The sequence below is a fragment of the Larus michahellis genome, chromosome W, assembly GCF_964199755.1.
Source record: "Larus michahellis chromosome W, bLarMic1.1, whole genome shotgun sequence".
NCBI lineage: Eukaryota > Metazoa > Chordata > Aves > Charadriiformes > Laridae > Larus > Larus michahellis.
Genome location: NC_133929.1, coordinates 9,411,294 through 9,554,558, shown reverse-complemented (window position 1 = coordinate 9,554,558; position 143,265 = coordinate 9,411,294). Strand labels below are relative to the sequence as shown.

The 143,265-nt window shown below is 46.5% G+C and overlaps 1 protein-coding gene and 1 long non-coding RNA gene across 11 annotated transcripts; one reads left to right on the top strand and one right to left on the bottom strand.

Moving 5' to 3' along the window:
* Positions 1-44,648: 44,648 nt before the first annotated feature.
* Positions 44,649-49,552, bottom strand: LOC141735444 (uncharacterized). The gene is made up of 3 exons (XR_012584726.1): positions 49,358-49,552; positions 45,418-45,631; positions 44,649-44,917 (listed from the first exon to the last, which is right to left on the bottom strand). It is a non-coding gene; the product is annotated as an uncharacterized LOC141735444 (long non-coding RNA).
* A 154-nt stretch (positions 49,553-49,706) lies between these two features.
* LOC141735443 (protein FAM219A-like) lies at positions 49,707-136,386 on the top strand. Of its 10 annotated transcripts, none has more exons than XM_074568214.1 (7): positions 49,707-49,836; positions 67,204-67,303; positions 116,778-116,880; positions 121,029-121,109; positions 121,477-121,531; positions 122,642-134,933; positions 135,810-136,371. In XM_074568214.1, exons 1-6 carry the CDS (start codon positions 49,813-49,815, stop codon positions 122,798-122,800), a joined length of 522 nt encoding a protein of 173 aa, XP_074424315.1. In that variant the 5' UTR covers positions 49,707-49,812; the 3' UTR covers positions 122,801-134,933; positions 135,810-136,371. The 10 variants fall into 10 exon arrangements, with proteins under 10 accessions (XP_074424315.1, XP_074424313.1, XP_074424312.1 ...); XM_074568212.1 differs by having other exon boundaries at positions 49,739-49,869; positions 122,645-134,933; XM_074568211.1 differs by having other exon boundaries at positions 49,739-49,869.
* Positions 136,387-143,265: the final 6,879 nt, after the last annotated feature.

The following is a 143,265-nucleotide window of genomic DNA, read 5'->3' as shown; positions in this document are numbered from 1 at the left end:
CCCTGAGACATGGGATGGAGATACCTGGTATGATGATGATGACTCTGATGAACCGGAGGAGGGTTCCAATTATGATTATACCCCAGAGCCTGTATCCGTACGGCCGCTCATTAAAACTGAGGTCACAAATGAGGGGGGGAGCGATCGTACCACTATGCGGACTGTCCCATGGTCTCCTACAGATTTAGCTAAGCTGCGGGAAAAATACTCGCGGCATCCAGGGGAGTCTGAGACTGAGTACGTGTGGCGTGTATCCCTCACAGGAGGGGATAACGTTTTGGTAAGTGAAGAAGCAGCAGGAGGTTATTGGGGTCCTGGAGTATTTTTAACCACCATGCTGGGTGATCATAATTATTCATTGACCACACGGGCTGCTTACTGGGCCGGTGGTATTGATCCACAAGACAGGGGAGACCCTCGTGTGATAAAGACTTCAGGGTTCGCTGACTGGACTGCATCTGTGCAAAAGGCAGCCTGTATACAGGCAATGTATGAGCGGAACTTGTTAAGGAAATCCCCAATGTTAGCTCCTATTGATCCAGCTAGATTAATCCCCCTTATCCGTGGACTCCCAGATAGTCTAAAGACGTATGTGGCAAATGTGCAAGATTGCATACAAGCCACCCGCAATGTAGTGCAACAGGGTGGTACGCGACGGAGAGATCAGGCAGAACAGGCTCGTGTAACTACTTGGGGTGATTTTGTACAGGAACTGGTAGATTATGGATGCAGGATGGGTTGGGTTGGCTCGACCGCTGAGAGGCCCCACGACCCTCCCCCTCGCCGAGTCCGTCAAGTCTATACTTCTAAGCCAAAACCAGAGATCAAACCCAAATTTGATAAGGAGCGCAATGACCTCTGGCGACAGGCTGTGGCGATGGGAGTGTCTCGACGGTTGTTACACGGCTCATCCACTGCTGATCTCTGAGCTCTGGTAAAATTGCTGAGCAGGAGAACTGATTCGCAAAGGAGAGATCAGTCACCAGGAAGGCATATAGCCCCTGACAAACCCGCACCCTCAGCGCCACAGAGGGATTTCATTGACAGGAAAGATACACTGCAAAAAAACATATGCCCCCGGGGAGGACAGTGAGCCACCCTGCCTGGAGGGTGTTAGCTATGCAGTGGCTCTCTAATAAACATCATGAACCAATTATCGCTATACCAGTGGGACCCCGGAGAGTTTTTGTAAGTTTTCTTATTGATAACGGTGCCCAAATATCAGTGATTACTAAAAGGACCACAGAACGCCTAAATGTTAAACCCAGTCGCCGTAAGCTAAAATTCACAGGAATTGATGGGATCATAAAGGAATGTCCCACTGCAAAGATCACTTTATGGCTCCCAGGGGAAGATAAATTGACTCGAACTGAAGTGTTGGTGGGTGCAGCCAATACTAACATATTGGGATTTGATTTATTATTTGGCAGAACACGGAAACTCCCTGATGGCTCAGTTTGGAGCTTCGCTGGGCAAGTTAACGCAGGAGGGGATGAGACAAAAAGTATAAATTTATTAGAGATGTCTATACCCTTGCCCCCATCAAAACTTACCAATATGTGAGACAATACCCGCTGCCAGCGACCGTGCAGTCGGGCACTGACGGGGTGGTAGCAGACTTGGAAAAAAGAGGTATTATCACTCGCACTCACTCCCCATATAATTCTCCTGTCTGGCCGGTAAGAAAACCAAACGGACAGTGGCGGCTTACGATTGATTACAGGCAATTGAATGCCAACACTGCACCTTTAACTGCCGCTGTACCAAATATTGCAGAGTTAGTGACCCTAATCCAGGGAGCGTCTCACACATGGATGGCAACTCTAGATATAAAAGATGTTTTTTATGATTCCGCTGCAGGAATGTGATAAGGCTAAATTTGCCTTTACTTGGAAAGGGGTACAATATACCTTTAACAGGCTGCCCCAGGGGTATAAGCACTCCCCTACCATTGCCCATAATGCCCTGGCGAAGGTTTTAGCAGAAATTTCTAGCCCACCAGGTGTTACCATCTATCAATATATCGATGACATACTGATAGGGGGAGACAATTTAGAGGATGTCAAGTGCACTCTGGAAGGTGTGCGAGAAAAATTAATAACTCTAGGACTAGACATTCCTCTGTCTAAATGTCAGGGGCCTGCACAGGAGGTTAAGTTTTTAGGGGTCTGGTGGATAAAAGGAGCTGCTTCCATTCCACCGGACACACTAGAGAAGATAGAGCAAGGACAGGAACTGTCTAACAGAAAGGAGCTACAGCAGCTGTTGGGGACTCTGGGTTATTGGCGCAAACATGTTCCTGGTTTTTCTATTATTGCACGCCCATTGTATAACATATTGAGAAAAGGAAAAAGGTGGGAATGGACTGAGCAGCAGGCAAAGGCCCTGAAGACCTTGGTCAGAGAATTAAGATTGTTCCAGCAATTAGGCCCGATACATCCATCTGATCCCATTTTCGTGGAATGGGGATTCAGTGAGCATGGTTCTCATTGTAATTTGTGGCAGAAAGGACCAGATGGTCCCGAGAGGCCATTAGAATTCAGCTCTCACTCTTTTAATGATACTGAGATGCGATATTCGGATCTTGAAAAGGGTCTACTATCCTTAGTACGAGCCGTAGAACGGGCGGAACACATTAGGAGAGATCAGAATGTGATCATCAGGGGTCCTTTCCGCCTTTTAGACCTAGTTCATAAGGGTACAGCGCCACCCGCAGGCATTGCCCAGAAACCTACAGTCCGTAAGTGGTATGCCTACCTGGAAGGTATCGATGGGATAATGCCTATCACAGAAGGCAGTGTTAAATTATCTAAGTTACAGAAAGACATAGATAGCACTTTACTATTCCAAACCCCACCGAGTCGTCTCCAATACATGAGGCGCCACCCCTGGAAGAAGGTAGTGACCTAAAAGGAGTGTGGTTCACAGATGCAACATCCTATAGACAGAACAGTGAGGGGAATTACAAGGCTGTGGCATTGGAGGTGGCCACAGGGGAAAGGCTGAGTGAGGAAGGTAAAGGAAGTGCACAAGTGGGGGAACTTAGAGCAGTCCTGCTAGCTGCACAACATGGTGCTAGCCAGATCTATACCGACTCATATGCCGTTTTCAAAGGGGCCACAGAGTGGATAGGTCATTGGGCAGCCAATGATTGGCAAGTAAATAGAGTTCCAGTCTGGCAAACTGACAGTTGGAAGCAATTGCTAGAGATAGGGGAGCAAAAAATGCTGTGTGTTGGATGGGTAAAAGGACATGATCGATCAGATTCTATTGCTGCCCAGTTTAACCAGCAAGTTGATAGTCTCACATGACTGCGAGAAATTGATATCATAAGTGATAACCACGAATGGGAACGCTTGCTCGAATGGTTGCATGTTAAACGAGGCCACACTGGACGAGCTGATCTTTACCGGGAAGGCATAGCCCATGGATGGCTTGTATCAGTAAAGCTGTGTGAACAAGTGGTGACAGCCTGTTCACAATGTCGTTTACGACTTAACAAAGACCATCCAAGTAAAGCACCTCCCCTGCATATCCGAGATAAGAAGACACTGTGGCACACTTGGCAGATTGATTACATAGGCCCGCTCTGGCCTTCATGAAAGAGGAAATACATACTAGTGGGGGTGGAAGTTGTTTCAGGAGTAACCATGGCTACAGCAGTTGCAGCTGCCTCTGGGGAGAACACTGTCCGATGTTTGAAAGAGTGGTTTAGCACACTTCCTCTTCCTGAGGAGATTCAAAGTGATAACGGGTCACACTTTTCAGCTACAGTAGTCCAAGACTGGGCAAAGGAAGAAGGGATTCAATGGGTATTCCATACTCCATACTATCCCCAAGCTAATGGTATTGTTGAGCGAACGAATGGGTTGGTCAAACGGTTCGCTAAAACATATGAACATGGGTGGCACCTGCGATTGTCTGATGCTACCTATCAGTTAAATAATCGGTGGAGTGGAGATGGATGCCCGAGGATGAAAGCTTTTTGTGTATCAGCCTCCACCATTGTCCCTAAAGTACACACTAAACCAGGGGAATATCCTACAGGATTTTATGCGGGCCAACCAGTAATGGTCAAAATGCCCCAGATTGGAACAGTGGCAATGGTGTTAACAACTCCAAAGAATCTCTATGCTTGGGAAGCAAAGGACAGTTCTGGGAAAATACACCGAATTAGTACCAGATGGGTGGTACCTACCTTTTAACTTAACTCTGCCGGTCAGAGTACGACCGAGCATTTTCTTTTGTTTTACTTTGCAGAAACACTGACGACAACAGATTGCACCTGGGACCACGGCCTATCCTACACAGAGTTGGAGTGTCCTTAAGGCTTGTTAATGGCTGTAACAATCTGATTTGCTTTTGTAGTGTTGATAATAGTTTCGCAACTGAAATTTTAACCATGATGCTGGTAAAATATAGTTTGGATATTCTCTTGTTGTCTACCTGTGGATGGAGTTTTTCCTCAAACCTTGTATTGCAATTGATCCGTGCTTTTGGGCACATACATAATGTCAGTCAAATAACAGCATGTTTGCCTCTACCCAAGTCCGCTGCTTCACCTTTGGACTGGGGAATTTTAACCCTTGATCTAAATCGAACCTTTACGGCCATGACAAAAACTAGCGTAGGCAAGATGAAGTTTGGAAACACTACAATATATTCTCTCGGCTGGTTGTACAATGGCCAGAAAGAGGCCTGCTGGGAAGGTAAATATTCCCATGTGACAATCAAAACCACATGTGACAAATTTCCCTGGGGAACGCACTTACCCAAAATATGGGAAGAACCCCAAACAGGTGACTGGCATTACATGCAGACTACTGACTGGTGCATTGATTGGGATGGGACCATTGGACCATCGAAGACCCTTGTTGATGTATATACTGATTTTAAGGTTTCTCGTTCCATTAAACCAAAACGCTATAATTGGAATTGTACCAAAGTTTACAATTGCACTAGCAATGAGAGTGAAATTCAGAAATTGGGCCCGATAGCTCGAGCTCTTCGCCTGGGTTGTATTTGCCGTAAATATACCACTCGTATCAATGACACCTGGTCACATTTTACAGTTAAGGATACCCATATAAATTGCAAAAAAGCTAACATTGCCTTCTATGGGACGCACTGTTTGGGTTAGTAGTGATGGAACATGGACTACCGATTTGCCAGTGGAAGGCCCGTGACGCCAACACGCACTGGGATTGCTGACACTCTGCCCTCTCTGGCGAAAACAACCCCTTGTGCCACCTCTATGGGGTCGGATCAAACAGGAAGCAGGAGACCCTTGGCAGCATCCGACCACAGGAACTGTAGTTGGATGGACTTTGGAATCCATCTTTACACCCCAGATAATGGCTTTCCAGAATCGCATGATGCTGTATAACCTTACGGGACAAATTGAAGCATTGGCTAATGCGACTCGGGTTGGACTGGAAAAATTAAATGAACAGCTGCAGGCAACATCAAAAATGACATTGCAAAATAGACTGGCATTAGATCTTCTATTGCTGCACGAAAATGGAGTGTGTGGATATTTAGACTTAGTAAATGATACCTGTTGTGTTCACATACCAAATGTGACTAAAGATCTTGACGAACAACTAGATCACATAAAGCTTGTGGCAAAGGCCAGCCGCGAATTGAGGAAAGGGATGGAAACAACATGGTTGAATAAGCTATTACAAGGATTAGGATTTTCACTATCAGGATGGCTTGCTTCTTTATTGCAATCTGTGATTATTGTAGTCATTGTACTCATTGTTTTTTGTATGATATTGGCTTGTGTTAAATCTATGTTGACCCGGATGTTAATTCATCAGGTGCGGATGATCTCTGATGGGACAGAATTGAAGGTGAATCCTGAAGCGGAGGAAGAGAAGAAGTCTAATGTAAGGGATACCCCCAAAATTGATTTTATGAGAGTGTGATTTGGATTTCGATTCGAGTGACTATAGTCACGGGGTGGATAATGTGGAATTTGGATAATGAGGTGAAGTCTCTGTGCTCAAAGAGCAATTAAGACTGGCTTTGCTATCTCTTGTGCAACCCAGGGGAGTGAAGACTTGTCTGGCTATCACAGAATACATAAATGACAGGGTAGTCTTGGGGAGCCAGGACAGCCCTGCTTTTCGTCAGCAGAGACAGTAAAATCAAGATAACAGAGACCTTGTGTAGCTCTTTGTTTCCTTGAGAGGCTGCCATGCCCGGTAATTGACCTTTGCCTCATTACCTGTGAAATGCATATTAACGTTGACACCCCTGTATATGCTAATGAAGATTTTAGAGATCATGCTAAACATATTTGACTATAGCACTCGTCTCTCCACCCGAATCATACTACACGTCACCTAGGGGAGGGAAACCTCGTAATTTGGGGGATAAAAGGATGGAGAAAATGACTGTTAAATTGGGAGAGAAGGAACTTGATACCTGACAGACCAGTCCATGGGCTGTGTTCTCTTCCTCCACCCCAGGCAGGGACGCCTTTCTGGGTAAGTGCTGCGCCTTTCACCCTCTGGTGAATGTTACCCCGGGTTGTTGTACTATCATTATTTTTGCTAGCAATATTAACCTTAAGTAATTAGCGCTATTGTAGTCAGTGAATTTATCAACGGCAATCTCGAATCTGCGACTGTCGCTCTCAATAAAGTAACTAATTTCGATTATTTGTGAATCTGACTCAGTGAAAGTGCTTTGGTGGGACTCTGATAGTAAATCAGTGAAAGTCCTGGGACTCTGGCAGACAAATATCGAAACTACAGTCCTTTTTAACGCGACACCACCATCGCTGATTGGCCAGCAGCAGGTCTCTCTTGGAGCCAGCTGGCATTGGCTCCATGGGACATAAGGGAAGCTTCTAGCAGCTTCTCACAGAAGCCACCCCTGTAGCTACTTTTCCTTGAAACTAACAACCAAACAACAACACTTTTTAAAGTTGCTAATGTTATACTGTTACAAAACAGAAACAATGACCAACAATGCAAGCGCTATCATGAGCTGATGGTGTTTTTTTTCCCAAGCCAGTTCCTTTCAGCATTCCCCAAGCAAAGAGCTTTTCCCCAGGGTTTGCCCATTCCAAATACCCTCTCCCTGATGGATACCTATTCAAGTTTTCTACTATCAGTACTCAGGTGTCACAACTACTTCTCTTTATCCATTACACAGACAGGTGGAGTCGACAGCCTCAAAAAGCAAGCAGGCTGATTTGCTTACGCTACTCTTGCTCCTACATTCAAAGCAGTCTCAACAGTACGTGAGTTAGGTACATATTGTAGGCTTGAACACAGTCCCTCAAGGGCATCAGGATCTGCCCTCAGATGATTGTCAGCAGCTCTCAGTGATGTTAGCCTGAATTTCAGAAAACAGAAATTGGCACTTAATACTTTCAATTTGCCTTCAACACCTCTGACACCTTAATAGTGTTTGTGATCTTTTTTTCTCCCGATCTCTGAATCCCATGAATGCTTATTAGAGTAATTAGCCTTCATAATACTGCAATCAAATCAGGTACCTGCTCAGAACTGGCCTTTTCTCTGCTCCCAGAGGCCCGCAAACATGGCACAACCTCCTGTCATTAACAGTATCCGTGCTGTGTGGGGTGGGACATTTGATGAGAGAAACAGGCAATTGTGTGCATAGTGGGAAGAAGTTAATTATTTTCTGAAGCATGTGATAATCAACCCAGGATTTTGGCCGAGTGAGATGATTTACAGAAAAAGTTCAATTATGATACAGTAAAAGTAAAGAACCACATGAGAAAGGAAAGTGTGTGTAAACATCAGAAAGGAGACAAGTAAGCACAGTGCAGTAAGTCATTTGCTGTGACTGATCATGATGGGACCTGTAATCAAATCAAGGCTACACTGCTATTTTTTCAGTGCAAAATTAGTCTGTGAAACTCATTGCTGTGAGAAGAGCCTACCACTTTTTATTTCTTAAAGCCTGCTTATTTATAAATAAATTGAGGCTATTCAAAACCCTATATGTTCATAGAGAAATAAAGATAAAAACCTGCATGTTCACTGCTATATACAGCAAGTTAGCAGAGCAATAATCCATTAATTCTTAGCAAGAGAATACTATCATCTTTGTCTACAGCAGCTGATAGTGGCTCCTGTCCAACAGGAGATTAGACCATTTATCCAATCTGATTTGAAAATTCCCATGTTTCTGATGTCATTCCTACAAAAGAGATAATGCTTGATCAGTTTTCATGGCATGGAAGCTGTTAGTCACTTGTGCTGACAAAATACAATTGGTCAGAATCATCCTGGCCATGAGGCTGACTTGAGCGCTTTGCAGGCAGCCACAGGCAGGATCTGCCTGTCTTTCTTGTAAGGCGACACCTGCTGTTGCAAACACAAATCCCTCCACCTGGCTCTTGGCTTGCCAAAGCTCAACTGTGGGGTGCCACATACAACACAATTCGTTCCCTTCCTATTAACTATACTTCATGGAGCCCTTTACCAGCACTGGAGTACCACGGCCCTGCTGACTCCTGCCCTAAGTGAAATAAAAGTGTTTTGATCACTCATTCAATGCTTAAAAAAAGAATAAGGTCTGCCACAGGTAGAGGAAAAACAAAGGGATTATCAAATCCCTGGGTCACCCTTACAGGAACTGGCTAAGACATGCTCAGACAACTCCAGCAAGTGAACAACTCCCTGGGCTGCTGAGGAAAGTCCCTGCCCATGTGGCCTGGGGACAAATTCCTTCCAGTGCCAATCTGGCAATCAGTACAGTCCTAAGCAAAACTGTCATGACAATGCAGGGTTTGGAGGGACCCAAAAAGGATATCTATTGTGCTCTGAGATAGGATCAGACATACCCCTACCATTGGTGACAATTCACATAGGCCATTGTTTCCAGGTCCTGCTCTCCAAGCCTTCACCATTCCTGTTCCTCCCCTTCAGCCCTTCTCTGCAGCTGCAAACACATGGTACAGGGCCATCCCTAGGTACTAGCAGTCAGGAGTTACAACCACCTCTTTCTTATTGTGGGAAAGCAACAGAAGATCGGCAAGGAAGATTGTAAACACGCTCAAGGGACTAGCACCTGGGGTACTGGAAAACATATATCTCACACTAATTGTTATTCAGTCTCGGGTGCTTGCAAGAAAAACATTTGCACTTAGATAACATAAGTCTGTGATGGGCTCAGGGACACCTTATCTAGCTGCTTGAGAATCCTGGCCTGTTGTTGAAGAAGATCAAGGCACAGTGGGAAAACTATGCCTGTTTGAACTCTTTTAAATACCAGCAAGAACAGGGAGTCCACGCCCGCTCTTGCTAACAAGGACTCTCTCTCGCACCGCAGTGCCTGTGGTCCCTGCTTGCATGCCTCTGCCCGGGTGTTGCTTCGGAGATTCCCCGGTCTGTGAGGTATCGAGATTAAATTTGTTCTTTGCTTTCCATCTGTGGTGGGTGGTTGTTCCTGTGTCCTGCCTGCATCGGCTCACACACTTATATTCCTGCTAATAAATCAGAATGACACATGCCTTTGTGCAACAGTATCGCATTTCTGACCACTGGCGGTGAGCTGCTATATTCTCCCCTTCTGGCACTCTGATGCCTAACCAATCATCCCCTGTTTCGTGTCTGTGCATTTAATTTTCCCTTTCTAAATGTAATATTTGCTCTTGTCTTTATTGAATTTCATCACTGATTTTGGACCTTTCTTCCAATTTATCAAGATCATTTTGAACATAATCATGTCCTGCAAAGTGCCTTGTCCTCTCAAGAGGGCTTCCCTATTCCATAATCAGAGTTGTTAATGAAAGTATGGATCAAAAGAAGATCGGGAGTGACAGCTGGAGGGTCTCACTTGAAGCATCTTCAGAGTCTGACAGCAAGCCCTGGATAACTGCTCTTTGAGCACACTGTCTGAGCCACCTGAGTAGCCTCTTTATGGTGATTTTACCCAATTCATATTTCTCTACTTTCACGGAATCACGGAATCACGGAATCTTCAGAGTTGGAAGGGACCTCTAGAGATCATCTAGTCCAACTCCCCTGCTAGAGCAGGATTGCCTAAAGCACATCCCTCAGGGCTGCATCCAGGCGGGTCTTGAAAATCTCCAGAGAAGGGGACTCCACAACCTCCCTGGGCAGCCTGTTCCAGTGCTCTGTCACCCTCACCGTAAAGAAGTTTTTCCGTGTATTTGAATGGAACTTCCTATGTTCTAGCTTGTGCCCATTGCCCCTTGTCCTGTCACTGGGAACCATTGAACTTTGGTTATAAGAATGTCACTGTATGAGCCTGGATCAAAAGCTTTAGTCAAGTCAAGATGGATAGAGATGATAACCTTGACTGCTTCCCCTTTCTTCATGAGGCCCATTTCTCTGAAACAAAAGAAAGAAAATAAAGAAATTATACTGGCTTGACAATTTATTCTGGACAAATCTATGTTGACTTCTCTGAATCACCTTATTATCTAGACATTTACAAATGGTTTTGCCATTTGTTCCAGTGTTTTTCCAGTCATTGAAACTGATCTGGCTGGTCAGTAATTCCCTGGGTCCAGTCCTACCATTTTTCCCCAGATATTTTTTCACTTCTTCTGGTCCTTTGAGACCTTTCCTCCTTTTCATGGCTATGCTTGTCCTACAGGCCAGAGTGCAGCCCGATGCACTGCTGTGCTATCATCCACACTTTGCAAGACCCCATGGCTGGCTTAGGATGCCTCTAGCCCAGGCGTATCATCCAGACACTGGTTTCTGGGCTCTGGTACCCTGTCCACTGTCCCTCCTGCATGCAAGGACAGCCCCTTTGAGGGAAGCACCTGCAGAAACATCTTTTGCCAGACATTGGCTCCATGGCATTGCTGAAAAGTGTTTTGGGATTGATGACAGCAGACTTCACATGTATCACTGTTCCAGTCTGCCCACATCACAGGTACGTGAATATGTGTGTGTCTATAGGCAACAGCAGTGATACTTCCCTTCATCCATGCCCCAGAGCACACCCCAGCCCTGCCTCTGAGTAAAGGTACTCCATCAGCTCCAATGCTGGATGTGTGCTTGCACATAAACACCAGCCTCTGCTTAAAATACAGGATGGATGTAGCCCCAAAACTCCCTAAAATGCTTGCTAATGGTCTGAAATTGCTCTGGCTAGTTCTTTAAGTACTCCAGGGTATGTTTAAGCCAATCTTGCTGATAAGCAAGAACCTGTCTCATCTAAATATTCTTTAACATGCTCTTTCCCTATTCTGACCTGTGCTTTCATCCCCTTGTTATATTAATCACATTAAGCAGCCAGTCTCAGACATTTATTGTAATAGAGCATCAAATATTTCATCCTTCTCCATACCACTCAGCATTAGCTGAAAGCTTGCTTTAGTAATGAGCCTATATTCTTCATTCCTTTAACTTCTAATATGCTTCCCAAATATTTTCCCCTTCTCTTTTATGACCTGGGATAATCACAGCTCATTTTGCACTTTCACCGTCTCTATATTCCTTTGTCTGTGCTTTTCTCTAATACTCAGCTTTAGACATGTGTCCTTGTTTCTGCACTTCAAGAGTACCTTTGTAATTCACCACCGAGCTCTAGATACAGCTGTATGGACCCCTCTCGGAGAGCTTGCCATTCTGCCCAGCCCAGCAGCTCAGGGCATTCACCCATCTGCCTCCGTAGATGAATGGAGCCACAGTTTCTCACAGGAGCCCAGCTGTGCATCAGGGGAGCACAAGTGCAATGATCTTGCATGATCTGCAAGGGAGGGTTTCAGTGCTTTGCAAGAGAATTTCTAACCTGCAAGAATCCATACCCAAGGCACAATTTAAAAATAACCAGCTACAGAAACTGAATCTCCAGAAGGTACAGTCCGATATCATCTCAAAAAATAAAACATTGAAGTTAAAAGATCAGGGATTATTGCCAAAGATACTTAGGAAGAAGCACTTGGACACTTACCTTGCCTAACCTTAAAGTGGCTCAAAAAGCGTCCAAAAGGTTTTGAACAAGGTACAAATATGCTGCAAAAGATTTTATCCACCATTTATGCCACAGCCATGTCTTGCACTTTCCGCAACCTCCACCATGCCTAAATGAACCCAAAGTTTACAGATGGACTTCTGTGGCTCAGCAGATCCTTTCCCAAAAATGGTGAAACTTGACTGTGCGGGAGACAGGATTTCCTTCAGCAGGGCTGTGACTTCTGCAGTGAACTCTCCCAGTGACTAAGGACAACCAGAAAGCTGCTGTTCTTGACCCTGTTTTCTACAGCAAGCATATGGCAACCCTTCCCAAGTACAGCCCTTCTTGCCCACGCTTCCCTCCAGGATAGGACAAGGGAGAAAATATGGCAGATGTTTGTCAGCCACTAAATGCCTCACGGTGCTGCAGTGAGGAGTGCAGTGTCAGGTCCTCAACAGACTGGCACAGCTGCTGCTGCAACAGCCTGTTACTTGTCTCGGAGTTCAGTGTAGGGAGCAGGATTGCAGCTCAGTCCTGCTCCAAGAAGGAAGCCTCTGACAGATTGAGGCCTCTGGACCCCAAATACACCCTGGCTGGCCCATGGATGTTCTTCCCACTCCTCTGTACTGCTCTGTATGTGCTGAATGACTGAAGTGATCTCTCAGGTGAGGATACAGTGTCCTCCTTTACTCCTGGGACATCAGAGGTTAATTAGACTTTTTGCCCTGCTTGCACTGGGCCAGGTATACAAGGCAGGGCTGGTAGCAAGAAAAAAGTAGGAGAAAGCTGGGGCTGGAGAGGAAGGTCCTCTGTGCAGACATTGCACTGACCCAGTATGAGAGACACAATTTGCTTGTGTTACCCTAGAGATTTTGTGCTAAATGATCCTCACCATCAGGTTTCTGCTCTATTATCCCTTCAGGCTACGTTCTCCCACTTGCCAGCTCTCATCCTGATGCTCCTCATCCCTATCTCCTGTCCAGCCTCCTTAGCTGTCAGTTGCTTTCCTTTCTTCTCCAAATTTCTGTTTCTCCTCTAGAGTTATCCCCTAACAGTATCCTCATGGAGCTGAATGAGATTTTATCACTGAACTACCCCCAGCAAACACCCATTTTGAGCTCCTTAGCAGTGAAGGCAACAGGAAGGGCATTGAGCCTGTTTGAGACAGCTGATCTTTATTCTGACCTTGATAGCAACCTTCTGTCTTTTCTTTTTCATTTGCATCAAACTGTTTGCCTGAAGCCAAAGGAACAAAATATTATGTGAAGCAGTAATATGTCAGAGGACAAGCAAGCTGCAAAAGCTGTTAGTCTGATTGCAGATGACAGATTTAGGACACTACCCATCATCAGAAATAAAACAATGTGCTGGTATGACAGTTGATTATGAGCAAAATGCTTTTTCTTCTCCTAAGTGCAGTGAATACGATCAGCTTCCTGGAAAGGCCTTTTTTTGTGGAGCTGTGCCTAGCAGCATGGAGTGGGGTGGAGAACAGCAGGTCATGCTGACTTTAAAGGGATTTTGCAACTGAACTCATTTACTTCCATCAGCAAAACAAGACCTCGGTGAGTCTGGGGTGGCTTCATGAATTGCTAAGATTCACTGTAGATGTACCTAAGGACTTAGAACACAGAAAGCAGAGATGGAGAAGGGATCACACAATTATGGGGCAAACTCCAGCGAGAGACTCAGGTGTGTTTTATCTGGTTTACATTTGAGATGGGACTTTTTCAAATTCTACTGGGGAACTATTCTGCAAGCTGATGCTCTCTCTAGTTTTCTTTAGCAGTTTGCAGGCTATTACCATGCTGCCTTGTCCTTTTTGTCCTAACCATGAGCATCATGTTTAACCTGAATGGCATTTGGTGAAGAGATAGCAAGCAGTGGCCAACCCTTTCTCCTTCCATGCATGAATATAAGGCAGAAAATAATTCTTCAGGATGCCATCTGAAGCTCCATGGTGTCAGCAACTCAGGGAGGTCAGATCAGCTTCAGTAAATTAACAATGAACCAAGCTGCTTTTCTAACTAGTGATATCTCCATAGCAATTCGAAACCACACTGTGCACATGGGCAAGCCTGTCACAGCTGAGATTTGCTCTAAGCACAGTCAAAAGAAATGTTCCCTTTGCAGATCTTAGGGTCAATACTCCACAGTGGGAATTAAGTCAGTAATTCTGATGGTGAGCAAGTAAAAAAAAAATTAAAAAATTCCAACCCTCTGCAGCAGTATTGGCTCTGTACTAGTCCCAGCAGCAAGCAGAAATAAAGTCCTTTTGGTTTGATGTGAAAGTGAACAAGAAGCACACAGTGGAAACAAATTTGTTGACTAAGATGTGTTTTCGGAGGGAGACTGAACAGCAGAAACAAAAGTTGACACGGCACATAGTTTCAGTTATCAATCCCAGTTATCAAGGATTACAGGTCAGCAGAACACCTGGAGTGCAGCACAAAGGAATTCCAGCCACTCCAGCCAGTAAGTCAGATTAATTGGGGGCCCAACTTAAATGCCTCTATGCAAACGCACATGGCATGGGGAACAAACAAGAGGAGTTGGAGATGCCCAAACCACAAGACACGTATGCATGCCTGCAGGGCCATGATCTTATTGGCATCGCAGAGAAGTGGTGGGATAGCTCCTATGACTGGAGTGTTGGAATGGAAGGATCCAGGCTCTTTAGGAAGGACAAGCAGGGGAGATGAGGAGGGGGTGTTGCCCTCTATGTCCCTGAACAGCTGGAGTGCATGGAGCTCCACCTGGGGATGGATGAGGAGCCAATGGAGAGCTTATGGGTCAAGATTAAAGGGAATGCAGGAACAGGTGATGTTACAGTGGGGGTCTGCTACAGGCCACCCAACCAGGAAGACCAAGCAGATGAGGCCTTCTATAGACAGATAGGAGCAGCCTCATGTTCACAAGCTGTCATGGTTTAGCCTCAGATGGCAACAAAGAACCACACGGCCACTCTCTCAAGCTCCCTCCCCCAAAGCCGTGGGGGGAGAATCAGAAGAAAAAGGCAAAACTCGTGGGTTGAGACAAAGGCAGTTTAACAGAACAGCAAAGGGAACAAGAAAACAACAATAATAACACGGATAGAGGAATGTACAAACACGATTACTGTACCACTGCTCACCAAACAAACCTGGGATGCCCCAGCCCACTCGCATGGCTCTTATGGGATGAGAATACCTGTGTCCCTGCCAGAGCCTGTGGAGAATTAACCCTATCCCTGCCGGAATCAGGACACAAGCCCTGGTCCTTGTGGGGGACTTCAACCACCCTGACGTCTGTTGGAGGAACAACACAGCAGGACATAAGCAGTCCAGGAGGCTCCTGGAATGTGATGATGATAACTTCCTTCTCCAAGTGATAGAGGAGTGTCCTGGTTTGAGGTAAAACAGAACCAGTTTTCTGTTCAGTAATTTTACTTTGCAGCTAAGCCTCTTCTAACTAACTGAACTCTCAGAATTTAACAGAATATTGTGCAGACACTGTTCACACCCAGAGAGATAAGATCTGATTGTGTCTAATTTATGCCAAGGAATTGTATGCAGAGAGGCTCCTGCTTATACTTGCTGCTGTAACTACCAAGGTCATATAACACTGTTATATGCCCCATTGGAGGGTCAGAAGTGGAAAAGCGTAGAGGGGTTGCACCTGTGGGGAGGAGCGGACAGGACAGGTGACCCAAAACTGACCAATAGGGTATTCCATCCCATCTGCCCCATGCTCAGTATAAAAGCTGAGGGATCAAAGGGTCAGCCCTCTTTCTTCAGTGGCTGGTGTCTGAGGAGGACTCTGTCTGTTCATCAGCCTTTGATCCTGATCTGTGCATTCCAGAACCCAGTTCCCGTCTATTGGTGAGTCCAGTCGGGGACTTCCCCAGTGCCTGCCAGTGACGTGGTCATCTTACTGGGAGCTCAATATGGTTATGTATACATTGTATCTATTTCATTATTTTTTAATAATTTTATTAATTTATTAATAATTTAATTAGATTAGGTTTTTTCTAAACTCATAAGTCTCTTTCTCCTACCTCTCCTTGGAGAGAGAGGTTGGGGGAGAGCATCTATCATTCGTTTCAGTGGCCAGTCCAGCCCAAACCATGACAAAGAGCCAACGAGGAGAGGTGCCATGCTGGAACTTGTTCTCACAAACAAGGAGGGGCTGGTGGGGAATGTGAAGGTCAAGGGCAGCCTTGGCTGCAGTGACCATGAGATGATAGAGTTCAAGATCCTTAGCGCAGCAAGCTCACTACCCTGGACTTCAGGAGAGCAGACTTTGGCCTCTTCAGGGATCTGCTTGGCAGGGTACCATGGAATAAAGCCCTGGAGGGGAGAGGGGCCCAAGAAAGCTGGTTAGTATTCAAGGATCGCCTCCTCCAAGTTCGGGAGCAATGCATCTCAATAAAGAGGAAGTCAGGCAAAAAAGCCAGGAGGCCTGCATGGATGAAAAAGGAGCTCCTAGACAAACTCAAACACAAAAAGGAAGCCTACAGAGGGTGGAAGCAAGGACAAGTAGCCCTGGGAGGAATACAGAGAAATTGTCCAAGCACACAGGGACCAGGTTAGGCAAGCTAAAGCCCCTGCTAGAATTAAATCTGACCAGGGGTGTCAAGGGCAACAAGAAAAGCTTCTATAAATATGTTGGTGACAAAAAGAAGACTAGGGAAAATGTGGGCCCTCTACAGAAGGAAACAGGAGACCTGGTCACCCAGGATATGGAGAAGGCTGAGGTACTCAATGACTTTTTTGCCTCAGTTTTCACTGGCAAGTGCTCTAACCACACCGTACAAGTTGCAGAAGAAAGGGACTGGGAGAATGAAGAACCGCCCACTGTAGAACAAGGTCAGGTTTGAGACTATCTAAGGAAACTGAAGGTGCATAAATCCATGGAACCTGATGAGATGCATCCATGGGTCCTGAGAGAACTGACAGATGAAGTTCCTTAAGCCACTATCCATCATATTTGAAAAGTTGTGGCAGTCTGGCGAAGTTCACACTGACTGGAAAAGGGGAAACATAACCCCCATTTTCAAAAAGGGGAAAAAAGACGACCTGGGGAACTACAGACCAGTCAGTCTCACCTCTCTGCCCAGCAAGATCACGGAGCAGGTCCTCCTGGAATCTCTACTAAGGAAAATAAGGAGGTGATTGGTGACAGCCAATACAGCTTCACCAAGGGCAAGTCATGCCTGACAAATCTGGTGGCCTTCTACTGTAGGAATGTATCTGAGAGAAAATGGCCATGTGAGCCAGCCTCCCTACTATGAGAGATTAGATTAAGGGCAAAACAGGTGGTAGAAGATGGAATTAGTACATGGGAAAAATGAGAACTGAGAAGGTAGAAAACATGTTGTGCTAATGACTAAGCAATTTACGACACGAATTCTTGTAACCAATCTGATGTGTGAATGAACTGCATGGACAGCGTGTGGACAGTGTAACTAGCTAATCAGAAATAAGCGAGTGGCATGTACGGCTACAACACAGGGTATAAAAGATGATGATCTGTGCTTAATAAACGGCTTCTGTTGATTCACATTGGATCGTCTGGAGTCCAGTTATTTCTCCTCATTCTACGACGGCGCTTCCACCACCTCACTGCTTTTTAAGTCCAGATCAAATTCAAACTCAATCTCAGAGTCTGAGGATTCACCCCAAATATTTTCATCCCATTCCTTGGGTTCCCATGACCGTTTTGTAGTGAGAGCATGAACTTGGGAAATCGAAAGCTTACTTTTCCCATATTTGTCCCTTTGTTTATTAACAATACACATTAACAACTGGTCTACATTATCTTGCAGCTCATAGCACCGTTCTGCTTGAACAGTAATTACTTCTTGCGCAATCGCCTTTGCATCCTGTAAACTCCTGTTTTCCTTTTCCAATTCTCTCACTTTACTACGTAATGCAACAACTTCACGGTCAAGAGCTCTAAGTCTGGTAGCTAACAGCCATCCCAATCTCCCTGCTAATTTGCAAGAAGAATCCAATGCCACTTTCCATGGCAACCCACGCATGCATAGCCATTTCAGTTACCTGGGGGGTAATCACCGCCCCATCATCTATTTCAGGTCATGCCTCCGGCAGAGCCAATTTAGCTAGGAAAGTGGCCATGGGGGTCCAGTGCTCAGTACTGGGCCACCTTGGAATAGGGGGAGTCACCATGGTGGCCACCCCAGTTCCCAACTTTTTATCAGCCATGACATGGGTGTTCCTGGGTCTGCCGATTATGCCAAATGTGTGAGCCAATGCAGGCAGGATGCAGGAACAACCACAAAACCATGGATGAAAGGCAAAGAACAAATTTAATCTCGATACCTCATGGATTGGGGAATCTCTGAAGCAGCACCCAGGCAGAGGCATGCAAGCAGGGGACACAGCCACTGTGGAGCGAGGGAGAGTCCTTATTAGCAAGAGAGTCCTTGTTAGAAAGAGGGTGAGAGAGCGAGAGCGCTCAGACTCCCTGTTCTTGCCCGTATTTCAAGGGTTCAAGCAGGCATAGTTTTCCCACTGTGCTTTTATCTTCTTCAACAACAGGCCAGGATTCTCAAGCAGCTAGATAAGGTGTCCCTGAGCCCATCGCAGACATACATTATCTAAGTGCAGATGTTTTACTTGCAAGCACATAAGACTGAACAACAATTAGCGTGATATATGTATTTCCCAGCACTCCAGGTGTGAATCACTTGAGCGTGTTTACAATCCTCCTCGCCAATCTTCTGTTACTTTCCCACGCTTGGACACTGTAATGCAATGCCTTGTACTCAGCTACAAAGGGATCTAAACTGCTCTTTGATCTGATTGTTCCATTTCTTACCACCTCTCAGATATTTGTCTCATCAAAACATTTTATCAGTAATGATTTTTCTGTTTACTACTTCTTCATGGATGAAAACATAGATTAGCATTAGATCTAGTTATTAATAGCTTTTGATATGCTTGCCTCAGAGGCATCTGATCACTACATTTTGTTTCCTACCCAGCAACCTCTTTTTAATTAATACAATGTAGTCATGGAAACCTCCTTCTAGCTATTAAAAAGTCACATAGCACTCATAAATTAATACAGAGCAGGCCCATGTCCTCCAGGGTCTTCCTTTTTGATTGTGGTGGCACTGAGTGTCCATAAAAATGTTCTTCAACAATTCACAAATACGACTCACATATTCCCTTTTAATTTTTTCTCTTTGCTTATTTGGTTGATGGTTGTTTTCTGTATTGTAATATTCCCTTACAGTAGCAACTTCACATATCACTTAGTGAGGCTTTGGTCTGCCTGATATAATAAATATAATCAATTAAAATCACTGGCAACTATGCAACCATTATGTTTTATTCTGAGATTGTCTCTTTTTTTCCCCCCTCAAGATAAATTCACTACTAATAGTTAGATATCACTAACTATTAAATCAACTACCACTAATAACTGGCATTATCAGCATTCACAAATGGTGACAGTCTTTCAACTTTTACAGTATAAATATCCAAAACATCAACAAACAATACATTCACAGCTAAAAGAAAACATTCAGCCGCCATGTTGGCACAACACAGTTCTCAAACCTGTTACCAAAAAGTCAGAGTGATCCTCCTGGGTCTTTTAACTTTGAAGACTTATTTCATTTTAGCAACTTCAGACCGGTGCTGGGCACATGCCTCTGAACAGACATGGAGACATTTTCCCAAAGCTGGGATCTGTTATGGCATTTTAGTGCTTTATACAAATAAAGGCCAAAGAGCAAACTGAATCCAGACTGAAATATGAATTTCTCTGAGGTGTGTGCATGCTACTGTGGGCCACATGAATCTCTGTCAGCCTTTTGTGGTATTGCACTCAGAAAAATGGAGTAGCTTTTTTGCAGGGGGGACCCAAAAGGCTGAAGCTCTCTGCTGGACCCAGTCCAGCACACAGGCCATTATGTGACAGGGGAGCTGCCAGCCTCACATGAATCTCATGTGCACACAGCCTTATACAAGACAAGGAATTTCATATAAGCAATCTAAAATGCTTCTCTCTCTGACGGTCTTCAGTCTCCATATTCTCTATATAAAAATAAACTAATGTAGCTTAGAGAAAGATTTGCAGGGAATGCCGCTCCTTTCTGTGAGCTGGTTCAGAGATCTGAATTTGTTAGGCAGTATTCAATCATTTTAGTGCTTTTACTTAAAGCTCTTCTGTCATTCATTGGAAAATAGCAAATTTAATAGCAGCTTGTTATGTAAATCCAGTCCAGGCTATCTTCCACATGCTGCATCACAATCTTTAAATCTATCGTTGCAGAGAAAAGTACCTACAAACAAACATCTGGTACAATTTCTAACACTGACTCTCCATACACTTTTGTCTTTGTCATGGGGATTTCCTATGGGGCTTTGCGCTCAACTGTGCCAGGAATTACACTGCATGCAATCTTCATTAAGTGGGACTGTTTAGCCTTCAAACCCATGGTTAAATAAAGTACTATCTTGCACAGAGATGGACTAATAACTTCTTGAAATCCTTTTCAGTTCTATTTTCTATGATTTTCTGATGTATCTGTGAGTTTCAGAGAGTTTGGCTTCATAAGTTATTTCCATAATTTGACTGAGAGCTCATGGAAAACTTGAAGGATTTATCTACATTTCAAGATCAGATAAAGCATTATAGCTTCTAACAAGTAGTTAACATGAATTAATGATCACAGACTTTATCTGTGTGCAGTGAGATTCTTTCAGTGTGAGGATCCCAGTCCTGCTGAATTATCTCCCCTGTTACTTAGGTCACCAGACCTATAGAGAGGGTAAATGTCTTGTCAAAGCTGCCATCCCTCTTGTCAGGATGACTGATGAAGTAACTGTGCTAACAAGAATATATCTGTGTATTCCTTCAGCATTCAGTTAAGTACATCATAATATTTGATTTAAAGACTTATATGACATGGAATTAGCAGAGCACATACTAGACGGATTAAAAACTGGTTCACTGCCAGAGCCTAAACTGAAAGCGAAATTAACAGAGGTGGTTTCTAATGCAGATGCCCAGGCATCAGTTCTTAGTCCAGCACTGGTTAATATTTTTATTTTGATCTACATAATGATATAAAATGTTTGCTGAGAAAGCCTGAAGATTAGACAACAGTGAGTGGCATGCATAAGAGAGAAACTAGATCAGTATACCTGGTTATGGCGTTTGCACTCAAGAAGAATGCGGATACGTTGGAGAAAGGTTAGAGAAAGTCCACTGAAATAACATGGCAGATAGAAAACAAATCTTGAGTATGGCTTAATGAGTTCAGCCGAAAGAAGTGAAAAAATGAGAGATGTCTTCATCAATGCATATGGGCACTTACACCACTTACGGAGAAAGGACTTGCTGGAAAGGCTTTTTAAACTTGCTGCCAAGAGAATAATGAGTTTCAATGGCTGAAAATTTAAGTTAGATAAATTCAACCTTGAAATGAGATACCATTTACCAGGGAGAAGACCAATTCAAAGTTGGAACAGTATAGCAGGGGAGGTGAAGGACTCACCATCAGATGAAGTTTTGACAAGGAAACTGAGCATCATTCTAAAAGCTTTGATCCAGCTTTTAAGAAAAATCCTCCAACCAGCAAGCAAAGGTAGGATGGGATCCAGCCCTGTTGTCCATTACTTACTTTCTTGACTCCAAGAAGATTGCCCTCCCCATGCTCAGAACACCTATAGGCTTGCCTTAGAAGAGTTATGATCAGAGCTTATGCTTCAATGCTTTGATTGCTCTTCTATCGGGATCAGGAAAGAATGTTTTCCTGATATATAACCCAGCTCCCAGATTTGCATTTTTTGCAAGTTTGTCTTAATCAACAAACTGTCCATAGCTAAAGAGAAGGAACTTGTCAGGGCAGGGCACAATTCTGCAGCAAGACCATAAGTTCCTTCTGATGCCTGGCGCAAGCATCTTGCTTACATGCTCAGGATGTTACACTATGTCAGAGAGTATCTGTCCTAACTCAGACTGACAAGGTTTCAATGTCTCTCTACAACATCATGAGGTAAGAACTACCCTCTGAAACCATCAGAGTACAGGGTGCCTAATACATTTCTTTCCCTTGGAAGAACCTGGATATGGGGTACCTTGGCCTCTCCTATTCCTTACTTGTGCCTCTCAGATTCATATTTGGCAGAGAAATATTTTGCTAGAAAACAAAGTATTTGGTCTAGCAGAAGTCTTTGGGGCCTGGAACAGGCTGTGTATGAACCTAAGTAGTGTGTAATATGGAGCTGATCTTAATTTTCATGAAATCTTTGGAGTGAATAGTGGATTGGGAATTCTCTATTAATTATTTTTTCTACTTGCTTTCTAGACAGAGGAGGCCCAGGCTTCTTACACAAAAAGAGAGAGAGAAAAATGGCACATCTCCAAACATATTCTCTCAGTCCCTGCAGGATGACTTTTACCCTCTAGAAATGAGATAATTTTGTTACGAGTCATTTTCTTTAATCTCCAATTTAAATGCCTGATTCCGCAAATATTCATCACCAATTATGGCGTGTAGTAATGAATCCTCCATTCAGTTGTCTGTGCAGGATCAGATCCTTGCTGAGAAGCTGTCTGCAAGGTAAGAGAAGCACGTTCCTTGACCATGCCAATCTTATTTGACATTCATCTTGCTATCTTGTCTTCACTACCCTTCCTGGAGAGAATGTTTCTCAATGTTACTGAGGAGCTAACTCCTTGAGGAGCTGTACTTCATCCTTTAGTGCTAAGTGCTCATGGAGTACTGAGGATTAATAGATTCAATTGACTTGAAGAACGGCAGAACTGCTGAGGGATGAGACCTCCAGCAGAGCAAGCAATGCCTGTGAAGCACATAAGGTGAACAGGAAGCTGCAGTACCTTGCTGTTAAAGCCACCTGGCTCTTTTTCTCCTCTCCCTGTTCCCTCCAAAGCACCCTGAGCGTGCCCCATTCAGGAATATCCTTATTGCAATGATCATCCATCAGCCTCAATCAGTGGAGGGCAGTAAATAAAAGATTGTCCATGTTCATTGCACAGTGCATTTGAGAAATGGGAAAATACAAGACTGTCCAGTTAGTACACCCAGTCTCCCTGTTTTTACCTGACACTACATTGTAGAAGAGTGCAACAAGAGCTGGCCTGTGGTCTCAGTGTTCAACCATGACTCCTCAGCACCAGGGAACCTCAGGACATCTATTAAATACCAGCTCATCCCTGTGAAAGCTCTGGCACAGATTTTACACCAATTTAGTTCAGTCACAGAGTCATAACAACTCTTACTTCAGATGCAGTCACACCAGTATAAGGATCCTGTACTAGCATTGCTCATTCTGATTTTACACAAGAAAGCTAGAGCAGTAGAGGCATCTTTATGTGGTCTAGTTCTGTCTATACGAGGCCCCGTTAACCAGAGCCATTTCAGACCCAGCACTGTGAAGAACTGAGGAGTAGATAGATACCTTTGCCAGATACCTCAGATTGCCAGTGCTTTGGGCGTGAGTCCATACTCCTCACCCATCCTTGTGACTGGCAAGTTACATCCGCTGAGTGCAAAGAAAAAGTAGGATAAAATACTTTGTCCATACAGATACTGTTTTTCCCTACTCACTTCATGTGCTGACAGATGGAGCTGCACATAAAAAGCCATCTCTGAGGCACGTTTACTTCTGGAACATAAACTGAGGTGATTGCCAACACCTGGGCTTGTGTTCATGGTGCTCCCATCAGCAAGGCAGAACACAAGCCCAACACCCATCACAGCCTCTCTGAACCCTGCACTGCAGGCTGTCAGTCTAGCCAGAAACCTAGCAATCTCATTTATGCAAAAACAAAACCAGAAAGACAGCTCCTTCTGGTGGGAATAAAAATTAATTCCAGCCAAGCAGCAAAGATCTTGAATTGCAAATTATGACGACGATATTTCCTTATTCAGAAGAGACTGTCTTGTGCCAAAGAAACACCATTAGCATCAAAAACCCCATCCAAATAAATCACTGGTGAAAACTCCAGAAATAGGATACAAAAGCAAGGGAGAGGCTAGGGCCCTCTTTGTAAAGAACTCACCACACTGGAGTGAAATGGACCTGCAGTAAACAAGGAACCTTTTGTTTCGTAAAGTATACTTTGGGCAGTAGGACAAATGTGTTACTCATATCCTGGCAGTGCTCCCAAATGCATGCTGCACAAAAGACTAGTGATGTAATTATGGCCACCACAGATCTAAAGATCTGGGTTCTGTTTCTGGCTCTACCCCAACCCCTGCGTGACTCCAGGACTATTTCCTCTGGCCAGGATTCATCTCTCCTCACTTTAGTCATCTAAGAGACAGGCATCTAGTCTAGATGCTCTGCCTAGGCTCACTTTACAGTCCATGGGGAGAGACCACCCCTTCCAGAGGGCTACTTAGCTCCTCTCTTGGACACCACCCTTAGAGAAGGATGGGTGGCCTCTGGATGTGCTGATCTCTCACTGCTGACTAAAGGGGAAGCTGGCCACAGCTGGCTGAGATGAACTCTGCCCTCTGTGTCTGCTATAAAAATGGGATAAGAAGTCTTCTGGATCTCTTGCCCACTTAGTTGCCAGCTGGGGTTAAACCACGACAGCAAGCCACTGACTTAGGGTCTGCCTTCCTCTAATGAACCCTGACAGAACTAACGCAAACAACAAATACTTCTGCACAACCCAGAAAGCGCATGTCAGGGTCTTACTTAGTGTAATGAGTTAGAACAATTTTCTGAACAGGCTAAGCAGGGAGGTTATCATCCTTGAGCTTGTATCACTTCCTTTTGCTCCTGGGTGGCAAGGCAGTGGGAAGGCTCTGCCTGATTCCTACACTCTCTGAGAACAGGGGCTGTGAGCACAATAAGATTTTGCTGTGCTGTACAAGGCAAGGAATATCCTGAGCACTCCTCACCATGCTTTCTTTTGCAAAGGCTGATCCTAATCTGCTCTTTAGAACAGCTGCTGCCTGCTGAATTAGAGATCGCCGGGCCAATTTAGGCTTCTTGGCAAACTAACAGGAACATTTACTAGGGCTCAGATGGAGTGAACTTCAAGAGAAAAATGTCATTTTAAGAGGAAAATGAAATGTTGCAATATTTCAAGCAGAATGCAATACTAACTAGTGTAAATGAAGAAAACCCATCTGGTTTTATTGTCATATCACAGAGAAATACATAAGAATTACTATTTGGGACCACACCAAAGGTCCCTGTAGCCAAGTATCTTCTCTCCAAGGGTATTGAGTAGCAACTGCTTAAAGACCATAAGAACCTCAGCAATTATAGGTCTATCCCCTTGTACATACTCAGAGCTTCTAGCAACTTGCAGTTATAAACTTACTGAATCAGATGGTTTGTCCTTCTTAATAGCCAACAGCAAACTGGCCCTCTGTGAATTTATCTAACACATTTTGAATCCATGTATATCTTTGTCTTCCAGATCACAAAGGACAAGAAGAAAAGTTCCACAATTATTATTCTGTTTTAAATTTGTCTTAGTCCTGCTACTCAATAATTTCATAATGTCTCCCTCATTCTTGTGTTATGAACAATAATGAACATTTGACCCCCTTTCACTTTCTCCATGCCACTCAGTGTTCTACAGATCCTGTCGCAGATGGAGTGATGCACTTCACTTGTAGAGAGAAGCAGTAATACATTTGTTGATATAAAACAGGTATTTAACAAAGTTTATATTAAATGCAACAGTGGTTTAACAAGATTCAAGATGGCAAGGCATACTTGCTTATTTACTGCATAGAGGACAGGGTCAGACAGAACTGTCAGGGAGACCCTCCCGTTGAGTTGAGGTTTCAGAAAGGACTCCCTTGCTTTCTAAACTCCTTCTCAGAGAGGAGTCTAGGTGCAGCTGGATCCAATCCTAGTCCCAGACTTGGTCAACGGTTTATGTCTAAAGGATTATATATGCACAATCAATCCTTTATATCACTTAGCTAAGATTTCAAAGTTTAGCATGCTCTCAGTCACTTACCAAGGATCTGTTGCAGCAAGGAATCTCTGAATCTTGAGAAGTAACCTTGAGCAGCGTCCCTACTCAAGGGGAGATCCTGGTGTGCAGCCTGTTGCTGTTCAAGAGAGCTCAAAGGGCTCTTGGGCTGTTCACTATTTATGGAGGTAAGATGACTAACCTATAGTCATATGTGCATATCGACCAGTATTGCTCAAGTTAGCCCTTGGCTATTGTGTTGTTATCTGTCTCCCTGGAAATCATGTTGAGCCCTGGATGCAGCCATCATGACTAGATGCACCCATTATGACCACCATGGGTGGTTATCGCTTGGGCAGGGTTATGGGAGATGAAGATCAAGTTGGAGCCTGGGGAGGGGGAGCACACCATCACAGACCCATACCAATTCACTCTCCCTTGTCTGTTATAAGAGTCCTAGTCTGTTTATACTCCAGCTACAGGAGGCACTGTGCTCGCAGGCTCTCATCCTGCTGGGGGACTTCAACCACCCCAACATCTGCTAGAAAAGTAGCACAGTGAGATGTAGGAAATCCAGGAGACTCCTGGAGTGCATTGAAGATAACTTCTTAAACCAGGTAATAGACAGCCCTACCCGAGGGGATGCCATACTGGACCTGATGGTCACCGACACAAATGAGCTAATCGGTGATGTCAAAATCGGAGACAACCCTGGCTGCAGTGATCATGCACTGGTGGAGTTAGCAGTCCTGAGGGATATGGGTCAGGCGAAGAGTAAAGTCAGGACCTTGAATTTTAGGAAAGCAAACTTCCAGCTCTTCAAGGAGTCAGTCAATAGGACCCCTTGGGAAATCGCCCTCAGGGACAAGGGAGCAGAACAGAGCTGGCAGACCTTTAAGGATGATTTCCATAGAGCACAAGAGCTCTCAGTCCCTAAAAGTAAGAAATCAGGAAGGCAAGAGACCAGCATGAATGAGTCAAGACCTGCTGGTCAAATTAAAGGGCAAGAAGGAAATTCACAGGCAGTGGAAGCAGGGACAGGTATCCTGGGAACAGTATAGGGACACTGCCCAGTCGTGTAGGGACAGGGTCAGGAAGAGCAAGGCACAGCTGGAGCTGGGATACAAAGAATAATAAGAAGAGCTTCTACAGCTGTCAGCCAGAAAAGGAAGGCCAAAGAAAGCGTACCTCCCATGATGAGCAAGACTGGCAAACTTGTAACGGACAAGGAGAAGGCTGAAGTACTCAACAACGTTTTTGCCTCAGTCTTCACTGGCAACCTTTCTCCCAACACCTCTCAAGTGGATGGACCGCAAGGCAGGGACTGGGGGAGCAAAGTCACTCCCACTGTAAGAGAAGATCAGGTTCGTGACCACCTGAAGAACCTGGACGTACAGAAGTCCATGGGACCTGATGAGATGCACCCCAGAGTCCTGAGGGAATTGGCTGATGTAGTTGCCAAGCCACTCTCCATGATATTTGAAAAGTCATGGCAGTCAGGTGAAGTCCCTGGTGACCGGAAAAAGGGAACCATCGCACCCATTTTTAAAAAGGGTAGAAAGGGAGGACCCTGGGAACTACCGCCCTGTCAGCCTCACCTCTGTGCCTGGGAAGATCATGGAACAGATCCTCCTAGAAGCTATGCTAAGGCACATGGAAGACAGGGAGGTGATTCAAGACAGCCAGCATGGCTTCACCGGGGGCAAGTCCTGCCTGACCAACCTAGTGGCCTTCTACCATGGAGTGACTGCATCAGTAGACAAGGGAAGAGCTACGGATGTCATCTCTCTGGAGGCCTTTGACACAGCCCCCCCCCAACATCCTTCTCTCTAAGTTGGAGAGATACGGATTTGATGGGAGGACTGTTCGGTGGATAAGGAACTGCCTGGATGGTTGCATCCAGAGGATAGTGGTCAATGGCTCAATGTCCAGATGGAGAGGGGTGACAAGTGGTGTCCCTCGGGAATCCATATTGGGACCAGTACTGTTCAATATTGCCCTGGTTTGAGGTGGAGCAGAGCCAACTTTCTGTTCATTGAGAGAGGATCTTGCTCTTACTCATTGCTGTGACAACCAGGGTCAGCTGACTTGGTTGTTTACCCCATGGAGGGGTCGAACCTGTGGGGAGGAGTGGACAGTTCAGATGATCCAAAACTGACCAATAGGGTATTCCATCCCACGTGCCATGCTCAGTATAAAAGCTGAGGGATCAAAGGGATCAGGTTGGCTCTTCTCCAGTGGCTTGGCTTCTTTAATAGCTCTTTTTCTTCAATGACTGACACATGAGGAGGCCCCTGTCAGTTTGTCTACCTTTGATCCCCATCAGTGTGTTCTGGAATCCAGTTCCTATTTGTCACTGAGTCCAGTCTGGAACTTTCACAGTATGTGCTGATGACATCTCCCTGGGAGCTTGTTGTGGTTTTGTATATATTTATATATTGCATCTATTTCATTATTTCCTTTTTTTATTTTATTATTATTTCATTAAAATAGTTTAGTTTTTTCTAAACTCATAACTCTATCTTTCTTCTTCCTCTCCTTGGAGCTAGAGGTGGGGGGGAGAGTATCTGTCTGTGGCAGATCTACAAGCAGAGGCCTGCTTACAGCCAAAGACACAGTGAGCAGAGCACACAGAAACAGGAACGCAGATATCGATATGGATGGAATGAAGAGGAACTGGTTCAATATAAACATGGAACAAGAAAACAGCTTTGTGTGCTTATCTTGGTGGGAACTGAATAAGGCGACTGGGTTAGTGATCTGAAATATGTGTTTACTTGTCCAGCAGGTGCATGGAAAGTTTTAGAGCTCGGGTATAAAAGCCGAGGCCTGAGAAGCAATAAAGGATTTAGTGCTCATCACAGCCGGAGTCTGTGCCTTCATATATCACATCTGTTGTCTTGTCATTGGCCAACCCAGTCCAAACTGCGACAGATCCAGTCTGGCACATTCAGCCTCACACAAGGTGCTTTCCACCCAGAAGCACCTGGCATGTCTAGGTGCTGACAAAGTAGCTGACTGTAATTATTCAAAACAGTGTTCCCAGAGAAACCAGCACTGCCTTGTAAAGTGCCATGACATTCAATTCCACTTCTCTGCGAAACAGGCACGAGTAAGTTTGCAATAAAGAGACTTACCAGGAGATGGCAGTAACTGCAAGTCTCTTGGTTTTTTCATACTGGAACTTCCAGAGTGGGAGGAGGGTTCCTTGCTGGTCTTTGTATTCATCTGAGGGATCCTCAAAATATTTAAAATCTAAACCCAACAATTAAGGAAAAGGTCCTGGTGAATAAATCTGAAGTAAATCAGCCGTGTTGCAGTGACAGAGAGGCTTCAAAAAAATGCTGTTATCCTCACAGCCTTTGCACAACACAATTGTTAGTATAAAAACTGTCTCAGTCCTTAAGTTTCAACTCCCAACCAACATCTAAGTCCTGTAAATGCATTTTACCAAGCACCAAGTCCTCACACCAAAAAGCTGATGGTCCAAAAGCAGACAAAGGATGAACAAGAAAGCAGGAGCCCAGAGTGAGGAGTGACCTCACGTCGTGGTTTTGGCCAAATTGGCCAATGGCCGGTGACAGATGCTCCCCCCCAGCCTCTCATGCACGGAGAGGAGGAGGAGAGATAAAGAGAGAATTACTAGTTTAGAAGAAACTAAACTACTTTAATGAAATATTAATAATAAGATAAAAAGGAAATAATGAAATAGATATAGTATATACAAAACCATATTAAGCTCCCAGGATGATGTCACTGTCAGGCACTGGGGAAGTCCCAGACTGGACTCAGCAATGGGTGGGAACCAGGTTCCACAGATGGAGTCAGGAACACATGGATCGGGATCAAAGGCAGACAAACAGACAGGGTCCTCTTCGGACGTTAGCCATTGAAGGAAGAGAGCTGACCCTTTGATCCCTCGACTTTTATACTGAGCATGGGGCAGATGGGATGGAATACCCCATGTTGGTCAATTTTGGGTCACCTGTCCTGTCCTCTCCTCCCCACAGGTAGGACCCCCTCTACGCTTTTCCATTTCCAACCCTCCAATGGGGCAAATAATGAAATTAGCTGACCTTGGTTGTTACAGCAACAAGTATAAGCAAGAGCCTCTCTGCGTACCATTCCTTGGCACCAACTATCTTATCACTCTGAACAAACTGTTTTCGACACAACATGCTGTTAATTTCAGAGCATTAGAAGAGGCCTAGCTAAGAAGTAAAACTACTGAACAGAAAGTTGGTTCTGTTTTACCTCAAACCAGGACACCTCAAGCCACTCCCAGAGCTAGATGTGGCCTTTCAAGAGGGAGCTAGGCAGAGACAGCAAAACTCTTGCAAAATAACATCGAGACTAAGTATGTCACAGTGGCTGGAATCTGTATGCCAGCAGGAGAGCTGCTCTGCAGTGGCTGCTATCACCAGCACCTGCATCCAGGAGGGAAGTACCTGCTGAGGGAGGCAATTGCTATAGGGAGGGTGATGCTTATCAGACCTGCTTGCCCAGTCCCCTCACAGCAGGGCTGATGTGGCATGCCCTTTGAATGCCTTTGGTCTGTTGTCCTGTTTGCCTTGTGCGAGTCAGCAGGTTCCTAGCCTGCTCATTTTATCTCTGTTTCTTTAACATTCAGCATTTGAGATACCTGCATGCTGTAAAGTAACAAACCAGTTGCTCCCATAAAGGCACTAGCTGTACCCTAATCTTCCACTGTTCATCTCTGCCTTAGCTTCTTTTTCTGAAATCCCTGCCTGCTTCCTTTTACTATGAGCTAGCTTCCGCAAAGGAGCTGTTGTGATCCTTGCTACAACCACAGCCACTCAACTGTAATTCTGGATTGAGTGCAAACAGCATCTTCCAGCAGGGCAGTACCTTGTGCAGTGTCAGCAAATGTCAGTATAAAAGCTGAGGGATCAAAGGGTCAGCCCTCTTCCTTCAGTGGCAAGTGTCTGAGGAGGACTCTATCTGTTCATCTGCCTTTGATCCTGATCCGTGTGTTCCTGACTCCAGATCTGGAATCTAGTTCATACAGCTTTTATACTGAGCATGGGGCACATGGGATGGAATACCCCTGTTGGTCAATTTGGGGTCACCTGTCCTGTCTGCTCCTCCCTGCAGGAGGGACCCCTCTACGCTTTTCCGTTTCTGACCTCCAATGGGGCAAATAATGAAATTAGCTGACCTTGGTTGTTATAGCAATAAGTATAAGCAAGAGCCTCTCTGCGTACCATTCCTTGGCATGAACTGTAAACATTGGTCTCATCACTCTGAGAAGGAACCGTTTTCAACACAACATGCTGTTAATTTCAGAGCATTAGAAGACGCCTAGCTAAGAAGTAAAATTACTGAACATAAAGTTGGTTCTGTTTTACCTCAAACCAGGACAGCTGAAAAGGTTACAATTTGATTAGGAAAAGAGAGGAGCAATAAACACTTTTCTCTCCAACACTGTAAAAGTCATAGTGATGAGGCATAATGAACAGATCCTCTGGAGTTATGCTGGTTCATCAGGTGCGTTAGCTAAGCTGCCTTCCATTCACCTACTACACAGGCAAAAATCTCTCTTTCATTTTAACATTCATCTGCTACTGGAAGGAGCTGGGGAAGAATGACAGTGCTGTACCCTACAGACATTAGCATGACCGTGGCTCTTGTTCTCTTACACATCTAAGGAAACTTGCACTTCAATCATTCTGAATTTCCAACCTTGAGACATCATTCTGGGCTGAAGATCAGAAGATAAGGCTTACTTTACTGTGTTATCAAAGATGAATGCTAGATCTTGCATCATCTATAAATTTTTTTTGGTGTCAGTTGAAAGCAGGCTTTAAACAAAAACACCACCTCTAAATACAGAAACAATGTATTATTCAATGGAATTTTTCTTGCAATGCAGGAAACTCCAGATAAATTGAAAAAGCTTTAAGCCAGCTTTCCTGTTAGGTAGCTATGCTGTTAGCAATGAAGCCATGAATAACTATATTTTTGGCATTAAATTGGATCAGAGTAAGTTATTTTCTCATTGCATCCTGTCCTATTTCAGGTTTGATTTATTCCGTATGTTACTGAAATAAATGTTCAGTGAAGTGATAGGCCTAATTTCTCTTTTTTTTTTAAAGATCTGTTTGAAACCCATTTTTTCTTTGTAGGCCAACTCTGGGTTAACTAGCCAAATGTAATAAGAGCTCATCAGCTAACAAATTTGTTTTGTTTATTTCTGTGCATAAGTTATTTTTAGAACAGCAATAATGTTAATGGAATCATATGTTAAGATAGATAATGGGCTAGTACTTTGAAAATAAATGTCTTGGTCCTGCTCTACTATTCATTAACGCTAATTTGCTTCACATTTGCCTCTCAGCAGCTGGCCAGTTGCAATGCTTAACTCCACTAAACTGGAGCATAAAAAAAAAAAGGCTTCTGCTTGTGTATAATTGCATATCCAGAAGACAAACCCCACCCTAAAACCAATGCAGTAACTGCTTATATCTCTGGCAATACATATACTGTGACTAGGACAACTCCTAGCTTTCAAAGAAAAAAGCATGATACAGGTGTGTTGTCATCTGTTGCCCAGACAACACCTCCATGCACTGCAAACACCCACTGTAAATCCCAAATAAAGTCCCTGTCCTGGTTCCGGCGGGGATAGGGTTAATTTTTCCTGGTATTCCATGCCATGTGAGCCATGCCCACCCTGAGCTGCTGGGGGAGGGGGCAGGAAGTCGCGGCTTCGAGCGGGCTGGGGCGTCCCGGGTCCGGTCGGTGAGCGGTGGTTCCATAATCGTGTTTGTATATTCCTCTGTCCGTGATATTGTTGTTGTTTGCTTGTTCCCTTTGCTGTTCTGTTAAACTGCCTTTGTCTCAACCCAAGAGTTTTGCCTTTTTCTTCTGATTCTTCCCGTATTGGGAAGGCCCGAGTGAGCGGCACGTGGCTCTTTGTTGCCGTCTGAGGCTAAACCATGACAGTCCTTTTTGACGCCCAACGTGGGGCTTGAAGGGTTGAGATAACGACAGAATCCAACTAGAACGTGGAAAAACGGATTTTTTTTTTGTATGCATTTATTTTATTAGGTAAATAGTCGCTGGTCACCATGTTGCTTGGTTTGTTCTCATGGCTGTGTTATGTGAATTCCTATATGGCTTATGTACTCCCTGCGATGCTGTTTACCATGTCTGGAAGAGGGATGAGGATTATCATTCTCCTGTCCTGTGTGATATCTGTTTATGAGATGATAACATCACTGTTCAGACAGCTATTTTGGGGTGTTTATGTGGTTTTGCTGTCCTGTCCGTACATTGGGCACCGTCTCTCAGAATTTATTAATAATTACACCCAGTCTGTGGGGGAAACAGTGGGGGACACTTTCCCCAGCTCTTTTGCTTCCCTTTTCTCCTTCGGGTCAGGTATGACAACTTTTGAGAATTTTGAATATCCTTGGGATGCTCAAACCAGCCTGGTCCTATTGTTATGTCTGCTGAATGTGTTCCAGGTCCTGTTTAAGGTTAAACAGCTATTTAAGACTACCACCCGGAGATCTCCTCCGAGGCTGGATAGTCAGGGGTGGCATGGCATGTGGGAGAACATGGGCAGGTACCTAGAGAACTTCTCACCTCCAATGGTCTGGGACTTCACCCCTGAACAATTACAGGACCCTGATAAAGTGGTAGAATATTTGAAGGGAAAATGCTGTGGCTATTCTAGAGAGGCACAACTCACCGTACTGTGCTGGGCCCTGGCCAGTATCTACCAGGCACTGCTCAGAATTATGCAGCACCCTCAGGGGGAAGAGATGGAAACCAGACCAGCAACCACTGCGGCTACTGCAACCCCTGCGGCAGCCACTGCGGCTACTGCAACCGCTGTGGCAGGCACTGCCGCTGAACCAGGGAACCAACCTGTGCCAGTATCAGTTGCCCCCATACAGAAGGAGAAGTACACGAAGAAATCAGTTCGCTTAGTAAGAGATGATGATGAACCAGGGTCATCACGAGAGCAGGAGGAAGAGGCAGAACCAGAGATAATTACTCGATCCCTATCCTTGATCTCTACACTGACTCATGGATGGTGGCAAATGCTCTGTGGGGGTGGCTACAGCAATGGAAGCAGGGCAACTGGCAGCGCAGAGGCAAACCCATCTGGGCTGCTGAACTATGGAAAGATATTGCTGCCCGGATAGAGAATCTGGTTGTGAAAGTACGCCATGTAGATGCCCATGTACCGAAGAATCGGGCCACAGAGGAACATCAGAACAACCAGCAGGTGGATCGGGCTGCTAGGATTGAAGTGGCTCAGGTGGATCTGGACTGGCAACATAAGGGTGAACTATTCATAGCTCAGTGGGCCCATGACTCCTCAGGCCATCAAGGGAGAGATGCGACATATAGATGGGCTCGTGACCGAGGGGTGGACTTGACCATGGACACTATTGCACAGGTCATCCATGAATGTGAGACATGCGCTGCAATCAAGCAAGCCAAGCGTTTGAAGCCTCTTTGGTATGGAGGACGATGGCTGAAATATAAATATGGGGAGGCCTGGCAGATTGATTATGTCACACTGCCATGAACCCGTCAAGGCAAGCGCTATGTGCTCACAATGGTGGAAGCAACCACTGGATGGCTGGAAACATACCCTGTGCCCCATGCCACTGCCCGGAACACTATCCTGGGCCTTGAAAAGCAAGTCCTGTGGCGACATGGTACCCCAGAGAGAATTGAGTCGGACAACGGGACTCATTTCTGAAACAGCCTCATAGACACCTGGGCCAAAGAGCATGGCATTGAGTGGGTATATCACATCCCCTATCACGCACCAGCCTCTGGGAAGATAGAACGATACAATGGATTGTTAAAAACTACACTGAGAGCAATGGGTGGTGGGACTTTAAAACACTGGGATACACATTTAGCAAAAGCTACCTGGCTAGTTAACACCAGGGGATCTACCAATCGGGCTGGCCCTGCCCAATCAAAACTTCCACGTACTGTAGAAGGGGATAAAGTCCCTGTAGTGCACATGAAGAATATGCTAGGGAAGACAGTCTGGGTTAGTCCTGCCTCAGGCAAAGGCAAACCCATCCGTGGGATTGCTTTTGCCCAAGGACCTGGGTGCACTTGGTGGGTGATGCGGCAGGATGGGGAAGTCCGATGTGTACCTCATGGGGATCTGATTTTGGGTGAGAATAGCCAATGAATAAAATAATGTGCTGTTAATTGCTAAGTAACACTGTCACTGTATGTCCTCATTGCTATAATTGCTATCAGTTGTACTACGAGTAAGGCACAGGGGTGATGGGATCAGAACTGACCTCAGCAGCTGGCGCCCAGCAACTTCCTCAAGATCTACATCTTCAGCCCATGGACTGTGAGCATGAGCCACACTGGGTGCACCAGTCACAAGCTCCGAAAAATACAGCATGCAACAGACCAGCACCACCCAGCATCTCACCTGCCCTGAGAGACTGTTCTAACAGATGGAGCCCAAAGCCATGGATTACAAGAGCTCAACGGACACTTTGGAGGGATGGCCCATAAACTAAGGGCATTATATCTGCATGAATATATATGTATATATATATATATGACAGGGGAAAGTGGTGGCAATTCATTGGAACCTGCTGGGCATGGCATAGATGGTATGGAATAAGGGGTGGATAATGTCCTGGTTCCGGCGGGGATAGAGTTAATTTTTCCTGGTATTCCATGCCATGTGAGCCATGCCCACCCTGAGCTGCTGGGGGAGGGGGCAGGAAGTCACCACTTGGAGCAGGCTGGGGCGTCCCGGGTCCGGTCGGTGAGTGGCAGGGAGCGGCGGTTCCATAATCGTGTTTGTATATGCCTCTATCCGTGTTATTGTTGTTGTTTGCCTGTTCCCTTTGCTGTTCTGTTAAACTGCCTTTGTCTCAACCCAAGAGTTTTGCCTTTTTCTTCTGATTCTTCCTGTATTAGGAAGGCCCGAGCGAGCGGCACGTGGCTCTTTGTTGCCGTCTGAGGCTAAACCACGACAGTCCCCCAGGATGAATCCTGTCAACTAGTTATTCATTTCCAGAACTGTACTCATTTGTTCATTCTTACTATTTGCTTTTAATACCAATACGATGTAAACAGCAGAATGAAGATGAGGAAGTTGGTAACAATTCATCCACTCCTTGGGATGCCCAGGAACAGGTGAAAAATCATAGAATCACAGATAATGTGAAGGTTATTTGCATATGTGAAGGTTAATTGCATTCAAATTTCAGCTGTTATATCAAAAATAACTAGTGGTCATCCAAGACCTTCCAAATGATAATTATGACCCTGTGGATTGGGCTACCTCACAGAATCACAGAATGGTAGGGGTTGGAAGGGACCTCTGGAGATCATCTAGTCCAACCCCCCTGCCAGAGCAGGGTCACCTAGAGCAGGTTGCACAGGAACACGTCCAGGAGGGTTTTGAATGTCTCCAGAGAAGGAGACTCCACCACCTCTCTGGGCAGCCCGTTCCAGGGCTCTGCCACCCTCAAAGTAAAGAAGTTCCTCCTCATGTTTAGGTGGAACCTCCTATGCTCAAGTTGGTGCCCATTACCTCTTGTCCTGTCCCCGGGCACCACTGAAAAGAGCCTGGCCCCATCCTCCTGACACCCACCCTTTAAGTATTTATAAGTGGTGATAAGGTCCCCCCTCAGCCGCCTTTTTTCCAGACTGAAGAGACCCAAGTCCCTCAGCCTTTCTTCATAAGAGAGGTGTTCCAGTCCCCTAATCATCTTGGTAGCCCTTTGCTGTACCCTCTCCAGCAGTTCCCTGTCCCTCTTGAACTGGGGAGCCCAGAACTGGACACAGTACTCCAGATGCAGCCTCACCAGGGCAGAGTAGAGGGGGAGGATGACCTCCCTCGACCTGCTGGCCACACTCTTCTTGATGCACCCCAGGATGCCATTGGCCTTCTTGGCCACAAGGGCACATTGCTGGCTCATGGTCATCCTGTTGTCCACCAGGACTCCCAGGTCTCTTTCCACAGAGCTGCTCTCCTGCAGGTCAGCACCCAACCTGTACTGGTGCATGGGGTTATTCCTCCCCAGGTGCAGCACCCTACACTTGCCCTTATTGAATTTCATAAGGTTCCTCTCCGCCCAGCTCTCCAGCCTGTCCAGGTCTTGTGGCATGTCAGCCACCCCCCCCCCCCAGCTTTGTGTCATTGGCAAACTTGCTGAGGGTACACTCTGTCCCTTCATCCAGGTCATTGATGAATATATTGAAGAGGACTGGGCCCAGTACTGACCCCTGGGGAACACCACTCCTCACTGACCTCCAACTAGACTCTGTGCCCCTAATCACAACCCTCTGAGCTCTATCTTTCAACCAGTTTTCTATCCACCCCACTGTCCATTCATCTAACCCACACTTCCTAAGCTTCCCTATGAAGATGCTGTGGGAGACGGTGGCAAAAGCCTTGCTGAAGTCAAGGTAGACAACATCCACTGCCCTCCCCTCATCTCTCCATCCAGTCATGCCATCATAGAAGGCTATCAGATTAGTTAGACATGATTTCCCCTTGGTGAATCCATGTTGAGAACTTCTGATAGCTTTCTTTTCCTCCACATGCCTTGAGATGATGCCCAGAACGAGCTGTTCCATCATCTTTCCAGGAACGGAGGTGAGGCTGACCGGCCTGAAGTTCCCCAGCTCCTCCTTCTTGCCCTTTTTGAAGGCTGGAGTGACATTGGCTTTCCTCCAGTCCTCAGGCACCTCACCTGTTCTCCAGGACCTTTCAAAGATGATGGAGAGCAGCCCAGCAATGACTTCTGCCAGCTCCCTCAGCACTCTCGGGTGCATCCCATTGGGGCCCGTGGACTTGTGAATATCTAATTGACCTAACTGATACCTCACTTGATCCTCCTCAACCCAGGGGAAGTCGTCTTCTTTCCCCATTAATTCCCCCAATGCCTGGGACTCCTGAGGGCTGGGCCAAGCAGTAAAGACCGAAGCAAAGAAGGCCTTCAGTAACTCCGCCTTCTCTGCATCCTCCGTCACCATGGCTCCTGTCTCATTCAACAGCAGGCCTACAACTTCTCTGGTCTTCCTTTTGCCTGCAATATACTTGAAGAAACCCTTCCTGTTGAGCTTGACATCCCTTGCCAGGTTTAATTCCAAGGAGGCCTTGGCTTTCCTTGTTTCATCCCTGCATGCTCTGGCAGCATTCTTGTAATCTTCCCAAGGGGTCAGTCCCTTCTTCCACTTATTGTTGACTTCCTTCTTCCACTTGAGCTTTTTCAGAAGCTCCCTGCTCAACCATGCAGGTCTCCTGCTTCCCTTGGCCGATTTCTTTCTCTTAGGGATGCACCGATCCTGAGCTTGGAGGAAGTGGTCTTTGAATACCAACCAGCTTTCTTGAGCCCCTTTGCCGTCCAGAGCCCTAGCCCACAGGATCTCTCCAAGCAGTTTCTTGAAGAGGTCAAAGTTAGCCCTCCTGAAGTCCAAGGTTGCGATTTTACTCCTTGTTGTTTTGTGCGTAGTACCCATGATCCTGAACTCTATCATTTCATGATCACTACAGCCTAGGGTGCCCCCAACCTTCATGTCCTCCACCAGTCCCTCTGTGTTTGTCAGTACCAGGTCCAGGAGTGCTCCTCTCCTTGTTGGCTCCTGCACCACCTGTGTCAAAAAGTTATCATCGATGCACTGGAGGAGCCTCCTGGACTGTGCATGCCTGGCTGTGGGGTCTTCCCAGCAGATATCGGGGTGATTTAAGTCCCCCATAAGAACCAAGGCCTGTGATTGTGAGGCTACCTTCAGCTGTCTGTAGAAAGCCTCATCAGCTTCCCCATCCTGATCAGGTGGCCTGTAATAAACACCCACAACAGTGTCCCTCATATTTGCCTGCCCCTTAATCTTTACCCATAAGCTCTCGACCCTCTCTTCATCCGCCCCTAGTGAGAGCTCGATGCATTCCAAATGCTCTCTCACATAGAGTGCAATTCCACCACCTTGCCTCACTGGCCTGTCTTTCCTGAAAAGGACATAGCCATCCATGACAGCATTCCAGCCATGTGAGCTATCCCACCATGTCTCAGTAATTGCAATGAGATCGTAGCCCTGCGACCGCACACAGATCTCCATCTCTTCCTGCTTATTCCCCATGCTGCGTGCATTGGTGTATAAGCATTTCAGAGAGGGAGCTGTGTGTGTAGTTTTGACCCTTGAGATGTGGTGTGCCTTCTGGCTCTCAGAAATACTGGCACAGTCCCCCATGAGCGCTGAGCAACTACGCCCTGGCACCTCACCAGCAAGCCCAGTACCATCCCCACCCCCCTTCAAATCTAGTTTGAAGCTCTCTCAACGAGCCCTGATAACTCTTGTCCTAGAACCCTTTTCCCCCTGCAAGACAAGGTATTCCTGCCTGTTACCAGCAGGCCTGGTGTCTTGTAAATCAGGCTGTGATCAAAGAACCCAAAGTCCTGCCAGCAGTACCAAGCTCGGAGCCAGGCATTGATCTGCTGGCTCCTCCTATTTACCCCCTCATTGTTCCCCACAACTGGGGGGATAGATGAGAACACAACTTGCGCTCCCGATCCCTTGACCAGCCGTCCCAGGGTCTTGAAATCTTTCTTCATTGCCCTTGGACTTCTTTTTGTTACCTCATCGCTGCCTACCTGAAAGATCAAAAGTGAGTAATAGTCTGAGGTCGTACCAGGGAAGGAAGCATCCTCTTCACGTCCTTGACCCGGGCCCCAGGGAGGCAGCAGACCTCCCTATATAGCAGGTCCGGCCTTCCGGGGGCCTTCCGCTCCCTTCAGTAGCGAGTCACCTATGACAAGGACACGTCTTTTCTTCTTTACCGCAGAGGTTTTGATGCAGGGGGAAGTCTGACTAGACCTCGCTGACACCTCCAAGGTAGAACTATCATGCTTATCATCCAGGTTCCCTTGCAGAGCACTGTACCTGTTATACAATGGCATCTGGGAAGGTGGGGTAGTTGCCAGGCAGTCCCGAATGTGGCACCTGTTGCGCCGGGCAGGAACTTCTTGCCATTGCCCCCTGTCCTCCAAGTCACCACCTTCAGTCGAGGGGAGAGAAGACAGGGAGTTCTCTGCTGCAGGGGTTCTGTCTGCCTGCTGGGTTTCTGTCGTGGGATGCAGGATTCTGCTCCAAGCATCTATTTCCCTCTCGCATTCCCTGATGGTCCTCAACCTGCTTACCTCCTCCCTGAGCTCCATCACTAAGCAGAGGAGCTCCTCTACCTGGGCACATCTCCCACAGTGCCCACCACTGCCATCCGAGACTGGCATAAGAGCAGGGCACACCCTACGGCCTGATGTCTGTGTGCCAGCATGTTCCCACAGGAGCTCCGCCTGAGAGGCTGCATCAGACCCGGTGGTTGTGGAGCTCATGGATGCCATGGTCTTCTTACGAGTAGATACCATTGCTTCCTGGCTGGGTTGGCAGTCTCTCGGTGCTCTCCAGCGTGAACTGCCGTGCGAACCGCTGTGACCAGCCTCTTGTGTCGCGCCTGTTTGGCCGCCCTCTTCACCATCCCAGGAAGTACACCCTTGTCGTGGTGCACCCAGGTGATTCCGCGGGTGACACCCAGGCAGCGCCCACTCGCTGCTTGTTTGCTCAGTGCGCAGCGACCAGGCTGCTGTTCTCCCAACGGGCTTCTTTTATGAGAGGGGAGTGGTCCCACCCCCTCCTCGTTCAGACCTGCCGCCGCGGGTCCTGGCTCCGCCCCCCGGAAGTGCCGGGTACCGGCCCAGGCTTGCCACTTTTCCCGGCTTCGAAAAGCCTCGAAAACGAGCCCCTAGCCGACCCTTTTTTGTCGCAATTCCCTTCCCCAGTGCGGACTTACCTGCACTGGAGCTGATCTCCTCGGCAAGTGACAGTTGGCGTGTTTATGCCTCGTTTAAATCTGCCGAAGGTTGGAAGGGACCTTCGGAGATCATCTAGTCCAACCCCCCTGCCAGAGCAGGGTCACCTAGAGCAGGTTGCACAGGAATGCGTCCAAGTGGGTTTTGAACATCTCCAGAGAAGGAGACTCCACCACCTCTCTGGGCAGCCTGTTCCAGTGCTCTGTCACCCTCAAAGTAAAGAAGTTCCTCCTCATGTTGAGATGGAACTTCCTGTGTTCCAGTTTGTGCCCATTGCCCCTTGTCCTGTCACTGGGCACCACTGAAAAGAGCCTGGCCCCATCCTCTTGACACCTGCCCTTTAGATATTTATAAGCATTGATGACGTCCCCTCTCAGTCTTCTCTTCTCCAGGCTAAAGAGACCCAGGTCTCTCAGACTTCCCTCATGCTCCATTCCCTTAATCATCTTTGTAGCCCTCTGCTGGACTCTCTCCAGCAGTTCCCTGTCCCTCTTGAACTGGGGAGCCCAGAACTGGACACAGTACTCCAGATGCAGCCTCACCAGGGCAGAGTAGAGGGGAAGGATGACCTCCCTCGACCAGGACTCCCAGGTCTTTTTCCACAGAGTCTCTCTCTTTCTCTCCCTCCTCTCCTTGGAGAGAGAGGTGGGGGAGAGCATCTGTCATTCGTTTCAGTGGCCAGTCCAGCCCAAACCACGACACCAACACCCCCAGGTCCTTTTCCACCAGGCAGCTTTCCAGCCACTCTTCCCCAAGCCTGTAGCGTTGCACGGGGTTGTTGTGACCCAAGTGCAGGACCCGGCGCTTGGCCTTGTTGAACCTCAGACCACTGGCTTCGGCCCATAGATCCAGCCTGTCCAGATCCCTCTGCAAATCCTTCCTACCCTCAAGCAGGTCAACACTCCTGCCCAACTTGGTGTCACCTGCAAACTCAGTGAGGGCGCGCTCAATCCCCTCATCCAGATCATTGGTAAAGATATTAAACAGAACTGGCCCCACACTTATAATCTCTGGTATTTTGAACTAAAAAAAACCTCCAACCACCCCCCTCCAACCCTAAAAATTATGTCTTTGGTCTATGTGGCTACCACACAGATCCTTGGACAAGTGCTGCATAGTACAGACAGACTTAGCCCACTCCAAAAGAATGCTAAACCTGAGGAGGAAAGACAGGAACCAGTGTCCACTGACCGGTGTAGGCCCTGGGCTTTCTTCCACATGTGGTTCACAAAGACAGGACAGACATACCTAGAGCAAGTGAGTGCAGGTTTGTCTGGCAGGTGGTAGTAGGGACTAGGAGGATGTTGGTCCTTAGTTTGTTCCAGGGTCCTTCAGCAAAACTCTCATCTCCTGCCTAAAGAAACCATCCCTCACAGCACAGAGACCTATTTCAACAATGACAAAAGTTGAATATCATATTTGTCGGATATCCTGGACTCTGGCCAGTGAAGGTAAAACTGCAACTCTACTTGACTCGATACTCTACAGAAGCCAGTATAAAAAGCAGAAGGCAGCCTTTGGGCTGGAAGCATCGTTCCTGTGCTGTAGCCTATGCTAGCAAAGTGCCTGAGGTGACAGAAGGTTCATGCTAAAGTACCTAAAACTATTGGAACCCAGCTGGAAGGTGACACAAACATGAAGAGATAAGATGCTAATATTTTGGCAATATTAGCACAATATTAACACTCATCAAAACTAGTAGATCTGTTTAAAACTATTAAAAGCAGCAAGGTGGGGAACAAACACAGGTCAGTCAAGAATAACCTTTTATACCACCTCCTGATTCAGATAGTAGCATAAAGTCTACTGCTGTGCCCCTTGATGAAAAAGGCAGTCCTAATATTCCTTTTTATTGGTGTGTCTGCACTTTGTCCTTTTGCTATTTCTTTTGCAAGCTCCTGCTTCCTGTAAATCTTTCCAAAGCCAGCATACTGTCCTTCTTCATACCTTTCCTTAAAACTCCTCTCTGCCACATTAGCTGTAAAGAGTCCTCAACAGTATGCAGGTAGTTGGTGTCCTGCCACCACAGCTCAGAATGATGGCCAATGCTTCCTCATTCTTCTTTTTACTATATGAATCTGTTATCCATAAACTGTTATTTAATATGTAATCCTTTTGCTCTGGCAGCTATTTCTTTGTTCCACATCATACAGTGTTTGTATAACAGGGAAGGGGGCACAAATGCATCCACAATGCAAACAATAAATAAACTATAACTGTGAATCAACATAACGATTGTATATTCACTAGCATGATGCTCATGACAAGGACTGGCCTTCATACACATCTCTCAAATTCAAGCACATTGTCTTAGTTTGGGCCAGACTGGCCACTGAAACGAATGACAGATGCTCTCCCCCACCTCTCTCTCTCCAAGGAGAGGAGGGAGAGAGAGAGAGAGACTTATGAATTTAAAAAAATAAACTAAACTACTTTAATGAAATATCAATAATAAAATAAAAAGGAAATAATGAAATATATACAATATATACAAAACCGTATCAAGCTCACAGGATGATGATCACATCACCAGAAGGCACTGGGAAAGCCCCAGACTGGACTCAGCGACAGATGGGAACTGGATTCCAGATCTGGAGCCAGGAACACATGGATCAGGATCAAAGGCAGATGAACAGACAGAGTCCTCCTCAGACACTGGCCATTGAAGAAAAGAGGCTGACCCTTTGATCCCTCAGCTTTTATACTGTTGGTCAGGTTTGGGTCACCTGTCCTGTCTGCTCCTCCCCGCAGGTGCGACCCCTCTATGCTTTTCCGCTTCCAGCCCTCCAACAGGGCATATAACAAAGTTAGTTGACCTGGGTAGTTATAGCAATAAGTATAAGCAGGAGCCTCTGTGCATACCATTCCTTGGCATAAATTATAAATAATCAGGTCTTATCTCTCTGGGAACAAACAGTGTCTGCACAATATGCCATTAATTGCAGAAAGTTCAGTTAGAAGAGGCTTAGCTGCAAAGTAAAATTACTGAACAGAAACTTGGTTCTCAAACCAGGACATGCATTTTTACTGTTACATAATTAGCTACAGAAAAACATAATTAAGTCAACAGACTATTATTAGCATCTCAAAGAGAAGCATTCAGATATTAGCAGATATGTGGCCAGCAGGTCGAGGGAGGTGATTCTACCCCTCTACTCCGCTCTGGTGAGACCCCACCTGGAGTACTGCGTGCAACTCTGGAGTCCTCAGTACAGAAAGGACATGGACCTGTTAGAACGGGTCCAGAGGAGGGCCACAAAGATGATCAGAGGGCTGGAGCACCTCTGCTATGAGGACAGTCTGAGAGAGTTAGGGTTGTTCAGCCTGGAGAAGAGAAGGCTCTGGGGAGACCTTATAGCGGCCTTCCAGTACCTGAAGGGGGCCTATAGGAGAGGCTTTTGAGCCACAAAGCAAAGACACAGAAGTCTGTAACCAACACCTACAACAGCATACCTGATAACCATGTTTAAAATAACTGCTTTTATAAATCTCAAAATTGTTGGCCACTTCCTCTTACCACCCAGGACCACAAATGGGACTGACACGGGGCTAATGGGGTGCTGTTCCCTGCCCTATCAACAACTTCCTGCACATTCTTGTACATGCCACACAGGTCAGTGTTTTTAAAGAATACTACACTTCTGGGTGTCCTTCTTGTCATACTCAAGACCTCATTTTCAGGAGAGCTGAGAATCTAATTATTCCATTCTCTGGTCTGATTTAGGGATGTTGGCTTATGCCTTTACATAATTCTGCATCTTCCCAAAATGCTGTGGGGCTCAATTTTGCATAACACATTTCAGACCTGAAAGAAAGTATGTTACTGAAGTACATAAGCATACATAAGTATTATTATTTACAAAGCTGCATTAGGAACACAAAGATCCAGGCACATCCAATTATTTTAACAGACTGAACACTGAAACACATTTCTTATTAATGTACACAAACATACAAGAGCCTAAAGATGCTTTTAATTAATGATTCATCTAGAAGGCCACTACCTTTATCTCTGATGGCCAACCAGCTTTTGACATATTTTCACACAAGAATATGGAAGATTCCATTCAAAGAGAAAGAAAAAGACATCAGGTGGCTGGAGGTTGAACTGGAGGCTGAAGTCATCCAGATGAAGAAATAAAGAGCTAAATAAAGCAAGAAACTGATGTCAGAGGAGAAGGCAGATACAAGACAGGCACAGAAGAAGGGCAGGCAACCACCACCTGTAAGGGAAAAGAAGAAGAAGAAGAAAAAAGAATTGATCACAAAGCACTTGAACACACAGCTGTGAAAGCTAAGGAGCAGCTGGAAGTGACATGCGGTAAAAGGGAAGGACCTGATAGTGTTCATGTAACTATATTGGCTTTGAGAACAATCTCAGGAAGAAAATTTTCAAAGGAAAAGCAGTCAGCAACGAAAAAACAAGGAGACAGAGCAGAACAAAGCAATACATAGGAAATAGAGGAATGAAAAGCATGGGGATAGGTGAAAAGAGCATAGTGCTAGAGGAGAATTTGCAATGAAAAGGACAAGGATGGAAAGCCTATGGAAATGATGCTCAGCAGTAAAAACAGCCTCACTGGCAAGTAGCAGGCTTGTTTCCTGCCTCACTGTGAACACTGGCAGAGAGGAGGAACATATATGACAGAAGTGCAGGAGCTTACTCACTTATTTGCAAAGGAGATTTTTCTTGTCAAGAACTGTGATCTAGACCTTGACTCACCAATTAATTTTACAGTGGTCATCAGGGTTCAGGAAATACTAATCATCAGGCCCTGATTGGGCAGAGAGTAGTGCAAAGGCACAGCCATCCACTCCCTGGACTCTCAAAGCTGCTGAGACATGGGCTATATTTTGAGTCAGGGAAAATGAGGCAAAAGCCTCTGGACTCCAGAGCCAGCTAGTCATCCACACAGTTCCTCCACTGCAAGAATATTCTAGTAGATAAAAGGACATGAAACAGCAATCAGATTTAACAAGCTCGAGGCAAATATAGAAAAGGCAATACAGGACAAATTAAAATTATTTTCTTTTAAGTTAGTGTAATGAAAGTTATGTGAAAAGACAAAAATCCAAATAATTTAAACAGTTTATGATGTTTCAAGAGCTTTAAAATAAAATTAATGCCTTTACAGCACATTAATTAAGTTTTTCAAATAACACGTGAATCAAAGCCTCTCCATTTCAGAATATCTGAGATAATGGCTACTGAAAATAATAAAAAATATTTACATGGAAATTCTAAAAATAAAAGAAACTGAAATTCAGTGCAAACATTTCATCCCAGGTTTAGTTTATATCATTATTATTATTAACGGGTTTTACAATTTTAGCATAAACATCTTCATTATCTAGGACTGGATGTGGTCTTTGGTTCTGAATTTGTGCCATTTGCAAACTTTATAAAGCCTTTTGCAACTTGATAATTACTAGTACTTCTTAGTAGAAGCATTAGCAATGTAACAGTGATTCTCTCTCTTATTCTTGCCTAATCTAAAGTCCACAAGCCCTTCTACCACATGTGCAGAAATACCCAGATGGCTCCCAAAAACATCGGGCCCATGCAGAACCATTTCAGTACTTCTGGTTTTCAGGCTCACCCTTGGTTGCAGGAACAGGGAGATCTGATCTGGCTCTGCAGAGTCGGCTAACACTTAGCAGGGTTTATTAGCTCAGGCTTCAGAAGTGGCATAGGTCTGTACAGAATCTATACAGCCCTAGCGTGGATAAACCAGAGTCCAAATGAATCACCCTTGGGTAACTAGATGAGAATCAGATGATCAGCAAGGGTTGCTGTTCCCTCATTGTTGAAAGAGCTCCTGCTGTCTGGAACCCCTGACAGACCACTGGGATTGTCCAGGGACCTCAGCTACCATCTCACAGCTCTGAATCATCATGTAGGTCCCTCTTTTTTTCCTTCTGCTTTCCTTGGTCAGTTATGGCTTTCTGGCATGTGTTCTAGACTGAGGAAGCAGGCTGCTTGTTCTCAGTCACTTCTGGGCCACCTATGCTAACCCTCTTTCCCCCACCCCAAAGATCAAATACATTGGGATTGACCTAAACCTTTTACAGAAAAGGTTTTATTTGCCAGGTCAGATTCTGCTTTTAAATCAAATACTTTGATACTCCAGTAGTAGATGAGATCCATGAATGAATCTGACTGAGCACTTCATCCTGTGAGAGGATGCATGCATAGATGCCCATGCAGAGCCCGAAGGCAGACAGTGAGGTCTCACAGACACACGACACCCACACTGCTGCTCCCAGAGTAGGGTTAGGGCCATGAAGGTTAACAGATGACCTCACTTAATTGTCTGAACTGAGAGAAGACCAAATGGTAAAACAAAAGGAAAGTGACAAAAGTTACAGCTAAGTATACTTAAAAGCATTTTAAAAAAAACTTTTTAAAAACAGGGATTTCAAACTGTCAATTCAGCATCCCTTAAAGATTCTCTGACAGACTGGGGACATCTCAAGTGCATTAAAACCTGCCCTGGAAGGGAAGTGTCATATTCTGTAACAGAGATGAAATTGTGTGACATAATAATGTCCAAAGACCTTTGTAGTCTCACAGGGATGCAACAGTACAGTGACACAGTGTGGGGTGCTTCAGCTTTGAGACATGCTGAGTAGGGTGGCAATGCAGAGAAGTGACATGGAACATCCAGGGTCTTGCTGGCAGGGTGATGACACACCTCAGTTCAGGGACAGAGCAATGCAACAAAGAATCATAGAATTGTCTAGGTTGGAAGGGACCTTTAAGATCATCGAGTCCAACCATTAACCTAACTCTGACAAAAAACATCACTAAACCACATCCCTAAGCACTACGTCTACTCGTCTTTTAAATACCTCCAGGGATGGTGATTCCACCACTTCCCTGGGCAGCCTGGTCCAACGTTCGATAACCCTTTCCGCGAAGAAATTTTTCCTAATATCCGTCCTAAACCTCCCCTGGCGCAACTCGAGGCCATTTCCTCTCGTCCTATCGCCTGTTACTTGGGAGAAGAGACCAACCCCCGCCTCGCTACAACCTCCTTTCCGGTAGTTGTAGAGAGCGATAAGGTCTCCCCTCAGCCTCCTTTTCTCCAGGCTAAACAACACCAGTTCCCTCAGCCGCTCCTCATAAGACTTGTTCTCCAGACCCCTCACCAGCTCCGTTGCCCTTCTCTGGACACAGTCCAGCACCTCAATGTCTTTTTTTGTAGTGAGAGGCCCAAAACTGACCACAGTATTCAAGGTGGGGCCTCACCAGTGCCAAGTACAGGGGGACCATCACTTCCCTCATCCTACTCACCACACTGTTCCTGATACAGACCAGGATGCTGTTGGCCTTCTTGGCCACCTGGGCACACTGCTGGCTCATATTCAGCTGTCAGTCGACCAACACCCCCAGGTCCTTTTCTGCCGGGCAGCTTTCCAGACACTCTTCCACAAGCCTTCAGTGCTGCAGTGGGGTTGTTGAGAACCAAGTGCAGGACCCGGCACTTGGCCTTGTTGAACCTCAGACCATTGGCCTCGGACCATGGATCCAGCCTGTCCAGATCCCTCTGCAAAGCCTTTCTACCCTCAAGCAGATCAACGCTCCCACCTAACTTGGTGTCGGCTGCAAACTTACTGAGGGTGCACTCGATCCCCTTGTCCAGGTCGTTGATAAAGATATTAAAGAGAACTGGCCCCAATACTGAGCCCTGGGGAACACCACTCATGACTGAGTGTGTCGTAACCACGCAGCAAGCAGTGCCAAGAAGGTGCTGTGCTGAGTCCCTGAGTCCCACCCAGCCCTACAGGGTTACAGCTCCGTGGGGCACCCTAGAGGGAAATGAGCTTGGGCTATACTTGGTAATATAACGTGTGGTGGTGCTGGGAATGGTGATGTCATTGTGGGCCTGGTGTCACACCAGTGACACTGTGGCGCCCACTCAGAGCAGGAGCTGAGGGCAGCAGAGCCAGAGCGGGGCCACAGAGCGACGCTCCCTCATGTGAGCCTCTATCCCCCCGCAGCACTAGGCACTGCAGTGACGCTATCCGGGGGGTGACGTCACGGCGCCGGTAGTGACGTTACCGCTGCGCTATCACAAGAGAGCGCGGCACCGCCCTGCTACGATGCCCGCTCGGGACAGACCCTTAACTCCCGGTACCTGTTGCCCACCTGTAATAAATAGAATCATGTTTGTTAATCAAATCAGGCTTTCTTAAAGGCTGGTGAAAAATTACAATGTTTCGACTCTTCACATACTTAAATCGCAGGCATCCAGTGTGCTATCTGGTGCACTTTGACACCTCAAGGCCTAAATCACAGGCATCCGGTGTGCTTTAACACTTCAAAGGGAAGAGCTAAGTTGTGAGATAAGCTGAAAAGAGTCTCCCCAAGGACACTGATAAAGATGAGGAGCCTTCAGCCTCACGACCACCAGGAGGCGGGACAAGACCGACCCCCTAGCAACACGTCGCTCAGACACAGAATATACCAGGATTGACACATATACGGGAACCAGAAGAGTATATAATCAGCTACTTTCGGGAAGCGGGTGTGCGCCGTTGGCGGAGCAAAGACTCCCCGGCCGCCCAGCGCTGTTTTGCTTGCTGCCGCTTGCTTAATAAACTAATTTGATTAATTGGACTGGTTCCTGTCAATTATTGGGCCACAATCTATAACACACCTTGGCTGACATGGCAGCTGTCGCAGCAGCTCCCCACCACCGGCCGCTCCTCACGACATCCCCGCGCCCTCTCGGCCAACCGCCAGCCGGAAAATGATAGCAGCAACGATAGCAACGCGCCGGAAGCGTCGTGTGGCCAATCCGGCCGCAGAACGCCGTTAGCGCTGTCTATTCCTTCCCCCTCCACCTCCCCTTCAGAGAGAGGGAATGCTACATCCCGGCGCAGTGGAGCAAGAACCGCGGGCAACCGAGCCAGAGAATTGTTCCCAGAGACCCCACCCTCTTCATGAATATGCAAATATAGGGCGGGGCGGTGGCAGCCAGGCCCGGAAGCGGCGCAGCTGAGTCACTTCGGCAGCGACGATGAGGCAGAACCTGTGGTGGGTGTTGTCTTTCAGCGTTTGAGGAGTCTCTCTGCGTTTGCTCTTTTTTCTCACCTCGCCTCCGCCATCGTGATGGAGGAGATAGACCGGTTCCAGGTGCCCGCCGTTCGTGCCGAGATGCAGCCGCTGGTGAGGGGCGGGTGGGGCTGTGCTGTCCCTGGGAGCCGCCGCCTCGCTAGGGGGCTGGGAGGGGATGTTGGTGCTGTGGGGGCAGCAGCGCTGAGGTGGGATCCGCGTATCGCGATCGTTATCTAACTACCGTGCTCAGTGGTGGCTGCTGTGTTATCTCGGGGCGCCCGTGGTCACGGCTGTCTGCCCGGATCTTCCCTCCTGCTCTTTTCCTCCCCCGGCATCTCACTGGGTGCTGCCGGTAATAACGGCAGAAGCCACCCGCGGGGTGGGCGGGGGCAGGCGGGCGGCAGCGATTCTGCTACTGTCTAGGTTTAAACATTGCCTCTCCAAACGCAGCGGCGTCCTGGAGCGCCCCGGCCTGGCCGGCGCATGGGGCGGATATTTCCTGCTGCCTCGGCCGGTGGGCTCCAGCGCCGGGGAGGGGAGTGCTCTGGGGGGATGGGAAGCAGCGGTAAGACTGAGGAGCTCATTCAGGGAAGGACGGGCAGACAGAGCATCTGATCTGGAGGTGCAGAGGACTGGTGGGGTTTTAGTTGACGCTTAGAGTATACGTGAGATCTGGGGAAAGAATTAGGCAGTGTTTGTGCGCAGTCTGGTCTGAGAGGTCTCCCCAGGGATGGGATATCTGCACGGGATTGGTGTCAAATACATGTGTCTGGCGTGAGTTGTATGAAGCTGTAGGATGCTCTCTGTGACTGATTTTATAGCCATTGCTCTTGGTGCAAAACTGCTATTAAATACTCGTTGTGTGAAAAATTTAGGTGTTTTGCAAAGAAACATCTCTGTCAAACTACAGTTTTGCTCACATAAAATTCTTTATGTAAGAAAGTAATCTGTGAGGGATTGTGTTTTGTGTTTGGTTTTGTTGTTTGTTTTTTTTCGCCATGTCAGGGCGTGTGTTTTTCATTTCAGGATGATTTTTTCACTTTATAGATGCAATTATACTCAATTAATGAGCTCTGAAGAAGTTGGCATAATGGTTACACTGCTACATGGGACTATGGGGAATTTTGCTAGAGAAGGAAGTATACAGACTTTTGGGACTTTGTGGCTGCATAAATGGGCAGTTAGAGTGGTCCTGGGCTTTTGGTAGCTTCTGAAATGACAGTTATGAAGGAAGGACCGTTGCCTGGCAGCCATGTCAGCTTGCAGGAGTCCTTGCAGTTCAGAAGCCAGCTGGGGTTTACCATAGTAGTTTGCTTGGGTAACACAATTCTGCCCAATACTGCTGCTTTGTTCTATTACAGTTACCATTTGTCCCTTCCCTCCCCCATCCATCGCACACTTCCAAGTACAGAATAGCCTTAGCATCTTGGGACTCTTCCCCCCCCCCCCCCCCCCCCAGTGTAAAAGCTTTCAGTTCTGCATGGTGGTCTTGGGGACAGATGGGTCATCTGATGTTGAAGGCCAAAGGAGTCTGGCAGTGTTTTTCATATCCAAAGGGCTGATGTAGAAGTTTGTTTTCCAGGTGTAACTTGAGAGCTGTTGTGAACTGCCATTAAAGCTATCAAAGACTGTTTTGAAACAAATAGAGAAGAGAAGAGGTCCCTTGCCTGATTTGAAATGCATATGCTATAAGAAATTATTCTTTCATCCTGTTTAGACTGGAGGGTGTCCTAGGAGAGCACTGTTCCTTCTGAGTCTGGCCAGTACCTGGCAGTCTGAGAAGGGTCCTTAAGTGAGGTTTGTGAAGCTGGGCTTTTCTCGACATCTTTAAAAACTTTGTGTTCTTTACCAGCATGCATGCTTTTGAATGTCCTGTTTATCTGCGTAGATAAAGTATCATCTTAGCTTTTGATGTCTTCATGCTGAACTCTAGGATAACTGCCAGAGATCTACCTAGAAACCATCAGACAAACAGGCCTGCTGATCTGCTAATGTTCAAAATTAAGAGACAGGTATGGCTATTAAATGCTGAAGGGAAGTGATTCTTGGAAAGTAGTCTGAAGCCTTTATGAGCCCCTTAGCCTTCAAACCTGCTACTGATACTGTCACTATTGATCAGCTGTCTGAAATCCTTCTGAGCCTGTGTCTCTAGCATACACCAAGCACTGGCTGGTGTATGGTGGCAAACTGACAGGTGATGGTGTTGGATCACATGTTGCTCACATACACTGATGCAGGCAGTTTCTGTTCTTAGCATAAAAATGGAAGTAGAGTAAAAGTGCTCTTGCCCGCATGGCACCAGTATGACTTCTCCTAAGAAGAAGCACCTGTCAAAGTGCAGCAGCTTCAGAGGAGCTTTGCCACAAACTCCTGAGACTTTGGTTTGCTTTCTGAAAGTGGCAGGTGTAACACAGTATTTTAGTTTCCCAATTCTCTGCCCATGTGAAAAATGGGAGCTCTTTCTAGAGAAATTGGGTTGATGGTTCTTATATCTCGTTCTGAAGCATTGTGGCCAGGCTGGTTCCTTGCAGATGCATTTGCCAGGCTGTGGGACCTCAGGCTGGTAGCTCCAGTTGTGTTGACTACAGCCAACCTAAGGATTTTGCTTAGCCACATCCTATAGTGAGGTCGTTGGCTTTCTAGCTGAGATGTCAAATCTATGCTGGTCCTGGAGGTGTAAAATTTCCAGAAACTTTGAAGATGCATTTCTGTACAGCTTTCTTTTGAACATTAGAAAAGAAAAAACAGAAAACTAGACTATCTACTGGATGCGTAGTTTTTAAAAAAATGAACTATCTTTTTAGTCAGTGGACAGTATGAGCATTCAGCATGCTTATAAAATCTGCATTCTTTATTTTTGGAAAATATTGACTGTCTCATCCTAGGGAAGTTGCGCTATGTGTTAAGATTTTTTTGGTTTTGTCTGATGCATTCTTAAAATAGGGAAAAACCTGAAAACAGAAAAGCAAGAGTAACTAAGAAGCAAAAAGAAAGGTTATACCTGTAGGGCTTAGAAAGAGTATGTTAATATAAAATTAGGTCTCTAGTGTAGAAACACAACTCTTCTTTCTAGAAGGCCAATTGCATCTTGGGTCGCATCTAAAGAAGCGTGGCCAGCAGATTGAGGGAGGTGATTCTCCCCCTCTACTCTGCTCTTGTGAGACCCCACCTGGAATACTATGTCCAGCTTTGGAGCCCTCAGCATAAGAAGGACATGGACCTGTTGGAATGGGTCCAGAGGAGGGCCAGGAAGATGATCAGAAGGCTGGAGCACCTATGCTATGAGGACAGGCTGAGAGAGTTGGGGTTGTTCAGCCTGGAGAGGAGAAGGCTCCAGGGAGACCTTTTAGCAGCCTTCCAGTACCTGAAGGGGGCCTATAAGAAAGCTGGGGAGGGACTGTTTGCAAGGGTATGTAGTGATAGGACGAGGGGCAATGGTTTTAAACTAGAGCAGGGTAGGTTTAGATGAGACATTAGGAAGAAGCTCTTTACAGTGAGGGTGGTGAGGCACTGGAACAGGTTGCCCAGAGAGGTGGTGGAGGCCCCATCCCTGGAGACATTCAAGGCCAGGCTTGATGAGGCTCTGAGCAATCTGATCTAGTTAAAGATGACCCTGCTTAGTGCAGGGGGGTTGGATTAGATGACCTTTAAAGGTCCCTTCCAACCCAACACATTCTATGATTCTAGAAGGAAAAAAGCTTCTAAAATGAAAATGTCATCCCTATGTATATTCATTGTATTGTAGCCCATGGGTTACACAGCTATATGTTTTGTAAATGCCTACAATGCATGAGACATTACAAGTGTCAGTACTGTGGGTTCTGAAATTGAACTAATGCAGATAGTGCTGCTTTTAGTTATACAGCCTGTTTTGATGCGCTGCTGTGTCGTTTATAGCAGTAGCCTAAAAATGACCTCCCTGCATACCTGTGAGAGACTGGAACCTCAAAATAATTGTCTCAAAGCTTGCTTAAGCTTCTGCAAATTGGTGGCAGGCTTGTGGGCCGATAAGAAGCTTGCTTGTGTCTATCTAGCACTTTCTTCAGACCATTCTTTTGCTTATCAGTCACCATCCAAGACTGTCACCAGCTGAAAAGGGTGTAGGCCTTTGGTTATCAGAGTGGCCAGACACCCCCCCCCCCCCCCCCATCTTCCCCAGGGCTTGCCTGGGCAACAGTGGGCAGGAAGAGCTCATATGGTGACCGCGTCAAATGACGATTAGCTGGGCAAAGGCCACTGTCACCCTGATTGGTTAAGCTACAGACTGACCTGGACTATAACTGGTGCGGTTGACCTACCACAATTGGAACTGGGACCCCCACCACCTTTACAACTTGAGAACCATGGATCAATGGGATGCTGCTGAACTCCAGAGGACCGTCGGGATGCTTTCAGGCCTGTGGTGGTGGCTATACTCTTGCTGTGCTCTGTAATACTGCTTTTCCTTTCTGCCTTTACTCTATCGCTCATCTCAGTGACTATTGCTGGGGAATAACAATAAACCCGCAGTGAGCGGCATCTGACCTTGTTTGTGTCTTAATCTCACACTTGGAATCATTGTGAATCTCTCCTGGGCCCAATGTAGTCAGACCGGGACATAACAATACCTCAGTTCTGTCATTGGGGTTGTCTTGTCCCTCCCCTACCCTGTATCAGGCCTTAGGTGCAGAGGTACAGGAGCATTTTTATTATCCCCCCCAGGCCAGGGAGAAACTCCAGCAGTGATTCCAGCACAGGCTCCTGAATGGCTGTGGTGAGGGATGCAGCTGCTGTTGCTAGAGGATGACTTGTCAGGACACAGGAGCATGTTCTGGCTGGCACTGTCTCTGCAAGCACGCTGTTTCTTCTCCACTTCTTTGCACAAAGTCTTATATGTAGTTGTTCTGTCAGTATGTCTGGAAATCTCTTCTTGAGTGAAGAAAGGGTTTATCCTCATTGGTAGTGACTCGATTGTGGGGCTTAACTTTTAATCTGAAACTTGTTTTGTGGTCGGTTGTTGCAAGTAGCTTGAGATGTGGCAAAAGACAAATTTTTGAAGTCTGCAGAACCTGAACATTCAAGGAGCTGTCTGAGCAGACTGACCTGAGAAACAGGAGAGAAAGGGAGAGGTGTCTGCATTGCACAGGGTGCATATTCTTAATTGAGAAGAAAAAACAAATAGGAGTGTTCTTGACCTGTCATGGATTGGGCTGGACTGACCAATGACAAGACAACAGATGCTCTCCCCCACCTCTTGCTTCAAGGAGAGGAAGGAGAAAGTTAGAGATTTATGAGTTTAGAAAAACTAAACTACTTCAATGAAGTATTAATAATAAAATAAAAAGGAAATAATGAAATAGATATGGTTTTGTGTGTATATATATTGTTTCAAGTTCCCAGGAAGATGCCACTGGCAGGCACTGGGGAAGTTCCAGACTGGACTCAGCGACGGATGGGAACTGGATTCCAGATCTAGCTTCAGGAACGCATGGGTCAGGATCAAAGGCAGATGAACAGACAGGGTCCTCCTCAGACATCAGTCATTGATCATTCTTGAAGAAGAAAAATCTGATCCTTTGATCCCTCAGCTTTTATACTGAGCATGGCAGGTGGGATGGAATTGGTCAGGTTTGGGTCACCTGACCTGTCTGCTCCTCTCCACAGGTGCAACCCCTCCATGGGGTAAACAACCAATTCAGTTGACCCTGGTTGCCACAGCAATAAGTGTAAGCAAGAGCCTCTCTCCCTGAACAGAAAGTTGGCTCTGTTCCACGCCAAACCAGGACAAATGGCATTGTAAAGCTTTTGTCTGTCTGGATCTTGTGACTGGTGCTTCTAAAAACAATATGCCCCTCTGTATGAAAGCATGATTTTTGTCCCATCCACATGCATGTGATGCTAATGTAAAATACATTCTCTGATGGCAAGAGCAGACCCTCCAGTCGAGCACCACAGAGTCAAAGGGCTTCTACAGGTACTGCTGTGTCAGTTGGGGCATGGAAAGGGGTCTCTGCTGGTGATCACACAGATGGTACAAAAGTAGTGAAGGTTCACCCCTGCTGGCTTGGCTTGTTTGGAGTAGGGGTCTTGGGTGTACAGAGAAACGTACAGTGCTCCTGTGTCTGTACAGGGATCAGCTCTGTCAGGATAGCTTCCCCTCTGCAACAACACTTCCAGTATTATCTGTGGGACAGCTTTGTTCCAGTGGCAAAATTGATTTTGCATAAGTAAAGCCTGGGTCTTGGAAATGCTGTAGTGTCTTTTTAGTTGTAACACTGAGCCTTAATGGTTGCAAATGTGGATTTATTTTGAAAGCACAAGGGAATGCACAATACCTGAACCTTGTTTGTGGCAGCTGGCTGTGGAATACATATGGAATATGAGAAAGCTGAGTATATTTCTTGAGACAAGCTTGGGGGGGTACGTGAACAGGATGGGAATGGGAATGTGTAATGGGTTTCACAGAATCCATGTGATATGGAAACAGCAGGAAAAACTTTCTTTCCAAGTTTAGGATTCTTAAACTTCAAAGAATCTTGCAGCAAAATTGTGTTGTAGTCCAGGGAAAGACTAAACTGTTCCTCTTTACCCCTACCAACCTCTTCTGGATCTGTGGGTCTGTCTAGATCTCTGTAATCTTATTTTCCCTTTATATACAAAAAAAATTTGTGAATAGCAGTCCTTAAAATAGTTGTAGGAACAGCATGTTCACAAGCTTTGAAGGTGGAGGTCACCTAGCCCATGAGCATGTAAAAGCTGCACTTCACTTTAGGTTGTTGGCAGTTGAAAAGCCTGGGAGAAACTTATAGCTAGTGATTCAATTTCTGTGAATCTGTGTGTGTCAAAAGTTTGATCAAAACTGGAATCTAAATCACTATGCTAGTATAAAGGGTAATGGGTATGGTAAAGGAGTTACAGGAAGTCCAACTCTTCTTGAAAATGTGTTATGAAAAATCCATACTGAGGCTTGACTGGCAGGAATTGTCCCTTTCATAGAATAGAATCATTTAGGTTGGAAAAGACCCTTAAAATAGAGTCCAACCATTAACTTAATGCTACCAAGTCCACCATTAAACCATGTCCTTAAGCACCATGTGTACATGTCTCTTAAATACCTCTGGAGATGGTGACTCAACCAGTTCCCTGGGCAGCCTGTTCCAATGCTCAACAAACCTTTCAGTGAAGAAATTTTTCTTAATATCCAATCTAAACCTCCCCTGGTGCAACTTGAGGCTGTTTCCTCTCATCCTATCACTTAGGAAAAGAGACTGACACCCACCTGGCAACAATCTCCTTTCAGGTAGTTGTAGAGAGATAAGAGAGTCTCTAGACTAAACAACCCCAGTTCCCTCAGCTGCTCCTCATAAGTCTTGTTCTCTAGGCCCTTCTCTGGACATGCTCCAGCACCTCAACGTCTTGTAGTGAGGGGCCCAAAACTGAACACAGTATTCGAGGTGCGGCCTCAGCGGTGCTGAGTACAGGGGGACAACCACTTCCCTAGTCCTGCTGGCCACACTATTTCTGATATGGGCAAGGATGCTGTTGGCCTTCTTGGCCACCTGGGCACATTGCTGGCTCATATTCAGCCACAGGACCCCCAGGTCCTTTTCTGCTGGGCAGCTTTCCAGCCACTCTTCCACAAGCCTGTAGTGCTGCACGGGGTTGTTGTGACCCAAGTGCAGGACCAGGCACTTGGCCTTGCTGAATCATGTACCGTTGGCCTTGGCCCATCGATCCAGCCTGTCCAGATCCCTCTGTAGAGCCATCCTACCCTCAAGCAGATCGATGCTCCTGCCCAACTTGGTGTCGGCTGCAAACTTACTGAGGGTGCACTCGATCCCCTCGTCCAGGTCGTTGATAAAGATATTAAACAGGACTGGCCCCAATTCCAAGCCCTGAGGAACACCACTTGTGACTGGCTGCCAACTGGATTTAACTCCATTCACCACCACTCTCTGGGCCTGGCCATCCAGCCAGTTTTTTGCCCAGCGAAGCGTATGCCTGTCCAAGCCATGAGCAGACATTTTCTCCAGGAGAATGCTTTGGGAAAGGGTGTTGAAGGCCTTACGAAAGTCCGGGTACACAACATCCACAGCCTTTCCCTCATCCACTAAGCGGGTTAACTTATCATAGAAGGAGATCAGGTTTGTCAAGCAGGACCTGCCTTTTATAAACCCATGCTGACTGTGCCTCATCACCTGGTTGTCCTGCATGTGCTGCATAATGGCACTCAGGATGATCTGCTCCATAACCTTCTTGGGCACCGAGGTCAGAGTGACAGGCCTATAGTTCCCCAGATCCTCCTTCCAGCCCTTCTTGTGGATGGGCATCACATTTGCTAACCTCCAGTTAACCGGGGCCTCCCCAGTTAGCCAGGACTGCTGGTAAATGATGGAAAGTGGCTCGGTGAGCACTTCCACCAGCTCCCTCAGTACCCTTGGGTGTATCCCATCCAGCCCCATAGACTTGTGTGTGTCTATATGCCAAGTACAAACGTTGAAGTCCTAAGTCCTGTTTTCAGCCTTAAAAACAGGCTTTAAGAAGTCTCAAATCAAACTTGGTCAACTCTGTGGGAAAGATATTGTGCACATGCAAGGTAACATATTGTGCCAGTCTCTTAGATACTTGTTGCAGGGGACTTCCTATTAGCTGTACAGTTATGTTTGTGAAAGGTCAGGACTATCTTGCTCTGCTGTTGCAAGCCATGATGTGTCAGTGTGTTGACCAGCTGTTTTAGCTTTGGTATCATTTTTATTCCAAAGAACCCTTTTGTTTTATCCCTTTTTGTATAGAGGCCTTGCCTCTCCAGTGTTGATACAATTCTCCCACTAGCTGTTGTATGGTTTCCTCCACTCCTGCCCCTGAAGTCAAATTGAGAAATAAGAGGTAAAGGAGAAACCTGTATCCTTTGGTTTTGTTCCAAACTTTGGTAGATTTATGGGATGAGCAGCATCTTTCCTTGAAATCTGTGTTATTACCAGATTGGTATGAAGGAATGGTTGAGATTCTTACAGCTGCTAGTGGAGAGAAAATTAATCTTACATGTTATTTAGGGTTGTTGAAGCCCAGTAACTACTCCTTATAAGGAGGAGATTCCTGTGATTAGTTCTTACTTGAGACACTGAGCATCAGTCCAGTTTTTACTCAGTCTCAGATACTAGATGCTGGCTTTGGTACTGCACCAAACTTTCATGGGCTACTAGATGTTTCTTTTCCAGTAGTAACTGTAGCGGCTGAAATATTAGAACCGTAAGTGTCAGTGTGTGGTGGGTTGACCCTGGCTGAATGCCAGGTGCTCACCAAAGACACTGTATCACTCCCCCTCTTCAGTTGGACAGGGGAGAGAAAATATAATGAAAAGCTCATGGGTCAAGATAAGGACAGGGAGAGATCATTTAGCAATTACCGTCAGGCAAAACAGACTCGACTTGGGAAAAATTAATTTATTACCAATCCAATCAGAGTAGGGTAATGAGAAACAAAAACTAAATCTTAAAACACCTTACCCCCCCTCCTCTTCCTGGGCTCAACTTCATTCCCGATTTCTCTACTTCCTCCCCCCAAGCAGTGCAGGGGGATGGGTAATGGGGTTTGTGGTCCGTTCATCATATGTTGTCTCTGCTGCTCCTCCCTTCTCAGTGGGAGGACTCCTTGCACTCTTCCCCTGCTCCAGTGTGGGGTCCCTCCCATCGGAGACAGTCCTCCATGAACTTCTCCAACATAAGTTCTCCCCACAGGCTGCAGTTCTTCATGAACTGCTCCAGTGTGGACCCTTTCCATGGGGTGCAATCGTTCAGGAATAGACTGCTCCAGCGTGGGCTCCTCTGTCTCAGGTCCTGCAAGGAGTCTGCTCCAGCATGGGCTGTCCACAGGGTCACAGACTCCTTCGGGGCATCCACCTGCTCTGGTGTGGGGTCCTCCATGGGCTGCAGGTAGATATCTGCTCCACCGTTAACCTCCATGGGCTGCAGGGGGATAACCTGCCTTACCATGGTCTTCACCACAGGCTGTAGGGGAATCTCTGCTCTGGCACCTGGAGGACCTCCTCCCCCTCCTTCATCATTGACCTTGGTGTCTGCAGAGTTATTTTTCTCACATATTCTCACTCCTCTCTTCTGGCTGCTGCCATGCAGGTGTGTTTGTTCCCCCCCCCCCCCCCCCTTCTGTTATCCCAGAAGTGCTACCACCATCGCTGATTGGCTCAGCCTTGGCCAGTGGTGGGTCTGTCTTGGAGCTGGCTGGCATTGACTCTATCGGACATAGTGGAAACTTCTAGCAGCTTCTCACAGAAGCCAGCCCTGTAACCCCCCTGCTACCAAAGCCTTGCCACGCAAACCCAATACACATAGATAGACAGACTATGCACATCTTGGTTCTCAGTGGTGTTTTTAAGTTTGTTTTTTTAAAGTGTGGGTTTTTTTTAAGTTTTATGTTTATAGATATTTCATGTTTATATTGTAGTGGTATTTAGAGGCTGAAGGACCTTAGAAGTGGTATCTAGAGGTGGAGGAGTTGCCTTGTATGTAAGGGAGAAGTGTGACTGTATAGCCCTTACAGTCAGGGATGATGTGGTTGAGAGCCTCTGGGTGAGGATTAGGGGGATGGAAAACAAAGCAGATGTCATAGTGGGTGTCTACTATTGATCGCCCAGCCAGGATGTAAGCACTGATGAGTTATTCTATAGGCAATTAGGAGAAATCTCTGGATCGGTAGCCCTAGTCCTTATGGGAGATTTCAATTTCCCAGACGTCAACTGGGAATATCATACTGCTGCGATGAGCAGGTCTTGGAAATTCTTGAAGTCTGTAGGTGTTGTGGTTTTGGCCGGATTGGCCAAGCAGAATGGCCAATTCTTAAACGAGAGAGACTGTCTTCATACTGTCGCATTCTGCTAGCCACTTCATTTACAGTTAGTGAACCATCATCACATCCTCCCCAGATCAGCATTGACAAGGTATGGGAATACATTGGTGGTGCACTCTGTACAAATTTCTGCAACATAGGTCGTCTGCATGGCATTTCATCAGGATCTACATTCACTTCCCAGGCACCATAAATCACCTCTTTCACAGCCATTTCTCTCGGGTACTTAATACCTTTCTCTATGCTGGTCCATTTAATCGGGTGGCATTCAATATCATCCTTAAAAGGATATCTGCCTTTTACGGCTGATATGAGTCGCCTCCAGAGACTGAGAGTCTGACTCTTTCCCAAGAGCTTTATCTATACCGCCCTCTCTGGCCAGGTTTCCCAACTGCCTAGCTTCGCTACCATCTAACTCCATGCTATCAGCCCCATTATCCCAGCATTGGAGCAACCAGGAGACAAGTGTCTCACCATCATTACAGGTAAAATCCTTTCTCAAATTTCACAGATCCTTCATAGAGAAGGATTTGATGATTACCTCTGTATCTGATTCCTCCTCCTGGGCTGATGCAGGAGCCTCTCCCCTATCGTCTTTAGAAGAACTCTTTCCTCGATCTTCATCAGAAGAGTCCTCCCCCCTGCTATCTGGCCTTACTTGGTCTTTGTCACAAGGGACAGAGGAACTTACTGACCTCTTCTTTTTCCTTCTGGTCACCGGGGCAACTTGTACCGGTGCCAAAGGAGTTCAAGTAGTGCATATCGTACAACACCTACTCTTGCACCAAGATTTAAAGAGAAATCACCCCTGCACCCCATGCAGGAAAATCGACACCAAAACCATGATTTTAGGAATGTAACTGTCAGTCACGGTACCCAAAGGAGATCCCTCTCCTGGCTCTGATGGTGACAATTTGACATAGGAAGTAAAGGGCGAAGTAAACATATCCATGGTAAAATTCAAAGTATAATTAGCGTAAGTAGTAACAGAATCCATTACGTAATGCCCAAGGTATGAAGGTAAAGAAGCTATACATTCAACCACAGCCTGGATCACAATTAGAAACAGCAGCAAAATAGCACGTTTGAACCACCGTATACAGACAGAAAGAGCAAGCAAGCAATACAGCACATAAGGCCAGCTAAGCGTTGTTATATCAATTAACTTTAAAGTAATCGCTACAAAGAGACGATACAATAATCTGTTTAGCAACGACATGATGTGAGCTGTCTGTATCAACCTCTGAGTAAACTGGAATTCAAACTATTCAGACCATCTATCAGAACTCTGGTAGTGCCACAGTTGGGCCACAATCGTGCCCCACATTGGGTGCCAATAAATCTGTTGTGGTTTTGGCCGGATTGGCCGATCAGAATGACAGATGGCCCTCCCCCCCATCTCTCCTCAGAGAGGAGAGGAAGAGATAAGGAGATTTACTAATTTAGAAAAAGAACTAAACTACTTTAATGAAATTAATAACAAATAAGAAAATAGTAAATAATAATAAAAATTAAAGGAAAAAAGTATACAGTATATACAAAACCGTATCCAGCTCCCAGGATGACGATTGCGTCACCAGCAGGCACAGGGAAAGTCCCAGACTGGAGTCAGCGACAGACAGGAGCTGAATTCTGGAACTAGAATCAGGAATGCTCAGATCAGGATCAAAGGCAGACGAACAGACAGGGTCCTCCTCAGACATCGGCCATTAAAGAAAAAACAAGCCAGAGACCCCTTTGATCCCTCAGCTTTTATACTGAGTGTGATGCAGATGGGATGGAATACCCTGTTGGTCAGTTTTGGGTCACCTGTCCCATCTGCTCCTCCCTGCAGGTGGGACCCCTCTACGCTTCTCTGCTTCCGACCCTCTAACGGGGCAAAACAGCGAAGTGAGCTGACCTTGGTTGTTATAGCAATAAGTCTAAGCAAGAGCCTCTGTGCATACCATTCCTTGGTATAATCAGGTCTTATCACTCTGAGAGTGAACAGTGTCTGAACAATATGCTGTTAATTTCAGACTTTGGTCAGTTAGAAGAGGCTCAGCTAAAAAGTAAAATTACAAACCAGAAAATTGGTTCTGTTTTACCTCAAACCAGGACAGTAGGAGATTACTTCTTGTCACAGGTACTCAGTGAGACAACTAGGAAGGATGCCCTCCTAGACTTGTTGTTTGTGAAGGACTCATGGGAGATGTGATGGTAGGTGGCTGTCTCAGCCACAGTAATCATGAAATGGTTGAGTTTAAAATTTTCAGTAGAATGAAAAAAAAGGTTAGCAGAGTTGCTACCCTGGACTTCAGGTGAGCAAACTTTAAGCTATTCAGGGAGCAATTTAGCAGAGTACCCTGGAAGCTCCAGAGTACCTCTTGGAGCTCAAGAGGAAAAAGAAATTGCACGATCTCTGGAAGCGAGGTCAGGCTTCGTAGGAAGATTACAGAGCTGTGGTTTCTATGTGCAGGGAGAAGATATGAAAGGCCAAAGCTCAACTAGAGTTGAAACTGGCCAGTGTTGTTTCAGATAACAAGAAAGGCTTTTATAAGTATGTTAATAGCAAGAGGAGGTCTAAAGAAAACATTGGACCTGACAAATAGGGATGAAGAAAAAGCAGAGGCATTCAATGTGACTTTTGCTTTAGTCTTTAATGATACTGACAGACCTTGGGCTCCCTGGTCCCCTGAGTTGGAGGACCATGACTGTGGGAACGGTGATTTTTCCATTTGTGGACACTAAAATTGTAAAGGACTGGCTGTATCAGCTGAATGTTCACAAGTCCATGGGGCCTGATGGGATTCATCCCAGAGTACTGAAGGAGCTAGAGGATGTTATGGCAGGACCCCTCTCGATCACCTACCAAAGGTCTTGGGAGTCTGTGGAGGTCCCCGCTGACTGGAAGCTGTTATTCCAATTTACAAGAAGGGCATGAGGGAAGACCCAGGGAACTACAGACCGGTTAGTCTAACCTCAGTACCTGGAAAAATTATGGAGAAGATTATACTGAGTACTACTGAAAAGCATTTAAAGAATAATGCAATCATCGGGTACAGTCAACATGGGTTCACAAAGGGAAAGTCCTGTTTAACTAATTTGATATCCTTCTCTGATAAGGTCACCCACCCAGTGGATGAAGGGAAGGCGGTGGATGTAGTTTCTCTGGATTTTAGTAAGGCTTTTGATACTGTCCCTCACAGCATCCTTCTGGACAAGTTGTCCAAATGTGAGATGAGTGGGTTCACAGTGCACTAGACGAAGAACTGGCTGAAGGGCAGAGCTCAAAGGGTTGTAGTGAATGGGGCTACATCTGGCTGGCAACCAGTCACCAGTGGTGCTCCTCAGGGCTCAATTCTAGGGCCAGTTCTGATCAATATTTTTATCAGTGATCTGGATGCAGGAGTTGAACGCACCATTAGCAAGTTTGTTGACGATACTAAACTGGGAGGTGCTGTTGACTCTTTTGAGGGACAAGAGGCCTTGCAGAAGGATCTAGATAGAGTGGAGCATTGGGCTATGATTAATGGGATGAAATTTAACAAGTCAAAATGTCAGATTCTGCACCTGGGATAGAGTAACACTGGACACCAGTATAAATTGGGAGAGGAGTGGTTGGAGAGCAGCCCTGCAGAAAGGGATCTGGAGGTGCTGGTTGACAGCAGGCTCAATATGAGTTAGCAGTGTGCCCTGGCAGCCAAGAGGGCAAACCACATCCTGGGGGTGCATCAAACACAGCATAACCAGCCAGTCAAGAGGTGATTATCCCGCTGTATTTAGCATTGGTGTGGCCTCACCTTGAGTACTGTGTGCAGTTCTGGGCCCCACAATTTAAGAAGGATGTTAAGGTCCTTGAATGCATCCAGAGGAGGGCAACAAAGCTGGTGAAAGAGCTGGAAGGCATGTCCTATGAGGAGCGGTTAAGGACTTTGGGCTTGTCTAACTTGGAGAAAAGGAGTCTGAGGGGTGACCTCATTGCTCTCTGCAGCTTCCTGAGGAGGGGAAGTGGAGAGAGAGGTGCTGATCTCTTCTCCCTGGTATCCAGTAATAGGACATGTAGGAATGGTTCAAAGCTGCACCAGGGGAGGTTTAGACTGGACATTAGGAAGCATTTCTTTACCGAGAGGGTGGTCAAACACTGGAACAGGCTTCCTAGAGAGGTAGTCAATGCCCCATCCCTTCCTACTGAAATATAATATTCTATTCTATTCACACACTGGTCACACCGTGTAGCTGAGACTTTGATGTTGGGGTCAGAGCTGAATGCATCAGTCTAGGGAAGCTTGTAAAAAAAGGACAAAATTGCCAAGTGAATTCCAATAGTGAAAGCCTGTGGTGAATCTCAGTGTGCTCATAGGCATTCACAAGCAAAAGGCTAATTAGTCAAGTAAATGTTTTTTTGGGTGGATGAGCTATAGAGAAAGAAATGCACCCATTCAGTATGCACAGAAGCAAAGTGTGTTTGTGCAAAGAGGCAGCTCCAGCTGAGCTGCTGTGGGAATGCTGTCTTCTTGCAGATGGAGTTTTTTACTATGGAGTCCTGTGCAGTGCTGCAGAATGTATATGAAGTGATGGATGGGAAATATGACAGTGCCTTGACGCTCCTGGGCCAGGGATAGATACATGCTGGCACTGGGGATGCTGTCTCTGGCCCAGCTCAGTTTCTTCTTGATTCCATTTTACTCTTTGGAGGGAGTGAACCTGACCCATGCATGCAGTGGTGGTTGCCCAGACTCTGCTGGTGCTTTGTGATCCCTCTGTGCTAGTCACGAGTCTGTTGTGTGGCAGTAATGTGTTCTCCTGTGGGCCTGCTGTAGAGGTGCAGTGCTGCTGAGGCAGAAAAACATCATTCCAAACCTCGGAGTGGTGTGGACTGGCATTGTTATGGACTCTGATGGTGTGCCCTTCATCATCCCCACCTCCAGTGTCAGGGGCAGGGGTGCAGTCTTAACCAGTTGCCAGGCTTCCTCTGTAGTCAGTAGGGGGAAAGGAAGACACATCTCCAGGGATGGACTTGTTTCCTTTTAAGATGAGTGTCTAAGACAGGATGGAATTAATCGCTCGTTGAAAATCCATCTTTCTCTTCTCTGGTGATCTACGAAGCCTTTTCTATTTGTTTGGTCTAGGGCCCAGCTTTGAGGTTGCTCTAGTTGAGTCCTCTGGTCCAGGATCAGAGTCCGGATCCTCATAGGCACCTCAGAACACTTCTCCCCTCCCGCTGTTCATACAAATGGGTGTCTAATGTCACTGGCAGGTTACCCACAAGGAGAAGCTACTGTCAGCACATCAGCTTCCAAGAAAAGCAGGGTCTGGTTTTGATTTAAAGAGCTTAAGTATAATTTTAATAGTTTGAATCTGAGTTATTCCAGATGACCAGGCCCTTTCCCTGCCATGTGAAGTGCTGGCTGTGGGTTCCTTCCATGTGGGAGCTCGTGTTCAAGTGCTGGACTGCACCAGCACAGGAGGCAGTATCTGGACATCGCACCATGTCCTTTACTATAACATGTCTACTCCCATGCCTTCCTGCAGCCAGCAGATTGGGGCTCCAAGGACTTGGTTGTGTTCAGTATCACTAGGAAGCATCCAGCTCTTGGAGTCATGCTCTTTAAAAATGGCTGTATCCTGCTTTTTCCCAGACTGTCAGAGAAAAGGTTTTCATCTGGGAAGCCTGGACCCGGGTGGTGGCCTGCCACTTACCACCTTAAACATCCCGTGTGTGTATATATATGCATGTTCAATTTAGTTTCTAGCTTCTAGGTGGGAAGAAGTGAATGTGTTTGAAAACCAATTTTAATTTTCACTATCGTGCTAAATAGAGACAGTTCCAACAGGTTTGAAGTTTGCCATGAAAGGACTTCAAATATTTTAATCAGTGCTGGAGCTGCCTGAATTGGTAGTTTGTCTATCTGAATCCTTTGATGTGCTGTACCATAGAGTACAACACTACCTGGATTAGCTTGTCTGCAAGTAGGCGTGATGGGGTGGACTCTGTGTTTGGGGAGCTTTGGTTTTCAGGGGGACTTCAGTGACAGTGAAAGGTGCTGTACTGATAGATACTGAAGTTAAATCTTTCCAGTTATCCACAAAATAGGCCAGATTGGGAAGTACAGACTTCTTCGTTCCTCTCCAAGATGGAACAGAGATTGAATGAGTAGGAAAATTCAGTCCTAATTTCTTCTGAGCTGGACTTTCACGCAGCTCGTCATGAGCTTTTTAGTTTTAATCATGAGGTTGACTGGTCTGCTTAGAACTTAGCTGTAACTGTAAATGTGTTTCATACAACACCCCGAAGAGTCATCACATGGAAATGGTTTCGGACAACTGTCAGCCCAGGTTGAATTTGAACTGGTGACCCACCCTCCATATTATATTCCCAGTATCATCCATCGTATAAGTCAGATGTTGAAATCTGGTATTTCCAGAGGTACTTTTAGCATATTAAACCTGCTTCCAAAGTTCTGTGTTTTGCCCCTAGGTTTCAGCCATTCAAAACACCAGCGTGTTCTCTGTTCCCTCTGAATGCAGGTGGGAATAGACTCACCTAACAGACAGTTAGAGAAGAGACTGCATAACTTCTAGCTAAACCATTCTGTTTTGTTTCATTTTCTTTCTTAACAGGATCCAACAGCTGCATCTATTTCGGACAGAGATTGTGATACGAGAGAGGGAGAGACTGTAGCCATGAACTATAAGCCGTCCCCACTTCGAGTGAAATTAGGTGAGTCTCTGCTGATGGAGAGTGAAAAGGTCTGAAATATGGCGAGATGCTCATGGGATCATATGCAGATCTCCATGCATGTGGCTGAGCATGCTAGCTCAGCTCAGATAATTCACAGAGCAGTTTCAGTGTGATTCTGCTGCTCAGGGAACTGACCTACAAACATGCAAGGACCATTTATCTTGGGCTGTGTTAGAGGAAGGAAGCTATACCTTGAAAGGAAGGCATAGCTTTTTAAACGTACAGATTTTTATCGAGCTAAGATCAAGGCTTGGCCAGAAAAAGAATGAAGATAATATAGAGGGACTGTAAAAGGAAGAGAAGACGGGATAACTGCAAACACAAGGGAAAGGATCAGAGGCTTGGACTACCAGAAAAAGATAGAGCTGTATTACTGTGAGGTGGAGGGTTTGTTAGGGTTGTGAAGATTCATGTAGAAATACTTGTGCTATTTCTGAGCGATATTTTTTAAGTTTTGGAAGCAGAATCATCATATTAGCATGATATTCTGCTTCCTCACAAGGCTAATGCAAGGTCCTTCAGTCTGCTGCACAATGTGCTGAGTACACTGGAGCACATCTGAAATGTCTCTATATTAATGCATGCAGAACCTTAGCCATCTCAGTGGGGATAGGGAGTGGAGATCCACGAGGCAGCAAAGACACAAGGGTTGTTGATGCATTGGAAACCACGGAAGCACCTGAGAACAGTCAGGTAGGAATTAGGGCTTCTCCCCAAAAAAAGGTGGCAGGATCAATAGCCCAACTGAAGTGCATCTACACTAATGCACACAGCATGGGCAACAAACAGGAGGAGCTGGAAGCCATTGTGTAGTTTTCCTGCTGCAATATAATTGTAATCATGGAAATATGGTGGGATGACTTGCACAACTGGAGTGCTGCAATGGAGTGGAGTGCTGCAGGCGGTGGAGTGGCTCTGTATGTTAGGGAGCGTTTTGACTGTCTAGAGCTTAATGATCGTGATGAAAGGGTCAACTGTTTATGGGTAAGAATCAGGGGAAAGGACAACAAGGCAGATATCGTGGTGGGAGTCTGTTATAGACCACCCAACCAGGATGAAGAGACAGATGAAATATTCTATAAGCAGCCGGGAGAAGTCTCACGATCGCTAGCACTTGTTCTCATGGGGGACTTCAACTTACCAGATGTCTGCTAGAAATGCAATATAGCAGAGAGGGAATAGTCTAGGAGTTTCCTGGAGTGTGTGGAAGATAACTTCCTGACACAGCTGGTGAGTGAGCCAACTAGGGAAGGAGCCCTGCTGGACCTGTTGTTTGCAAACAGGGAAGGACTTGTGGGTGATGTTTTGTTTGGAGGCCATCTTGGGCATAGTGATCACAAAATGATAGAGTTCTCAATTCTTAGAGAAGCAAGGAGGGAGGTCAGCAGAACTGCCACCTTGGTCTTCCAGAGGGCAGACATTGGTCTATTCAGGAGCTTGGTTGACAAGAGTCCTGAAGGGCAGAGGAGTCTAGGAAGGCTGGGTCAGCGTGTTGTGTGGGGAAAAAAAAAAACTGACGTAAAAAGTTGGTGCTGATTGATTGTGGTATTTCTGTGCCTTGGTTCTGGCTTCGAGCTGCTATGCAGGGTTTTGTCTCTTGAGGGCAAATAGCCACAAAGGACTGAATGTGAAATGTTATTTCCTGGCCAATCTGTAAGGCACTCAGGGCTCTGAGCAAACTCTGAGACACAGCCCTTTTATTCACAAACATCCATACAGTTGTGCTCAGCAGAGATTTGAGGCTTTCCTGCACAGGGAGTTGTTTGATTCTCGTAGAAGCAAGGAGGAAGGTCAGCAGAACTGCCACCTTGGACTTCAAGAGGGCAGACTTTGGCCTGTTTAGGAGCCTGCTTGACAGAGTCCTTGGGAGGCAGTCCTGAAGGGCAAAGGTGCGGGAGCAGGCCATCCCTATGTGTCAAATGACGAGCTAGCAGGGAAGAAGACCGGCCTTGCTGAACAGAGCTTGGCTGGAACTCAGGCAAAAAAAAAAAAAGAGACTTTATGACCTTTGGAAGAACGGGCAGGCAACTTGGGAGGACTACAAAGATGTTGTGAGGTTATGTAGGGAGAAAATTAGAAGGGTCAAAGCCCAACAAGAACTTAATTTGGCTACTGCCATAAAAGACAATAAAAAAATGTTTCTACAAATACATTCACAACAAATGGCGGGCTACAGAGAATCTCCCTCCTTTATTGGATGCAGGGGGAACATAGTGACAAAGGATGCGGAAAAGGCTGAGATACTTAATGCCTTCTTTGCCTCAGCCTTTGATAGTAAGATCAATTGTTCTCTGGGTACCCAGCCCCCCAATCTGGAAGATGGAGATGGGGAGCAGAATGAAGCCCCTGTAATTCAAGGGAAACGGTTAGTGACCTCTTACACCACTTAGACATACACAAGTCTATGGGGCTGGATGGGATACACCCAAGGGTACTGAGGGAGCTGGTGGAAGTGCTCACCGAGCCACTTTCCATCATTTACCAGCAGTCCTGGCTAACTGGGGAGGCCCCGGTTAACTGGAGGTTAGCAAATGTGATGCCCATCCACAAGAAGGGCTGGAAGGAGGATCTGGGGAACTATAGGCCTGTCACTCTGACCTCGGTGCCCAAGAAGGTTATGGAGCAGATCATCCTGAGTGCCATTATGCAGCACATGCAGGACAACCAGGTGATGAGGCACAGTCAGCATGGGTTCATGAAAGGCAGGTCCTGCTTGACTAGCCTGATCTCCTTCTGTGACAATGCGACCTGCTTAATGGATGAGGGAAAAGCTGTTGTCCTGGTTTGAGGATGTTGTTTACCTGGACTTTAGTAAAGCCTTTGACACCATTTCCCACAGCATTCTCCTGGAGAAACTGGCTGCTCGTGGCTTGGACGGGCGTACTCTTTGCTGGGTAAAGAACTGGCTGGAGGGCCGGGCCCAGAGAGTGGTGGTGAATGGAGTTAAATCCAGTTGGCGGCCGGTCACAAGTGGTGTTCCCCAGGGCTCAGTATTGGGGCCAGTCCTGTTTACTATCTTTATCAATGATCTGGATAAGGGGATCGAGTGCACCCTCACTCAGTAAGTTTGCAGCCGACACCAAGTTGGGCGGGAGCGTCGATCTGCTTGAGGGTAGGATGGCTCTACAGAGGGATCTGGACAGGCTGGATCGATGGGCCGAGGCCGATGGTATGAGGTTCAACAAGGCCAAGTGCCGGGTCCTGCACTTGGGTCACAACAACCCCGTGCAACGCTACAGGCTTGGGGAAGAGTGGCTGGAAAGCTGCCCGGCAGAAAAGAGCCTGGGGGTATTGGTAGACAGCCGTCTGAATGTGAGCCAGCAGTGTGCCCAGGTGGCCAAGGCGGCCAACAGCATCCTGGCCTGTATCAGGAATAGCGTGGCGAGCAGGACTGGGGAAGCGACTGTCCCCCTGTACTCAGCACCGCTGAGGCCGCACCTCGAATACTGTGTTCAGTTTTGGGCCTCTCACTACAAGAAAGACACGGAGGTGCTGGAGCGTGTCCGGAGAAGGGCAACGGAGCTGGTGAGGGGTCTGGAGCACAAGGCTTATGAGGAGCGGCTGAGGGAACTGGGGTGGCTTAGCCTGGAGTAAAGGAGGCTGAGGGGAGACCTTATCGCTCTCTACAACTACCGGAAAGGAGGTTGTAGCGAGGCGGGGGTTGGTCTCTTCTCCCAAGTAACAGGCGATAGGACGAGAGGAAATGGCCTCGAGTTGCGCCAGGGGAGGTTTAGGACGGATATTAGGAAAAATTTCTTCGCGGAAAGGGTTATCGAACCAGGCTGCCCAGGGAAGTGGTTGAATCACCATCCCTGGAGGTATTTAAAAGACGGGTAGCCCTGGCACTTTGGGGCATGGTTTATTGGTATACTTAGTAGCGTTAGGTTAACAGTTTGTCTTGATGATCTTAAGGGTCTTTTCCAACCTAAATGATTCTATGATTCTATATTTGGGAGACATCAGTTCAACAAAGACTCAGAAATGCCATAGAGAGAAAACATGAAAACTGGAATAATAGAGATGAGAAAAATATGACAGGAGAAACTCAATCTGCTGAAAACTGGAATTTACCAGCTGGAGGCGACTGTTACATAGTTGATTGCAAGGTAAGTAATTATTAAAATGGCTAATTGTCGTGGTTTAGCCTCAGATGGTGTCCTGGTTCCGGTGGGGATAGGGTTAATTTTCCCTGGTATTCCATGCCATGTGAGCCATGCCCACCCTGAGCTGCCGGGGGAGGGGGCAGGAAGTCGCCGCTTGGAGCAGGCGGGGCGTCCCGGGTCCGGTCGGGGAGCGGCGGTCCCGTAATAATCGTGTTTGTATATACCTCTGTCGGTGTTGTTGTTGTTGTTTGCCTGTTCCCTTTGCTGTCCTGTTAAACTGCCTTTGTCTCAAACCAAGAGTCTTGCCTTCTCTTCTGATTCTTCCTGTATTGGGAAGGCCCGAGCGAGCGGCACGTGGTTCTTTGTTGCCGTCTGAGGCTAAACCACGACAGTCCTTTTTTGGCGCCCAACGTGGGGCTCGAAGGGTTGAGATAACGACAGAATTCAACTAGAGCTGGGAAAAACAAATTTGTTGTATGCGTTTATTGTATTAGGCAAATAGTTGCTGGTCACCATGTTGCTTGGTTTGTTCTCATGGCTGTGTTATGTGAATTCCTATATGTCTTATGTACTCCTTCCGATGATTTTTGTTACTTCTGGGAGAGGGATGAGGATTATCATTTTGTTGTCCTGTGCAATATCGGTTTATGAGATGATAACATCACTTGTTAGACAGTTACTTTGGGGCATTTATGTGGTGTTGCTGTCCTGTCCATACCTTGGGCACCGTCTCTCAGAATTTATTAATAATCACACCCAGTCTGTGGGGGAAACGGGGGGGGACACTTTCCCCAGCTCTTTCACCTCCCATTTCTCCTTCAGGTCAGGTATGACAGCTTTTGAGAATTTTGAATATCCTTGGGATACTCAAACCAGCCTGGTCCTATTGTTATGTCTCCTGAATACGTTCCAGGTCTTGTTTAGGGTTAAACAGCTATTTAAGACTGCCACCCGGAGATCTGCTCCAAGGTTGGATAGTCAGGGGTGGCATGGCATGTGGGAGAACATGGGCAGGTACCTAGAGAACTTCTCACCTCCAATGGTCTGGGACTTCACCCCTGAACAATTACAGGACCCTGATAAAGTGGTAGAATATTTGAAGGGAAAATGCTGTGGCTATTCTAGAGAGGCACAACTCACCGCGCTGTGCTGGGCCCTGGCCAGTATCTACCAGGCACTGCTCAGAATTATGCAGCACCCTCAAGGGGAAGAGATGGAAACCAGACCGGCGGCCCCTGCGGCTGCTGCAACCCCTGCGACGGACACTGCCGCTGAACCAGGGAACCAACCTGTGCCAGTATCAGTTGCCCCCATACAGAAGAAGAAGTACACAAAGAAATCAGTTCGCTTAGTAAGAGATGATGATGAACCAGGGTCATCACGAGAGCAGGAGGAAGAGGCAGAACCAGAGATAATTACTTGATCCCTATCCTTGAGTGAGCTGCGGGATATGCGAAAAGATTTTAGCCGACTTTCAGGCGAGCACATTGTCACCTGGCTGCTCCGGTGCTGGGATAATGGGGCCAGTAGCCTGGAATTAGAGGGTAGGGAGGCCAGGCAGCTGGGATCCCTGTCTAGGGAAGGCGGCATTGACAAGGCGATTGGGAAAAAGACCCAAGCCCTCAGCCTCTGGAAACGACTCCTGTCAGGCGTGAGGGAGAGATACCCCTTCAGTGAGGATGTTGTATGTCAGCCAAGCAAGTGGACTACCATGGAAAGAGGTATCCAGTACCTGAGAGAATTAGCCGTGCGGGAGATGATTTATTATGACTTGGACAATGCAGACTTACCCACAGACCCTGATGAGGTGCAATGCACAAGGCCCACGTGGTGGAAGTTTGTGCGGAGCGCACCATCGTCATATGCCAACTCCCTGGCAGTAATGGAATGGAAAGGTGAAGAGGGACCAACGGTGGATGAGGTGGCTGGCCGGCTCTGGCGATATGAAGAAAGTCTCTCTTCCCCCCTTGTCTCAGCTGTGGAGAAACTGTCCTGGAAGGTCCAGCAACTTGAAGAGAATATGTCCTACTCCCCACCTGCACGGGCCAGCATCTCAGCTATTAGAAGCAGGCATTTCCCCACTCAAGAGAGAGAGTACAGAGGGTACACACCATGAGGAACCCTGTGGTTCTACCTGCGTGACCACGGGGAGGACATGAGGAAGTGGGATGGACAACCTACTTCGATCCTGCAGACACAGGTACAGGAGTTGCAAGGAAGGACAACCACAAAAGGGGATCCCTCCAGGAAAAGTGCCGCCCCAGTTTCCACTGGGCAGTTCCCCAGACAGAGCAGAAGGCCTGATCTTGCTTCTGATCCTCTTGAAGGAACTTCCAAGTCATTTCTGCAAGAAGTGAGTAACGGATACTATGACCAGTATTAGAGGGGCCCTGCCTCTGGCCAGGTGGAGGAAAGGGACAACCGGGTTTATTGGACGGTGTGGATTCGATGGCCTGGCACATCAGACCCACAGGAGTATAAGGCTCTAGTGGACACGGGTGCACAGTGTACTTTAATACCATCAAGCTATAGAGGGGCAGAACCCATTTGTATTTCTGGGGTGACAGGGGGATCCCAAGAGTTGACTGTACTGGAGGCAGAAGTGAGCCTAACTGGGAATGAGTGGCAAAAGCATCCCATTGTGACTGGCCCAGAGGCTCCATGCATCCTTGGCATAGATTACCTCAGGAGAGGGTATTTTAAGGACCCAAAAGGGTACCGTTGGGCTTTTGGCATAGCTGCCTTGGAGACGGAGGAAGTTAAACAGTTGTCTGCCTTGCCTGGTCTCTCGGAGGACCCTTCTGTTGTGGGGTTGTTGAGGGTCGAAGAACAGCAGGTGCCAATTGCTACCACGACGGTGCATTGGCGGCAATATCGCACTAACCGAGACTCTCTGATTCCCATCCATGAGCTGATTCGTCAACTAGAGGTTCAAGGAGTGATCAGCAAGACACACTCACCCTTTAACAGTCCCATATGGCCGGTGCGAAAATCTAATGGAGAGTGGAGGCTAACTGTAGACTATCGTGGCCTCAATGAAGTCACGCCACGGCTGAGTGCTGCCGTGCCGGACATGCTAGAACTCCAGTACGAACTGGAGTCCAAGGCAGCTAAGTGGTATGCCACGACTGATATAGCGAATGCATTCTTCTCAATCCCTTTGGCGGTGGAGTGCAGGCCACAGTTTGCTTTCACTTGGAGGGGCGTCCAGTACACCTGGAATCGACTGCCCCAGGGGTGGAAACACAGCCCCACCATTTGCCATGGACTGGTCCAGACTGCACTGGAACAGGGTGAAGCTCCAGAACATCTGCAGTACATTGATGACATCATTGTATGGGGAAACACAGCAGAAGAAGTTTTTGAGAAAGGGAGTAAAATAGTCCAAATCCTTCTGAAAGATGGTTTTGCCATAAAGCGAAGTAAGGTCAAGGGACCTGCGCAGGAGATCCAGTTTTTAGGAATAAAATGGCAAGATGGACGCCGTCAGATCCCAATGGATGTGATCAACAAAATAGCAGCTATGTCTCCACCAACTAGTAAAAAGGAAACACAAGCTTTCTTAGGCATTGTGGGTTTTTGGAGAATGCATATCCCAGATTACAGTCAAATTGTAAGCCCTCTGTATCAAGTGACCCGGAAGAAGAATGATTTTAAATGGGGTCCTGAGCAACGACAAGCTTTTGAACAAATCAAACAGGAAATAGTCCATGCAGTGGCCCTGGGGCCAGTCCGGGCAGGACAAGATGTTAAAAATGTGCTCTACACCGCAGCCGGGGAGAACGGCCCTACCTGGAGCCTCTGGCAGAAAACACCAGGGGAGACCCGAGGTCGACCCCTAGGATTTTGGAGTGGGGGATACAGAGGATCTGAAGCCCGCTACACTCCAACAGAAAAAGAGATATTGGCAGCATATGAAGGGGTTCGAGCTGCTTCGGAAGTAGTTGGTACAGAAGCACAGCTCCTCTTAGCACCTCGACTGCCGGTGCTGGGTTGGATGTTCAAAGAAAGGGTCCCCACCACACATCATGCAACCGATGCTACATGGAGTAAGTGGATTGCACTGATCACACAGCGAACGCGAATGGGAAACCCCAGTCGCCCAGGAATTCTGGAAGTGATCATGGACTGGCCAGAAGGCAAGGATTTCGGAATGTCACCAGAGGAGGAGGTGACGCGTGCAGAAGAGGCCCCACCATATAATAAACTGCCAGAAAATGAGAAGAAATATGCCCTGTTCACTGATGGGTCCTGCCGGATTGTGGGAAAGCATCGAAAGTGGAAGGCTGCTGTGTGGAGTCCTACACGACAAGTTGCAGAAGCCAGTGAAGGACAAGATGAATTGAGCCAGTTTGCAGAGGTGAAAGCCATTCAGCTGGCTTTGGACATTGCTGAGCGAGAAAAATGGCCAGTACTTTATCTCTACACTGACGCATGGATGGTGGCAAATGCTCTCTGGGGGTGGTTACAGCAGTGGAAGCAGGGCAACTGGCAGCGCAGAGGCAAACCCATCTGGGCTGCTGAACTATGGCAAGATATTGCTGCCCGGATAGAGAATCTGGTTGTGAAAGTACGCCATGTAGATGCCCATGTACCGAAGAATCGGGCCACAGAGGAACATCAGAACAACCAGCAGGTGGATCGGGCCGCTAGGATTGAAGTGGCTCAGGTGGATCTGGACTGGCAACGTAAGGGTGAACTATTCATAGCTCGGTGGGCCCATGACTCCTCAGGCCATCAAGGGAGAGATGCGACATATAGATGGGCTCGTGACCGAGGGGTGGACTTGACCATGGACACTATTGCACAGGTCATCCATGAATGTGAGACGTGCGCTGCAATCAAGCAAGCCAAGCGTTTGAAGCCTCTTTGGTATGGAGGACGATGGCTGAAATATAAATATGGGGAGGCCTGGCAGATTGATTATATCACACTGCCACAAACCCATCAAGGCAAGCGCTATGTGCTCACAATGGTGGAAGCAACCACTGGATGGCTGGAAACATACCCTGTGCCCCATGCCACTGCCCGGAATACTATCCTGGGCCTTGAAAAGCAAGTCCTGTGGCGACATGGTACCCCAGAGAGAATTGAGTCGGACAACGGGACTCATTTCTGAAACAGCCTCATAGACACCTGGGCCAAAGAGCATGGCATTGAGTGGGTGTATCACATCCCCTATCACGCACCAGCCTCTGGGAAGATAGAACGATACAATGGATTGTTAAAAACTACACTGAGAGCAATGGGTGGTGGGACTTTAAAACACTGGGATACACATTTAGCAAAAGCTACCTGGCTAGTTAACACCAGGGGATCTACCAATCGGGCTGGCCCTGCCCAATCAAAACTTCCACGTACTGTAGAAGGGGATAAAGTCCCCGTAGTGCACATGAAGAATATGCTAGGGAAGACAGTCTGGGTTAGTCCTGCCTCAGGCAAAGGCAAACCCATCCGTGGGATTGCTTTTGCCCAAGGACCTGGGTGCACTTGGTGGGTGATGCGGCAGGATGGGGAAGTCCGATGTGTACCTCATGGGGATCTGATTTTGGGTGAGAATAGCCAATGAATCAAATTGTGTGCTGTTAATTGCTAAGTAACCCTGTCACTGTATGTCCTCATTGCTATAATTGCTATCAGTTGTACTACGAGTAAGGCACAGGGGTGATGGGATCAGAACTGACCTCAGCAGCTGGTGCCCAGCAACTTCCTCAAGATCTACATCTTCAGCCCACGGACTGCATGCATGAGCCACACCGAGTGCACCAGTCACAAGCTCCGAAAAATACAGCATGCAACAGACCAGCACCACCCAGCATCTCACCTGCCCTGAGAGACTGTTCTAACAGATGGAGCCCAAAGCCATGGATTACAAGAGCTCAACGGACACTTTTGGAGGGATGGCCCATAAACTAAGGGCATTATATCTGCATGAATATATATGTGTATATATATATGACAGGGGAGAGTGGTGGCAATTCATTGGAACCTGTAAGATCTGGGCATGGCATAGATGGTATGGAATAAGGGGTGGCTAATGTCCTGGTTCCGGTGGGGATAGGGTTAATTTTCCCTGGTATTCCATGCCATGTGAGCCATGCCCACCCTGAGCTGCTGGGGGAGGGGGCAGGAAGTCGCGGCTTGGAGCGGGCGGGGGCGTCCCGGTCGCGGCGGGGAGCGGCGGTTCCATAATCGTGTTTGTATATACCTCTGTCCGTGTTGTTGTTGTTGTTTGCATGTTCCCTTTGCTGTCCTGTTAAACTGCCTTTGTCTCAACCCAAGAGTCTTGCCTTTTCTTCTGATTCTTCCTGTATTAGGAAGGCCCGAGCGAGCGGCACGTGGTTCTTTGTTGCTGTCTGAGGCTAAACCACGACAGATGGCAACAAAGAACCACACGGCCGCTCGCTTGGGCCTTCCCAATACAGGAAGAATCAGAAGAAAAAGTTAAAACTCTTGGGTTGAGACAAAGGCAGTTTAACAGAACAGCAAAGGGAACAAGAAAACAACAACAATAACATGGATAGAGGAATATACAAAGATGATTACAGAACTGCTGCTCACCAACCGGACCCCTGACGCCCCAGCCTGCTCCCAGTGTGACTTCCTGCCCCCTCCCCCAGCAGCTCAGGGTGGGCATGGCTCACATGGCATGGAATACCTGTGAGCCTGGGGAGAATTAACCCTATCCCCACTGGAACCAGGACGCTAATACATGAAAATATGCCATAGTCACACTTCTACAGAGGTTAGCACTTTTTTTCCAAGGATCAGATACAACAGAATGAGTCCTTCTGCCAGAACTTCTGATTTTCCACATAGGGAAAATTTTATTCCACTTAGCCACTGCTGAATGCTACTGTCCACCAGTAAAGAGGCAAAGGGAGGTATTGGAAGAGTCTGAATAGTTTTTTCCAGTAGCTAGAGGTGTACCATTGCCAGGACCTCCTTTCCAGCTAGTGCATCTTTCCAGTGAATATTCAGTGCTGACCACAATATGCCTATGAAGGTAGTAGTGGGTGAAATCTGCCTGCTTAAGAGGAGTTGTCTGACAAGGCTGACTAGCATCTTCCTGCCTTGTCGCCGGAGAGAAGTCTGCTCAAACACCTGTCTCTGCCTGTGGATACAGCGTGCCCCTTTAATTAGGTGAACACGTATCTAGTGGCATTTGGATTGACTCTCTACTCTTGGCCATACCCAGATGAGCTCTAGATTACCTGGGGCAAAATGAGACTAACGGTGTTGTCTGTAGCCAGTGTAACATGCCTTTAATCCACATCAGCTCCTGCTGATGTTAATTTTAAAATCTGCCCAGCCGTTACATTTTTCAAGCAGTTTAATGGCTTGTATCTCCTGGCTCTGGCCCCTGTTCCTCTAGCTCGATCTTTTCTCTTCTGCATTAAACTCATCAGGATTTGGATTATTTTTTTAATTTCTTTAAACCAAGGCAAAGTTAAGGTAGTACATAAATGTTTAATGGCTTAACTGGCAGAGCCATTGTTGGGGATGGTAGTGACTGGGGGTTTAATCCTAATGCAGGTTTTCCGTATGGATAGTGGCATTTTTCACTGTTAAATCAGAATCAATTGTTCAAATGTCAGATGCTCTGCTGGAAGGTTGATAAATGTCATTTTTTACTCTGTGAAGATTCATATATAAATCTGTCATATGTGCTTGCTGTAAGCTTGGTTCAAATGAGCTCAATTAAATACCAACCCATCAGGAATACAACTTTTGCTTCCAGAGTCCGCAGTGACTGAAGTGTGACAGAAAGAATGTGCTGTGCTGCATGCACTGAACACAGATTTTTATTCCGCTGCTTGAATGGTCTTTTCCTTGGTTGTTTCTCCACCTCTGAATAAATACATTTCATTGCCACCTGTTTGCTTGGGGGTCAGTTAGATACAAGAGAAACTAACTAGGTGCCTTATATTTCTTGTGACTTCATAAAGATTACACCCAGTTTGTAAGTGGAATAGTAAAACATTTAGCTTGCTGCTGGGGCCACATCAACAAAGTGGAGAACCTCACACAAAGGGGAAATAACATCTCCCAGTTTGTGTAGTTCAAAATCTTAAACCCTTATTGATATTATATCCATATTAATTATTTATTTCTTACTTTTCTACCACTCCTGCTTTGTCTTTCTGTCAGGAACTCTAGGGCTCAGCCATGCTGCTTTCTTTCTGGCAAATCACTTGATAAGGAGGCTCCTGACAGCACTGTGGGGGGCTGGGTGTCCATTAGTCCTTATTAGGAGGCATATCTAGATGGAGCAAGCCTTTTGAAAACAGAAGAGAGTTGTGATAACAAGAGGGAGGAACAGAATGATCTCCAAGTGTAAATCTCAGGGGCTCCACATCCACTGGAAGGCAACAGATCTCCATGTGATCCCCAGGAGATAAGATATTATTTTAATGAAGCTTATGCCATCTGTTTTTCTATTTTGCACTCTTAATTTCCTTTCTCTGTGCTGAAATCCCCATCCAGTCTGGGAATTGACCTAGCAGTCAATGATGTGACAGTATTAAAACAAAATGGGCAACATGTCAATTGGTTGGACTTTTGCAGAACAGGCTACTGTGTTGATGAGGGACTGTGGCAGTGGCATCTTCATCAGCACATCCACCACATGGGGAGCTTGGCAGTAAATCTCCCGCATCCCCATCTGCAAATGAACAAACATATGGGGGAGAGGCAGACAGACTTGTAGCAGCCTTTGTCCCTCTGAGATACCTGTTGCCTTAGATGTAAGCGCCTCCTCTCCTTGAACTAGATAGAGAATAAGGCATTGTTTTTGGAAGATTGTTCAGTGGGGTACCTAAATGTATGTGAAAAGAGAGTGCCTAAGCTAAGCAAACTGGATCCCACCTTAAGACTGAGTAAACTACATGCAGATGAGGTCTCCTGCCATATGACCAAGAGGAAGCCTAGTTCATGTTGATGCAGGCTTGAAAGTGTTTATGGTTTTTGTTTTAGATTTTCTTTGCAAAAAAAAAAAAAAACAAACCTGAATTGCAAATGTAGCAGATAATTTTCCTGCTTTCCTAGCTACTGTTTTGTTCCCCTCCCAGCTTGCATCTCGTGCTGGTATTTATCTTAATACCAAAAAACATAGTGGCTGATACTAGTCAGCCCCGTAAGGAGATGTGTCATAAAGTTGCCTTTGGGTGTAAGCTGCTGTAGCTCAATTATATAATCTGCCATCCTAATCAGAAACTTTCCTTGCTTCAAGAGGCAGGAAGATGTCACAACACTAACAGAGCAGAGAGATTTCATTAATTTATAGGGTACTAACACTTTCCTCCTGCCAGTTGCATTATAGGATGTTGCTTTTTTTTCCTCTAGGAGACACAGTACAGATCACTCTTAGAGCAGGTCAGCCACAGCCCAGCTACTGCTGAGAAGGAAATTCTGCTTGCTGGGAGCCTGGACCTATTGCTAGGGTAGGCATAAAAGCCTCTTGAGTCACTCCAGCCTGGCCTTTTGGCTTTCTGTGTGACAGGAAGGAGATGAGAGCAACTGAATGGCCATAGCAGGGCCTGAGCCAAGCAGATGGCTCAAGGGAGAGGTTAAAGAAGTCTCAGTAGAAAAAACTATTCTCTGACAAATAACTGTAGTGCTCACCCTTCAAGGAAAGACCACCAAGGCTTCTTGTCTGCTGCTGCTGCTTCTCGTATCAGTCACACCTCTCCATGTGAGATGTTGACAGGGATTGTCCTTGAATTTTGCAAGATGCTGTTGCTGGTTCTGCGTAAGCTAAGATTCTTGCTGTTGATCAGCAGAAGGGAACCCTTTGGTACCCAGAGCTGGAGAGTAGCATGTGGAGACATGAACGGTGGCAGTGTAAAGCTATGCCCTGCGGGAATGGGCCCAATCCCTAACTGTTGCTTATTACTCCATCACTGTGCTCCTCCATGTACAAACATCCGAAGATTTTACATGGTAACAGCAGAGGAGTTCATATCTCTGGCTTCCATGAGTCTCTAGCTGGGGATGAGGATTCTGCCTGGGGACAGCAATTAAGCGCATCCACTTCCAAGCACTGAATTACTTGTGCTATTTGATTAATTCCTGCTCGTTAACAAACAAGATTCTCAAAAGCCTCAAGCAAGTAACTGGAATGATGTTCACTTAGAGCAAGCGAGTCTGGTAGCAGTAAGACAGCAGCAGAAACCCTGTCACAAAGAAATATAGCATGTTGTTCCCTGGTGTGCTTGACTTGGACAAAACTGAGGATCTAATTTATGGCTGGACCCCATTTTGCTGGAGACTGGAGTGAACAGAGGAGAACATTTGGGGACAGAGGCTGACAACACAAGCTGTGGTGTTAGCTCCTGCCTTCCAGCCTGCTGCTGTGCATTCATGGCAGATATTAAACCGCCATACAGTCAAGGAGGAGTAGTACTGGGAATATTAGTCAGTGAGCTGAGAACTACAAAGCCCTCAGGGTTCAACATAACAAAATTGGTATATTTGTGGTTGAAATTTTACAGATGGTCTCTAATCCCAGTAAAGAACAGATTGCCTTTATCTCCCCATGTTGCTCCTGAAACTGATCTTTCAATTTGTGTAGTTATTTAACACCCCCCCTCCTGGGGTTGGGTGTGGGTTCAGAGCTTGTTTTTTAGAGCATCTCTGTCAAAGAGCCACAAATTGCACAGCAGAGCAACCTATCCCAGTGCTGTTCAAAAGGATGCCTCGCTCAGAGATTCCCTCCCAGGGCTGCTCTTGCCATGGGTCAAAATGAAAAACTGATGCTGGGAGATGCAGTCCCAAACAGAGCAGGCAGCGAGCATCTTGCATAGGCTGAATGGCTCGGTACCTGCCTGCATCTGTGGCTCCTTTTCTGCATCATCTCTTCCCAGTCTGCTTCACAGCTTGTGACTTCTAAGCATTTCATACAGAAAACTGAATAATAAGGGAAGGTTGAAGTAGACTGGACAAATCAATGCCATTAATGTATGCTTTTGTCAGTACCTCAAGTACTGTACTATTCACAGTTGCTCTTCTGTAACAAGGTGATTAATGCTAATTAGGTGCAGCAGCTTGTTTCTGGGAAGAAGCTCTGTAGGTATATTAGGGAAACATTTCATAAAAAAGCTGTAACTCTTAAGCTAGGTCCCCAGGTTCCAGCTCTATTGACAAAACTGCAGATATCCATATCCATAACTGTTTGCATGGCGACCTCAAGTGACATCGTTACCTTAAGTGCAAAAAGATGTTTTCCTCCCCTGGGAGCACCCGTTTCCTTGAACACAGTCTGCTTTGTACGGGTGGGGTGAGTAATGTGGAAGACAGAGTGCAGTGGCAATACAGCACTGCTATTGATTTTCTTCATGAAGATATAAGTGCAGCCTACCACTCGAGGTCTCTTGGGGCTTGGGAGGAATTTATTTAAGCATTATTTCATGTGTTATTACTCTTTACATTTATAAGAGAAATTGCGTATGCACATTTATTGTAGCATCCTTCCTGTAGGATATCTCTAGGCTCTTTTTTGGAGGGGATGAGAGAGTGAACAGCTGGATCACATTAAGGGCAGCAGGGCTGTCTGCAGACAGAGCAGCAAAGATGAGGGCAGAAAAACTGTTGTGACAGGCATATTATTGCAGACTAGTTAGAGGAGAAATAGAGGGGCAGAAGGGAAGAGGTGCATGAAACACTGTAGCTGACAAAGGCTCTGGTAAACAGTAAAGCCATTAAGAGAAACTGAAACAGAGCAATTCACTGGAGTTCAGCAGAGAGCTCTGGGGAGGAGGGAGTGTGTAAGTGGGTGAGATCGAGGGAAGGGAGGTACCAGTCATCAAAGCACAAGAGCAAAGCATGGGCACATAAATATGAGCATGATGTAGTATGATGTTTACCAAATGTGCCTAGTCTTTCTGTCACTGCAATTTGCTTGATTTGTTATGCCACCCCACCAGGGCTTTACTGGCCTTCCTAGCCCTCCACCATCATATGTGCACCTCTCCCGTGACAAGTTACTGGGTACCCACATACCTCACAAGCTGATAGATGCACACACCCACTCGCATCTTGTGTTGCACACACCACTCATGGCTAATATGCCTTCAGATAAAAAGTCAAGAAGGAGGAGGCTGTAAGGTAGCTGAATCATTTTGATAGGCATTATCTGGCCATCCTTTGGCCACTCCAAATTTCTAGAGTACCTGCAGGTCTGATAATCTAGGAAAGTGAGCTAATCCTGAAGATCTGCTTCTACACAGTTATGGTTTGAGAAAACCCATAACAATTTATTGTCATTTAGACAATTATTCTATCACCCGATGACCCCTCCTCACCCAGGAAGGGGAATCGGGGAAAGCAAGGAAACAGGAGGGTTGAAATATAAACAGATTTAATAGGATAAAACTAAATAATTAACAATAATACTAATGAACCAGTATTAATCCTGATACTAATATAAGATATACAAGAATTATACTCAGCCAATTCTATCAGTAGGAAGCTGTGCACTCCCGGCAGTGGACAGCAAATGTCAGACACTGTGAGCGCAATGGCTTTGGGAGGAAGGGAAGGCCTCAGGGGTCCGGCATTGGGGCAAGGAGTTCTCTAGACTGCTGCCATCAAGGGAGAGAGAAACTATGCAGCAAACTTTCTAATTTATATTGAATGTGACGTTCATGGTATGAAATAATCCTGTTGGCCAGCCTGGGTCAAATGCCCAGGCCTTGCTCCTCCTCATCCCTGCACCTGGCAAGGCTTGAAAACACTGAGACCTTGAATCCCACATAGCCTAGCTGGTTATAAAGTAAATATTTTCACGAATTCAGGCACTGGAGTCTTCTAAAAGTGGAATTTTCCCCAGCATTAGAAGAGAAATTAGTCCTGTGTTGCTCAACCCAGGACATATGCAAATTATTTTAATTTGTAATGAGAATGGGCCAAAGCATCTGGAGTCTGAATGGGGGGTTTGTGCCTGAAGCAGGAGACCGGAGCTGTAAGTTACAGGTTCTCTTCTTTGCACTGTCCTGACCCACTATAATCTGTCATCTCAAATACGAGAAGCAGCTCAGATATCTCCTGTTTATTTCAAGAGGAGAAGGTTGTGAAGCAGAACAAATTAAGCAAAATATTTAGATTCTCTGATAGAAGGAGGGAAAAATTCAGTAATTGAAGTAGTGGTCAACATGGATTCACCAAGGGGAAATCATGCTTGACCAATCTGATGGCCTTCTATGATGAAATGACTGGCTGGGTGGATGAGGGGAGAGCAGTGGACGTTGTCTACTTTGACTTCAGCAAGGCTTTTGACACTGTCTCCCATAACATCCTCATAGGTAAGCTTAGGAAGTGTGGGTTAGATGAGTGGACAGTGAGGTGGATTGAGAACTGGCTGAATGGCAGAGATCAGAGGGTTGTGATCAGCAGCGCAGAGTCCAGTTGGAGGCCTGTAACTAGCAGTGTTCCCCAGGGGTCAGTACGGGGTCCAGTCTTATTCAGCATATTCATCAATGACCTGGATGAGGGGACAGAGTGTACCCTCAGCAAGTTTGTGGATGACACAAAACTGGGAGAGGTGGCTGACACACCAGAAGGCTGTGCTGCCATACAGCGAGACCTGGAGAGTTGGGCAGAGAGGAACCTTATGAAATTCAATAAGGGCAAGTGTAGGGTGCTGCACCTAGGGAGGAATAACCCCATATACCAGTACAGGTTAGGGGCTGACCTGCTGGAAAGCAGCTCTGCAGAGGGGGACCTGTGAGTCCTGGTGGACACCAGGATGACCATGAGCCAGCAATGTGCCCTTGTGGCCAAGAAAGCTAATGGTCTCCTGGGGTGCATTAAAAAGAGTGTGGAGCACTGGAACAGGCTGCCCAGAGAGGTTGTGGAGTCTCCTTTTCTGGAGATATTCAAAACCCGCCTGGATGCGTTCCTGTCAAATCTGCTCTAGGTGAACCTGCTTTGGTAATGGGGTTGGACTAGATGATCTCTGAAGGTCCCTTCCGACCCCTACCATTCTGTGATTCTGTAGTGATTAGAATAAAAACTACCTGGTCTAGCAAAGCCTAACCCTAGCTCTCTGCTATGGAACTGGTACAATCAAGACAGGTGTTGATGTCTCTTGGAGGAATGATGCAGTTCTGTATAGCTCAATAGTCTGAAGTTCACTAGCTTAAAAGTGCTTTCTGACATGAGTAAATGGTGAACTGGCTATGAGAAGAGAGTTTAATCATACAAGGTGTTTCAGAGCTGCAGGCTGCTGTCAGCCCCTTCACTACAATGGAGCTCCCAAGTAACGCCAGCCACTCTGTGCCAGATAACACCCTTTCTGAGTTTCCCCTGTCACTACCCAGCCTGAAAGTAAGAGCAGATTTTTTTAAAAAAAGAAAGATTTTATATGACTTATTTTAAATATTGGTTGTAGGACTAGCAATTTGGGAGAAAAGATGAATATTACAAGTGAGACAGTTGTACTTTGTATAAGTTGATCTGAGAAACAGTGTTTGACATATTAAATGACACTGTACTAAAAATATGTCTTGAACAAGGCTAGCATATTTAATTTTTAAAGCGATGCTGTCAGGCATGGGTAGTTTGAGTCCAGAACAGAGGCCACTTTTTAAAATGAAGATTTTCATGCTTTGTTTACAATTTTTAAAAAACCAACCAACAAAGAGGTATCTTGTGCTTAAAATCCCTAGTAAAACCCTAGCACTATTTTTTTTTTAAGTTAAAGAATATGTAATTGGTCATTCCAAAACTATTCACAAGTTCATGTCTAATTTACAAGGTGGTTTTGGCTATAAAAAGTTTGTGAGGCTCAAGTCACAAAACAGCTGTGCCTTTTTTAGATACAGACTTTCAGCCAGAACATGGAAGACTCAAGTTCAATTCCTTTCTCTGCCTGTATGTTTTAACTACCAGGCTGAAATGTGGCTTTATGCAGCCTCTGACCTGTGGGGCAGGGCATGAAGCAATTGCAAAATGTGAAAACAAAACTTTGACATAGATATTTCTGTGCAGGCATATGTTACGTTTTTAGTGCCTCCCAGCTCACATAGCTTACTCACTTCTGCCTATGTGCAGAAGAGCTATGATACACAACAGTCCTTGGATTTGGGGATGATCAGTAACACAAGGAGGTGATCTTAGCTCCTTTTTTGCCAATGTTCTTCTTTCTAACCGCAGTTAAAGATTCAGGGATACCTGGGAGTTTCCACCTCCCTAGAAAGTGGTGTCATGGCTGCATTAGAAAAGGCTACGGCTGCTTTGGATCTCATTGACTAGATGAATTGAAGCACCTCCAAGGGGTCTCCAGGACATTCATCTGAGCTAGAACCAGGCTGTAACCTCCTCTGCTTCAGGGCAGGGCAGAGAGAGAAAGGTAAAAGGGCAGGAATAAAGGGGAAAAAGACAGTGCCAGTTGTCTGCATTTACCTGGTAATGACCATCAGAATAGTGATGACCAGGATAATCTGGAGAGTTGTAAGAGGAGTGGAAAGGCTTCATATGAAACTTCCTCTGTGCTAGTGAGGAATGATATCAATATGGCTGAGTTGGCAGTAAATTGCCTGTAGCATCTAGTGGGTACTTCATTCCCAACTTGTTTCTTTTCTCACCTTAATCACCCTAAGGAAAACCTTTTTTGCCATGAGGACAGTCAAGCACTGGAAAACTTTTCCCAGGGAGGTTGTGACATCTCTGTCCTTGGAGGTTTTCAAAACATGACTGAATAAAGCAGCACAGTCTGATCCTATAGCTGATCCTGCTTTGAGCAGGACATCGGTCTAGAAAGCTCCTCAGGTCCCTTCCAACTTGAAGTATCCTATGATCCTATTCCTAGTTAAGACTCCAGTTATTTTTTTAGATGTCATATGCTTTCTACTCACTACTGAAAAAGCCTATCTAAGTCCTATCTAGTTATTCTCTTAGGATCCCAACACAAACATGGTAGGATTTGCAAAGGTAGACTTAGGTAACTTGCGTGCACTGGCACAGAGCAGTCCTCTTCCATAAGCACTGGTATATCTATTGGTAAACAAGAGAAACCAAATTGCTACTTGATTTTCACTCTGTACAAATGGTTTTCTTTTTAAATTTTAATTATTGCTCTCTGTTCTTTTTCTTTAATTCACCAAACCTCCATGATTGTACAGTGACTGAATTTAAGAACATATTAAAACTAATTTTCTCCTTTGCTTGTACCTCTTACTGACTCTGGTGCACAGACAGGGAAATTTGTTCTTTTACAGATGTGTTTCCTGACTTGCATTTTATCATTGGTTCTCAATGCTGAGTGATCTTTGCGTACCAGCAAGCAGCTGATTTCTTGTACCCACAATGTCCTAGCAAAACAAGAGCATTCATGGAGTGTAGCAAGGGAATATTACAAAGCAGAACCAAATTCAAGATGGTCGTGCAAGTGTTCATGTGAGGTGTGGTGCAGGTGACAGACAAGCAGCCGCCAAGGCAGCTGTATAACAGCTCCATTTCGTAGACCAATTCAAGCTGCTCTTGGCATTGGTGATGTCTCAGGCAGCCATTGGAAAAGGCAGTGTAGTCTCAGATCAACAGAGGGATTTTTCTCTGCTGTAATTTGCATTTTTAAGGGGACTTTGCAGGAAAAGATCATGACCCAGAGGCTGGCTGTCACACACAGATCCCTACCTGCTGCATGCCATAAATAATTAAGAGAAAGGGCAGAAGAAAGTAAAAAAGTGGGTGAATCCTCCCATCAATGTTTTTTCCTATTTGCATCCCATGCATTTTTTCTGTAGGACAGGGGAACGGTTTTTAGGTGGAGAAAGTTAAAATGCATCCTGAAGAATCATAGAATCATAGAATTGCCTAGGCTGGAAAGAACCTTTCAGATCATCTAGTCCAACCATCAACCGAACACTGAAAAAACCATCACTAAACTATATCTCTAAACACTATGTCTACCCGTCTTTTAAATACCTCCAGGGATGGTGATTCAACCACTTCCCTGGGCAGCCTGGTCCAATGCTTGATAACCCTTTCGGTGTAAAAGTTTTTCCTAATATCTAATCTACACATCGTATTGCCTGTTACTTGGGAGAAGAGACCAACCCCTGCCTCGCTACAGCCTCCTTTCCGGTAGTTGTAGAGAGCGATAAGGTCTCCCCTCAGCCTCCTTTACTCCAGGCTAAGCCACCCCAGTTCCCTCAGCCGCTCCTCATAAGCCTTGTGCTCCAGACCCCTCACCAGCTCCGTTGCCCTTCTCTGGACACGCTCCAGCACCTCTGTGTCTTTCTTGTAGTGAGGGGCCCAAAACTGAACACAGTACTCAAGGTGGGGCCTCACCAGTGCCAAGTACAGGGGGACAATTGCTTCCCTAGTCCTACTCACCACACTGTTCCTGATACAGGCCAGGATGCTGTTGGCAGCCTTGGCCACGCAGGCACACTGCTGGCTCACATTCAGATGGCAGTTGACCAACACCTCCAGGTCCTTTTCTGCCAGGCAGCTCTCTAGCCACTCTTCCCCAAGCCTGTAGCGTTGCATGGGGTTGTTGTGACCCAAGTGCAGGACCCGGCACTTGGCCTTGTTGAACCTCAGACCACTGGCCTCGGACCATGGATCCAGCCTGTCCAGATCCCTCTGCAAAGCCTTTCTACCCTCAAGCGGATCAACACTCCCACCTAACTTGGTGTCGGCTGCAAACTTACTGAGGGTGCACTCGATCCCCTTGTCCAGGTCGTTGATAAAGATATTAAAGAGAACTGGCCCCAATACTCAACCTTGGGGAACACTACTCGTGACCGGCTGCCAACTGGATTTAACTCCATTCACCACCACTCTTTGGGCCTGGCCCTCCAGCCAGTTTTTTTACCCAGCGAAGAGTACTTCCGTCCAAGCCACGGGCAGCCAGTTTCTCCAGGAGAATGCTGTGGGAAATGGTGTCAAAGGGCCTTACTAAAGTCCAGGTACACAACATCCACAGCCTTTCCCTCATCCACCAAGCAGGTCACATTGTCACAGAAGGAGATCAGGCTAGTCAAGCAGGACCTGCCTTTCATGAACCCATGCTGACTGGGCCTGATCGTCTGGTTGTCCTGCATGTGCCATATAATGGCACTCAGGATGATCTGTTCCATAACCTTCTCAGGCACCGAGGTCAGAATGACAGGCCTATAGTTCCCCAGATCCTCCTTCCAGCCCTTCTTGTGGATGGATGTCACATTTGCTAGACGCCAGTCAACTGGGACCTCCACGGTTTGCCAGGACTGCTGGTAAATGATGGAAAGTGTCTCGGTGAGCACTTCTGCCACCTCCCTCAGTACCCTTGGATGGATCCCATCTGGCCCCATAGACTTGTGTATGTCCAGGTGCTATATCAGGTCCCTCACCATCTCCCTTTGGATTACAGGGGCTTCATTCTGCTCCCCACCCCTATCTACTAGCTCAGGAGTCTGGGTACTCAGGGAACAACCGACTCTACTACTAAAGACTGAGGCAAAGGCGGCATTAAGTACCTCAGCCTTCTCCTCATCCTTTGTCACCATGTTACTGCCCCTATCTAATAAATGATGGAGATTCTCATTAGTCCTCCTTTTGTTACTAATAATGTATTTATAGAAACTTTTTTTGTTGTTCTTAACATCCGAAGCCAGGTTAAGTTCTAGTTGGGCTTTGGCCCTTCTAATTTTCTCCCTACATAGCCTCACAACATCTTTGTAGCCTTCCTGAGTGGCCTGCCCCTTCTTCCAAAGGCCATAAACTCTCCTTTTTTTCCCTGAGTTGTAACCCTATCTCTCTGTTCAGCCAGGCTGGTCTTTTTCCCCTGACAGTTCGTTTTTCTGCACATGGGGACAGCCTGCTCCTGCACCTTTAAGACTTCCTTCTTGAAAAACATCCAGCCTTCCCGGACTCCTTTGCCCTTCAGGATTGCCTCCCAAGGGACTCTGTCAAGCAGGCTCCTGAATAGACCAAAGTCCTCCCTCCAGAGGTCCAAGGTGGCAGTTCTGCTGACCCTCCTCCTTACTTCTCTGAGAATCGAAAACTCTATCATTTCATGATCACTATGCCCAAGATGGCTTCCAGCTGTCACATCCCCCACAAGTCCTTCTCTGTTTACAAACAGCAGGTCTAGCAGGTCTTCTTCCCTAGTCGGTTCCCTCACCAGCTGTGTCAGGAAGTTATCCCCAACACACTCCAGGAACCTCCTAGACTGTTCCCTCTCAGCTCTATTGTGTTCCCAGCTGATATCTGGTAGGTTGGAGTCTCCCACTCTCTCCCAGTCTCAGGGTGATGCCCTGTACTGTTATTGGCAGATGTCTGTTGACCTTTCTGAGGTCTGTGCAGATGACCAGATTATGGAGCTAGTGGTGAATCCAAAGTATGTTTTTTCACAAGGTCAACCAAAGTAAGCAGAGTGCATTTAACACTGCGAGTAAAGTAAGAAAACCATACAGTCAGTGTCCCAGGCACCGAGGCCTTCCCACTGAGCAAAGTGTAGTAGGTTTAACCCCAAAATTTACCTCTCTGTGTTAATGGAATTTGCTGTTGCAAAGCACCCTCACCAGCACAGAAAGAGCAGAGGCACTTTGTTGGGGTTCCTGTTTATTCCAGTTTGCTGCCTTTAAGCATCAAATTGATGCAATTTACAGAAGAAGAGACTTTCTGTCCCCAGTTTCCGATACCATCCTCTCCAGAGTGATGTTGAAGAGCGATGGGTCTCCATGCCTTTCCCACCAGACATTGCTGCAGAGGTGGTGCCGTCAGAGCTGCTCTGACAGCTTTGTCACAGCATGGTCAGGAGAGGAGATGCAGCTTGCTCTAGCTTATGTTACTGGCCCCTGAAGAGCTGGTGGGAGGAAACCTTGTTCCTGTCATTTGGCCAAGCCAATGTGACTTAAGGTGCCCAGGGAACAGATGCAGGGGATAGAAAAATGCCAGCTTGAGTTGTGTTTCTGGCTCTTCTAATTTTTTATCCCTGTGGGCTCCAAGTCAGGGCATGTCTCCTCACTCAGCTGGCTTTGCTGGGTTGTGTATTGGGTGATCGGAAAATTATGATTCTTCTTCTCATTCCCCCAACACACATGCTGCCTGAGGAGAGATTCTTGAAGACAGTTCAGAAGATCCCAGTGCCCCCAAATTTTGGCTTAAGTGCCATCCCTGGAAAGGACAAGGCTGTCGGTCCCTGGACTTCCTCCACATCTCTACTGGTGATGATCTGGAGGTTTTTTATTCCCCAAGGCTTGGTGTCACCCTTCTGTTCACCTCGCAAGTGCAGCTGTTAGTAGCCACAAAGGCCGCCTTGGCCACCTGGGCACACTGCTGTTTCATATTCAGCCGGCTTTTGCTGTGTGTACAAGTTAAAGCCTGTTGTACATCTTAATTATTGAAAGATAATTCAAACTGAAGTTGGAACCAAAAGGAACTGTACATCACTGAAACACCTACCATTTTAGCTGTGTCGCAGATGAGTGGAATGCACCTCACTCAAAAGAGAGAAGCAGCAATATGTTTTATTGTGGTAAAATAATATTTTTACAAAGTTCAGTAAATTTGATAGAATTTAACAATGTTTGACAGTGGTTTACTAAGGTTCAATAAGTTTGATGGCAAGGTTCACCTTATTAATTACTGCATGGAAGAAACATACAAAGGAAAGTTGAGTTAGCAAAATTTACAAAGTTTAACAAGCTATTAGTCACTTACTGAAGATCTGTTACAGCAAGGAATCTCTCAACATTGAGGAGTAAGGGAACTCTCTGCCTCAGGCAAGGAAGGATCTCTGAGTCTCAGGTGAGGAATCTCAAACCTTGAGAGGTGTCCCTGCTCAAGGGGAGAGTCACCTGGCAGCAGTCTAGTTGCAATTCAGGGGGAGCTCAAATCGGGCTCATCCAATGATCTGTCGTTGGTAGAAGGTCTCTGCCTTGAGGAGCAACCTCGAGAGACGTCCCAGCTTAAGGGGAGATTGCCACCATACAGCCATGCTGCCTAGCAGGGAGAGCTCAAAGAAGGCTCACTTAGGCTGTTATGTTTATGGAATAAAATGGTTGGCTCATAGTCAAATCACATGCGATGGAAAGGTAGGCATGAGACTCCTTGTAACCACAACTTACTTTGTTTTTTGATAAATGACTTTTGGAAAAGCCACCTGTTATTTAAGTGTTAATTGCACGATCAGTGTTCCAAACTCATATGTATTGATGTTTACTGTGTCCTCTGTGGGTTTTCAAAGAACAGGTTGAAACTAGAGGAGTTCTTTGCCCAGTTACAGCTCAGGCCTTTACCTCCTTTGGAGCCTGTACCAAACTAACGCTGGTTTGGTTAAGGGGTCAAGCGCATCCATCACAAGCTGCTTGTACTCCTTGTGTACAGTCTGTTTTCTGTATTAATTTCTTCGGGCAAGGAACTACATATCTTCTATACAGACTCACTAGTCCCTTAGTGCTGCTGCAATAAAGCCTTGCTTGCTGAGACCCTCAGGCTGTTTCTCTCCTCTTTCCTTCTACTCTTAAAACTCTTCTGTTCCTCTCATCTCACCTCCAGCTCCAGTCAGGCAACCAAACAGGTAACTATACCCCAATAAACCTTATGTTTGTATGCAGTTGGTAATTTTAGCTCACAAAAATGTATGTGCTGAGTGAAGCTGAATATGCACGCACTGTGGCCCAACACAAACCTGACCCAGGCATGCATGGGGCACAGAAATTAAAATAATTCTTGTATTGCTTTTGCTTGTCTCCTCCCTTTTGTCTTAGAAATGCTGTAGAAAATCCTTAGCTAATGGTCTTTTGATAAGCAAATCTAAGCTAGGATTTTTCCTCCCTTCAGTGCATACAGATGGCCATTGGGGAGGGAGGTAAAAATGTCAGTCCGCCAGAATTTCTGCCTCACTGGGTCATTTAGGAGAGTGGGTCAGATAGCAGGGAATTGGCAGCTGCAGTGTTGCCAGCGATCTCATTTAATGCTACAGTGGTGAGAGCAGGCAGCTGGGAGGTGGGCAACCTCCCCTGCCTGCTGTTTGGGGGAGATGGGCTCATTTGCCAATCAATGAAATCTCATCAGGCCTTTAGTTATGGCAAGACAGAAAAGCAGGAGTCTTTGCAAAAAGATTAGTAACATGTGGAGTGAGACACAGGGTCTGACATTTAGAGTCTAGGTTATACCTGCCTCCCCTTCACCCAGACTCCCTTTTACAGTCCCCCCAAAAAGCAGTGTTAAACCTTGCTCAGGACAGCAGTGCTTTAGCACCCATCCTCTCTCTGTCAAGGCTGCCTTTGGTCCAGCGGTGAGCGGCACTGGGATGGCACTGCCATAACCGCAGCCCTGAACAGGCATGCCAGCACATGACACCTTGTGTTAGCAAACTGCTTCTGAGCATTGCAGCCCCACACACTATCCTGACAAAGGGTAAGAAAGACGTAAAATACATCAGCATTAAAATACTAAATCATGTTTCATTGACATCAGAGTTGTATATTAAGAACTGTCATCATCTTTACCTGTACATTACTGTTATCTTCAGCGTGAGTGAGGCTCTTCCATGAGTCCCTTTGAACTCTCCCTGCGACCAGACCTGCCACTCCTTTGACAGAGGCTTCAGCTCAGTAGTGCACACATCTGATTTTCAGCTGCAGGGCTCTGTGGATGACATCTCATCCCCCAGCCCTGCTTTCCCTCTTGCAACACTCAAAGCAGCTGCAGCCAGCAACCCGGGGCCCAGAAAGCCCCTTTCATCTTGTCTTTCAAGCTCCTTTCTCAGGGGTTTCGGCAGGGACATCAACTTTCTCTGGCCAAGTCCTGTTTCCCTCTGCCATTTGAGGCATGGCTGTATTTTACCACCAGTCCTCTTGAGAGGTAGAAGGAAAATGCAACTGCCAAACCCTCAGCCCTGCATCCCATCAATGGAAGGAAGAGGACACTAAGGAACATGAAATAGCTGTCAATGGCAGCCTACCATTCCCTCCTCCATTCCTCTACTGCCTAACACTGCTAGATAGCAGCCCTACCTGAGAAAGGAGACAGGGGATCCCTTGAGGATGGGAAAAGGTTTAATCATTTATGATAGTTTGGGACTAATCCCTGAAACCAGTTCTGATTTCTCTGCCAAAGCAGGGTCCAAGCTGGACGAGGAAGATAGCAGCATCCTGCCCCCTCTGCCGGGGCACCCTATGAGGAGCAGATCACAGCACCTGGCATGCCCTGTCCTTCAGAGCATGTGGCAAAGGACATAAAGCCAGAGTGCTATAGAAAAGTCCTAGAAGACCCTCCCGCCAAGTCACAAGGTGCAGACTGGACCCCCTTGTTTTCTAAACTTCTCAGAAAGGAGTCTAGGTGCGTCTGGATCCAGTCTTAGTTTCCAACTGTAAAGAAGAGTTTGGACCCTAGGTTCTGCCACAGAGTCAGTTTATTTCAGCTCGAGCTGGGTACCTCCAATAAGGAGGGACTCCCTTGGTTATTTTCCTGTGCCTTTTAAGGCCTCGCTATCTACTACACAAGGTGTTCATGCACCTGTCCACATGACATGCACAGATGTTTTGTCCAATCAATTTGTTTAATAGACACTTTTCCTCTACAATGATTGGAACATCTTCTGAATTTTATCTACTCATGCAGTTTCATCATCCTCCCCTCTTATCCACGCTTGGGTCTCATCTGTCTACTGTTGACTTCAGATGGAATAGTTTCTCTCTTTGAAGGTCCTTTCCTTGAATTATAGGCTTGGTTCAGTTGTGCAAGACTCACAGTGTTTCTCCTTTTTGAGTAAGCAAAGGTTCAACCAAAGTTCAGTTATGGTTTGTGGCCTAAGGCTTCTGCAGTCCAGTCACTCATGCTAAGCAAAGCAAAACAAGTTTCAGTTCAACCTAATTTTAAGTGATCACACAATTAATTCTAATATTCTATAAGTAAATTATTTTAATCCCCAACAGTCCCCCTTTGTTTTATTCAGCATACCTGCTAATATTTTAAATTATGTTCTCAGAATTTCTCAAAATGCCTACTCATTGTCAACATTCTCACATATAATATTGTGAATGATAGACATAACAGAATCAAACTTAACAAGACTACCACAGGATGGAGTATGAGATTAAAAATTCTCATGGCTGTTGGTGACCACCCAGAGAAAACGTCCCACCAATGGTGTTCTGTGTCTTTCTTTACTCTCTCCAAAACACAATGTATTTCTTCTGCATCATGATGTATGGTGATCAGGGATTTTTTTGTCCCCTGTTCTGGATATTCTTAGTAGGTGATATAGGTCACCATGTTGTAGCAGCTTTCTTACGAATGTAAGATTCATTCTCATAGAGGTAGGTAATAAATCATTAATCAGGGTATAATTGGACCATAGTAACTGGTAGGAAGCAGTAGGAGCTGAATAATTAAAATCACAGCCTTCTATATTAGTAAAGTTACAAATGCAGATATTTGAGCGGTTATTTGTATTTACAGTAATAGTATCTATGAATATAAACCCACAAAGAGTTCTCATACAAACACATCCTTTCCCAATAGATACAAGTACTATTTCAGGGGTTTCATTGGGATGCATCTCAAAATGACAAGTATTCTGTTCAGTGTTAAGGCAAATATCTTGGGCTCTGATGGTGTTACTCTCACATATAAATCCCTGTTGTTCTCACATAACACATGCATCTACATCAATTGTTTGCCATTTATCCCCTTTTCGATGGGCTGATACTCTATGTTCTATTGGAAAAAGTACTTTTTTTTCATGATTTAACCCTAACACTATGATGGGATATGTAGTAAGTACAGCTGCTTTCTATTGTGGTTTGGGCCAGACTGGCCACTGAGACAAACAACAGATGCTCTCTCCCACCTCTCTCTCTCCAAGGAGAAGAGGGAGAGAGAGAGACTTATGAGTTTAGAAGAAACTGAACTACTTTAATGAAAATATTAATAAAATAATAAAAAGAAAATAATTAAATATATATGATATACAAAACCGTATCGAGCTCCCAGGATGATGATCACATCACCAGCAGGCGCAGGGAAAGTCCCAGACTGGACTCAGCAACAGATGGGATCTGGATTCCAGATCTGGAGTCAGGAACACACGGATCAGGATCAAAGGCAGATGAAAAGACAGGGCCCTCCTCAGATGCCGGCCATTGAAGGAAGAGGGCTGACCCTTTGGTGCCTCAGCTTTTATACTGAGCATGGGGCAGATGGGATGGAATACCCCTGTCAGTCAATTTGGGGTCACCTGTCCTGTCTGCTCCTTCCTGCAGGTGCAACTCCTCTACCCTTTTCTGCTTCTGATCCTCCAACAGGGCAAATAACAAAGTTAGCTGACCTTGGTTGTTATAGCAATAAGTATAATCAGGAGCCTCTCTGCATACCATTCCTTGGCATAAATTATAAATAATCAGGTCTTATCTATCTGAGAGCAAACAGTGTCTGCACAATATGCTGTTAATTTCAGAGAGTTCAGTTAGTTAGAAGAGGCTTAGCTGCAAAGTAAAATTACTGAACAGAAACTTGGTTCTGTTTTACCTCAAACCGGGACACTTTCAATATTGTTAATACTAAAGCTGTAGCTTTTTGGTTGATGGGGTTGTAAGTGAAATTAACTAAATACCACCACAATCAAAACTCTCTTTTGAATTTAGTTGCATTATCTCAAATTACTTTTCAGATCTCAGTTGGTAAAATACCTTCCTCTTCTCTTATTATTGCTGCCACTGTAGATTGCATCCATAATTCCACCTGTATAAGCTAAGAGCTAATGAGACAGTGTTTTAGACTATTACAAGTGCATCTATAATGGACTGGTTATCTTTTTTGTTAATTTTTCTCCATTAAGGCATCATGTCAGATGTGCACCATTGATTAGTCCCTAATGCTAATAGAGAGGATCTTAACAGCTGTTCCAGTTTATCCAGCTCACTAAATGTTGTACTGAGTTTGTTTGTAAGTATCTCAGCATCTATACCATTAAGTATTTCAAGTCTTGTTCCCAATCCTGAGCCGATATTAGTCATACCTTCTTTTCATTCATTTGACAGAGGACAGAGTTCATCCATGTAGCCAAACCAGCTATCTCATGGAGGACATACCTATGAATGGTGCACAGGTTGGTTTAATAGAGGCAACATTTACCTGCATTGACAATTCTACTCATTTTAATGACCATGAAGGATTACACATGTTGACCATGAGCCAGCAATGTGCCCTTGTGGCCAAGAAGGCCAATGGTCTCCTGGGGTGCATTAAAAAGAACATGGCCAGCAGGTGGAGGGAGGTCATCCTCCCCCTCTACTCTGCCCTGGTGCGGCCACATCTGGAGTACTGTGTCCAGTTCTGGGCTCCCCAATTCAAGAAGGACAGGGAACTGCTGAAGAGGGTGCAGCAGAGGGCTACAAAGATGATCAAGGGAATGGAGCACCTCTCTTATGAGGGAAGTCTGAGAGACCTGGGTCTCTTTAGCCTGGAGAAGAGAAGACTGAGAGGGGACCTTATCAACACTTATAAATACTTAAAGGGTGGGTGTCAGGAGGATGGGGCCAGGCTCTTCTCAGTGGTGCCCAGTGACAGGACAAGGGGCAATGGGCACAAACTGAAACATAGGCAGTTCCATCTCAACATGAGGAGGAACTTCTTTACTTTGAGAGGGGCAGAGCACTGGAACAGGCTGCCCAGAGAGGTGGTGGAGTCTCCTTCTCTGGAGACATTCAAAACCCACCTGGATGCATCCCTGTCCAGCCTGCTCTAGGTGAACCTGCTTTGGCAGGGGGGTTGAACTATATGATCTCCGAAGGTCCCTTTCAACCCCTGCCATTCTGTGATTTTGTAATACTTGTTGCTGACCCACATTTTTAATAGCATATGGCCCAATTTCGGATATTTGTGGGGTCAGTTTCTCTATTTTCAAGGGAGTTGTAGTTGGTAACATAGTAGTTGAAGAGACAGTTGTCATTATTACTGACATCACAATCTCACAAGATACAGTAGCTAACAGCTACTCTCTTAGCCATTATTCTAGGAAACATCCATACATAACATTTAGAATCTAATGTTATACAGCAAGAGGTTTTATCAAAACATTGTTATTTTTCTCCACTAGTTTGTTCTACTAGAAGTAAATCCTGAGCTGTATCTGTCTCACAGCAGAAAGCAAGAGTTTCTCTTTTTGTTTCCTTGTAGATTAGAACAGCTATTCCCTCATAACCTTTGCAGATTATCTTCCTTTTATTTTTGACAATTTTCATCCACTCGGGTTCATCTATCTTTTTTTTTTAGCTGGCCAAGCCCAGGTCAGATTCTACCATGGACAGAGCTCCAGAATTCATAATTTCATGATTGTAAAGCAAGTAAAGGCTGTCTAACACTATCTTATTAAAATTTAGGTTTTCACACTATTGTTAACAGTAAGAACAAACAGACACAAGTAGTAAAAATAATTATACCCTGGTTACACTCTAGTTTGAAGTAAGCATATGGTTCTGTTATGGTTTGGGCTGGGCACTAAATGAAAAACAGATGCTCTCTTTAACCTCTCCCCCTTCAGAGAAGGGAAAGCATCTCCCTTCAGAGGAGAGGAGAGAGACTTATGGGTTTAGAAGAAGCTAAAACTACTTTAATGAAATATTAATAATAGAAAGAAGAGATAATGATATTAATAAGAAAATAATGAAATACATACAATATATACAAAACCTGTATGAAGCTCCCAGGATGATGTCACCAGCAGGCACTGGGAAAGTCCCAGACTGGACTCAGCGACAGGTGGGAACTGGATTCCAGATTTGAATTCTGGAATGCACAGATCAGGATCAGAGGCAGACAAACAGACAGGGTCCTCCTCAGACACCGGCAACTGAAGAAAAAGTCTGATCCCTTTGATCCCTCAGCTTTTATGCTGAGCACGATGCAGATGGGATGGAATACCCTGTTGGTCAGTTTTGGGTCACCTGTCCTGTCCGCTCTTCCCCACAGGTGTGACCCCTCTACACTCTTCCATTTCCAGCCCTCCAACTTGGTACATAACAAAGTTAGCTGACCTTGGTTGTTATAGCAATAAGTATAAGCAGGAGCCTCTCTGCATACCATCCCTTGGTATTAACTGTAAGCATCAGGCCTTATCTGCTAGAAGCTGGCATTGTCTGAAAAATATGCTATTAATTTCAGAGAGTGCAGTTAGAAGAGACTTAACCAAAAAGTAAAATTACTGAAAAGGAAATTGGTTCTGTTTTACCTCAAACCAGGACAGGTTCAGTCCACATACAATACATAAGTATTAAATTTTGTTTCGCTTCCCTGTTGTTGATTTCTCATGCAAGATTAAGGGTTCTGTTGGAGTGGGAGACGGACCCGGAGTAACGATGGAGTCTCAATATGAGTATGATCGTTCTCCCTTTATTCAAGTTTTCACAGAGTATATAGAGACAGGCCATAAGAGCACACGCTAGCAGCAGCTATAGGATTGGCTTACAGTCTCTGTTCACGCGCTGTCCATGCAGTTCATTCACAGATCAGATTGGTTACAAGAATTCACATAGTAAATTGCTTAGTCATTAGCACAACATGTTTTCTACCTTCTCAGTTCCCGTTTTTCCCCATGTACTAATTCCATCTTCTACCACCTGTTTTGCCCTTAATCTAATCTCTCATAGTAGGGAGGCTGGCTCACATGACCATTTTCTCTCAGACACATTCCTACAGGGTTCCATAGTTAATCTGCTGGTGTTGTACAAGTTTCCTGCTGCAGATGAATCCCAGTTCCAATTTTAGATCAGCTGTGGTTCTTAGGTGAGAGCAATAGATTCAAATTGTTTCGTCTTCCACCTTTTTTATGTGTGAATGATGAATCCAGGAATCTTCTCCTGCAACTTTAATTGCATAGTAAGTAGACAATAATACAGTGTAAGGACCTTCCCATTTTGGTTCAAATTTATTTTTCTCTGATAATTTTTTACCCATACTCAATCTTCAAGTTGAATGTCATGTACCTTTATTTCAAGTGGCACTCTCTGATACCAATAAGCTTGTCACCTATAAACTTCATAGGTGCAACAAACCTTTAATACATATTATGTCACTCATTCATCTCCATCTAATAGGCTGGTCCTTGTTGGGATATAAGTTCAGGTACTGCAAAATGCCTGCCAAATATTTCTGCCAGAGATAGTCTTATGGGATTCTTAGGTGTATTTCTTATATCCTGTAAGACTAGATTTAGAGCCTCTGGACATTTTAACCCTGTATGCATGCATACTTTGGCTAATTTTTCTTTGATTGTTTATTCATTCTCTCTACTTTCCCTGACGATTGGGGGTGGTAAGGAGTATGTAATCATTGCAAGATCCCCAGTGCCTTCAATGCATATAGCCGCCCCAAGATGTGAGCCCCTATCTGAATCTATTACTTCTGGTACTCCATATCTAGGAATGATTTCCTTAAGTAAAGTTTTTTTTACCAGAGTTCCTGAATCTGCCTTTTGGGTAGGAAAAGCCTCTGTGCACCCCAATAGTCTACTATTGCCAACAAATGCCTATATCCTAATGATGATATATCTGTGTAATCAATCCATAACTTCTGAAAAGGAAAGCATGCTGGGGGTCATGTGCCTTTATGCTCAGGGGCTAGTTGACAAGTCTTACATCCCCCTACAGTCCTCTTTGCAGCAGCATAAATTCCAAGTGCAACAAATGTGGGCAGCACCAGGTTCGTGATGTTTTCTGCTCCACCATGAGATTTATCATGGAACCATCTAGCAATGACCAATAAATATTTTCTCAGTAAAACAGGCTTTTCCCCCTATTGTCCATATGCCATCTTTTTCTTGGATCGCTTCCCACTTTCCTTCATTGCTTTTTTCTTCCAGGTTTACCTCACTGTATAGTTCTGTCATATCTGGTAAGCTCAGTCCCTCTGGATTTTGAGTCACAAGCATAAAAACTGACACCTGTTGTCTGGCTGCTGCTTTCACTGTGGCATCAGCTAAGGCATTTCCCCAGGCGACTGGATTATCTTCCAGGGTATGGGCTGTGCAATGTATCACCAATATTTGTTCTGGCAAGTGTATAGCCTCTAGTAGTTTCCTTATATCCTTTCCATTTGCTTCTTCCTTTCCTGCAGCAGTCAGAAATCCTCTCTCCTTCCACATCATTCCTATAACATGAAACACTCCAAAAGCATATCATCAGTCAGTATAAATATTTACTCCTTTGTTTTTACCTTTTGTTGCTTGCATTAGGGCTATCAGTTCTGTTCCTTGCACACTTTTTTTTTGCTGGTAAAGCTCCTGGTTCTCACACTCTATCATCCACTACTGTGTATCCAGTCATGCATTTCCCATCCTGGTAATATGAAGATCCATCCACTTATAAAGTTAAATCAGGGTTTAACATGGGTTCATCCTTTAAATCCTCTCGTGGTTTACTAGTAAGTCATAATGACTTTCTCACAGTCATGGTGTGGGGTGCTGTCTTCTGGCAACAGCAAGAATGTGGCACACTTTAATATTATTTGCCATCAATAAAATAAGTTCACATCTGTGGGCTCATTGTGGTGATAGGACCTGAGTTGCATATTGTTTTATTAATATTTCTGCCTCGTGTGCTACAAACATAACTGATGTCCTAAAATCAAAGGACAGCTTTTTTGTTATCTCTGCTATTGCTCTAATACATTGAGGAGTACCATTTATAACAGGATCTAACTTGACTGAGTAATATGCTACAGCCTCTGATGTGGTCCCAGTTTCTGCATAATCACTCCACTAGCTACTCCTTTTCTCTCATGAGTATACAAATTAAAAGGTTTAGTGTAATCCACTAAGACTGATGCCAGAGCAGTCATTAAAGCTCTCTTTACAGTTTTAAATGCCTGCCTTCTTTCTGGGCCCCACCACAGGGGTTCTAACTCTTCCTGTCTGGTGGCATCAGTTAAGGGCTTAATTAACTCTCCGAGTCCCAGAATCCATGGTCTACAGAATCCCACTCGTCCTAAAAAAACATCTGAACTGCTTTTTTGTTACTGGCTGGGGTAAGTTAATGATTGCTTCAATTCTCTCTGTATCTATTAACCTCTACCCTTCTTTTAAAGTAAATCCCAAATATTTTACTTCACATTCCCATAGAAAGCCATCCCTTAAAAACATACCAATCTGTTTCTGAATACTATGGTGTGGTTCGCTTAGAATTGGTTACTGTTTTACTGCTGGTGAAACACCCTCATTTGTTTTTATCTACACATGTTGTGCTGACTTTAATAATCCTACATCTGTACTTGTACAACTCCACAATATTTTTGGAACTTCCTTCAATTCTGAGGGTACTTCAAATTCATTTCTGGTTATGGCTTCCTTATTTTTTTCTTTCATCACATTCATACCCATAATAATTAAATCTCTCTCTTCTGGTGCTAACTTTATTTCCACATCCAAAGCCTGCAAAAGGTCTCTTCCCAAGAGACACACCATCAAGTCTTCTGCTAATACAGATACACTCTTATTTCTAATAGTTATCAAGAATGGTTTAATCAGAGTTCTCTTTGCTTCTCCCGCTACACTCTGTACCAAAACTCAATCTTTTCTACAAGGCCCTTTGGGTACATAATTTAAAAGTATCATGGTTTAGGCCAGGTTGGCCAATGACAAGACGCCAGATGCTCTCCTCCACCTCTCACTCCAAGGAGAGGAAGAAGAGAGATAAAGAGATTTATGAGTTTAGAAAAAAACTAAACTAATGAAATATTAATAATAAAATAAAAAAGGAAATAATGAAATAGATACTATATATATAAATACAAAACCAGATCAAGTTCCCAGGAAGATGTCACTGGGAAAATCCCAGACTGGACTCAGTGACAAATGGGAACTGAAACACACTGACCAGCATCAAAAGGCAGATGAGCTGACAGGGTCCTCCTCAGACATCAGTCATTGAAAAAAGAGAGTCATTGAAAAAAGAGAGTCATTGAAGAAGCCATTCACTGAAGAAGAGCCATTAGAGAAGAGCTTAATCTTTTGCTCCCTCAGCTTTTATACTGAGCGTGGCAGATGGGATGGAATACCCTATTGGTCAGTTTGGGTCACCTGACCTGTCCCCGCCTCCCCACAGGTGTGACCCCTCCACAGGGTAAACAACCAAGTCAGCTGACCCTGGTTGCCACAGCAATGAGTAAGAGCAAGATCCTCTCTCACTGAACAGAAAGTTGGCTCTGCTCTACCCCAAACTAGGACAAAAAGTGATAAAGTTGCACCGGTGTCTACCAAAAATACTATTTCTCTACCTTCAATTTTCCCCATTATTTGTTCCTCTTGATCCAATTTTGTTTTCCAGAGGGAAGTACACAATCAGTACCTCCTCTGGTCTTTCTTCTAGTCACTGAGAATTTGTTCGGAGATGCTGATCAAATTGATTTGTTGGTCTGTCTGATCCCCTTCCATGAGGGGTCAGAGGACAGTCCCATCACAAATGTCCCAGGTTTCCACAAAAATAATATTCTCGGCTTTCCCCCGAGTATCTTTGCTGCAGACCTGGTGTGGGGCGCGCAGCGCTACATCAGTATGGTCCCATTCTCCCCGTTCCTTGGGGAGCCTGCTCTCTATCTCTGCCCCACAAATTTTTTGCCAACACTGCCGCCAATAAATTCACCTCCTGTTCCTTTAACTTTCTCTTTTCCTTCTGCTCCTCTGGTTTTTGTCTGTCTTCCCTTTCATCATAAACAAATGTAGCTACACTTGGTATCTTTTGCAACCTTGCCACCCTGGTAAATGTTTCTTAAAATATTTATGGATGTCTGGGGCCACCTGATCCATAAATACATTTGCTGCTATTTCATTATTAAAATTCTGGTGAGTCATCCCCCTGTACGTCAACAAAGCCTGTTGCAATCTTCCCCAGTAGTCACTGGGGTGGTTCCTCTGGCTCCTGTCTACATTTCTGTACTTTAGTTCAATTTGCTCTTATGTCCTCACAAACTCTAACTAAACACAGTTATTAGATTTCTTACCACTGTTTGGCGACTATCTCTATCTGTTTTACAGGATCAACCTGAGGCCAGAAAGTCCAATTTCCCCCTGCCTGTAGGGTTAATTCCACATTATTTTCAATTATCTTATCTTTCTGTCTGGACAGAACAACTCTCTCAATAACAGATTAACATCTGCCCTGGATGGATTATATCCTGAACAAATATTAGAAAATAACGGTGCACATCAACCTGCATCTTCCCTTAACCTGGGCATTTGATTTCCCCACGTAACCAAATGTCCAGGTTTCCAGGGGTGATGGGTGTATACATGTAACAACATTTCACAAACACACACACACACACCACTGGCTGACAGAGGGAGAAGTGTAGGGTGGTGTAGAGACAGGCTCTGCAGGTGCCTCAGTTAAATTACTCACAATTGCTGCATCAAGCAGCAAGTTCTTCCTCAAAGTTTTTGTACTCATTTTCAACCATCTTCTTTATGGTGGTCATATGCCCAATTACCCCGTACATACCAATAATCCATTTGCTGAGGTTTTTCATCTTCTAAAATTTTCTGGAGTGTAGCCAATTTCTTTAATTCGAAGGATCCTTTGCGGGGTCATACCCCTGCTCCTCTAAGTGCTGGCCAGTTTTCCTTACACAATATATTGCTCATTGGGGTTTGGGTTTTTTTTGTTTTGGTTGGTGTTGTTTTTGATAGATCTACAGTGCCATCTGTTTTCCTCCAGTTTTCTAGTACCTCAGACAAGGGTGTCCCCTTCTCTATGAGGGGTACGTTCTCCATATCTGTATGCCAAATTTGTGTGCCTTACGCTGACCAGGATGCACACACTTATCCTAGCGCGCTTCCGAAGTGGAACTCAAACCCACTTGGACTCAGGGGATTCGAACCCCTTCTTACCTAGAGCGTTCTTACGAAGTGGGACTCGAACCTACTCAGACTTCCAACGTGAGACTTGAACACACTCAGACGCAGGGGACTCGAACTCCTTCTTACCTAGAGCACTCTTCCGAAGTGGGACTCGAACCCACTTGGACTTCCAATCTCTGTGTTAGAGTTTAAACTCTTTCTGCAGCCTCCCACTCCAAAGTTCCCAGATGAACTTACCTGTCTGCCAGGACCTCCTATGCATCAAAGCTCAATAGTGGATATAAACAGAGAAGTTGTTCCTTCCTATAATCACATGAAGGTCAGATAAATGAGCTTTGGGGACGAGACAGTGTGTCTAGGGGATGAGGACATGCTGCTGGAACATAAAGCCACTTTTGGAGACGCTTATGGTATAAGTGGATGATAGCTTTGGTCAGGCCCAGAGCAGTCATTTACCTGTATTCCTCTGTGCTAAGGAATAGCGTGGCGCTTCTGTTTGGTGTGTGCTTTCTGAAGGGAAACGCAAATATTAACATCAGCCTGACGATCAGAAACCTCTCTGTAACTTGTGCAGCCAGCACTCTTGGTGAGCGTTATCACAGAATGAGCCCTGCATTGCTCTGCATGCAACGCACTGACTGCTTGTTGCAGTAGCTCCTATACAAGAAGTAAAGAGCTGTATCCTCAGAAAAGAAATACAAACACTGTCTTTGTACTCCCTAGGTCATTTACCAGTTCTGTGCCTGGTCAGGCTTTCAGAGGAGCTTAAAACCACTCAAAGCCTGTCGGTGTTTGTGACAGCTCTCAGCCATGCCAAAGGGACAGAGCAGCAGCCAGATCAACAAAACATAAGAAAGTGCAGCTACTTGTATGCTTAAAACCTGGTCTAAGAGGGACCTTGGAAGACAGATTTATACACCTGCTTTTGCTAGCCAGTTCTCACAATTAGATGTAGTTCACTAATTTCCCCAAGTTTGACTGGGTCAGCAAAAACAACATACTTCAGCTAAAAATAGTCTTGTACAACTTGCTCAAGTTGGTAGTTGGATGACTTAGTGTGGTGTATGAGGGCACGGACTCTGGCCATGATAAGCATGAAATCATTTATTGCTTCTCAAGCCTCGGCTTTTATACCCGAGCTCTAAAACTTTCCATGCACCTGCTAGGCAAGTAAACACATATTTCAGATCACTAACCCAGTCGCCTTATTCAGTTCCCACTAAGATAAGCACACGAAGCTGATTTCTTGTTCCATATTTATATCGGACCAGTTCTTCTTCATTCCATCCATATCGACATCTGCCTTCCTGTTTCTGTGTGCTCTGCTCACTGTGTCTTTGGCCATATGCAGGCCTCTGCTCATAGATCTGCCACAATTTAGCTATCTGACCCTTGCTTATCTGAAGAGTCTTTTCTGAAGCTGGGTGAAACAATCCTGATTCAGATGGCCTGTCCTGAATAAACAACACTGGTGCCCAGCGCGTATCGGCTTTAAACCATATTCCCTGTATTCAGAGCAGGGGGCTGGCCACAGACAGATCCTTTTAATTTCTGCTACCCCATTTAGTAAAAATTGCTTTTCTTTTGCCTTTCTTTCCATTGCAGGGAGGCACAGCCATCAGCTGCACTAATGCCACCCATGTGGTTGCACTTACGCTCTCCAAATCTCCCCGGGGAGTGCAGCCCTCATCGGGATCATCATGGCCACAGCACACAGCATTCTTATACCTCCCTTTCTATATAGCCTGCAGGCAAAGCCCCTATTGATGTACATACCCTGAAATCTCTCCAAGAAGTGACACAGTCCTCGCTGACAAATACTCTCTGTCAGAGGTGAAAGGTAGTGAAAGTGTTAACTAGAAGCATGCTAATGTCCCTGAGCTAAATGATGCAAGTGAGCTGAAATTGGGACTTGGGCTTGAATTGGAAGTTGTAGTCAGCACTTTGTTCTTTCTCCCTTCGTTTGCTCAAGACTCTGTTGATCACTCAGCAGGATGTGAACAGACAGATTATTTTTATTTACTTTGTAATTTAAACTCTCAGCTTGCTTGAGAAGGTAGAATTCATCAGGGAATTGCAGTCCTCAGCCTCTGAAATGGTCTTGGCTGGCAGTGGGGGACAAAGAAGAACTTGAAGATTGAAAAATACAACTTTGTCACACTGGATTAATTTCTTTGTCTTCTCACTGCAGCAAATCCCATAGACCCACACCACAATGTCCCCACAGCAGGAAGCTCCGTCTCCTCCTAGTTAGGCAGGTTCAAAAGCAATTGAGTTAACGAGATTCAGCCACTGGCTCTCAGTAAAGAGACAGGAGCAGTCAGCATCTGCGTAATTCCAACCCGTGGTGCAAAGGAAGCAAATCAGCCTAGTCTGCCACCAAATGGCATTTGTGCTGATCAGGCTGCATCAAATGAGGGGAATGCACACGGTCAAGCATGGTGGCAGTGAGAGGCGATGGCATCCTAAACCACTTTCCGCCCACCACTGTCCGACCATAGCCAAAGTCATTCACTATCTTGGGAAAAATGGAAACTGTGGATTTGGGGGGCAGTCTGACCCTCCAAATAGCTCTTCAGCATAGCACAGAGTGATGTTCACCAAATTCCTGGCTTGTCTGCTTTGCCTGAAATCACAAAAGGAGCAGTTTTGCAGGAGACCAAAGCGTATGGCTACTTTTGCCATTTCTGGTTTTGGGCAGCATGCAGGCAAAACCAATGCCACACATAGCAACATTTACCAAAGAAGCTGTTCAGCATTTAATTTAAAAAAAAACAGGAAAACGTTATTAAAACTGGTTATGATTTTGTTTCACTGAAAACAGAGGAATAATTGTAAGGATATATTCAAATCGATTTTTAACATAGAGACATTCACGTTAAGTCCATTCTGCTTTGCATGCTCCATTGCTATCTTCTCTCATCATAAAGCAGCTAGACACATCCAGCCAGCTGAACAGGTAACTGTTTTAAATTGCACTGAGTTAATACTGTTCCCAGTAGTAAGGGGAGAATTCAGCCCCTTTTGTCTTACACACGACTTTAACTGAAGTTCTCCATGGGAATGTGTTCTCCATTTGTCAACGTGTAGTTATTTGCCCATCCTCTGACACTTCCTAAATCAGGCAGGTGAAAGTACACCAGGGCAGGAATGGTTTGCTGAGTGCTTAACATGCTGCGGCACCATCTTATTGAGGACCTTTGCATGCAGCTATAACATGAGACCATTGCCAGGCAGGACGCAGGGCTGGGCTGATTATGGTCCTGATCATGTCTGCAGCATGTATTTCCTTTGCTCCTTTATACTTAGGTGTTATTCCTGCCTTATTGAAAGCTCCTTGGGTTTCTTTGGCTGTTGTTTTGTCACCAGTAGAGCTTACATTGAAGCAGCACTTGGAGCAGATGCTGAACAGCCCAGATGGGGTCAGCAAGCAGAACAGGTTAGCATGAGGCTAGCACAAAGGTAGCAGCTTGCTTGTTGAGTGGATTTATCTTCTGCCTTAAAGATGGAGATGTTGTCCCAAATCTGGGTTCTTTACCCTGTGTGCAAGCCAATAACACACAGAGCAGAGGTATTTCCAAGTTTATTCCATTAATGCGCAGAAATGGGGTGCTCGTCCCAAGGGAGCACACCTTAGTTTCAAAAATTTCCCTTTTTATACACTGATTATTACATATTCTAACAATTAATGCATATTCATTGTTATTCTCTAATGATTGGTCAAGGTTTCTTCGCTTCCTATGTAAATTAGTACACAGGCTCTGTCTTCTTTGTCCATTGTTCTCTTTTAAGTAGGTGGTATCGTTCGGGTAGGTGGTCAATGAGTCGATGGTCACGATCTCCCCCTGCTGAAATTACCTTTTACCTACTTCTCCTCTAATCTTGGCAGTTCCAGGTGGTTTTCTTGGTTTACTGACCAGGCCTACAGTTCATCAGTCTCTTGACAGAAATATCCTGCTTATTAACAAAGCTACATTGTCTAGTAGTTAGTTGCTTAATTCAATCTTAGATTAATCATGTCTAGTTACTATTTCTCTATAATTAATGAAATATGGTCGGGGCTGTATAGATGACTTTTAGCAGCAGTGGCAGATTCCCTTGGTTGCTTTGATTACATGTTACATTTCATTTTTCTAGTTAATATCAATTTTACTACAACAGAGTGACAATGGAGATAAGAAAGGAGGGGCGAGATGTGATGTGGTGGTTGGCAGGTCCAGACAAAGAGATGTCCCTCATGCTGTTCAGAGTAGTATAGTGGTGTCAGAAGGATCCTGGACCCCCTTCCCACATACACACACACAGGAACACATACAAGCTGCTTCCCGTGTTCCTCTTCTGACACAATGTCCAGGATTAACTTAAGTGGAACTGGTGCAGCCAAATTCCCCAGTGCGTCAGGCTGACAGCCTACCTGTCTTAGGGTCGACATTGATTTTCCATCAAGCTGCGTTGCCTTCCTGAAAGTTCATTGCATGTACTGGAATGCTGCAGGCAGCACAGGCAGTCCTGGACATGGAGAGCTGTCATGGTTTAGCCTCAACCAGCAACAAAGAACCATGCAGCCGCTCACTCACCCCCTCACAGCTGTGGGATGGGGGGAGGATTGGAAGAAAAAGGCAAAACTTCCCTACCCTCTAATTCCAAGCTACTGGCCCCATTATCCCAGCATCGGAGCAGACAGGTGACAATGTGCTCACCTGGATTATCACCTGGCTGGTGGCTGAAATCTTTTCACATATCTCATAACTTGCAGCTCGCTCAGGGATAGGGATCGGATGATTATCTCTAGTTCTGCCTCTTCCTCCTGTTCTCGTGATGGCCCTGGTTCGTTGTCATCCCTTACTAAGTGAACTGGTTTCTTCGTGTATTTCTTCTTCTGTATAGGGGTGACTGATACTGGCATGAGTTGGTTTTCTGGTTCAGCTGCAGTGCCTGCCACTGGGGTTTGAGTACCCGCAGTGTCTGTCGCAGGGGTTGGAGTAGCCGCAGTGCCTAACGCAGGGGTTGGAGTAGCTGCAGTACCTACTGCAGGGGTAGCCACAGTGCCTGTCGGTTTGGTTTCCCTCTCTTTCCACTGAAGGTGCTGCATAATATCTAGCAGTGTTTGGTAGATACTGGCCAGGGCCCAGCACAGTGCGGTGAGTTGTGCCTCTCTGGAATAGCCACAGCATTTTCCTTTCAAATATTCTATGACTTTATCAGGGTCCTGTAATTGTTCAGGGGTGAAGTCCCAGACCATTGGAGGTGAGAAGTTCTCTAGGTACCTGCCCATGTTCTCCCACATGCCATGCCACCCCTGACTATCCAGCCTCGGAGCAGATCTCCGGGTGGTAGTCTTAAATAGCTGTTTAACCCTAAACAAGACCTGGAACACATTCAGGAGACATAACAATAGGACCAGGCTGGTTTGAGTATCCCAAGGATATTCAAAATTCTCAAAAGCTGTCATACCTGACCTGAAGGAGAAATGGGAGGTGAAAGAGCTGGGGAAAGTGTCCCCCCCCGTTTCCCCCACAGACTGGGTGTGATTATCAATAAATTCCAAGAGACAGTGACCGAGGTACAGGCAGGACAGCAATGCTGCATAAACACCCCAACATAACTGTCTAACAAGTGATGTTATCATCTCATAAGCTGATATTGCACAGGACAGCAAAATGATAATCCTGATCCCTCTCCCAGAGGTGATAAACAGCATTGTGGGGAGTACATAGAGCATATAAGAATTTACATAACACAAACATGTGAACAAACAAAGCAACATGGTGACCAGTGACTATTTAACTAATATAATAAATGCATATTAAAAATTCATTTTAACATGCTCTGGTTGGATTCTGTCGTTATCTCAACCCTTCGAGCCCCACGTTTGGCACCAAAAAGGACTCTTGTGGTTTAGCCTCAGCCGGCAACAAAGAACCATGCAGCCACTCACTCACCCCCCCACAGCTGTGGGATGGGGGGAAGAATCGGAAGAAAAAGGCAAAACTCTTGGGTTGAGATAAAGGCAATTTAACAGAACAGTGAAGGAAAGAGGAAAACAACAACAATAATACTGATAGAGGAACGAATAATGTACCACCAGCAGGTCCCAGGAAGGCCCCAGCCCACTCCCTAGGGGTGATTTCCTGCCTGGTCACCCAGCCTGTGCCAGCTCCTTGAGAAAATTAACCCTATCCCTGCCAGAACCAGGACAAGAGCCTTTTCATAGCCAGAGCCAGAAATTGACAAATGCTGAGGACAAACTATGCCTATCCTCTCTGGTGGGACCATGCCTCCAATGTCTCAAGCTAAGCAGTGGCCCTGAGGCTGGGGGAGACATGTGGAAACACAGGTCTCATCTAAGTCCAGTGGGAAATACTTGACTACCATACTGGAGAGACTGGGATGACTCAGAAGGAAAGAGCATCTTAGCTTTTCATGTCCTGAGAATTGCCCAGTTGCATAGTTCCCAGGTTTCACACAAAGGTTAGTGAAGTTGGGTCAGTGGAGGGTTGTGATCTTGGGATTCATGATCATTTGGGTGTAGCATCAGAAAATATGGGGAAGACTTTAAAGAAGAATGCCATTTACTTATCAAGGCTAGTTTGTGGTTCCTTCTCTCACCTTCTCTTTACTGTGCTTTGTGTTTATGTGTTTGATCGCAGCTTCTATGAGAACTACTTTAATTTGTGAAATTACAGTTTTTTGTTAGAATGTTGGACTCCAAAAGTAACATCTTCAAAAGTGCCTAAAATCAGTCACATTTCTAGAAGGAACTTAGGTACTTAGAGTTTGGGGCCTTGGCCTTCAAAGAAACCGTCGAGGTGGGGCCTCACCAGTGCCAAGTACAGGGGGATGATCACTTCCCTAGTCCTACTCACCACACTATTCCTGATACAGGCCAGGATGCTGTTGGCCACCTTGGCCACCTGGGCACACTGCTGGCTCATATTCAGCCGGCTGTCTACCAATACCCCCAGGTCCTTTTCTGCCAGGCTGCTTTCCAGCCACTCTTCCCCAAGCCTGTAACGCTGCATGGGGTTGTTGTGACCCAAGGGCAGGACCTGGCACTTGGCCTTGTTGAACCTCATACCACTGGTCTCAGCCCATCGGTCCAGCCTGTCCAGATCCCTCTGCAGACCCAACCTACCCTCAAGCAGATCAACACTCCCGCCTAGTTTGGTGTCATCTGCGAAGTTACCGAGGGTGCATTCGATCCCTTCATCCAGATCATTGATAAAGATATTAAAGAGAATCGGCCCCAGCACCGAGCCCTGGGGGACACCACTTGTGACCGGACACCAACTGGATTGAACTCCATTCACCACCACTCTCTGGGCACGGCCATCCAGCCAGTTTTTTACCCAGCGAAGAGTACACCTGTCCAAGCCATGAGCAGCCAGTTTCTCCAGGAGAATGCTGTGGGAAACAGTGTCAAAAGCTTTGCAAAAATCCAAGTAGATAACATCCACAGCTTTTCCCTCATCCACTAAGTGGGTCACCTTATCATAGAAGGATATTAGGTTTGATAGGCATGACCTGCCTTTCACAAACCCATGCTGACTGGGCCTGATCACCCTGTTCTCCTGCATGTGCCATGTAATGGCACTGAGGAGGATCTGTTCCATGACCTTCCCAGGCACCGAGGTCAGACTGACTGGCCTGTAGTTCCCTGGATCCTCCTTCTGGCCCTTGTGGATGGGTGTCACATTTGCCAACCTCCAGTCAGCTGGGACCTCCCCGGTTGTCCAGGACTGCTCATAAATGATGCAAAGTGGCCTGGCGAGCACTTCTGCCAGCTCTTTCAATACCCTTGGGTGGATCCCATCCGGCCCCATAGATTTGTGCACCTCCAGGTGCTGAAGCAGGTCCCTCACCATTTCCCTTTGGATTATGGGGGCTTCATTCTGCTCCCCATCCCTGTCTTCTAGCTCAGGGGTCTGGGTACTCAGGGAACAACTGGTCCTACTGCTGAAGACTGAGGCAAAGACTGCATTAAGTACCTCAGCCTTTTCCTCATCCTTGGTCACTATGTTACTGGCCCCATCTACTAGAGGACAGAGATAATCCTTAGTCCTCTTCTTATTGCTAATATATTTACAGAAACTTTTTTTGTTGTCCTTGACAACAGAAGCCAGGTTTAGTTCTAGCTGGGCTTTGGCACTCCTGATTTTTTCCCTACATAGCCTCACTACCTCTTTGTAGTCCTCTTGGGTGGCCTGCCCTTCCTTCCAGAGGCCATAGATCCTCTTTTTTCTTCCCTAAGTTGCAACACTAGCTCCCTGTTTAGCCAGGCCGGTCTTTTTCCCCAATGACTTGTCTTCCCGCACATGGGGACAGCCTGCTCCTGTGCCTTTAAGACTTCCTTCTTGAAAATCATCCAGGCTTCCTGGGCTCCTTTGCCCTGGAGGACTGCCTCCCAGGGGACTTTGTCAACCAGGCTCCTGAAAAGCCCAAAGTCCGCCCTCCGGAAGTCCAAGGTAGCAGTTCTGCTGACCCCCCTCCTTGCTTCTCCCAGAACCGAAAACTCTATCATTTCATGGTCACTGTTCCTGAGACAGCCTCCAACCTTCACATCCCCCACAAGACCTTCCCTGTTTACAAACAACAGATCCAGCAGGGCACCTTCCCTAGTTGGCTCTCTCACCAGCTGCGTCAGGAAGTTATCCCCAGTACATTCCAGGAACCTTCTAGACTGTTCCCTCCCTGCTCTATTGTATTCCCAGCAGATGTCCGGCAAATTGAAGTCCCCCACGAGGACAAGAGCTCGCGATCTTGAGACTTCTCCCAGCCGTTTATAGAATATTTCATTTGCCTCCTCATCCTGGTTGGGCGGTCTATAACAGACTCCTACTACGATATCTGCCTTGTTAGCCCTGCCCCTGATTCTTACCCATAAACACTCAACCCCATTATCACCATCATTTAGTTCAAAGCATTCATAACACTCCCTGACATACAGGGCCACACCCCCGCCTCTCCTTGCTTGCCTATCCTTCCTGAAGAGCCTATAGGCATCCATGGCAGCACTATAGCTATGTGAGTCATCCCACCACGTTTCTGTGATGGCGACTACATCATAATTATCCTGCTGTACAATGGCTTCCAGCTCCTCCTGTTTGTTGCCCATGCTACGTGCATTGGTGTATAAGCACTTCAGCTGGGCTATTGGTCCTTTCTCCTTTTTACTGGAGGGAGCCAAAATTCTGCCACCCCCAGACTTATTCCTAAGGAGCCCGGTTATGCCCCCTATCTTTTCCAAGTCTAGTGCCAGCATGCCACCATACTTACATTGCTTTGGGAATGTTCACTCCAAGCCACTAAATAAGTGAAAGAAGGGGTTAAATAAGAAATCTTGTATTGTTCAGACCCACACGTTGCAAAAGCCCTCAGTTAGAGCATAGAAATAGTAATGGGGAGACCTAGTGGAGGAAAAAGACAATTAGCAAAAGTTCAGAATAATTGACTGAATGAGTAATCTGAGTTGGAGAAGAGCATTAGTGCTTGTACCGAGCATTCGATAGAAAGCAGAGAGCGCCGGTCCATTTAAAAGTCTCAGGCAAGCCTTAACTGCCTTGACAGAAAATGAAACCTGTAACCTTGTTTCTGAGTCAGGTGCATTTTGTGAATTATACAGCCTCTTAAAGTATTGGTAGCTTGTCTCAGTGCTGTGTATTTGTGGTCAGCGCTAGAGCTTCTGGTGTAGATGGGTGGAAGTCAGTTTGTATTTAGGGTTGTAAACATTTGCCTCCATTAAACCCCACTTTATCCCTCTGTGTCTGAATAGCAAAATTCATGTGGCCTGCAAAATACCAGCCTTTTATTCTGGAGACAAAGATAACCAATGCATTTTCAAGTTCCAGTCCTGAGAAATTACTCTGATTTAATGTTTTTACTTCGATCCTATATCAGTCTTTGTTGCTCATGCCAGAGTTTTTAGTCCAATCCTTTTCCTGCCAAGTTCAATGAGCATTTATTCACCTCTGCCATCGGCAGGAGCAGGGCTGAGCATGGTTTGTATGACTTCTCTGAAGGTTCCTCAGCCACACTCATCACCACGATCTCTAGGCATCTCTGCTGCTTATTTGTCCCTCAAAAAAGGCGGCCTTGGACATGTGTTCCCCTGCTCTTACCGATGTGGAAAGGACAGAGTTGGCCCATCTTGCACTTACACACCCTGGTAGGCACGCCACTTTCCCAAGACAAGTGGGAAAAGGCACTTTTCTCTCCAAGGGGAATAAAATCTGCAAGAGAAAAAAAAATGTATTGGCGCATTTCACACACCACAGGGGAAGCAGAAGCAAAATGAATTCACTATTCAGGTTCCTCAGCCAGCAGTCTGGTAAACCCCTATTATTCAGTCATGGCACAAAAATAGTTCCCAACATTTTCTCTCACTCTGGAGAATGTTTTTAACCATGCCCTTTCCTGCCTTACTGGCCCCACATTTGGCTTTTCCCTACAAGCCTTGCCTGGCATTGCAGGATGAGATTGGGGCAGTTAGCTCAACTTTTGTGGCTAATTGCTAACTCAACCCCATTGATTTCCCACAAGAAACAAGGAAGGACTTTGAATCAGAAAACTGAATGTCAGTTTATATGATAACCCATCATACATAGGCTCCTATCCCTACTGGAAGCAGGGACATATTAATACAGCACAAACACTGCATACCTACATAAGACTTAGCTTTTAGACCTGAATTCTAGTTGTGATGCTGTGGTGAGAAGTTATTAAGAGAAATAGTCTCTCCTAAATGAGGAGCTATTTAAAATCCCTTCTTGCACTGAATACACAAAGAAAGCTCGATGTACTGTCCACGTTTTAAGGTACATTTCAGCAGCGAGTAGAACAACCTCTGAAAATTTAAGCAAACAATATACTGTTTAAAAATACATCTGAAAAATGTTTCACTTTTTTTTTAAATAAAGAAAGCAAGCTCCCAAGAATCAATGTGAGATAAAAGAGAAAGACGCATGGGGGACATCACAGGTTGCCAGGAAGAGAAGCAGGGAGGCAGCAACATTTTCTGTTGTGAGGTGTGTTAGTCTGTTGAGTTGCTGTCCAGGGAAATGGTAATAACTCAGGCCTGGCGTCAAGCTAGGCTGGACTAACACTAAATGGTGGTGCTGCTTTGATGGAGACACTTTTCTTTTCTGTCCCCACTGGGCCCCTCAGTGGCAGCCTCAGTAGGAGGAGAAAAAGTACAAGGATAAATTCTCTTGCCCAGCACAAAGCACAATCTTAGAATCCATGCAGCAACCAGGTGCAGATAGAGGCAAGGTCTCTGCCCTGTCTCTGCCTCAGCTGGTTCTCATCCAGAAGCTCCATGACCATCTTAGTGTGGTGTTGTCAACAAGCTGCTGTGAGTCAGCTTTAGCCCCTGGTGGCCTTGGAGGCAATGGGACACAGCTTGTCCAGCCTTTGCAGTGTCCCTGTGTGGGAGATGGAGAGCTCATGTCCTTTGCTATTAATTCTGCTATACCTTTTGCTGCTATCAAATCTGGGTTTCTGCAGCTGTATGGCGGTCAGCCAGGCTGTTGCCCTAATTTTGCTTTTCCCCTTTGTATCCCATATGCAGAGAAGCAGAGGGAACTGGCTCGGAAGGGCTCCCTGAAGAATGGCAACATGGGAAGCCCAGTTAATCAGCAGCCCAAGAAGAACAATGTGATGGCACGAACAAGGTAAAGGACTGAAAAAGCACTCAGCTGTGCTCTAAACTGCAATCCCTAATGACCTTAGGATGGGCAAGGATGATGTTCATTGCTATTTGCCTACTGCCAAACATGCTGCGAGAGCAGTGATGGCCCTTCCCAGAGCTGGCAGGCCCAGATGCTCTGTGCTGCGTTGCATCCCATCCCCTGGGGAAATGCAGGGACAGCTGGGCTCAGGACTGGTGACAGTGCAGCCTGAAGGAGGCAGAGACAGCCCAGCCTGGTCAAAATCAGGGGTTCAATATGGCTGTCTTGCATGTTCTGGGTAGCCTCACATAACACATAATCCTGCCAGCAGGAGAGTGTACGATGCTGCTTCATGTAACGCAAACTGGTTTAGAGCTTAGTTCTGCCTTGGCTGCTTTTATCCCAGTAGTTCCCCTTTTCCTTTTTGATGATGACCTCTTCCCCATACTGATTGACTTAACAAAGGCTCGTGAATAATCCATCTCTGTGTGCTTTGCTATACACCTCCTCTGCACTTTGAACAGCATGGTCATACTTTGCTGGAGCTGCTTTGGTACATCTCTGTTTGACAGTATCAGACAGTGCTACAAACCGCTGTAAAAAAAGATGTTCTTGGCTGAATACTTTCCTTTAGAGTATTTCTATTTTTTCCATGCAAGCTTCAGTACACCAGTGTATCACTCGCATTCAGGAGGAAGGAACTCCCCTGAGTCCATGGGATTGCATGCTACTAGAAAGGTGGAAGTTTTTAGTGGAGGACCTCACTTAGAATGACAGCAGAATCTGCATGAATGATGGGTGTTTATCGATGAATGAGAAAGTTGCATGGATTGCCATATATTAAGTAGAACAGGAGCTGCAGGTCAGAGCCTCTCTGTATGCAATACATCTGACAGATGAGGTTCCTTGTTCACATTAATTCCCCAAACCCACAATAGTAGTCATAAATCATGCCAGGACTTTGTCAAGTTTTATTTGTAAGCCCTTGCAATGTTGTTGGAATACACTGCATTGGTCACAGCTCTGTGTTTAGTTGTTGAGACCATATAAAGGGGCCAGGCTCTTAGTGGCAGCAAGAAATTCAGCAGATGTTCTCAGCTGGCTTTTCCATGCTTCTCCTTGTCTTACAAATACAAGCTGGAAAAACTTGGTTTCTTTTGGCAATAGGCTGCACGCTAGCTTCTCAAAAGGAATGGTAGCAGATTTGCTGCTTGACAAATTTAGAAACACTTAAATTAGTGGAGGAAGATGGTAAGGGAGAGAAGATGGGATAAGTACAGGTGCCTACCTGTAAAATTAGTGACTTCTGCTTGGAGAGACTGCTCTTTCCGAGCTGCCAATGGAAAGAAGAGTAATTTGGGTGGGGAAGGGCAGAGTAGTGACACCCATTGACAAAAACTTTCAAACAACCATCTCAGTTTTATTCCATTTGTGGACACCTGAGCACTGTTCAGAGGACATGTATATGCCTCCACAGCCAAGCAAAGCCTGCTGGCAGTAGACTTGCTTTTCTTAGTTACTTTTCACAAAGCTTTTAGAAGCATCCCTTGGGATCTGCAAAACAGAGGTTTGCAGCCATTGCTTTAATAACAGATGTAGCCAAGCTCCATTGTTCCCATGTGGCTGGGAGGTGTCTGGCACAGGGTCTCACTGGCCCATGTCTCTTCATCTCCCAGTTCCCTTGTCTTTCTGGGAACCAAGCAGCACCACAAGCACAGCCTTAGTAATACCTTAGAATGGTTTGATCTGTCTTGCCACAGACAGGGCAACCCTGGGAAGGCAGAAATGCCACAACCTTGTTCAAGCAACTTATTTTCACAAGATAACGGCTGCAGTACAATGGGAGATACTCTAGTGGGATACACTGCAAAACATCCAGGTTATGGTAGTTCTTTAAGTCTGAACTGTTGGCTTCCTCTGGTCTCTGCAAGAGGAGAATAAGCTAAAGCCATTTCCACTTTTTTAACAGTTCTGCTCTTCTCATCAAATATGTTTTCCTTCGTTCAGGCAAGCTACATTGCCTCTCCTAGTCTCTACTCCCCCTCCCCCTCCTTCCCCAAGGCTTCTGTTCTTCTGTATTACCTGTATGAATTTCTGACATCCAGCCTCTAGTACCAGGTTGCCTTCACTATTCAGTCTTCTCCTGGGGCAGGGGCACAGCCAGCTTTAGAGGTGAAAGGATCTGAATCCATAACATGCTCAGTCTCCCAAAGAGCAAATAAAATATGAACAAGGTTGGGGTGCTGCTGGCATACTCACTATGAGCACAGGCAGAGCCTACAACACCATCCGCACCACTTCCACACAGCCAGATATTGTAGCCCACTCTGAGGATAACCTAAACTCAGATTTTGTCATAACATATTTCATGTTAAGTGAGCAAAACCACCAAGACAAGAAGCTCATACTAGGACACCTGCAGATGAAAGCAGCTATGTCTGCAATCTGGCTTTGTTCCAAGGACAGTGGGAAGCAAAAATAAGGACAATCAGGATGCAAGGGAAAGATATAGATCAGGGGCAAAGACATTATCACAGTTTTTGTCTGTTGCAGAAAAAATGAAGTTCTGTGTTATTAAGAAAAAATACATTTCTCAAGAAAAATATGTAGTAATATTTTTTTAATCAATTAAATAGCACCACAAAGGGCTCTTCTAGATCCCCTGATGGTGCTTTGTTCACTCATGATATAGTAACAACTGTCAGTGAGTATATATGGAGCACTGACTTGAAAACTGGAGAATGAGCATGGAAGTCAGTACTTATGTGTGTGAACAAGCTGCTGCTGCCAGATCACAGCTTCAGTTTTAGTTCCAGACATCTTCTTGACTTCCTTCCTATATGCTTTAGGAGCAGTGTCTCAGTGCTATGGGAAGAGGTATTGAATTTTGCAAGTGGATCCTATTTTCTCCAGTTCCCTGGTGCTGCAGGTGGGAAATTCTGCATCAGTTTTACAATTAATTTCTTTAATCTTGTGTTTCAATGAACACAATAAGAAAATACAACTAGTCGTGAGCCTATACATCTGCTTTGTGATAACATTTGATATATTTTACTCTCCCTGAGCCTGCAGGCCTTTGTATCACTAAAATTGTAATGGCTTCCTGAAATTTTCTGAGCAGAAGCAGAAGAACATTGCAGGTAGTTAGAGTGCAGTTGGAGCGTGGATGAGATGGATTATCATCTTTAGATTTATATTTTCTAAACTCTTTGTGAAGCATCATTGTGTTGTTAAAGACCAGTTCTTCATTTGGGAGAAAACCTGAGTTAACTCACTGAACGAGGAGATTTTCATCATTCTTACTGTTTCCACCTGCTGAATGTAGAATCTTCTTCCATTTGCTTGGTTTGGTTGATCTTATTTTAAATATGAACCAAAGTCTTTGTGCAGTTTTGTGTATAAAAGAACTCTGTTGTGAGCTGGATACCATTGAATTAATGTATTTTCCTTATCCTAAAAGCTCTGAAGCCTGTATTCCATTACACAAATTCTCTCAGGCAATTAAAGATGCAAAGTCATCGTCAGCCTTTGTAATACTTCTGATGAAGTGAAAGTCGTCATAAAATAATGGGATTTTAAAAGTGCTAGTCTGACTGGACTCTTACGCGGCACCCACCAGCTCATATTTCTCATATTACTAAATTTAGGAGTGAGATCTCAAAAGTGCTATGTTGTAGGGGCTGGGTAGGGACTCATACAGAAAGACCAAATCCCTGATTTCCAACAGTAGAATAGTAGGAGCACTGAGCCTCTGCCTTCCCTTAGCCTCCTCCCATTTACTTATTGCTAGTGTCATGTACTTATTGCTAGGGAAAAAAAGCAACACAAAAATGAGCAATCAAATATGACAAGCAGTGCTATCTGAACAGGTTCACCAGAATGAAGTGTGGAGTGTCCCAACTGTTTTTTCTTCCAGGGAGGAGTGTGTTCCCAAGGCATGTCCAGTGTTCGTCCCTGTGAAACTGCTCTGAACTACCCAGAGACACAGCCTGCTTCCTCTGAATTGCACCCATTTAAATGTCTTCACCAATAAGGGAGGACTTGCAAGGAAGTTAAATGCGGAAAGCCTAACTATCATATGGTTTTGCTCTAGAGTATGTGTGGTACTGAGCTTTACTGTGTGGTTAACGGGCAACATTTAATTATTTCAGGCTCGTCGTTCCCAATAAGGGCTATTCATCATTAGATCAGAGTCCAGATGAAAAGCCACTGGTAGCCCTGGATACGGACAGGTATGCAAAGTGTTAATAAGATGATATATATTACGGTGCAAGCAAGTTTTCATGCCAGAGTGAAGCACTGAAGCTAATTCCTGCTAAAACTACTCTTTCAGGCCACTCGCACTCATCTTTGCTGTGCCCTTCGGCATATGCCGTAGTGGCATATATGTGTAAACAAGTAGGAAGAGACGTGAGTAAAGAGCACTTTGATGGAAAGGTCTGAGGGTCACAGATAAAAGTTGCTCTCTAGACTCCCTTGTCGTAACTTCTCTGTTCCTAAGGTACAGCTTCATGGCACAAGATAGATGGGGCTAAACAGGGAATACAGGTCTCTCTAATTGTTGTTTCCTTCTTTGCTGTATCTTGTCCTTCCCTGTAGTGATGATGACTTTGACATGTCCAGATATTCTTCCTCGGGATACTCTTCAGCTGAGGTGAGTTTGCTGCCATCCTTGCCGTGAATGCTAATAGTAGAGCAGCCAGAAATGATTTAGAGTGGCATTGTGCTGCCAGAAACAGCTCCACAAGGAATTTACCAGTGGTGTAGACTCTGTGAGCCTGGAAGGGGCCATGGCAGAAACTGTGTCATGTTTCTTTCTTTCATGGTGATCCAGTTGGCTCTGTCCCCACACTTCCATGACACAGACACAGATCTGCCCGTTGGCTGTTTTCACAGATACCTTTGGCTTCACTCAAGCTTTTCCCAGTTCTGTTCAGTCCCGCAGTGTTGACCCATGTGATGCAAAAGCATCAACTTGTCTGTCATGGCAGCTCAGCAACCGTCTACTTGCCAAGGACACAAATAAAGGCTCTGAGGATGTGCTGTGATTTCCGGTTCTTGGGGGGGTCAGAGTCACCCAGTGCGTGTTTACTTGGAACACCAGAAATTCCAGGGAGGACTTGCAGATATGAACTCTTGCCCTTTCAAAGAGAAAAGGCAGGGAAGCTCAGGCCTGTTAATCCCTCTGCATTGTTTCTGAATATATTCCCAAGCTCTCTTGTGAATTAGTTGTTCAGACTCTGGCTACTGCTTCTGCGGGATCTGATTTTACATCCAGGGTGCTGAGCAGCCATTCTGCACACAAGCCACTGGGAACTCTTCCCCCTTTTATCCCGTCCTTGGGCAAAATACCTCTGAAATGCAAAAAAACGGCCAAGAGCAAGGACCGGATCAAATGATCTGGGCCATCTCTGGGCCCTGATGAAGTGTTGTTCATCCAGATCTGGCTAGACAGCACTTGAATCTGAGATTACAAAAGCCAATAGGCTTTACCACCTTTCAACTGCTATAGTGCCCCAGACTGAGAGGAGGGACTGCCCAGCTGCCAGTCAGTTTATTATCATTATTATTACATGACTTTAAATGAGGACTTGTCTTCATGGAAAGATTATTCCAAAATAAAATAGTGTATCGACTTGCTACTCTGGAATATCTCACTCTAGATATTCCTATTTTGGAAGAAGTTAGAACAACAGAAGGAAGCCCTCACCTGTGGTCAAAAACTGGGACTCTTTCATTGATCTGTTTGTCTCTCTGTCTGTAGCAGATCAACCAAGACTTGAACATCCAGCTGCTAAAGGATGGGTACCGGTTAGATGAGATCCCCGATGACGAGGACCTCGACCTAATCCCCCCTAAATCAGTCAACCCTACCTGCATGTGTTGCCAAGCCACCTCCTCTACCGCCTGTCACATCCAGTAGTGAGGCTGGCAGGCTGTGATCAGTGCTTTCCACTATAACTGTAAAACTTAACAGCCATTGCTTCCTCCTATGGTAGGACGTGCACCTCTTTGTGTTCATGGAGCCAGAAGAAACCAAAAAATTAATTTTATGATTGGTTAATAAGTTATTTTAAACTATGGTTAAACAAAAGAGAAGTTGATCAAAGTGCCAGGCAGTGCCTGGCAGAACTGACTGGTCTGGAGAGCAAATGCAGGAGGGTCCAGAGATACCTCCTTGATTTGTGTTTTGTAAGGTGTCTGTTCCAGAATGGGAAGGGTCAGATGGGGCTGCAGTTACTCCTGCTCACTGAAACCAATCCATCTACAAGATCAGGGGTGAGTTTGAGGTGTTAGGGGGTTTTACCTGTGGGAGGAGGTCAGTTCTTCATTCATTCACTAAACCTGATTCGTTTGTGTAACCAAAATTATACCATAACCAGGGCACAGGAATGGGAACAGAGCAGGGCATCCTTTCATATGGCAAGGCTAGCCATGACTAGCATGACACAATTCATTCACTTGCGAAGAGGACAAATAGGTGACATTTCACTGTGAGTCAGTACTAGCTAGAGCTATTGTGTCACATATCCAATGCAACCTATCCTTAGCTCCACATTAAATTATCAGCAAACACATCAGATTCGATCTGCAATCCATCCATGCTCTTCAGGGATTCAGTCCTTGCCTGAGAATAACATACTCCTGAGTTCAGTCCAGTCACATATACTGACTTCAGCCTATATTTCATTCCTGTGAGACCCATCTGCTTCCAAAAATCTTAAAGTTTGTTCAACTAAGAAAAACTGAGTCCTGCACAAGACAGGACTAGAGCTGTGCAGTCTGAAGGTCAGTGCCAGAAAAGCTAGTTAAAGAAAGCACATTTTTACAGATCTTGGCTGTTGATATCCTCTTGACGCTGCGTCTCTTGGTGCCTGTGGGAGAGATTTATTAATGCTGAAGGCATCTCTGTGGTGGTGTCAGACTTTAGGGGGGAAGTTCATCAATAGCAGGATTATGAACAGCTTCAGCTGAAAAAAAACCATGAGAGGAAACTAATGTTTATCCCATCTCTGCCCACTTGTGAACCAGGCTTGGTCTGTGTTAGAGATGTCCCACGTCAGGAGCAATTGTGTTTATTTGGTGCTGGAATAGTCGGGAAACCTGGTGTTACATTAGGTGGCTGGACTGAATTGACAGTTCACCAGCAGATTGTTTTGAATGCAAAATTATTTCTGGAATTAGGAAACATCCTCTCCCTGGCCAGTTATACACTGCTGGCTTCAGCATACACAGGACTCAGGTGATGAATGGCCTGGCATTTTTCTTGGAGATAAAATCTTTTGCCACAGGCACAACTGTGTGTTTTCCTGCTCTGCCAGGAGGAAGGACCGCCTGCCTTACATAAGCACTTACTTTAGAGCCTGGGAAAAGGAGAAAGTGAGGGCAATTCTGAGCTTCCCATCAGAATTCCCCTGAGTTGCAAGACAGAGCCTGAGCTCCACCCTGAAGGACAGATCCCCTGTCTGAAATCTTCACATAGTGAGCTGAGTCTTTAAGAAGTCCTCTTTGTGATTAGGAGGATTTAACATCGTGGGTTTTCACTGTGTTCAGCGCAAGGCACAGTGTCATCCACAGCATGAGCAAAAGAGCAGGCACAGAGGACTCCTGGGCTTTATTATTCACTATCTAGCTGTGGGCAACATTAAAGCTGTGTTTGCCCCCTCTCCCTAAAACAGGGCACTGCCACCCTGGCTCCAGGCCACAGAAAGAGTACTGAGTGGTGCTGTTTACTGAGCATCCCTGCCTCCTTGTGCAGAAGTGCTGGTTAATTTGCCAACTCCTCTAGGAAGAGTGTTTCTCAATTGAATTCCTCTCCCCTTCTCATTGCTTGGTAATGCTGAGAATATTTCCAAAATGTTTCTAAAGAAGCACAAAGCATCAGGTCCCCAAGTCTTCGCTTCTTCCTTTGTGTGCCTGCTTTCCTCTCCAGCTCAGGTGTGAGGTTAGCAACTTGTCTGGAGGGGGGAGAAGAGCTCTAACAGCACTGTGTAGGGAGAAAAGATAAAAGGGGAAAATGAGTCTTTTTTTTTAAATGGAGAATGTAGTCAAAACCTAACAGAAACCCCATGGTCAAACCAAATCCTGTAGGACATGGCCGACTCTCTTTAAATGTTCACTCTTCTAAAGCAGGACTTTGCAGTTCAGCATTGGTGCCATGCAACAACTTTATCGCATTTATCCTCCTGGGTCAGTCTCTGTGCTTTCCAGCTGGGCTGCACATACTCAGCCTTTCCCACAGCCCTTGCTCAGGAGCTCAGAGCATTTCAGTGTGCCTGCTAGAGCAACGAGGCATCTGTTTACATGGATCAGCCATAGGAGACTGCAGGTCTCACAGGTCTCCGTCATGCTACTATCATGTTCAGTCAAAGACAGAATGAAGCTTGCTGAGACTGTATCTCCCAGGGCTAATGCCTTCCCTATGAAGGACAGACCTTCCCTGATAACCACTGCCCCATGGCACCACAACCAAGTCCTTTTATTGCCCCTATTGCTGGTTTTTGCCTGCCATGTGCCCTGAGGCATTCCCCAACCCTACAGGTGCCCTCAGCCCTTTGCATTGTGTGATGTGCACCTGCTTCCAGCACAACCCTTTAGGGTCCCTGGGAGGGAGATGAATTTAAATGTTAACTACACCCAGTGCTTCTTCCAAATACAGACAGAAGCACAAGCCAAGTGTTTTTCACTGCACACAGGAGGAGTTGATTGCACAAATAGCTGTTTGGGCATGGCAGTACAGGACCATAAAATGGCAATTTTTTGGCTTCTCCTCTCTAAGCTTTGTGTTTATATATTTTATTAGAGGAATAAAGTAGAAAGGGTGGGGAAAAGTAGTTACCTGTTTAGGGTCATTATCAGGAAGGCTGAATGGATTAAGGCAATACACTAACCCTTCTGAAACACAGTCCCTTAAGAAGGTTATGACCATGGGGCATGTTTGTTGGCTTGTTATGAAATATGATGGACAGTCTGATGGTATGTATTAACCACAGATTGGGCTGGCTTTCCCTATCTGGTCTCATGTTCAGACCTTTGCTTGTGCCCTCATTAGAGGTTATGCTGTGGTGACTTCCCAGGAAGGTGTACAGATATGTGGCCATTCTGGCACTGCTCTCTTTAAACCAGTCTCTGCTGCTATGGCCCAGAGAAGAGAAGGAAAGAGCACAGACCCTGACTCTCTGTGACAGCTTTATAAAGTCCTAAAATCTGCAGAGCTGCTGGGCACTCTCCTAACTGCAGATTGCTTACAATAAAGCAAATCATTCCTTGCTCCAGTCATGCACCAAACCAGATGATCTTCTCAGGCCCCATTTTCAGTCCAAAGTCATACAGAATACCAAGGGGAGGAGCGCCACGGAATATGAAAGGCTGCACCACTGCCCATCTAAATTACCATGCAAATAGGATAGCTTCCTTATATTGATGCTGGTGCCTCCACAAAGGAATTTGCATTTGGTGCCTCCACAAAGGAATTTGCATTTGATGCCTCCTAAAGCTTTTTGTTAGGATTTTATGTAATTTTAGTCACCAAATTACCTGAGTTTAAGCAAATCCTTTCCTTTTATCAGATGTTAATTTTGCCCTTTAATGTGAGCTGACTTTGGACTCAAGGGTCTCAGCACTCAACTCTGTCTCTGCAGTCAGTCCACAAACTCCCTATTTCCAGATGTCTGTGTGAGGGGGAATATCCTCCTAGTGTTGAGGAAGGTCTCTAGATAGGATGGTCTAGTCTGCTTTTCTGGTGGTCGTATAATAACCTTTGGCTGAAATAAGGCTGAGATCCAGATGACCATCTCAAAGGCTCATTTGATGTCTTATCAGACATATCTTGAAGCCAACCCTTGGAAGAGCCACTGGATCATATCTGACATTGCTGCATAACCTCAACATGTATGCTTGGCCATTGGGTCTGCTATTCTATTCTGGCTGTCTTGCCTGCAGATGCCTTGCAACTGCAAAAGCAGGCAGCCAAGCCTGCTGTACGGACTTCGAAAGGGACTTCAGGATGCTGTGTTCCCCCACGGACAGGATGGACTCAGCTGCTTCTGGTTTGGCTCTCTGGCTTCTTTCTCAAAAGGAGGCTCAGCTGTGTGCTGGCTGACACATTGGTCTGTGATCCTGAGTAGAATTCTTTCCTCTCTATGCAGAGTCTGTCCTTGGTCTGGCCTGCAAGCCATACGATGGCATGCAGGAGGCTTGAAAAGTACAGCGCCCTGTATGTGACTCAACAGAAACATGAAGATGCTTTTGAAGAAAGGAAGGACCCAGCTGGGCACCAGATGGAATGACAGGAAAAGGAAAACAAGCAGTAACCAGAAAGGTTGCCAAGTACTGTCTTGGCCTAGGGCAGATCCCAGTTGTTCAAATTAATCTATCTCAGTACAGTGCTGATACCAGCAGGGAGCAAAGCTCACTTTCAGATGCACACACCAGAAACGCTGTGTCCCTGAGTTGGCACCACAGCCAAATACTACTGTGGAGAGTCTGCTGGACTGTTAGAGCACAGAAATGAGATCTGGGGTCCCTTGCTGCTGTTGGCACATACTACATTTGCTCTAACGGGCATCTAATGGATGTTGCCAAGTGTGTGGCAGGCACCATTGATAGGATAGCTCTGCAAGCAAGATGCAAAAAGCATACTATAGAAGTTTTATGTGTATTTTCAAAGTACTACAAAGAACAGCAGCACAACTCTGCTTTCCCTCTGTTTACCACCTTCTGATGTTGCTTGCATGTGCCAGAAGGCTGCAGGGTGGAGGTTGGTAGAGAGATTAAACAGCTTTGGGGGCAGATGTTTGGCAAGGATGTGTTTCCCAGTTATTTGGCAGCTGGCTCTTGCACAACTGGCTTCTCAATCTGCATGCTGCCACAGGGAATGTGTAAGAAGATTTGGTGGCCCAACAGCACCATCCCCTGCTAGTGGAGTTAAGGAACTTAGGAGTTCAACTGGGATAGTGAGTGCTGATGGGAGGGAAGAGAGCATTGAAGGACTCCTTTGGGATATTCCCACAGCAGTTTCATGCTCTTACTTTTATCATCCATGTAATGATCTGAGGGTATAAACTGACACTTTTGCCTGGGCTCTTCCTTTACCATTCTCCCTTAAAGCTCACATGGGTATGGCCACTCTTACCTAGAATGCAGCAGGCTTTGTCACCTGGCTGCTGCTTGGCTCAGCAAGCACAGGCTGCATGTGCCACTGTAAATATACCCTGGCTTTGACCTCTAACACCCTTCAAAGCTGACTTTTCACATCACCCTCCTATTTCTACTTCCTATGTCTCAAAAGAAACATCTGCATAGATGGGCAGTGCCACAGGGAAAGCTGGGCTAGGTTGAGCCTTAGGGGAAGGCATGGGAAAGTGTTCATTTTAAGGTGCTTTTCACCTCTAGGAGAACATGGCATCCTTGTCACTTCCTTTCAAGGCTTTCCTGTTTGAAGGATTGCTCCAAACCTTGAACCACATCTCATCAGACAAAACTACCTCTGTTACAGAGCCACACAAGCCCTGAAGCAGAAGGGCCAGCAACTTAGCATAGAGAAAGAGGTTGTGACCTGGGATTACCTACAGAAGATTAATGCCAGACTAACCAGGTTTCTCACAGGGGCTGGCATCCATATTTTAAGTCCCTGTATTGTGCAGCTGAGCTGCTGCATTGCTTCCAAAAAATTACAGCTACATCCCCTCCTTTGGCTCCTTTGACATTGGTGGCAATCCCAGGATCACGGCAGCTAAATGCTGCCTGGCTGAGCACTCCTTTGACAGCTTGCTGAGAAGGCAAAGGCCAAGGACTATTTGAGATTACATGGAGCAGAGCACTGTGGCTCATGCGACCATGCAGCAAGCCACATCATTGCAGAACGGTGTGGACACCAGCAGGACAGGTTGCAGCTTTCCCTGGTGCCTGCAGAGAGTAGCTCTTCCCATTGCTCCCCAAACCCATTGCCAGCAGAAACTGGTGGTGGCTCCAAGCCTTTCTCTTTTTGTAAAAAGCTGCTCCAGCAAAAAATGGATTGGCTCCTGGAAGGAGACCATCTCACTGGTTGTGCCTGGTCTGTGGAGCCATTCCATAGTAACAAATGGGGATACAGATGGTAGGATTGCATCAGGGAGTGGAAAGTACAAAAGCAGCCTTATTAAAATGTGACTGCCTCAGACATGTCACTGGAAACCAGCACAGTAGGCACCATGAAAAGAAAAGGCCACCGAAAGGCTGTGCTAAGTCCCATTATCTGCCGAGATGTTTGCCCTCCTGAAGCAGCATTTCTCCCCTAGTTGCCCATCCAGCTGCCCCAGATGAGCTCACCAGGAAGAACTGCTCTCCACCTGGGTTGCCTTCTCCCTTCTGCACTAGTCCCAAAAGAGCTGTGACTCCATTCATTACCCACCTTCCTTGAGCCCGCATGATTTGGGAGATGTGTAGTTTGTTGGGAGATGTAATACAGACCCATGGAGAGAGCTGGAAAACTTGGACAAGCTCTCTTTACAACAGCCCTTCTATTTTTTTATCACCTTCATCTCCATCCCCAGATCACTGATTTCTCTGCTCAGTTTTTCTCACGGAAAAGCTGGGATAGCAGCTGAGTTCGGCTTGTAGCTGCCTCTGTCCTGAGACAAACCCAAGGCAAACATCAGACCAGCAAGAGATCCAACAACTGCAATAGTGGGTGAGACAGAGAGCAGGCTGGGATTTCTCTTCACCCACCTGAAGGCAGTGGGGCTGAGGGTTAGCCAGGCTAGTGTAAAACCTTGGTGTGATCCAGCAAGCCGAGCCAGCCACCTTTACCCTCCCGGGCTCAGTGCTGTGGGAGGTCTAGGACCCAAGCACCAGGTCCCAGGCCTGCCAGCCCATGTGCAAATAGACTGGAGACCTGCAGCAGAGGCACAGGTGGGAAGCCTGTCGGCTGTGCCCTTGCCATCCTGGGGCAAGGCACTGTGAGACGCAATGGTAGGGCTGTAGTTGTGCAGGGAGAAAGACTCTTGCAGAGGATGAAGTCTTTGCAAGGGAGAAAATTCAGAAAGTTTTTTTTCTCCCCCCTTTTGCACATTTTAAACCATTTTTACTCCTTCCACAGGGGTTACTGAACCTTCAGTTTAATAAAGAAGGAAATGAGCTACCATTAAATAGCTTTCTGAAGGGTTCTGAAAGCAGGCACCACTTGCATGCAGAGCTGGTCTGTGCCTAACATGCAACTTCCAGACCTCATTGTATATCCTGTAGTTGAGTCACCATGTACATTGTGGAGACTGAATGGGAGAGTCAGCACTGACTGTCATGTCAAACAGCCACAGCTTTCCAAACCGAAGAAGAATCAGACCAGGAAGGGGGGAAAGCAGCAGTGACAATAGAAGGATAGCTAGGTGTCACAGGTAAACTTCAGTATCTGTGTCCAGTGACTAGTTCTAGAATCATAAGCCTTGTTATACTGCACATGTCCTCCTTCCACTCCTCTTTTCTCAAAGCAGCTATCGTCTTCCCCCGCCCCATGCACTAGTAATGAGCATCAGAGGCAGTTGCACCGAAGTGACTCAACCCAGTTCTGCATCCCCCTCTCCCACCCGAACCCAAGGCAGTCCGGACAGTTGTTGGCCATTACAAGTCTTAATTTTTAGTAATTCCACTTGGGTTTCTTTCCTCATGTACCATAGCTTCCTCCCCATACACTTTAGCAGGGCAGTACAGGAGGCTCCAACCATGTCCCGAGAAGCTTCTTTGCCCCCTGGCAGCACCTTGCAGACATGCACCTTACTGGGAATGTACTGGGTCAATGCTGGTGAGATCTGGCACTGCCAATCTTGCATAGGTGGCAGCTGATGGGGATTGTCCTGGTTCCGGTGGGGATAGGGTTAACTTTTCCTGGTATTCCATGCCATGTGAGCCACGCCCACCCTGAGCTGCCGGGGGAGGGGGCAGGAAGTTGCTGCTTAAAAGTGGGCTGGGGCGTCCTGGGTCCGGTCCGGCCGGCGAGCGGCGGGGAGCGGCGGTTCCGTAATCGCGTTTGTATATTCCCCTATCCGTGGTGGTGGTGTTGTTGTTGTTGTTGTTGTTGTTTTTGTTTTTGTTGTTTGCCTGTTCCCTTTGCTGTTCTGTTAAACTGCCTTTGTCCCAACCCAAGAGTCTTGCCTTTTCTTACGATCCTTCCTGTATTAGGAAGGCACGTGCGAGCGGCACGTGGTTCTTTGTTGCCATCTGAGGCTAAACCATGACAGGGATCCACCAGGGGAAGCTGGCAGGAAGTGGCTACTGTCCCCTTTCTTTTATTTTTTGAGGGAGGGGGGGATTTTTTTTGGCATTATGAGTATTGTCCACCTTCCGGTGTCCAAGTTCTGGGCTGCATTAATAACTGGGGTTAATTGGCTGTCTGGGCGGGTATGGAGCTTCACACCAACCTTAATAGCAAACACCGTGACTATATCCAGAGCCTGGATACGAGATGGGTTTTGCCTGTGGTGGCAAAGTGCTTTCAGCATACTCCAGATAGCCATTTCTGGCAGACAGGGAAATAGCACTCCTCAGAGTCCAGATCAAAGCTGCACTTCCATTTTGTGTCCTCAGCTTGGAAAAAACTCAACCCAAGCAAATGCTTCCCAGGTCTCCTTTCCCCATGTGGTGCCTGGCACCCCAGGGGAGGGGATGGCAGGAGGCGTTTGGGGGTCACTGAAAGTGAGATCCTTTTTGGATGTATTTAATGGAAATAACTTACAGGAGGAAAGACCTCCTGACCTTTGCGTTAATCTCAGTGCAGGAGATGAATTTCCAGCTGTCCTTGCATATAGTGAAACATAGCTGAAACAGCCAAATGCAAAGTACAGTTAAATGTAGGGTTTGATCTGAATAACCTTTTAATTAAGAAGATAAATTTGTTGTAGCTTGACCTTAGTCCATGTTAGGAACCTGCTAATCATTTGATATGCAGAGTGTATTGATGCTGCACTTAACCTGGCCATTGGTTTTATTATCTGGGTTTGGGAGTTTTTTCACTCACAAAGCATCAATCTGCATCTTGTATGGGGTGTTTTTTTCTTTCTTTTTTCCTGTTCAGAACATGTAGCATGCTGTTGTACTTCTGTTCTCGTCCACATAGAGTATTGCCTTAAACAGATCAGTTGTGTTGTGGTTTGTTTTGGATTTTCTTTTTTCTACCATCAGTTTTATGCATTAATTTATTTTAAAATGTGGGTTTTTTTGAAAAACATGAAACATGTATAATATTTTTTAACATTTCCATTGCAGTATTTATCATTGTTACTGCTTGTGTGTAGTGTAACAGAATTAATATTAAAAAGCATACATATGAAAACCAGCCTGCCAGACTGTCATTGGAGTGAACCCTGGTGAGACGGTATGAACCACACCATCTCCTCTGAGTCCCCAGCAATCACAGATACTGAAATCAGGGGGTGCCACCCTTCACACCATGGCCAATACCAGCCTGCTTGGGCCCAGTAGAAGCAGCTGGTGTGGAGCTGTGCCATACGGCACAGTTAAACCCACCAGGGCTGGCCAGCCCCCAGCCAGCATTTGGGAAGGCTTCTCCTCAAGGCAGCGGCAAGACACATCAGGCAGGACCCAGCCCCTGCATCTGGGCTATGCTTCTCCTCCTGACAGTGACAGAAGCAGAAGGAAGTGCTGTGTCTATACAACATCAATGGATGAAATAATCTTTTCTCCAGCCTTGCAGCCATTTCCCTTTAAAGCTGTTGGCACGAGAGCTGAGCACTGATTTTAGAGTCCAACATCAGCAGCTGGAAACCCCAGGGACTGCTGGGGACAGGGGACAGCCATGGAGGGGCACTGGCTCACACTGGCAGCTGACCCAGTGCAGGGTGAGCCCCCCTCCAACCAAGAGGCTCAGACCCCACCTCTCTGCAGAGTGGTGCTCCCCAGATCTGTGCCCCAGGGTGCTCTGAGGCCATGGGGGTGGAGGGGGAGACATCACTGACATCCTCGTGTCCACCCTCCCACCCCCAGCCTCCCACTGGCTCCCAGGAGGGGACAGGGCTGATGGAGAGCCTGAGCCTGGCTCAATAGAGACCAGCGGGGCTGTAAAAATCAATGGCAACTTGTTTTCTTCATTTCAATAGCACATTAATCACATTTGCCTGGATGCATTCAGGTGCCTCAGGCTGCCCAGCCCCATTGTCCCCCGCAACAAAAAGAGCAGGGCTCAGCAGCCTTCAGGTGGATGGGCTGGCATGCACCATGCCAAGATGGATACGGGTCATAGAATCATAGAATTGCCTAGGTTGGAAGGGACCTTTAAGATCATCGAGTCCAACTATCATCCTAACTCTGACAAAAACCATCACTAAACCATATCTCTAAGCACTACGTCTACCCGTCTTATAAATACCTCCAGAGATGGTGATTCAACCACTTCCCTGGGCAGCCTGTTCCAATGCTTGATAACCCTTTCGGTGTAAAAAGTTTTCCTAATATCCAGTCTAAACCTCCCCTGGCACAACTTGAGGCCATTTCTTCTTGTCCTATCGCCTGTTACTTGGGAGAAGAGACCAACCCCCGCCTCGCTACAACCTCCTTTCCGGTAGTTGTAGAGAGCGATAAGGTCTCCCCTCAGCCTCCTTTACTCCAGGCTAAGCCACCCCAGTTCCCTCAGCCGCTCCTCATAAGCCTTGTGCTCCAGACCCCTCACCATCTTTGTTACCCTTCTCTGGACACACTCCAGCACCTCAATGTCTTTTTTTGTGGTGAGAGGCCCAAAACTGAACACAGTATTCGAGGTGCCGCCTCAGCGGTGCTGAGTACAGGGGGACAGTCGCTTCCCCAGTCCTGCTCGCCACGCTATTCCTGATACAGGCCAGGATGCTGTTGGCCGCCTTGGCCACCTGGGCACACTGCTGGCTCACATTCAGACGGCTGTCTACCAATACCCCCAGGCTCTTTTCTGCCGGGCAGCTTTCCAGCCACTCTTCCCCAAGCCTGTAGCGTGCAGGACCCAGCACTTGGCCTTGTTGAACCTCAGACCATTAGCCATCCCCAAAAACGTGGCAGCAGAGGTGTTAAGCTTCTGAGAGCCCTCACGGGGCTAGAGCTGGGAGCAGAGTTGAGCTCTGAATCAGTACTGTGTAACAGGGCAAGCCAGAGCAAGGTTTCTGCTCAGCTCCCTGTCTCATAGAAAAGCAAACACGGCTCATGCAAATTTCTCCCTGGCATAACCCAGCTGCCTCTGCCCTGAGATAGATGATGATTGCTCACTCCAACTGCAGAGCCCATCACAGCACTCAAGACAGGAGAGCAAACAAGCCATATAGGGTCACCTAAACCCAGCTTTTTAATTAAAAAGAGCAGACAGAGCAGGCGGTAATTCCCCTTGCTACCCCAGCAGGCTGGGCCAGCAGTGCCTGGTGCTGTGGCCTGGGCACTGGCTGTACAGGTGCTGTGCTATGTGCACACAGCTGGGTCGCTGTAGGATTTCCAAGGAAATATGGGAGAGAGGGGATGGAAAAGCAACAATTGCTGGCCCTGCACCTCCCAAAATAAAATTATTTTGACTAGGACCAGCTGAATCTGTCTCCTACCTTTGTTAAGCTAATTGCCTGCAAGAGGGGAGGAAACCCAGAGCCAGGACAAAGCCAGGAGGGTGCAGCTGTGCTTATGGAGTGATGTAGGCAGTAATGCAGGCAGCAGTTGTTGTGTCCTAGCCTGGGACCTGCTGTTCTTGGGAGTGCAGCTACAGGCTGACAGCCACCACATTTCCCTGCTCTCACACTACGACATCATCAATGGCATAAGTACCGCCTTGGGCTGGCAGAGCAGTGGCACCAGAGCCATGTTCTCTTCCCTTTCCTGAGTAGGCTGGGAGCCTCCAACCCCACGCAGTGCTGCTGGTCCAGTGAGGCACCCTGGGACCCTCCAGGACTTTGAGTGCTCCTGTTCCAGTGGGCTGCTGCACCATGTTCCTCTTTGCCCAAAAACTCAAGACCCTCATCAGCACTTATACTGACTCCTACTGCCTGCCATGCTCTGTTAAAAAGACCATCCAAGAGAAGGCTCCACTGCAGCTTTGGAAAGAAAACAAGTTTGTAACACAGGTAAATGCCACGGGAGGAGGAAACCTTGGGGTTTCTACCTCAACCCATTTGTGGATGCTTGGTGCTGGGCAGGTGGCATGAGGACTCATGGGGTGCCTTGCTGTATGGGGGGAAGGAGGAGGGGTCATGTTCCCTGGTTAGCAAAGCATTTGACGCCCCATGGCCTGTGTTTGCTGGCTTCTTGTTCCCTGGAGCTGCACCCTGCAGTGGCTTTGGGCTTGCAGGGCAGACAGTCACCGGTACAAGTTCTCACATGTCACCCCTGTCCATCAGTAGGTTTCAGAGTGTGCAGGGGACAGGATCTTGATGAGGAAGGGGAAACTGAAGCAGCACAGGGCTCGGCCCAGGGCTGACGCGTGACACAATGGTGATGGGGGAGCAGATTAGGTGGCTCTGAGAGCTGCTCCAACACACAGCTTGTATGCTTGGCTCAGCTTTTACTAGGAGGGGGCCTCTGTGCCAGGGGGACCCTGTGGGGGCTGGGGGGGAGGCCAGTCCTGGAGGCCTCCAGCCCTGGAGGGAGGCCTCCAGCCCTGGTCCTGGAGGAATCCCTGAGCTGAGGCCTCACTGTGTGTGTGTGTGTGGGGGGGTGTCCGTGGGACATAGCACGTATGCTTGTGAGAGATGGCCTGTAAATTCCCCGATGAAGGGGAGAAGGCCCCCCAAGCCTTCAGTGGAATGCCTCAAACACTCACAAGGAAATAAATAATGCAGGCCTGGTCTTCGAAGAACTGATAAGGCTCGAAGGCACTGGAAAAGCAGTGGGAGGACTGTCTTGTGAAGACAAGATAGTTCTGCCACTCATGTGGTGAGCTTGCTAGTTCTCTGTTCTCGAGGCCATTGTGTCCAATAAGTGACCTTTGCTTCATTATCCAGGAAATGCATATGAAAGTGCACACCCCTGCATATGCTAATGAAGATTATAGAGATCATGCTAAACATGTATGACTATGGCACTCGTCTCTCCACCCAAATCATGCTACACGTCACCTGGGAGAAGGGAGAAACCTGAGATGAGGCTGTCCTTGACTGTACTAATTCAGCAAACATAAAAGGGGAAAATAAGTGCCCCTAGAGAGAGAACAAAGAGAAACAAAGAAGAAGATCGTGCCTGGGAAGACTTTTCCCAAGAAAGAAGAAGATAGGTCCTGGGAAGATTCCCTGAAAAAGACGATGGAACCAGGACTGGTGATCTCTGATCTCTTTATCTCTGTCTTTTTCTCCATCTTTTCCTTTCTCTATCCCTTGGTTTCTTTTTTCTCTTAGAGTTGTTAAGTAATGGTTAGAGTTGTTAAGTAACACAAGGCATACCATACCGCTTGCCATAATTCATTGCATACCTGTTGCTAAGTAATGCAATGCATGGCTCACCATTTGCCATAATTTGTTATATGCCTAACCAATTATTGTGGACCTAGTTAGTAATCTAATAAATGTTTGTGTATGGACCTTGAAATTTGTCTCACCTTAGTCTGCACTGTTGGGGATTTACAAATCTGAGTCACTTACCCTCCCCCCTTTCCTGAGAGTAGGACGTGACAATGCTGTGGACGTGCAGCTCTCCCTACATGGGCTAACAAGCATGCAGGCTCTGATGCGAAGCACGCTGCAATCCAGCTCATCTCTTGCAGCCTCATTAGCCTGTGCATTATAATGAGGGAGCCAGCAGAAAGCATGGAGGGGGATGTCACTGCTGTGCAGGGACAGAAATGGCTCATGCAACCAGGGCGCTTGTCTGCCCAGCAAGACCTCAGCCCTCTTGGTCTTTGTCAGCTGCAGGAGATTGGCTACATCCTGTAACTACCTTCTCAACCTCTGCTGGCCCCACACCTGGCAGCCACGGTGTACCCAGCCCATCTCCTGCTATGCAAAGCACCCAGATGCCTATGGGTGCAGGAGGAAAGGAGCCAGCAATGCCTGGCCATCCTCTGTCCCCCGGTTTTGGGCAAGTGGGAAGCTTTTGGGGGGGCTGCAGGAAATCATGGTGCTTTTACAACCCCCATGACCACCCACTGCAGAGGAGTGGGGCTTGGCACTTGCGGCAGGTCTCCAGTGTTAAACCCTGCCCAGTAATTGGCTTTACTGTGTGCCCCAACACCTGCAAAGGCAGGCACTGCCTCATGGCCTGAGCATCTCTACCCTCTCACTGCTGTCTCTAGGGATTAGGAATACCCCTGGTGCAAAATCTGGGGGGCCAAGGTCAGCCCAAGCAGATGATTAAGGCAGCAATGCAAGAGTACTGCAGGAATGCCATCGACCCCGCTGGCTGGACCAGGTATTGCTGAGGTCCCAACCATCCCCTCCAGCATCACACAGGGCACATCCCCATGGGCCATGGGGACAGGGGCCTGAGGGTAGTGGGAGTGGCTCTGTTCATCCCCCCTTTTGCATCCTGTGTTCCCCCTCACAGTGGTGAAGGGACCCTCTGTCAGCATCTGTATTTGTGGCATTGCCGCAGCCACCCATCCCTATCCCCGCACTGAGACTGTCCTGGTCCTTGGCACTGGTAAAGCCCCACTTCGAGTACTGTGTTCAGTTTTGGGCCTCTCACTACAAGAAAGACACGGAGGTGCTGGAGCGTGTCCGGAGAAGGGCAACGGAGCTGGTGAGGGGTCTGGAGCACAAGGCTTATGAGGAGCGGCTGAGGGAACTGGGGTGGCTTAGCCTGGAGTAAAGGAGGCTGAGGGGAGACCTTATCGCTCTCTACAACTACCAGAAAGGAGGTTGTAGCGAGGCGGGGGTTGGTCTCTTCTCCCAAGTAACAGGCGATAGGACAAGAGGAAATGGCCTCAAGTTGTGCCAGGGGAGGTTTAGACTGGATATTAGGAAAACTTTTTACACTGAAAGGGTTATCAAGCATTGGAACAGGCTGCCCAGGGAAATGGTGGAATCACCATCCCTGGAGGAATTTAAAAGACGAGTAGGTGTGGTGCTTAGGGACGTGGTTTGGTGGTGGTTTTGTCAGCGTTAGGTTAATGGTTGGACTCGATGATCTTAAAGGTCCCTTCCAACCTGGGCAATTCTATGATCTGGGAGGCTGAGCACTGACATAGGTCAAATAAGGAGGGGGATTTGAAAGCAGCACATAATTAATGAAGGCATGAAATGCCCTTCTCAGAGGAAGGTCTGGGAGCCGTGTCAGCAGGGAACACCACCCAGGGCCTCCCACATATGCTTTGGATCATAAATCCACAGGGCTGTGGTCCTCAGGGGAGGGATGCTCCAGCATGGAGCCATCTGGGTCTCCATGTCCCCATGTGTCAGCACTGCTGCCAAGCTCTGCCCACCCTGAGCTGCACCTGAACCCCACATGGGGCAGGGAAAGCCATGAGGCAGCTGGATGACCCAGGGCATCCCAGTGCAGGCCTACCACCGCCAAACTCCAAGTGCTCCCAGCACAGCCCCAGGGGTACCAACCCCTAAGGACACCTGGGCATCCCCAGTGGTACCAAACCCCGGGGAGCACCATCAGCTCCAACCCCCTGGAGTGGTCTTGCCACCACCAGCCCGGGATGGTGCTGCTGCCGCCGGGGGAGCAGGCTGGGGCCGAACTACATCTCCCTGCGCATAGCGCTGGGCCGGGGGTGTCCAGGCTGGGGCGGTGGTATGCGCCCAACCCCGGAACTGCTGCAGGCTGCTGGGTGCGCACAGGCCCGCTCCTGGTGCACTCAACCCCGGTGCTCCTCGCCTTGTCCTCGGTGTCGAGCAGAGCACAGCCGTGGCCCGGCATCGCCAGTAAGTTTGCCGTCTCCCGGGGCTGCCCCCCGTGAAAGGATGCTGCACGCCAACGGTAAGTCGCCGTGGAGACCAGCTTCAGTGCAGGTAAGGCCTCATTGGGGAAGGGGATCGCGGCGGATAAGGCCGGCAAAGGGCTCTTTTGAGGGCTCTTGTAGCCAGGAAAGGCGGCTAGCTCGTGCCGAAACCGGCAGCTCGGGGGCGGGCTGTGACGCGGCAGGGGCGGAGTCAGCGTCACATGCGGCAGCTCTAAACGAGCTGTAAACACGCCAACGGTCAGTCGCCGTGGAGACCAGCTTCAGTGCCGGTAAGGCCTCACTGGGGAAGGGGATCGCGGCGGATAAGGCCGGCAAAGGGCTCTTTTGAGGGCTCTTGTAGCCAGGAAAGGCGGCTAGCTCGTGCCGAAACCGGCAGCTCGGGGGCGGGCTGTGACGCGGCAGGGGCGGAGTCAGCGTCACATGCGGCAGCTCTAAACGGGTGGTCCCGGAGTGCAGCGGCTGGCCGCTGCGCACCCAGCACGCGGGTAGCCTACGTGGGTCACCTAGGGCGGCACCGCAGTGCGAGCGAACGAACAAGGAGCAGCATTTCGTACGGTGGGTCACTGGAAGCCTTGAGTGTAAGGTAAGCAGAAGCTGGGCAACCACAAGCAGAGGAACATCGGCGTGCAAGGGCACCGGCTCAGGGCGCGAGGGAAGCAAACAGCAGAGATCCTCCATCTCCCGGCACGAGAAAAGAACATGGCCGCAAAACAGTCAAAAGCTTCTGCGAGGAAGAACATGGGAACTCAGACTGAGCTCCTCTGCAAGCATGTGGCTGTGCAGGTCTCGGGCTGTAATGAATGCCTGAGTCTGGCACTGCTCCCACAGGGTTCCAGAGACACTGTGTGCATACGGTGCGATCAAGTAAATGATCTGCTCAGGAAGGTGGTTGAACTGAAGGAAGAGGTAGAAAGGTTAAGAAGTATTAGGAACTGTGAAAACGAAATAGATTGGTGGAGCCATACCCTGAGGCAAAGGCAGCAGGAAGAGGCTCTATCAGAAGTGGATGACCCACTTCCCTCCTGTCACCAGGCAGAAGGGGAGGACTCAAGGGATAAGGGGGAGTGGAGTCAGATCCCTCCTCGGAGAGGCAAGCGAAACCTCTCACGGCCCCCCTCACCATCCCAACTGCCCTTACGTAATAGGTATGAGGCTCTGGAAATTGAGGACCAGGCGATTGAGGATGGAGAGGATGATCCATCCAGTGAAATGCCCAGTGCTCGTCACTCACCCCCATGCCTCAGGACGTCCTCAACAAAGAAAGAAAGAAAGGTAATTGTAGTAGGTGACTCCCTTCTGAGAGGAACAGAGGGTCCTATCTGTAGACCGGACCCATCCCACAGGGAAGTCAGCTGCCTCCCTGGGGCCAGAATTAAGGACATACGGAGGAAACTCCCTTCCCTGGTCCAGTCATCAGATTACTACCCACTACTGATATTTCAGGTAGGCAGTGACGAAGTAGGTACCAGAAGTCTGAGGGCAATGAAGAATGACTTTAGGGCCCTGGGGCGGCTGGTTAAGGGATCGGGAGCACAAATAGTGTTCTCCTCTATCCCACCATTTGTAGGGGTTGATGAGGTAATAAATAGGAGGAGCCAGCAAATTAACTCCTGGCTCCGCGACTGGTGCGTCCGGCAGGACTTTGGCTTTTTTGATCATGGGCTGATCTACAGGAAACCAGGCATGCTGGCATCAGGCGGGGGAAGCCTAACCCGAAGGGGAAGAAAGAGACTGGGACAAGAATTAGCAGGGCTTATCCATAAGGCTTTAAACTAGGTTGGATGGGGGATGGGGACGAAACCAGGATCACAAAAGTGGTGCCTGGGAGCAACATAGCAGTGCTCATGGGTATAAGTGATAGCAAGGTCTTGCAGCCTGTTTCGGCGATGGTGGGGGATAGTGAATTGTGTGGCAGCATAGACACAAGGAGTAGTGATAATTTGGTAACTACAGTAGTGTCCGAGAATGATCAGGTGCAAATCAGGGCCTGTCCCCCCAAGAAAGTGGTAGGACAATTAACTCAACTGAAGTGCATCTACACTAATGCACGCAGCATGGGGAATAAGCAGGACGAGCTGGAGGCCATCGTGCAGCAGGGAAACTATGATGTGGTTGCCATCACGGAAACGTGGTGGGAAGACACGCACAAGTGGAGTGCTGTAATTGATGGCTACCAGCTTTTCAGAAGGGATAGGCAAGGGAAGAGAGGTGGTGGGGTGGCCCTCTATGTTAGGGGCGGTTTTGAATGTCTGGAACTCAACACTGTGAATGACAGTGTTGAGTGTGTATGGATAAAAATCAAGGGGAAGGCCAACAAGGCAGACATCGTGATGGGAGTTTGTTATAGACCCCCTAATCAGGATGTAGAAACCGATTAAGTATTCTATAAGCGGCTGGCAGAGGTCTCGCGATCATCTGCCCTTGTTCTTGTGGGGGATTTCAACTTCCTGGATGTCTGCTGGAAATATAACACAGCAGAGAGGGAACAGTCCCGGAGGTTCCTGGAGTGTGTGGAAGACAACTTCCTAACACAGCTGGTGAAGGAACCTACTAGGGGAAGTGCCCTACTGGACCTACTGTTTGTTAACAGAGAAGGTCTTGTGGGGGATGTAAAGGTTGGAGGTCATCTTGGGCAGAGTGACCATGAAATGATAGAGTTTTCAATTCTTGGTGAAGGGAGGCGGGGAGCCAGCAAAACTGCCACCTTGGATTTCCGAAGGGCAGACTTTAGCCTGTTCAGGAGCATGGTTGAGAGTGTCCCTTGGGAGGCAGTTTTGAAGAGCAAAGGTGCCCAGGAAGGCTGGTCATACTTCAAGCAGGTGCTCTTAGAAGCACAGGTGAAGGCCATCCCCATGTCTCGAAAAATGAGCTGACGGGGAAGTAGACCAGCCTGGCTAAATAGAGAGCTTTGGCTGGACCTCAGGAAAAAAAGGAAGGCTTACATTCTCTGGAAAAGGGGCTTAGCAACTTATGAGGATTATCAAGATATAGCAAAGCTATGCAGGGGGAAGATTAGAAGGGCCAAAGCTCAATCAGAACTCAGCTTGGCCACTGCAGTTAAAGATAACAAGAAGAGATTTTTCCAGTATATCAACAGAAAAAGGAAAACTAGGGAAAATATAGGTCCACTGATGAGAGAGACGGGTGCCCTAGTGGTGGAAGACACAGAGAAGGCAGAGTTACTGAATGCCTTCTTTTCTTCGGTCTTCACTGATAAAGCCGTCCCTCACACATCCCATACCCTGGAGGCAAGGGGGAAGGTCTGGAGAGAGGAAGATTTTCCCTTAGTTGAGGAGGACCGGGTCAGAGACCACTTGGCCAAGCTGGACATTCACAAGTCCATGGGCCCTGACGGGATGCACCCGCGAGTGCTGAGAGAGCTGGCAGATGTTATCGCTAGACCACTCTCCATCATCTGTGAAAGGTCATGGGGAACAGGAGAGGTGCCTGAGGACTGGAGGAAGGCTGACATCACTCCAATCTTCAAAAAAGGCAAGAAGGAGGACCCAGGGAACTACAGGCCGGTTAGTCTCACCTCCATCCCTGGGAAGGTAATGGAGCGACTTATTCTGGATGTCATCTCCAAACACATAGAGGAACAGGAAGTTATTGGAAGTGGTCAGCATGGATTTACCAAGGGCAAATCATGCCTGACCAATCTGATAGCTTTCTATGATGTTATAACTGGTTGGCTGGATGAGGGGAGAGCCGTAGATGTCATCTACCTTGACCTTAGCAAGGCTTTTGACACTGTCTCCCATAACATCCTCATTAGGAAGCTGAGGAAGTGTGGACTAGACGAGGTGACAGTGAGGTGGATCGAGAGCTGGCTGTGTGACAGAACCCAGAGGGTTGTGATCAGCGGCACAGAGTCCAGTTGGAGGCCTGTAACGAGTGGTGTCCCTCAGGGGTCAATACTTGAACCAATTTTGTTCAATATCATAGAATCATAGGGTTGGAAGGGACCTCTGGAGATCATCTAGTCCAACCCCCCTGCCAGAGCAGGGTCACCTAGAGCAGGTTACACAGGAACACGTCCAGGTGGGTTTTGAATGTCTCCAGAGTTGGAGACTCCACCACCTCTCTGGGCAGCCTGTTCCAGTGCTCTGACACCCTCAAAGTAAAGAAGATCCTCCTCATGTTTAGGTGGAACTGCCTATGCTCAAGTTTGTGTGCCCATTACCTCTTGTCCTGTCCCCGGGCACCACTGAAAAGAGCCTGGCCCCATCCTCCTGACACCCACCCTTTAAGTATTTATAAGTGTTGATAAGGTCACCCCTCAGACGTCTTTTTTCCAGACTGAAGAGACCCAAATCCCTCAGCCTTTCTTCATAAGAGAGGTGTTCCAGTCCCCTAATCATCTTGGTAGCCCTTTGCTGCACCCTCTCCAGCAGTTCCCTGTCCCTCTTGAACTGGGGAGCCCAGAACTGGACACAGTACTCCAGATGCAGCCTCACCAAGGCAGAGTAGAGGGGGAGGATGACCTCCCTTGACCTGCTGGCCACACTCTTCTTGATGTACCCCAGGATGCCATTGGCCTTCTTGGCCACAAGGGCACC

What these genes read in the sequence shown, in the direction of transcription:
- LOC141735443 (XM_074568208.1), top strand. Translation starts at nt 61,020, where the DNA reads ATGCTATCAGCCCCATTATCCCAGCATTGGAGCAACCAGGAGACAAGT. An exon ending in CCCACTTCGAGTGAAATTAG is followed by an intron (nt 67,304 to 116,777) that starts GTGAGTCTCTGC and finishes TCCCATATGCAG; the next exon opens with AGAAGCAGAGGGAACTGGCT. An exon ending in AATGTGATGGCACGAACAAG is followed by an intron (nt 116,881 to 121,028) that starts GTAAAGGACTGA and finishes TAATTATTTCAG; the next exon opens with GCTCGTCGTTCCCAATAAGG.